The following is a 144,179-nucleotide window of genomic DNA, read 5'->3' as shown; positions in this document are numbered from 1 at the left end:
TATCTCAATATAACTACCATTTATATCAATAGATAGATACATATGTGATAGATGGGCTAGATAGATAGAACAGATTTTAGCTATCCCACTATAAATACCGTTTTTCTCAATAGAGATATCCTAATAGAGAGATAGATATTTCCAAAATATTATATTTAATTTTCCGATGCATAAATAAACTTAGTCTAATTGTTCATACTTACGATGTCTCAATATATTTACAGTGTATCTTGCGGCGACTGAACTTAACTTAATCGTAACCGCAACAGTTACGATCAGTAACTGTCTCTGTCATTCCGCGCGAAGAAAAAGCCAAACCGCCATTGTAGACGCACTGCTCTAACTTTCATGTTTTCCCTTGTGTTCGTTATAATTAAATATTAAAATAAATACTAATTAAAATGTAAACTACGTCTATTTATCTCCTGGACACAACCAACCACCACAGTGGTGACAGCCGGACGTTCATATATTAAGGAGATTATGTTTCAAATGGAATAACTAATTTCGCTTTGGATATCGGAAGTTTCACAAAAACGGTACTGTGGCTTTTCAATTTTTGTTTCTTAATTTCTGTCGGAATGCATACTGTATATTAATTTAATTTCATTACATATATATATTATTACATTTTAATATGCAGCCAAATAACGCTGAAAATACTCACGTAGATAAGATTGCACTTAAATTACCCCCCTTTTGGCGCACAAATATTAAACTTTGGTTTTTACAAGTTGAAAGTGCATTTACTTTATCTAACATAACCAAAGATGAAACTAAATATGCAAGTCTTATTGCACATATCGATGCAGAAACGCTATCTCATGTATCAGACTTGTTATTTTCACCCCCTGCTACTAATAAATATGATGCTTTAAAAGAACGTCTCATCACCGAATTTTCGGATTCTGAAAATAAACGCATTCGAAAACTACTTTCAGAACTTCAATTAGGTGACCAAAAACCCTCTCTTCTCCTACGACAAATGCGAGAAGTTGCTACCGATTCAGTAACTGAGGATTTTCTTAAAACAATATGGCTACAACGTTTACCCCCCAATGTGCAATCTATTTTATCAATTTTAACTGATCAAACGTTGGTCAAATTGGCTTTACTAGCTGATAAAATACTTGAAACTTCCCCCACCCAGCAAATAAATTCCATTAAACAAAATGAAACTGAAACCGATCTAAAAAGTAATTCATTTGTTGCTCTTCAAAATCAAATATCAGAGCTCAGCTTACAAGTAGCGAAAATGTCTGTGCAGCAATACCGGCGCCGATCAGATTCTCGTGGCCGTACAAACTCAAGGACAAGAAATAAATCAGAGGAACGTTCTCTTTGTTTTTATCATTTTCGTTTTGGAAAAGATGCGTTAAAATGTAAACAACCTTGTTCATTTAATTCGGGAAACGAATAAGTGCCACGTCATCTATTTTGCCTGCAGATTCCGTGGCTAATAAATTAGGCAACAGATTATTCATTTATGATAAAAATACAAACTTAAATTTCCTTATTGATTCGGGAAGCGCATGTTGCGTTCTGCCTATTTCTAACAGTAAAAATAAATATACGCCAAGCAGCATAATGCTATTTGCCGCGAATAATTCACCCATTAAAACTTACGGAACAAAACATTTAAAATTATCATTTAACCTCCGTCGTTCATTTGGCTGGGATTTCATTCTCGCGGACGTCACCTCGCCAATAATTGGAGCTGATTTTTTAACGCATTATGCATTACTTGTTGATCTGAAGAATAAACGTCTCATTGATTCAAACACTTCTTTAAAGTCGAGCGGCTATTTTGCTAATTCTTCTCAGTGCTCAGTTAAAACTATATCTAATAATATGCCTTTTCAAAATTTATTACAAGAATTCTCGGATATTACTAACCCCTCGCAAGAAAGAAAATCTATTAAACATTCTACCGTTCATCACATTGAAACAACAGGTTCGCCTGTACATTGTAAGCCACGTCGCTTACATCCTCAAGTTTTCGAAGCAGTTAAGCGCGAATTTTCAACAATGTGTGAAAAAGGTATATGTCGTCCTTCAAAAAGTCCCTGGTCTTCTCCGTTACACGTTGTTATTAAAAATTCGAATATAAGACCAGTAGGAGATTATCGACTCTTAAATTCAAAAACCGTCCCGGATAGATATGGCATTCCATATTTACATGATTTCGCACATGCTCTCTATGGAAAATCAATATTTTCTAAATTAGATATCGTCAGAGCATACTATCATATCCCAGTTAATGAGGCTGATATTCCTAAAACTGCGATAGCCACCCCTTTCGGCTTATTCGAGTTTCCTTTTCTAAATTTCGGACTCTGTAATGCTGCCCAGACATTTCAACGCTTTATGGATGAAATATTTCGAGATCTACCTTTCTGCTATTGGTACTTAGATGATATTTTAGTCTTTAGCAATTCAGAACAAGAGCATATTCAACACCTTACTGAAGTTTTTAAAAGACTCCGAAATTACGGTCTGACATTAAATGTATCAAAATGCATACTTGGGGTACTTGAAATTTCTTTTCTAGGGCATTCAGTAAACGATAAAGGTATCACTCCTCTTACTGAGCGCATCGAAGTAATCGACCGGTTTCTAAAGCCAAATACGATCAAAGAGCTTAAGCGATTTTTAGGCTTATTAAATTTTTATCGTAGGCATCTACCTAACGCGGCAGCAATTCAAAAACCTTTACATGATCTGTTAAAAGGTAGCCCAGCTCGAAACAAAATCATCGATTGGACCTCAACCGCTACCGAAGCTTTCGATAACTGTAAGGCGTTACTTCGAAATTCAATGCTTCTTGCCCATCCTTCCCCAGATGCTAACCTCGTCTTGCACGTCGATGCTTCAGATTTCGCCGTTGGTGGGGCATTACACCAACTGATAGGTAACGATTTGCAACCTCTCGGATTTTTCTCAAAAAAACTTACTCCTAGGGAAACGCGTTACAGCGCTTATGATCGGGAATTGCTTGCGGTATATTTGTCAATTAAACATTTTAGACATATGCTTGAAGCACGTTTATTCACAATATACACTGATCATAAGCCTTTAACGTATGCCTTCCGACAGAAATGGGACAAATATTCGCCACGTCAACACCGTCACCTTGATTTCATCAGTCAGTTTAGCACCGACATACGTTATATTAAGGGCGCAGATAACATATCTGCTGATATGTTATCTCGAGTTGAAACAATTCGTACACCTACTGCAGTGGACTATGACGAAATAGCCGATTCGCAACGTGATGATCCTGAACTGAAATTAATTTTGAGTACAAACTCGTCACTTGAATTACAAGAAGTTGTAATTCCTGGCTCCTCCAAGACGCTTTTTTGTGACACAAAATCTCAAATCACTCGTCCATATATTCCACAATCGCATCGTCGTACAATTTTTAATACTTTTCACAAATTGTCACACCCTGGAACTCGAGCTACATCAAAACTGATCCGTTCCAAATTTGTGTGGCCTTCCATCAACAAAGACTGTGTGAAGTGGACTCGAGAATGTCTTGCCTGTCAGCGATCTAAAATCAACAAACATACTCGAAGTCGGGTTGAATCAATACCCATACCTTCAAAAAGATTTGATCATGTACACTTGGATCTCATCGGACCGCTTCCGCAATCTAGAGGATTCCAATATTGTCTCACGTGCATAGACCGTTATACACGTTGGCCAGAAGTTATCCCAGTCACTGACATGTCAGCAACGACTATAGCATCAGCGTTTTTCACAGGCTGGATTGCCCGTTTTGGCATACCAGCCTTCATAACGACTGATAGAGGAACAAATTTTGAATCATCATTGTTCTACAGCCTGACGAAACTGCTTGGAATTGAGCGTTGCCGAACAACAAGTTTTCACCCGCAAAGCAATGGCCTGATAGAAAATTTTCATCGGCCACTCAAAGCCGCTTTGAAGTGCCACGCAACAACAGATTGGACAGATGTTCTACCAGTGGTTCTCCTCGGTTTGCGATCCACAGTTAAGGAAAGCATCCAAGCAACCCCAGCTGAACTAGTTTATGGTGAGACATTACGCTTACCAGGTGATTTCTTGATTCCCACTGCAAATGATGATCCTCCACAAGAATTTGTCTGTAAATTAAGACTTCTATTTCAAGACTTAAGACCTCGACCGACGTCACATCATGAAAATCGTCGAATTTTCATACATCCCGAACTTAGAAATTGTTCACACGTATTCGTACGTAGGGACTCTGTTCGAAAACCTCTACAACCTCCGTATGACGGACCATTTAAAGTCATACGAAAAAGTGAAAAACATTTCACCATCATGATACGTGAAAAAGAACAGACAATTTCTATTGACCGTCTCCAACCAGCATTTGGACTATTTCAATCCGAACCAAACACAATCCAAACTTTTCCCTCAAAAGAACCGAGTCTACCAAAAGATTCTCCGGACAAACCTGCACAACGGACTAGATCAGGCCGCAGAGTTACCTTCCCCGATCGTTACGTATCAGTACCCTGATACTGGCGGGGGAGTGTGCGGCGACTGAACTTAACTTAATCGTAACCGCAACAGTTACGATCAGTAACTGTCTCTGTCATTCCGCGCGAAGAAAAAGCCAAACCGCCATTGTAGACGCACTGCTCTAACTTTCATGTTTTCCCTTGTGTTCGTTATAATTAAATATTAAAATAAATACTAATTAAAATGTAAACTACGTCTATTTATCTCCTGGACACAACCAACCACCACAATCTCAATACATAGATCTCGATAAATAGATTAGATACTAGTTATCTTAATTTAAGGGCTATTTGTCTCAATAGTTAGATTGATCTCAATAGATAGATGAAATAGATCTCAGATGTCTCAATATAATTATCATTTATACCAATAGATTGATACATTGGTGATAGACGGGCTAGATAGATAGAACCGATCTTAGATATCTCACTATAAATACCGTTTATCTGTATAGATGTATCTCCATAGATGTATCTTGAAAGATAGATATCAATAATAGATAAATCTCAATAGATAGATAGTTCTTATTATATGAATAATCTCAATAGATAGATATAATTGATTTTAGATATCTCAATGTAATTACCGTTTGTCTCTATAGATAGATAGATCTCAATCGATAAATATGATAGATTTCAGATATCTTAATATAATTACTATTTATCTCGCTAGATAAAATAGATCTTATATATCTCAATACAATTACCGTTTTGAGGCCGCTAGGGAAAAGTTCATTAAGTTTATTTAACTGAATTTATCCAATTTTCTCTTTTTGTTTAGTTGAGTAGTTGTTGAGTTATAGTACTCAAACTAACTAAAAGAGATAGTTGTTGAAAGTTCAGTATTTATAGAGTAATCCCACTATACTTATAAGCTCAGTCTAACAAGATCACATTTTCACTGTAGTGTTTTCTTTTTGGTTACTTAAAAAACAGGATCCATTTGTCTCGATAATCACACAAGAGTTTAATCGGTCGGAGATTACAGTTGAAACTTTTTTGTTCAAAAGTCTAGAAAGAGAAATAAAGGGAAAAATGGGATAGCATGCGACCCTTTTCTGGTAACTTGGATGTTAAAATCAAATAATACCAATAAACTTAAAAAGTGATAAATATATTATATAAGTTTTTAAATCTATATATATTTATTACATAAGTTTCATTTTGCTACAAATTTAAAAAAATTATTTTAACTGAATAGACATAATTTCTCTTTTTACCGTTGTCTCGTAATTCCAAAACATCAATAAGTGTAGTTTTATATTATAGTTACTGGATATTTTTTTATAGATTACTTCAGAACCGTAGCCTATATGTCTTAATACGCATAACGCGTATAACTCATAAGAGTTATGAATATATTATAGTTTTTAAATCTCTATATATTTATTACATAAGTTTCATTTTATTATAAGTTTAAAATACTTATTTTAATTGAATAGACATAATTTCTCTTTTTACAGCTGTCTCGTAATTCCGATACATCTATAAGTGTAGTCTAAGATGAAAGTTACTGGATATTTTCTTATAGATTACTTCATAACCGTAGCCTATAAGTCTTAATACGCATGACGTGTATAACGCATAAAAGTTATGAATATATTATATAAGTTTTTAAATCTCTATATATTTATTACATAAGTTTCATTTTATTATAAGTTTAAGAAAAATATTTTAACTGAATAGACATAATTTCTCTTTTTACCGTTGTCTCGTAATTCCAAAACATCAATAAGTGTAGTTTTATATTATAGTTACTGGATATTTTTTTTATAGATTACTTCAGAATCGTAGCCTATATGTCTTAATACGCATAACGCGTATAACTCATAAGAGTTATAAATATATTATAAGAAATTTTAAATCTCTATATATTTATAACATAAGTTTCATTTTATTATAAGTTTAAAATACTTATTTTAATTGAATAGACATAATTTCTCTTTTTACAGCTGTCTCGTAATTCCGATACATCTATAAGTGTAGTCTAAGATGAAAGTTACTGGATATTTTCTTATAGATTACTTCATAACCGTAGCCTATAAGTCTTAATACGCATGACGCGTATAACGCATAAAAGTTATGAATATATTATATAAGTTTTTAATTCTCTATATATTTATTACATAAGTTTCATTTTATTATAAGTTTAAAAAAAATATTTTAACTGAATCGACATAATTTCTCTTTTTACCGGTGTCTCGTAATTCCGATACATCTATAAGTGTAGTTTTAGATTATAATTACTAGATATTTTTTATAGATTGCTTCATAACAGCAGTCTATATGTCTCAAAATGTATAATGCCTTAGTCTGATTGGAGATTCTTTTGGATTTACTTACACTTCAACTTCTTTATGTAAAAGTCTAGAAAGAACAGCAGAAGAAACTACTGATTATTAAATCGCAATCCATATTAGATTGTCTTTCAAGGATTAAAATAAATCATGAACATTTTGCTCCTTCATAAATTACACCTTTTTTCATGCAAACAATTATTTTAAACATTATTTTCATTTTTGCGCTTACATCGCCACTCCAAAAAAAGATGTTCTAATCATCTGGTCGTTCTGTTTTAGGATTACATTATTTTTAAATGACGGCTGGCGATAATTTCATTCGCCACAAAACCAGTAGGTCACTACTGGATTGCTAATACGGGACAAAGAATATAGAAAGGAGTATGCATATTCTTTGCACGGGCAACCTGAACTCAACCTAATTTAGGCCTAGCTATTGTGTTTAGCATTAATGTCGATGAAGTTGATTGTTTTCTTAAAATATTGTTTCAAAAAATCAAATCGTTTTAATAAAGAAACAAAAAAATTTTTCAGTAATGCTTTTTATTAAATTTCCACAGTTAAAAGAAAAAATGGTTCATTTTTACTTAAAATAAAAAATAAATTTTGGCTACCTTCGTTAATCGTCATCGCCAAAAATCAAGGGAGTGAACGAACGAGTACCAATGCTAGAATTCTGGTTACCTTGAGCAACCTCTCATCCCCGTTATTCATCAAAACGGACTTCGAACTTGAAGAATTGAGTAATGCCGTGTTTAGTGTAATCAGTTAATAGATGTAATTTTTTTAGGTTTTTTTCATAACCGTGGTCTACTCATAATCGTGGTTATCTATATATTTATTATATAAGTATAAAAGTCTAACATTTATTATAAGTTTTAAATAATTTGTCTTGGACGTTATTTTCCTTTTCAGTTGCTTGGAAAACGCTGCCTCTGAATTACGATACTCTAGTTTAGTCTAACTAGATCACAGTTAGATTATTTCAAAGGTTATTTAAGTTAGTAAGTAAGTTCTTAGGTTATTTCAAAATCGTAATCTACTTGTCTCAATACACATAACAGCTTGATCTAATTGAGGATTAGTATTGGGAATTACTTTTAATTCAACTCCTTTGTGCAAAAGCTTAGAAAGAGCAACAGAACTAGAAAAACATGCTTTTCTATTTCTACCACAAGATTAATTGTTGACGTCATCTTGTTGTCCTATACGTCACGACAATAACCCCCCCCCCCCTACTTTCAATGCGACGAGGTTAATGTAAAAATTCTAATGTAAAAGTTCAGAATTTCCAATCCAAGTGTTCAAACGGCAAAATTAATCATAAATTTATGTAACAAATGAATAAGTAATAAAGCAACTAAGATATTACTAATTACGCTTCATAAGAAAAGAAATATATCAGTTTGCAGCTTGCAGTTACTGAAGTTTTTTTCATCTTAATGCTCATCGTGTCGCCCTAATTATTGGATTCTTGCACACTAAGTATATTTTTATTACAATTTAGTATTCATTGCATATTTTCCCCAAATGGTTGAAATAAATTGTAACAATATAATGATACATTGCTGAAATAGAATGAAATATACCTTTAATATATTCATCAATAATAATGAATTATCGTTTTTTCATACCCTATATTATCATCATTAACCATAGATCTATAAATTATTCATTGTCATTCACAGAAGTATACCATTTACTCTCTAGGCAGTCGTGCACAGACATCGATAACGAGTTTTCGCTGAAATGAATATTAATGTTAAAAAATCCATGAATTGTATTTTAAATGTTTGAAACATGAAAATGTTTTTGAGAAAAGCACATAACGTAAAACAAGTTATGTTGATTTCATTGGAATGAAATCATTGATACGTAAAAGTTTTCTTAATTAACTCAGAAAAAAAATTAAAAATCAATTATGAATTTTCAAAAAAAGGGCCTTCATTGAACTCGAATATCAGAAAGATACAAATCTTAAACTGAAGTCTTATCGATTATGCCACTAAAGCAATTTTCTAACCACCCCTCTTAAAAACACTGATTCTGTATTTTTAAAAGAAAAGCCATTTTTCAAGAGAAAAAATATTCTAAAACTCAGCCTTTTCATCGGTGTGTAAAATTAGCTACATTAAACTCGATGCCAAAATGGAGCCAATCTAAAACGGGCCGACGAAGGTTACAGAAACAGTTAACTTATTATAGTCGTGATTTCGCGGGCTTCCGATGAAAACGATAATAAAAAATAAAATTGAAAAACAAAACCCAACAAATAAAAAAATATCTGAAAGCGAATAAGAAAGAGGATGAAAAAAAAAACTCATTTAGTCATTGATTTGAAGTAAAATATCCGGACTAAAGTCCCTGGTGGCCGTAACAGCGAATGATGTCAAAATTTATCTGTTAAAGGTTCTCTCTCTTCCTATATATGTTCTTTCTTCTTTTCCCTAATTTGTTGTTACCCAAAAAGAGGAATCGTTTGCTACCGTCATCAAATAAATGAAGAATATTAAACTCTTCAGACGATAAATCACGTTAGAAAAAAAAATAAAAGAGTTATCGAGGGAATAAAATGCAACAAATGAGTTCGCCATTTATTTTTGTGCCTTGCTGCACTATTTTTCTATTTCAGTTTTTGGCAACAGCCGGTTTTAACACAGGAAAGTGACACACAGAACCATATTAAATTTTCCAGTTGATGTAAGGTGAGAGAGTGAAAGCTGTATATTTGCATTTTTGTAAACTCTGAAGCTTATTAACGAGTAATGCTTTTAAAAAACAGAAAAGGTGATTTTGAATTTCTTTTCCTTTAATGTCTTTCGAGGAACAGAAAATAGATTGGCGTTTAAATTTCTAATATGTCCGTGCGACGAAGAAAAGAATAAAAGAAAATTTTGCTTCATTGTCATTTATTAGATTTTGAACATTAAAAAGTATTAAACTAGTGTGTGTTTTTTTTATAAGCTGAAAGTCTCACTAATAAAAAATAAAATGCACTTCTATATTGAGATCGGAAAAGTTAATTAAAAAAAAGACGTGCCCGTGTAGCCAAAAATGTATCAGAAAGTAGCAATACAGCTTCACTAAACGATGCGGAAAAAAATAAATTTTCCATTTAATAGTTAAAATAAGCAAGCTATTTTAAAATGCTTAATCGATTTTAATCAACAATTTTAGCCAGCGTCTTAATAAATCAGAGATTTTAATCAACATTTGATTTTATATTTTAAAATCGGAAAACGAAAATTATGAAAATCATAACCGTCAACAATACATCAGAAAGTACCAATATATCACTAAACGATATCATAACAAATATTCCATTTAATAGTTAGAATGAGACATTTTAAAAAGCTTAATCAATTTTAATCAGCGTTTTATTGAATCAGAGATTTTAATCAGTATTTCATTTTATAATTTGCGATTGGAAAAGATAAAAGTAATGGTTGTGTAGCTAAAATGAACACGCCTTTTTAAGAAGCTTATTTTTACAACAAGTAAAAAAAAAGGATCAATACTTTTATAGAAAAAAAAATAATAAAACTTATCACAAATATTTTAGCCAAATATGCTTAAAAGTAATTTTATTTTAGTTTCTAGAAGCTTTATTCCCTTTAGTGTAATTTTCAAAAATTGATTCTCGTATTTATTTGGTACCAGCTATTGATTTTGTGATTACTTGGGTATTTTAATTTGTTATTATGTTTATCAAGTGAGAATGTAAAATAATTTAACTGATACAGTTATACAAAATGAGTTACATAATCTATGAATATAGAACTTGGTTTGCTCTGAAAAGTTCACGTCTAATTCACTGGCCTCATTAACGATAACAACTAATATAAAAACTCTCTATTGCAAACTATTTTCTGATCAGGTGATGAAAAAAATTTAAGAACAATTTTTGTTAAAATAACATTTTTTAAGAAATATATGTCAAGAAGTTTTGATGCATGACAGACATCCTATTAATGCAATTTATCACTGAAGATTTTTTTTAGTATGTTCGAAAAATACTCCTGTTAGTTAATGATAAGTATTTTGTTTAATCACACAATTAAAATGAATTAAATGTATCAGATCGAGTCTTTCTTTAAATCTGTACTTTGAAGGATGTGAAATAATGCTTATTAGCAAATAATTTGCAATTTTGACAACTATCGGTGAGCTTGTAGTTGTCAAGACAGTTAGATGTTTAGCCTATGTCAACTATGAAAATAGGGGCAAACAATATATGGAAAAATACGTTAAAATATAGAAACGATGTGTTAATTAACAATTAACTGAATCTAAATTAACAATTTTTTAAATTGTGATTTTACCCAGAAACTATGTCATGTCACCAGCTATTGTTATCAAATATAGAAGTGAAGTAAAACATTCTAAATGTTAATTTCATGCCCAAATGCTGTTGACCGATGACAAGTTAACTACACATTGCAAATGTAATGAAGAGTTAACTAGTCATTAATCAACAAGGTGTTAAACAATAATAATATTCTAAAACAGGAGTGGAATTATGAAAACTTATGGCGTACCCTTCGCTTATGTTAGGCCAATTAAAGGATGTGTGATAAGGCTTGATATTCCAGGAAGTTTCGTTATTCAGAATTGTATAAATTTGCACGTAGTTTTTTCAATCATATGATTTTTCTGTATTATGAAGTATTTCTGTATTTTCTATATTATTAATCAACAAGGTGTTAAACAATAATAAGATTCTAAAACAGGAGTGGAATTATGAAAACTTATGGCGTATCCCTCCGCTTTTGTATTATCAAGTATTCTGTACTAAACAAGGTGTTAAACAATAATAAGATTCTAAAACAGGAATGGAATTATGAAAACTTATGGCGTATCCCTCCGTTTATGTTATGCCAATGAGAGGGTGTGTGATAAGGATTGATATTTTAGGAAGTTTCGCTATTCAGAATTGTATAAATTTGCACGTAGTTTTTCCAATCATATGATTTTTCTGTATTATCAAGTATTTCTGTATTTTCTGTATTATTAATCAACAAGGTGTTAAACAATAATAAGATTCTAAAACAGGAGTGGAATTAATGAAAACTTATGGCGTATCCTTCCGTTTTCGTATTATCAAGTATTCTGTGCTAAACAAGGTGTTAATCAATAATAAGATTCTAAAACAGGAGTGGAATTATGAAAACTTATGACGTATCCCTCCGCTTATGTTATGCCAATGAGAGGGTGTGTGATAAGGATTGATATTTTAGGAAGTTTCGTTATTCCGAATTGTATAAATTTGCAAGTAGTTTTCCAATCATATGATTTTTCTGTATTTTATAAATACAGATTACAGATACTTGTATATTAGTCGGTCTGACAGTAGGTATTAGATTTTATATGAACATGATATATACTTCAAAACAGATGACAATTGCTGGGATCCCTAGCCCATCCTCCATAGCTCCGAGCTTTAAAAATAAAGTACATTTTAATTCATTGTTTCCTTAATTATCATCTAAATTAGAATTTTTTTAATTTATATAATTGGTTCAAAAGAAAATTTAATGCTAGTTTTTATGTGTGCAACTACGAAAAAGATATATTTCTATCGTTTAGATCTAAATGTGTACCGAAAACTCTTTTTCCCCAATGAATCAAACATCTTCTTCGTAAAAAGGTACTTAGTTAAATTTAAGCACTTTTTATTTCCAAAAGAATTTTATCTTTAGATTTCTTTCCTTTCAAAAAACTGCTATGATTTTTTATTTCAAAACCAAAACATATTTAAAATGGATCGTTAAACAGTATTCGTTCACGGTTAATGCTGATACAAGTTAAATGATTCAACTAAACGCAAATGCCCGAAGTCATTTGTAGGATTAAAAGAATAGAAAAAAAAATTCGGTGACCGAAATAAATAAAAAAAAAACATTCTCTTTGGAATATGAGGGAGGCATAAAAATGTGTCCATTCGCAACGCCATATTCAGAACCTGCCAAAAACATTCTACCTCTTTTTATCTCTTTTTCTCATCCAGAGTCTCTTCCTTGGAACTCATAAAAAAACTACCTCAGTTGGAAGAAAAGGAACTAAATACGCGAAAAAAATAATAAAAAAGGGTTTTAAAAAAAGAAAGAAAAAAGAACTTCGGACAATTTTTAACGGCTATCTGGCTGGAGGCTTCTCTATGGTGGCTGAAACTGTTTAAAAACGTCAGTTGAATGAAAACCCTGGAGCTGTTTTCATGCATAAAATGGATGACTGACATTTTTCTTCGGCTTCCTTTGTGTGTTTGTGTTGCCACTGCGCCGCAACAGAATATATCCATATACGAGCGAAAAGTCGTCTGCCGAAAATAAAAATCGATCGTTTGCGATTTTGTTGTGAGTATTTTTTGCCGCGAGGGGAAAATGAAAAAAAAGAAGAAAGAAAAGAATGACATAAATAAAAGAAAATAATATATAATATGAAAAATAAGGGGGTGGGGGTAAGGAACAACTGAGCGAGTTTTCGTGCTTCCAGAAAAGTTTCTGGGATTGTCAATTATGAGTCATAAATTTGGTTTGTGGAAGAATGAGAATGTTCGAAGAGAATGCGTGGGATATGGAAGAGATGTTTTCTTCAATGTTCATTCTTTTTATTAGAAGAAATAATACCTGAAAAAAAATTTATTGATCTCATTTTTGATTCGGCGATTGAAGTGATACGATCATCTATGTCACTGAAAGTTTCATCAACGAAAAATTTTATACAACGAGGAAATATATAACCATAGAAATAAAGTTATTTAGTATTATTCCCGTAAATCACAAAAAAAAACTTTCAAAACTAAACTTTGCCTGTAGCTATCATCGACTGAGAAAGAGTTATAGGATTTTTAAATTAATGCCAAATTTATATTAATAAAATCGGAAAGTTTTTATTAGAACTGGTACGATAGTTCTAAACTGTGCTTAAAAAAAAAAACATAAAGCACTTTTTTTCTTCTACAGGATTATTTGATAAACTTTCAAACTTTGCATAAGTTTTAATTTTTAAATTTTAGTATTGCTTTGTTGTTATCATTTTTTAATTCGGTAATTGAGATGATGCGATCATCTACACTGAAGATTTCATCAGCGAAAAATTTAATGCAACAAAGAAATATATAATTATAGAAATAAAAAGTTATTTAGTATTGTTACCATAAACCTCAAAACAAGCTTCGTACTATCATCGATATGTAAAGAAACTTTAGAGACAATAAATTCTTACAAAGTTTGTTATAATAAAAATGGTAAATTTTATTAAAACTGATACGATTGTGTGTAATTATGTTAAAAAATATATTAAAGTAGCTTTTTTTTTATAGTTAAAGTACAGGATAATTCTTCATTGTTGTTTTTTAAAAGAATTTCATTCGATTTATTTTCACAGTTTGTACAACAAGATTAATTTTTTTTTACTTTTTGTCATATTTTGTTATAGTTTCCTTTTTCTAATTCGGAGATTGAAATGATGTGATCATCTCATCATTTCAATTCTACAATTCTGTTAGTTTCATCAGTGAAAAATTTCATACAACAAGGAAAAATATAATTATACAAATAAAGTTTATTTAATATTGTTAGCATAAATCTCAGAACAAGCTTTGCACTACTATCGATTCGTGAAGAAATTTTAGGGACTTTAAATTCTCACAAAATTTATTTTAATAAAACTGATGCGATTGTTTGTAACTGTGTTTCAAAAAAAATATTAACCTAGTTTTTTTCTTTTTAGTTAAGGTACAGGCTAATTCATTATTAAAAGCTTTTAAAATAATTTTATTCGATTCATTTTTGCATTTCGTACAAGTTTTTTTTAAAAAATCCTTTTTTTTTTCCTTTTACTTCTTGTCTTATTTTACTATAGTTTTCTTTTTCTAATTGGGCCATTGAAATGATGTGATCATCACATCATTTCAATTCTGTTAGTTTCATTGGCAGAAAAATTCGTACAACAGGGAAATATCTAACCATAGAAATAGTTTTATTTAGTATTGTTCCCATAAATCAAATTATATTTAAATTATTATGGATTTATGGATTTGAAATTTTTGCTAAGTTTATATTAATAAAATCAGAAAGTTTTTATTAAACGTAACTGTATTTATTTTTCGTAACTGTATTTAGAAAACGTATTAACGCTATTTTTTTCCTTCTTACTTAAAAAGCAAGAAAATTATTCAATGAATTATTTTCCAAAAAAATTTTTTGATAAACTTTTGCAAATATACCACATTAATTTTTTTTCTAATTTGATCATCGATATCAATGTAGGTTTCATCCTTAAAATCAACGGTTATTTATTATTATTTTATTGAATAACTGCCAAAAAAAATTTTAATTGCACATCGCAAAAATTTTAAGTTATTTGTAATTATAGATGACAAAATGCAAAATCTGAACCAAACTTTGTATAATTGTTTCCGAAAAATAAAATTTCAAAAAAAGTTGTATTTTTAATTTTCAATCTTTCAATAACTATTTGACCAATTTCATAATTTCGTAAAGCAAAATAAAAATTTATAATTCTTCTTTATCAGTTATTTAAAAAAATAATTTCTATTTCATTAAATTTAAGAAAATGGCATGAATCTACATTTTGTTTACAAACTGCCCGTTTTATAGATCCTTAAAACTAAAATTACAAATCTTAAAACGAAAATCGATTTTCTTATTTCAAACATGCTTTTTAAAGTTAAAAAAAAAATTGAATAAGAAAATTCTTAAACTAAAATACATTTATTAAAGGCAATTTCATTAACTTTCTAAAATGAGAAGAAAAAAACACTGAGTGTTTCGAAATAAGTATGATGATTAAATCATTTTAAGAACTAATCAATTAAAAAAAGTAATTTCATCAAAAGTGTATTTTTTTTTCTTAGTTCGTAATCTCTCTCGATACACAAGAGTAAATAGATAAGCGCAACTTGAAAGAAACTAATATTCAGCTTCTGAAATGAAGTACTTTTTATTCTAATTTACATTTTAAAGCTTCCTCTTAAGTTAATTAAGACCATCAAATTTTTTTAAATAATATTTTCAAAATTATCTAAATTTAAATTGATATTCGAGAATTATCTTTTTAATTTTGTCTTTCCTAATTACCATTAAAAGTATTCAAATGTATTACTTAAGATTTCTTCTACTAAATAATATTACATTAGTAATATGCTTAGAACTTCCAACTACTTCGTTGAATTTAAACAGACATGATTTAAGTCAGTACAACTTTAGAATTATGACAGATAAAAAATTAATTTAAGATTAATAGACTTTTTTATTTATTAAAAATATATATAATATTTTGCAAGTAAGCTATGGTCAAAGTAAATGCAACTCATAAAAATTCAAAAATTATTAAAAATATTAACTATTAACTGCGGGATACATGTCTATATACGGGTTATAAATACGGGTAATGACGACTAGTAGCATTTGTCGATTCCTGAGCCAATCAGGTCCGACACACACATGTGACGTCGCTGACAAATATCCAATTAAATTTGATTTAAATCCCATTGTTAGGCATAATCACTCACTTCTAATCTTGTTGCAAGTATCCATTTTTTTTCCTCATTAGTTTATTTGTCAGATTTAAATAGCATTTATGTTTTTTATTTGATTTTACATTAATTTCTGATTCCCAAAATATCTATTTTTTGAATTCATTTTCGACAAGGATACTAAAAATTATTTTAAGGATCATAATTGCGGTATATTAATTCTCTGTTTATAAGATGAATGCGAAGCTTCGCGGAACTAAATGAAAAAAGAATGAACTTAACTAACTCGACGAACTAAATGAATTTAAAACTAAATGAAAGGCAGCACTTTTTCATTTATTCTTCAATTATGTATTTTCCATCATTTTCTATAAGATCTCAGTCTTAAGTGATCCACTAACTTAACTTGAAATCCCAGTAAATGCTTACATTTAGTAAATGAGAGAGATAGTTTTTCGACCTTTTTAATCACATATTTCTCAATAGACACAATAAAAAATTACTGCGTTAAATGGGAAATGGATGGGAAAAAAACTTGAGAATAGAAAATTTTAGACGGGAAATTCCACCACAATTACCTAATTTTTAAGGCAGATTTTTATGTCTTTTGTTTTCGCCAAATTTTTAATGAAGAAGAAAATTATAATCCGTGTAAAAAATCAAAATTGTAATTACTGCTTTCTTTGAAGAAACGCAATTTAAAGGAAAAGTATATCAAAAATTCGTATTCCATCACGTGAAACGTAGTTTTTCTGCAAATCTAGCTGAGAGCAATAGATTTTTAAAGAATCTAGCACTAATAGTGCAACGTTAAAGCAATCTTTCAAATATTCAAAAAATAGATCACAAAGGTTTTTGCTTTCAAAAGAGTGTGGCTTCACTTTACGTAGACATTTTGCGCCATTTTCATAACCAGAGTATAGAGGGCTGGAAAGAGTTAGACTTATTTTTAACAGTTTTTAAAATTGTCTCAAATTTACAACAATAGTAAAAATAGAATATTAATCACCAAAAAGAGCTATTTTGTAAAAATGATAAGCCTTGAAAGAACAGCTTTAAATCGTTCTGCCAGTAAACCTATAATCATTTCGTTTTTTGGAATATTTATTGCCCAGGAAAATAATGTTTTTTTTTAAAAAAAAAAAAAGAGAGAGAAACACAGTTTGAAAGCTTAAACTCAGAGCAAATCTTTCATTTTAAACTACATATATATTATAATTTTTTTTAAAAAAAGAGTGGCTTTTCCTCACATAAACATTTTACGCCATTTTCATTATTGTTGTATATAGAAGGTTCTAGAGAGTTAGCCTTAACTTTAACTTAACAGTTATAAGAACTGTTACAAATTTACAACAGCTAAAACAGAATATTAATCACCAAAAAGCGCTATTTTATATGAATAATAAGCCTTCTAAGAACAACTTTAAATCGTTCTTCTAATAAACCCTTAATCATTTCGTTTCTGGAACATCTATCATATAGGAAAATAAATTGAAAAAACAAACAAACATGAGCTCTCTACAAAATGTAGGACTGCAGTTGTGAATTCAAAGTACTTTGAAACTAAAAAAAAAACTAAAATAAATTAAAAAAAGGGGAAAAAAAATTTTGATCGCTGTATTACGATCGCTTGTTACCCATTGGTCAAATAATTTTTTTTCTGGTTTGACTCCGATACAAGCCACATTTCAAATCATGAGTTGCAGAAACTGTCTCAATTAATGTTTGTCGTCGGATTGGCTTTCAAATCCTGGCTATATACGTGTTTCAAGACGTCACAAAATACTTTTCCTTCTTCAGTATTCATATTTATATTAAAATCACCGTCAATACAGTAATTATAAGTTATTAATAAAAAGAATATAAAAATACTTTAAATTATTAGTATGTAAATACATTAAAAATGATTGATGTATGTAAATACATTTAATAAATGAAATAAAAAGAAAAAAAGAATTCTAAAAAAATTATCAAACAGCGGCGGTCACCATAGCAACGCATGCAATGACGACGCATGTGCACTGTTTACTATTACTCTTGAACACAGTTGAAAAGTGTGATGACGTCCAAATAAGATGCGCACGCCATCAAACTCAAAACAAGACCCATTTTGAAAACGGGTGTAAAAAAAAAAAAAAAAAAAATAGAGAGATTGAACTTAGAGCAAATCTTTCATTTTAAACTACATATATTTTTGATTTCAAAAACAACAAAAAAAAAGTGTAGCTTTACTTCACATAGACATTTTAAGCCATTTTCATTATCGCGGTATACAGAGGGCTTTGAATAAATGTCAATTTTTTGCACGTTCTTATGAGCTCAAGCAATGCAGCGTGGCAACAATTTTTCTTTTATTCAAAAATTGGATTATAAATGCTTTTTATTTTCGCAAAACTGAGGCTTTTCTTCATTTTACGCCATTTTCATAATTAGCATAGAGGACGTATGGCTAAAAAGCAACAAAACTTATTTTACCTAACAGCCATACATAACTGTTGCAAACTCATGATAGCTATGGACATAGCCTACTGTTTTCTAAAAAGAATTCTTTCATATGATAACAAAATTTTCGGAGAAAAGCCTTAAAAGGAAAAGAAAAAAAGATTAAATACATTAGAAGAAAAAAAAAAATCTTAGTATTCCAATAGGAATTTTCATCATTTGTACAACTTATATCTTATTATAGACTTCTTAATGTTCTAAAATTACTTTATATACATTACTATATATACTAACTACTTTGTAAATGCAATCAATATTTAATAATGTCGCGATCTTTTACATTAACCAGAACTATATTTTCAAAAAAAACCAAAGAGATCCAGGTCACTATAATTTCCGATCATATTTGATGTTCAATTGGAGTGGAGTAATAAAGATATAGCATTTGAAAAATCCCAGAGAGTAATAAGACGTAGCGACAGCAATCGGCTCAAAATAGAAACATAAAACCTATCTTCTTATCATTCTTACCAATTCTGTCGATAAAACTCCAAACCCATCGATGTTATCAGTCTCCAGCAAATCGTATTAAACATAAGCGAGTTCGCATTACTTTCCAATTACCTGGTAATGGAAAGTAACGTGATCAGGTTGCAGTGATTTCGACAAAGGTTCAAGTTGCCATTCAGTGTTTTGGGGGAAGCAAAAGAATTTGTGCGCCAGATACATTTCGATCGACGACATCTGTCTATACCAATCGAATTCTTCAGAAAGAATTTTTGTTGAAGTTTTTTTTCCTCGATATCTTTTGTATATGGAAGACTACGCTTAATAACATGTAATTTTTCAAAAAAAATGGAATACAATACTGTATAATAAGCATAAATTTGTCTTTTGAGTTATAATAACTTGAAAATTATGATTAATGACACTTCCAATCCCCTCCCCCAAAAAAGAAATGATGTAATGACCATGAATTTGTCTTTTAAGCAATAATAATTTAAAAATGATTATTAACAGCAACTTCATTTTCCAAAAAAAAATATATATAATAAAATGAAATAATAATAAATCGAATACAGTGTTATGATTAAAAATTTGCCTCGTAAGTTGTAATAACTTAAAAATATAATTAACGAAACCTTCAATTTCCAAAACAAAATTAGTAAATAAATAAAATACAACGATGATGAATAAATCACAGTGAACATGAACTTGCCGTTTAAATTATAATAATTTAAAAACTATAATAAACAACCCCCTTGATCTCTAAAAAAGAAGAAAAAAATACAATGATGTAATGACAAAGAATTTATCTTTTAAGTTATAATAACTTAAAAACTATAATAAACAACACCCTTATTTCAACAAAAAAATACAGTAATGTAATGACAAAAAATACAATAATGTAATGACGAAAAATTAATCTTTTAAGTTATAATGACTTAAAAACTTATAAACAACACGCTTATTTTCAAAAAAGAAAAATACAATGATGTAATAAAAACAATAATAATAAAATCCTTATATACAATAAAGAAAAATATATACATAGTGATGTAAATGACAAAGAGTTGTCAAGTTATAATAATTTAAAAACGACAGAGACCCCACACCCCTACTTAAAATAGTTATACCTCGTTACCATAGTCACCGCCACGAGTCCAGACGAATGTCTGACCCGTGACCTCCCAGACGAAGATGAGTTCTTACTTTAGATAAATTATATGGGAAATGAGTTTTATAAACAGCTTCTGTATATTGCTATACGTTCTCGCACTTAATTTCGAAATTCTCTAAAATATCACTTAGAACAATCTACTACTAATAAAAGAAGGAATTTGATCTTCAAATAAAGACCAAAACCAGCGTAAATAAGGACTTTTCCAAAATACCCTCTTACTTCCCAATCACTACTCAATTCATTCTAGAGCTTTTCAACGGTAACACTTGATTTTTCATTTCAATGATTCCATAAAGAACACTACTCCTCCCAGTTGTTTTTACACCATTTTTATTTAAACCACGAACAGAAACAGCGGCAAGGAAATCAATTAAGTCTTTTACGTTTAGTAAAATCATTAATCCCTTTATTATTTGGTTCGACAATTTGTCAAGGAGCCAACCAATTTCTTCCTTCTTTTATTTATTTATTTATCTGGCAAAATTGCCTTTAAGAGTAATCTCCACACATATATACATAAAAAAGTGACTCTATCGAACAAATCAAATTACACCTGGTTTTTATTGTTGGAAGAGTTTTATAATTACATGTCTTTATGTGTCCATAAATAAAGCAAGTTTTACTTCTATAATAATAACCAAAATTTGTAATTTTCAATGCGAAACACAACTTAAAGTAATTTACCTAATGATAACTGTAATTAGGCGTAAATAAAAAGTATACTTCAAGTATACATTCCATCTTGTATACTTCAAGTACACAAGATAAGATGGGAAAGATTCAAAGCGAAGTTAGCTAACAGATTAATAAAAAATTTGTAAACTTTCTGGAGGAAATTCACACTATCTTGTTTGAAGCCTAAAATTTATGTCAATACTTAGGGACTCACTAGGGAACTATATCCCTGCTGTTCATCAAGATGTCTCCTCGTCTAATTTTTTTCTTTTTTCGCTAGTTTAAACCATAAATATGGAAGGGAAAAAAAAACGTTAATGAACTTGGAATCGGGAATTATTTTAATCATAACTGAACCTTTTTTATACATTTTTAAAAAAATAATTTTTCACTTGAAGCTGATTTTGAAAGAAAAAAGTTCTTAGATTATAAACACAGAAGATGAGATTAAGCGAACATTTTATCCTCAACAATATGAAACAATTATAAATAAAAAAAAAAAGAAGAAGAAATTCATTTTAAACATTGAAGATGAGATTGGGCGAACATTTTATCCTCAATTTTTCACTTGAAGCTGATTTTGGAAGAAAAAAGTTCTTAGATTTTAAACACAGAAGATGAGATTAGGCGAACATTTTATCCTCAACAATATAAAACAATCATAAATAAAAAAAAAAAAAAGAGAAGAAATTGATTTTAAACACAGAAGATGAGATTGGGCGAACATTTTATCCTCAGCAATACAAAACAATAATAAGTAATAAAAAAAAAAGAATAAATTGATTTTAGCAAGATTTAAAAAAAAGTTTTTTTTAGATGATTGTGTGATCTCAATTAGCGATGCAAAAAATCAGTTAATTCAGAGCTTGAAATTTACTGGTGGACACAAATATTAATTTTAAAATTTGATTCGAACTAGGAGAATATAATTATCAATGGTCTCTCGGACCAGTAATTGATGTAAAGGGAGGATATGTATTTTGGTTTTTTGATCTTCGGTTTAGTTTTGATCAGGGTTTTTGTCACTGGTATTTTTATATCATGATGTTTTAATTATTACATCATAATTATGACATTTACACATTCTTCGTACTGTAATTTTTCCTTTAAATTAACTTTCCATTGAAGAAATCTAACAAAGACAAGTAAATGGACAAGCGAAAATGTGCACGAACTAGTATCATATCTTTTAGTTGCTATTCCTTCAGACAAGTACCTAAATTTTCGTAATTTCTATTATAAATTATTAGAAATTTCATGGAAGAACATAGAAATTCTAATTCTTCCTAAGGAACATTTCTAAAGCAATAAAACTCAAATTTGAATCATTTAAGTTAAGCAAAGTTTAAATTTAAGAAAATAAGTGTTCTGAAAATTTTTAAGATTCCCAAGTTCCGACACTTTTGCCTAAAATATATAAAAATTCAAAAATTTAAGATAATTAGTATTTCAATATCGTAATTAAGATTAAGAACACTACTTTTGTTTATTGATGTTAATCGATAAAAGCTTAAAAGTAATCCCCAGTGGCGGCTTGAAGCCCAACTAGGTTCATATCCATGAGTTCCAGCTCGTCTGGGATGGAAAAAAAAAGCGATTTGTATGAAGTAATTGACAGCATTGCCGTAATCATGATCATCCTGGCCGACAGAAGCGAGCAGATGCGCGAATGCTTTACTTCACTGTAAAAATTTTAATGAATTTATCTTTGCCAATAAAAATCAGAGATAAGTTCAATTCTGTGACGTGGTTGGTAATTATTGATTACGGAAAAGTCCATAATTGAGGCTAAGTGGTGGAAGAAAGTTCTAAACGACATGTTTGAAAAAATTGAGGCTTCTCACAGAAAAGTATAAATTTTTAATTTTATGATATTAACATTTTATGCCACGACTTAAAATTTCGAAGATATCAGTGGATGAAACATTAAGTGCCAATCTCTGAGAAGTATGAAGTTCTGAATGTATTTGGTAAAAACAGCGGATGCTGACTTTTATTTGACAGCATATGAAGATGCCAAGATGGCGAACAATTTACATAAACGTTACGAACAATGGATTTTACTACTTGGAAGGTTCTGGGAGAGAAATGAAAACGTGGAATAATCCTTTTGAATGTTTGCAGAAATCGGTTATTCGCAGAAAGATACAAATCTTATTTAATTATACGATGTTAATATATTTTGCAAAGACTTAAAATTTCGGATTTCTCAGCGTATGAGACATTTAGTGTCCGTCTCTGTGAGGAATAAGACTCTAAATGTTGGCAAAAAGAGTTGATGATGACTTTAGAAAGACTTTTTTTTTTAGTATATGAAGATGCAAAGACGGCGAGCTATTTACAGGAGGGTTGAGAAGAAAGGATTTCGCTACTTGAAAGGTTCTAGGCGAGAAATAAAAACCAGGATAATCCTCATGCCTTGAATGTTTGAAAAAACTTGAAGTTTCTCGCAGGGAGATACATATCTTATTTAATAATAAGACATTAATTTATTTTGTCAAGACTTGAAATTTCGGAGATCTCAGTGGATGAGACTCTTAGTGTCAGGCTTTGAGTTCTAAGTGCATTTGGCAAAAAACAACAAAAAGAACTTTTATTTGGCAGCATATGAAAGCGCCAAGACGGCAAACAATTTACGCGAGAGTCGAGAATAATGGATTTCTACTTGGAAAGTTCTGGGCGAGAAATAATCCTTATTTCCATAATATCTAAGAGCATTGAGAATTATGCATTTCGCTATTTAGAAAAGTTATAAATGTTAGGAATAATCCTTATTATTATTTTTCAACAAAAAGCAGAATTCTTAAAAATGTTTCTCGATCTCACATTGGAAGAAAAAACAAAACACGCAAGATTAAAAAAAAGCTTGTTTATTCTCCTTGAAAATCGGTTTTTGTACCCGATTTGATATGAATGGTTAACACTAATAAATTAAGGTACAGTACTATCCGGCCTACTTAAAAAAGAGCATTGAGAAACACATCGTGAGAAGTGAAACTAAGAGTGCTAAAGCAGTACATTTTGTATTCTTCCTAATCATACATTTTTCTTTTCACATTTGTGTACTTCATTAGTCGCTGAGCATTTTTGTATTAATCATTTATCTAAAATTGTGTAACATTTGTTAATGACATGGGAGAGGGGTTAGGGAGTAAAAATTCGTCCTATTTTAGTATCCGGTATTCCCTTCTGCCACATTATACCGGATAGTCGGGAGCGTAATGTATATTATGTGTTAACTTTGTATAACGGGTTTCCACAGAAAAAAAAGCAACAAAATACTAGCTTTTAGTCTAAAGCATGAAAATAGTTGCCTAAATAAGAATAATTTTTTTTTCAATAATATGACTAAGTTTAATTAAATGACTTAATTGTCATATACCATGATCCATTTAGTCAAGTTGGTAACAAATATGATAATTTTTATTAGTGTTCTAGCACTAAATTTTTAATTCAAAAAAATTAGTATATTTTCAGAAAATTAATGACTTTTAATTACTAGAATTCGTTAAAAAAAAAAAAAAAAACCTTATCTGGGTTTTTTATTTTTTAGGGAAAAAAATCTATTCTGTCCAAAAGCTCTTGCAGGCAGCAGGTTGTCAACCCAATTTACGCTAAAAACATCGCTAGTACAGAAAAGTTTCCCATTAGTCTCTTTTTCCTGAAAATAGTGGCTTTTCTAGCAGAAATTAGTTGCAAATAGTCGCATTTTAATTGCCTGTGGCAACCCTGTAACATGCAAATAGTACAGAAAAATTCAGATCATTATATCGGAAAACTTCTCCCAATCAAACAATTAGTTTCAACTAGCGTGAACTGCAGCAAATTTCATCTTTTAGGCAAAATCACTAAATACCTAAAATTATGAGCTTTATATTTTCGAAAATAAATTACTAACAGAGATTCAGTGAAGTAAGAATGAAATAACACAAATTCTCCAAAATTCTGCTAGGAATCTTTTTCATTTAAGTTCAATTCGTTTTATCATTCTAGTTTTAAGTTTTAATGTATTTTAGTTTCAGCAAATAACACTAAGTAAGCTAAAATCACTAACGTTCCCCTACTCTTAAACTAAAAACTCAATTTAGAAGTTAGTTTAGAGCCATTCCTTGAAAAAATGCCTGTTAGGACTACTTTTGGAAAAGTTACTTGAAAAATGATCATTTTGAATCAAAGCTATAATGAAGTAGATTCGATTTGGAGCGAATTTTTCCTGTAAAAACACCCATTTTAGAGCAGCTACTTGGAATTCGAGAAATATCATTGGCTAAATGGGATTTTAAGTATTTTCTAGGTAAGGGACAACTTGTTTCTTTTTTATGATTAGTTAGACCAAAAATCTAGTTCATAGTTTTAAGTACCAGAAATATTTTATACTATTGGCGGACAATACCTTAGTTTGACTTATCGAATTTCACATGGTCTCAACATTGTCATATTTTCGTTTAAAAAAAAAGTAAATAATGGGAAAAAAGAAAATTTCTATAAAGCAAAGCTTAGTAGTATACAAATATCTTGAACATTAGTCTAAATAAAAAAAAAGAACTATTAACAATCCCTTAATTCAATAACGAACAATAAATTAATAATTTTTATTAGAAAAGAAAGTGACTTTTAAAAGTTATGTACTATGTTTAAATTGACAATCGAGGATGATATGACGGCATTCAATTCATTTTTTAAATTGTAACTTAATAAAAACAGGTATTTGGATTTTAAAAAAAATCTTAAAAAACAGACCGAATTTAAACTTTAATTTACATATACTTTTGTTTTCTAATGAGCAATAGTAGTTGAACATGATTTATCAACCAAAAATAAAAACATTGAACGAGTTATTAAAAAATCGGGGGAGCGGGGGGAGATGCGTGAAAAATCAGGTTGGCGAGAGTAGTCTTCTCTGATTTCTTTTTCTTTGTTGCTATAGCGTTAAAAATTATAATAAATACGCGCATATGAAATGTTAAGAAATAATTTTCTAAAAGTCTTAAAGTTTTTTTTTTTTAACAGCTGAAACTTGGGAGCGATTTTCTTACACGCTACTGCAAGTGAAATCTTGACGCTATTTTGTTCTGAGAGGTCAACAGATACATTTTCGAAGTCAGTCACTTAAGTTTCTAAGTAATTGTCACCAATGCAAGCTTTTCAGCAATCGTATACCTGGACAACCAGACTTCCGCTCGACGAATTAGCGTTAACTTTTAATACTTTCCGCATTTTCAACTTATCTTTGAAAACCCAAATATTTCATTTCAAAAGCCTGAAATATGGTTTTAAAAAAATGTATAAATTTATTAAAAAATCTAAATTTTTGTGAAAAAATCATAATTTTTGAAAATAAAGACGAATCTAGGGAGGACTAAGAAATGCGGAAAATCTTTATTCTGGAACAATAACCAACACCGAACTTTGCAGTTAATTATTTTACCCACTTCAATTATGAACTACTCCTACGGAGGTTTCCCAATCATTACCGTTATCATATACTTACAGAATCTTGGTCATAAAAAAAGTGTTAAAGATACACATAGGGGAACGTAGCATGCTTAAAGCAAGAGAAAAGTCACTAAAATTTGATCTGAACAGATTACCTGAAAGGTGAGTAAAATAAATAAGCAAATAAAAAAAAAAGCTGCCTGTTTATTCAAGAAAAGAGAGGTGAGAGGAAACTTTAAACCTTCATTTTTCTTTAGACAATCAAATTTATACGTTTCTAATTTTATTTTAATATTGATTTCAGACTCCAAATATACATACTTTCTTGACTTCAACAAGGATTCTAATTCCTGCATGAAGGGAATGATCATGGAAGAATCCACAAAAGGAAACTTCGATTATTGTAAAATATCAGACTATATTATGGACAGGTCAGAATAAAGTTAAGACTGATTTTTGGGTAAAAGAAGTCTGGAGTGGACAAACACTTCGATACAGACTCAAGTTTTGTTTCATTGAAATAAATTTAATGACTCGAGTTATTTTTATTTATGAACTATATGTAGTCATTTTCTATTTTATTGACATATTAATAAATATTTGGGAGGATGGATGTGATTGTTGCCATTATTCTTTAAATTGATTTATTTAGTTACTTCGTCAGCTCATAGATGGCATTATTGCATAATAATTCAAAACAAGAAGAAATGAGTTCTTTCAGATACCTCTTTTAGAATTTATACAAATCCTGGAATGTTAAAAGTACCCCTAACAGCAACAGCTCTTCCACCTACACAAGTTAGTGGGGAAAGACTATTTTTAGCTATGAAAAAATGTATATCGCTATCAAAGATCTTGCTGAAGCTATACAGTTGATTAGAAATTACTGATACCAGTTTTTCCAGTACAACTAACAGAAATCTGCTATGGCATTTTTTTTTTTTTGTAGCATCTATAACTTTTTTTAATCTTAAAAACAAAATAAGCTGTAACACATGCATATAGATGATTGCAAATATATATAAAGGAGCAGGAGTGATTGCCCTTTTTCTGCCTATAGACACTACAGCCCTGATTTTGGAGCTATTAAAGTGCAGCTCAATTTATTTAAAAAAGCAATAAAAAATTTTCTTCCTTTTTTATAAAAAAAAACTGTTTTTGGATGTGAAAAGTCATGAAATGAATAATTAATAAAATGCAAATCTATTCATTTTTCAGGAATCTTCTTAAAAAATTTGTCCTTCAAGAAATTTTTTTTCTTCAAATCCCAAGAACTTAGTGATAACTTTGAGTTTATATGTTTAGCCAGGTTTTTATGTTTATTATTATGTTTAGCCAGGTTATATGTTTAGTCAGGTTTTTATATGTTTAACCATATGTTTGCCAGGATCCATAAGTTGTTCATTATTAAAAGAAAAAATTAGATTTAAAACTACAGATCATTAGTTTAATGTAGAGTGCATTTGCATCTTTCTCAATACTAAATAAAACGGTGTGTCAAATTAATATTAAAATTGATTAAAAAAATGAGATCAAACAAGTTACAAAATGTATACGAGTAGTTTATTACAACTACAAATGTAACAGCAAGAGAGAGCTAGTTAAAAATAAACACAAAAGTACAAATCAGATACATTAATTTTATTCATATCTAGGAGCCAGAATTGATGTATGAGATAACTACATTTGCTTTACATTTTAAACCAATGAAAAAATTTTTTTTCTTACATTAAAATTAAAATATCTTAGTTTCTCCAACTTTTTATTTTTTTTTCTTCTGCGATATGGAGCATATGATTCCACTCTTTATAATATTTATTATATGATGTAGCTTGCTTTTTATTTTTATTATATTCCTTTTCAGTCCTTTTTCTCTCACAGGAGTTGACAGTAACAAATATACACATTAATATTTTTTTTTTCATGAACGCTTATATATATCTGAATATAAATCAAAAGTTGTAAGAAACACGTTCGGTGTCGGGGATGTCGAATGCCTCGGCAAAGGTAAATGCTATTTCAAAAAAGTCAATCTACATCATATAATGTTGGCAGTTTCTTCAAATCACCTAAAAAAGAAAGATATAATAAATTAAGTTGCTTGTAAACATACTAACATATTTAACACGATAAAATTAAACTAGCAGTATTTTTTAATCCATACTAAAAAAATCCACTGATTCTTTCACTTGAGCTTATTATAATAAAGGCAATTTAACATCTTTGAGTGAGAAATTATTTCTTCACTCCAACAACGATCGAATTTCAGTAGTTTAAAAATGTATTTCCTAATGGTAGCTAAGATGTTGAATTAATGTTTTAATAAATTAGCTTTTAAAAAATTTTGGTTACCAATACATATAAATTATTTAAACAGTTATATAAAAAAGTCAGATGAACTAAAGCTCAGATTAAGAAACTCGGATAAATGTTTTGAAAAAATTAGATTTGTTTCAAAATTTCTCCTTTCACCACCCATAAAAAAAGTATTTAGACCAAACCTCAAATGTTGGGAGGGTATGATAATATTTTAAGATTATTACATGCATAGTTTCTTCAAAAAAATATGTATAAACAACTTTGGATATACTTTTCGTATAGGCGGATATACATAATGTATACAAACACATGAACTCCGTTAAAAGTTTTTGGTATGCTCATGAACAAAAACTTAAAATTTAACAAAAACAATAATTTTTTGTATTATTATCGATTGTAAAATGAATAGAGCGAATTATTTAAGTTTCAAAAAATTAAATTGAAAATTAATTGCAATAAAAATATTTATCAAATATTATCATTGGAATGTTCTATGTGGCTTAGAATTCAAATAGACAAAGATAAGTCAATAACTAGTTTTATATCTTCAAAAAGCTCCTAACTATCAAGAAATAAATTCTGATAAATATAATAATCAAATATAGAGCTTTATTACACTTATTAAATCTTGCTTGCCGAAAGTTCACTTTATCCAAGTCTGCAAACATGATAAAAAACAAAATCTGTATTCAATTTACTTTTTATTTTGCATAGGATGAAATCAACCCAACTTTATATACTAACTATGGGAATGTCGTTAATATACATTTTCAGCAATAAAAAATTTGTTTACACAACTTCTCATAAGAAATCTTAAGATCATTTTACAGCTCCTTTACACAAGAAATAAGTCAAATGCGCACCTTTTCCTTTTGAAAATATTGCATCTTCAAAAATTGAATTTCTTTCACCCATTTTAACCAGTTAGATGTGAGTCTGTCTCGATCAGGAACTTACGGGAGAGGGATTTATTAAGAATTTATTTTCCTTTAATAAAAATACAACCCTTTTCCCTAAAATATATTTCCTACTAAATATTTACAGTTTTATAATTAACCATTTTACTACTAAACTAAATACTAAAAACAACTAAGCTAACATGCATCGAAAGGAGCTTTACAATCATATTACACCTAAGAATTATTAATAATTTGATATACTGTAAAAGAATTTAGAAATAGTTATTACTAGCTATTTTTTTTTTATCAAAAATCTTTTGTAACAGAATAATAATTAAAATAATTTTCTTATTTCAAAAAGTGGAAATAATTTCGAAGAATTTCAGAACCTTAGGAGCTTCACTAGTGTCAAGTTGTTCAAAAAATATTTCAAATTCCTAACATTTTCTAATTTGTTAAAAAACTAACATCTTTGGACAATTTTGCTATTTATGATTGAAAAACAAGTCATGTGTATATAAGAAAACCTAATTTATTATTTTTTTAAAATTATAATTTTAAGCTAAAAAATGGCAGAACTCTGGTACCCAACTTGATTTAACTTCCATTGCACAGAACTGAAAAACACTATTCAAAATTAAAAATAAAAAAAAAGAATTTTAGCTGAAAGATAAATTTTTCACAATCAGTAATTATTCTCTATTAATTTTAAAAATAATGCACTACTCATTCAAAGCTTCATAGCTATCTTAAATTAGACAGAATACTGTATGAAGAAATGCAACATTGCCAATTTTTCTGAAATAAAATACTTTTTACAAAGATAAGTATAATCTGAATTCACCTGAGTGAGAAAAAAAAATTAACAGACTGGAAGCTAAGTTAATTTGCAGCTGCCTTGCTAAAAATCAAAAATTTCTCAAAATATGGGAACTGAAGAACAGCTGCATGAATACTTAAATAGCCAGATATTTTGTGTGCATTAATTAAAAATTCATCATCTAACAGAAAACTTGTTTTACAGAGAGAAAACGTTTCATAATTTGATTTTTTTTTTTTTTTAAATCAATGCAAGATACAGGAAATATTCTCATCTATTAATTTCATATTGTAAAACATTTCTTCATAAATGTTTTAATGCCAACTTGAAACTAAAACAATTTTTTTTCGTATCTCCCTTTTAAAGTAAATATAAAGTTCTTTATTACAGTTAACTAATCTTTTAACATGTTTTAATTTTTATTTATTACAGATGGCTCTAATTCTGAATACTTTTAAGATGACAGAGAAAAGAAAAAATACTCTGGATTTGCAGATATGTAGCAACAAAAAAATATATATATTTAACATTTTTAAAATTATGCAACGAATTATTAATTTTAAAAGTTAAATTTTTTTTTATATATTAATTTTGTTTAACTTCTCACTATTGTAATTTGCCACCATTATCTATTTATTGTAGTGAATACTACTATCTCACATTATCTACTACTACCTAAATCATTATCCATATCAAAAAACGTAATAGCAATTGGCCTCCTAAAAAATGCAGGTTTTAAAATTTTTTTATCCTCAAACTGATTGACATTTCATTTTTTCATTATCTCATTTAAATCAGAAATAAAGAATCACTTTCTCGATGTCATGTTTTATCTCAAGGATTTAATCAATTGCTTTCGTGAGTTGAAATTACAATATATCTCTATTTCTGTTTGAATTTATTAATAATCTTATAATTCATGTAGTATTCCAATAAAAATTTTAATAGGTCGTGAAAAAATATTGTAACTTATTTTCATCTGCCATACTTATATATAAATCTGGACAGACCAAGCCAGATATTTTGCAATTACAGACATTCCCTTGGAGCTCCAAAAGTGAAGAAATTTTTTTTAAATATTATGGTAAAAAAGATTTTGCAGTTTTAAATTCCTTTATAACTATTTACATTTCTCTCATTAAACTTAAATGGAAAATCTGGCACTTTGAAGTTACTTCGTTCTGACTTAACTCAAAAACTATTAAATAAAACAATGCAATTTCGTACAATTCCAGAAGTAATGTGGTAATTAATTTCGGACAATTTATTTCAGTTTTGCAAAAACTATTAGCAGCAGAATTATATATGTACACCCAAGACCAAAAAATTTATCTCTTTTTAAAATTTCAAATTAGTTAACAAATACAAAATTAAATATTTAGTTTTGGTTAAATTCTTCCTATGGGTTTGACACTCCGTTTCCTTTCTTTGACATCTGACAATATTTTTCCACTATATTTTAGTGATACTATTAATTTTCAATAGAAATCTTTCAGATTTGAATATTAAAACACACGTTACTTTAAATTTTCCTTCATGTTAAACTTGATAGTGCAATCCATTTGCTTACAGTGCAAATCCATGGATAAAAATCTGAGCAAAATGAGTAAATAATGTTTCTCTTTCTCTTTGTTCATTTTCTAAAATCATTCAAATTGTATAATTAAATATAAACCTTATTAATTACAAACTTCTTCAAATTACCCAGTATAATATTACCTTCCGCAGATCCATTTTTGGGTCAATCCTTGGTAGCTAACTGCAGTAAGAACGAGTACTGCAGTAAGAACGAGATGTAAAAAATCCCTCTATTTACGTTTCTCAGTTTGAGCTTCTGTTTTCATATTTTGTAACCTGGCAATCTTCTTACGAAAATATTTTAAATCATACTTGAATGATTGTGGTGTGTGTAAGTTCATTTGAATTTGCTACCCGTTTGCTATTTTCGTTTCAAATTTTTTTAGAGCTCCTCAAATTATTGTACTTATATTTTGCTTTGGCAATGATTGTGTGAGCTGAGGAAGATATATCTTTTTGTCTTCCAACTTTTTAATATATATTTTTTAATTTTTTTAAAAAAATATTTTATTTTTATTATTTTTCTTCTCTTTTTATAAATTTTTATTATTTTCCATGTTTTCTCAATATTTTTAACTTGAATATATAGATGTTTAAAAAAGTAGCTTCAGTTTAACTGCAGCTCTTAAAATAGACCAAAATACAGCATTTCCAGGCACAATATTTTCAAAATATTTTGGATCAAGAGGACTCACTAGGAGCAACTTTATAGGGTGCCCCTTTCTAGTCAGCACCAAGTCGAGGACCCCAGAAATGTGCCTTTTTATATAGTTCACATTTTTTCCCTGTATTTGGTATTAATGGAATGGATAAAATGTATGGGAAACCTAACGTTAGAAGAAGAAAATTCCTTGAATATTTTAGGTTTTCGAAGAAAAGCTCACAGAGATATAAATCCTAAAAGTAAATTTAAAAAAAAGTAATAAAGTGGAAATTTACTTGACTTTTTTTCTCCCCTAAGGAAATAAAATTTCCTGAGAATCGCTGGTTTTCTCTGAGCTATTGGAACATTTCAAAAATTAATTATTATGCTCAATTTTTAATTATAATAATATTTTGAAGAATAAATAATAAAAAATAAAAAAAATAAAATAAAAAACAGATTAGTTGAGCAAATAACAAATTAAGGGTAGAAAGCAATATCTCCTGCATTTTTTTTTTATTATTATAATATGCATTTTTGAAAAAATGTTAATTATAAACATTTTCTGCATTGAAACTATAAATCCTTAATAGAAACTCGTCGCAGGAATGGTTTATTTTATCACAGGCCATAGACACATTAGCTTACTTTAATGTAAAGCAGAATTCATTGAAGTTTAAAATAGTGCAAAAACAGGAATTAGCTGCCAATAACTGTGAAACATAATTTAGGTTAAGTTCCTGTCCCAAACAGAGCTGTAAATTAAATTTGGCCAAAATAATAATGAAAAAAAAAATTTCAAAAAATTGGAGAGTAGACAGTTAGCATTTCTAAACTATTTCTAAATCAGCAACTAATTTTCCTCAGGAAAAAAAAGAAAAAAATTGGATCATGAAAAAATTTGATAGATCATCATGGCATAGATCATCTATCATCATGGCTATTAATGCTGAAAGAATAAGGCAAAGCATCTGAAAACATTTCCACCTTTGCATGTATTTCTGCCTATAGACCGTGGAACATTGTTGTTGTAAATATAAGTCTTTTTAAAACCATTGTTTATAAGTTTCCTAAATTGGCAAAGTTATCCGTTGACAAATTTTGAAACAAGTTTAGCTAATATTGCTCTGGTTTCCTTAACGAAATGTAGAAAACACACTTTTCTCTCCTTCTGAATTTCTTTGATTGATAAAAATCTTTGATCATTTTTGAGAAACTTGGTAATTTCACGTTCTGAAACTAGTTGGATAACGATCATAAACTGATGATATTTATCCAATGTTTATTTGTATGTGATATTGAATTTAAAAAAAAAAAAACAATGAATAAAAACACCTATTAAAATAGACAGTAATTACAAAACATTTAAATACACAAAATGCATGCTATAAAAGTATAAATCACATAAAGAAATTAAAAAAAAAAAAAAGAAGAAATGAAAAAAAAGAAAAAAACTTCAAGCACAGGATATAATAATTTGAGAACTACAGGCAGAAAGTTTAAAAGGTAAGGGGGAATTATGGAAATAAGTGCAAGGAGCCATTGCAGCCGGTGATACATAACATGAAAGCAATTAAAATAGAGCCGAATTTTAAACAGCAAAAGCAATTTGTATGTGCTCACTCGCAATGGATACTTTCACTTTTAATTGACTTTAAAAGACAAAAACATTCATTTTCAACAGTAAAAGCTCAACTATGCAAAATTCTTTTTAGCTTAATTACTAATATTTTATTACGCTAACTTACCAAGCAATAAGCGAGCAGCTTAAATAAAAGCTTAGTACACATTCTATGAACTTAGCAACATTTAACATCAAAATAGCATAACCGTAAAAAAAGAATTTAGAACATGTAAAAAAGTAAAATATACATTACCATCTCAAAGTGATGTTCTTAATGGCACAAGGAAAATAATCCAGAAAATGTAACCATTTTATTTCACATGAATTAAAAAGTAATAAAACATTTAAGAGATAAAATAGAAGAATAAAGAACGAAAACCATTTTTGCTTCAGCATCTTACATATTTCGATCAATAGTAACGCTGTAGTCGAGGACAGTTTGCATGAATACCAACTGAAAGGCCCATTAACAGGCGTTTGTTGTTTGAACATTTTAACTTGCAATTGAAATACAGACTTGAAATTTATCTATGAGAGTGATTCAACTCAGTTAAACCACTTAATTTTCTTGCTAACTATCCCTACTGCAGTTAGCCTTAAACAGTCACTTCTGAACTGAAAACGACAACCACCAGCAGTCATTCAAAAAATTTTAATAAACTGAAAAAGCACTGCAGTTCCAAAATTGCGATGGAAGAAATCATATAAATAAGATTTGTTTTATAAAAATAAAACAGAAAATGAGAAAAAAAAAATCCATTTGATTCAAGTTTGCATAACTCAACATTGGAGTTTTACTTTTAAGCATAGCCAAGCTTTTACCATTTTAAGCCAGATAATTTGCCTTTTTCTTAAAATAAATGTTTTAACTACAGTAAAACCTTGTTATTGTCTATCAGGAGGGGTTACTGTGAAACGCACAGCAAATTGTTACATCATGCGCTTGAAGTCCGAATTTACCTGTTATTCGCTGTAGTCAAATCTCCTCTAGCATAGGGAGCTGTGGCAGCCTGTTTAGGTTGCTCATCGCGTCTTCTTATTGGGCTATGTGGCAAGAAAATTTTGTGTCAAAAACCAAAAAGTAGGGTTCAAAAATATTTTTCCTTAAACCAAATTATTAAAAACAACTCTTAGATAACACTTTAAAATTACTTTTGAATTAAATAATGTTAATACATGATTAGTTGGCTTATTTTAAAATTTAAACAAAAAAAATATATATATTTTGCAGCCTTTAGTTTTAATACCACAGTCAAACTTGATCGCTCACTTCTGCAGAAATATCAATATTGTTTTAGCAATGAAAACACTCATTCAAACCTTTAGCACGCAAACACAAAAGAAAACAAATTTTAAACAATTTAGATTTCAGATCAGTGTAAAATGCAAGCAAGGTTAATACCGGTGGGAGGATGATCAAGTTTTACTGGATATAAAATATAAAGGCTACTCGTACTACTTTGTCCTATTTGTTAAAATTTCAAGGTTTTACAGTAGTAAAAAATTTATGTTATTATGCCACAATAGCTCAGAAAAAAAGAGACTTGCACTTTTAATGGGCAAGAGATAAACTACCAAAAAAAAAATAATAATAATTAATTAGCTGTGAATATACTGCAAGTAAAAAGATAATTACTCCTCCAAACCAAATTTTTTAGGAAAAAAAATTTCTTCTCAGACTAAATTACTCTTAATGCAGTTTTCTCAACTATTCTCCAACATTACTCATTCCCATGTATGTAACCCCTTTTAATGTCTAAAAGCACTTTAAAATGAAGATAACATTTATACTCATGCGAGGATGGAAACATCTAAACCATGCAAATTATAAAAATAAAAAGATGTTTCTAATATATAAATGAAATGCATAAAAACTTGCAGGCTAATCACAGCTATAAATAAAGATCTTAAGGAATTAAAAAAAAAAGTAACGAATCTATATCTACTAAAATTCTTGATAATTTTAAATACTTCTACTAGGAAAAAAGGGACAAGGTAACACATAATTACATGCATTACTTAAATTTTACATGCAAAGTAATATAAATTAGAATAACAATAAAGAATTCTGGACACTTACCCAAAACCCTGTCCATAGTATTGACCATAGGGATACTGCATGCCTTGCATAAACTGGCCAGCTTGCATTTGGGGATAACCTTGGGGATACCAATAACCCATTTGTTGGTAAGGGTAAGTATATTGTGCAGCTATGCTTTGGAAAGCCTCATGATTGTCCTAAAAACAAATACATCCACCAAAAATATAAACTAATGTTTAATAAGAGGAAAAATTATTTTCTTTAAAATAGTGTATCGTTAATCTATTTAAAATTAAAAGATTTGTAAATAAGAGAATAATCTTTGACTAAATCTATAAATTAACCGCATCTAACAATTAATGTAAAAAATAAGGTAAATAGCAGTGGAATATTTTCAAAATTTCCTTTTCAGCTATATATGTTTAAACAAATTACTTTTTACAAAAAAAAATGCTGTTCACTAACCACATTCAAAATACACGCAATTTGCTTGTCAATACAGTAAAAAGAAATAGATAAAAGGAAAAATAGCAACAAAAAAAAAAAACAATATTATCTACTAATAATACAAACAAAAAACTCTTTAATAAAATTAAGCCTTGCATAGTTTTAGAATGTTATGACAGTTTATTTTAAACTGATTTATTAAAACACAAACTTTAAAAATCATAAAATTCTATATCATTGTTCTAAATAGGATTAGAAATTCTTGCGCTTTGCAACATAAACTAAATGTTTCAGAAAAACAAACAGCTGTCAGTACTTTAAAGTCACAAGTAACTCTGATAATAATCACATTTAATTTTAAGATACTTTCATAAACTTTAGATGTGTCATAATTTCCTAAGATAGTACGTGCTATTATTCCTTATGAAGTTCATTTAATTCTAACTGGATTTTGATTTGAAACAAAAGAAAAATTTATATTAGGTTTTATTTACCTGTTGCTGCTGTTGGTTATTTGGATCTCCAGCTTCTTTACCCCAAGAGCATTTAACTGTCTGACCATTAATTTCTGTGTTGTGGGTTGATACTATGGCATGGGTAGCAGATTCTTTTGTACCAAATCTGAAAGTAATAAGGCATGAACCATACCATTAGGAATTGAAGAACAATATTTTTTTTATCTAATTAAGTTATTAAGGGCTAATACAAGGGTCGGTATCTTAATTTTTATCTTCATGAAGCATTTTAGCACATTCCAAATTTTTATGAAAAACTAAAATATTGAAGTAAAATATTCACCAAAAAGTTAATTTTCACCAAAAGTTAATAAGTTAATTTATTTTAATTTTCTATATGTGTTGTGCACACTTTTATTTTTAAATTGAAACTAAAAAAAAAAGTTTATAAAAGATAGTTTTGTGATGATGCCCATTTCTCTGGCAGTATTTCTGCAAATGTGGAGGTAAACAATAGTAAAATTGACCTGTTAGAAGTCCCAAAAGAAAATCATTCAATTTATTACAATGTGGTAAATATCAGTAATATTTTAGCTTAAAGCACAGTTGTTTTATAAAAGATAGGGATTTCTTTATCTATTTTATAAAAAATTTCCAAACCATTAAAGACCTCACAATAATGCAATATATCTGCAATTCATTCAAGTGCAAAAACAAAAAAGTTAAAATTTTAGTACTTCTAATAAAGTTTAGCAATAGTTCCGGGCGCAATTGTTGAGAGATGAGGAAAGTACAACGAAGGTAATAGTGAAATAGTAAAAATGAAATTAAATCAAATATAAACACTGTTTGAAAGACATAAATGAAAGTAGCCAGAGATATAACTGGGATTTTTCTAAGACCAAAAATTTTAGACTTTTTTGCTAAAGTGAAAGTCACTGTGATAAGCATTAAATTCAATTCATTAAAATTGAGAAAAAATTTTTTTGGCTAGTGCCAATCTAATAACAAATTATATGAAGTGTTTAATGATTTAATTTGTTTTAATAGCTTTTTAAAATAAATTTTATTTTAAATATATTTATTATCACTGTATGCTGTTATAGATTTAATAATAAAATTATTTCATTATCTTTAAGATATACTATGAATTCACCCCCATCCCCCAGGGAAAAATAAGAAAAAACAATACATTTTCAATAACATAGCCTGATTTTTGAAAAAAAATTAACATATTTGACCTTTGTTGTATAGGAAATAAAATTGAAAAAATATAAACTAAAAATAATAAGTAGTAACTTTGTTGTTCCTCAATTTCTTTATCCCCCTTTTTTATACTAAAATCACAGCAAACAGCAAAATAAAATCAAGGATGTTTCAAAAAGGCACCACATTATGAATTGGTATACCCTTAAAAAAAAACAGTATGGTATTGAACCTAAATAACTAAATATTAGCATCATGCTAATAATACATTTTAAGCATAAAAATATTGCTGCAATATAAACAGAGAGAAAAAGATTTTTCATTTTTGATAATTTACACAAGCTAGGTAGAAATACTTTTCCATCAATTTTTTCTTTTCTTTTTCTTTAAAAAAAAAAATTTACAAATTTACTCCATTTCACTTCAATATGTGTTTGCCCAAACAAAACTATCTGCTATCACTGCACTTACGAATTCTTGAAGGAAACACTAAACAACTAAATGTGAAAAACTCTGGAACAAATACTGTATTTGAATTACTCCTTAGCTTTATTTTTGCAAAAAAGACCTACATATATGTTAAAACAAATAACTTTTTTAAAAAATATCTTACCGAATAAAAGCATAGCCTTTGTCTTTAAAAACTCTAACTTCTTGTATTTGTCCAAAAGCACTAAAAGTTTTTTGCATTAACTCATCTGAAAAAGGGAAAAAGAATACATAAAATTCAAATTAAGCAAGTTGTTTTTTAAAAATTTTTTTATTTTTCAATGAAAAAAACTTACCAGTAAGTCCTTGAGCTATTCCCCCGCAATATACAGTACAATTTGTTGGGCTTGACTGATTATAAACTTCATCAAATGTAAGGAGTTTGGCAATAGCTGAAGGAAAAGAGAACAAGAAATTAAAATACATGGCAAATTAAATAATTGTGGAAAAGTAAATTTAAAATAATTTTAGAAAAAGGGTGAAAAAGCAACATAACTTACAATCACTTTGTGATCTATTTGCAGGCGGTTTTCTCGTTGCCCAATTTGTTCGAATAGCCCTACTTCCTAACCATTGACCATTCATAACATTAATTGCATTTTCAGCATCCTGCAAAAAATATAAACATTTTAATTAAAAATAGCTCAAAAGTTAAATGTTACTTAAAAATCAAAATGGTGGTGGAAATAGGAAGTAAAAAATACCTTACAACAAAAATTAAAAAAATTAAATAGAAAAGCATGTCAAACTATCTTGAACAAAAAGAAAGCATATTTTACATAAACATTATTTATATACTTATTCCCCCCCTCCCTGCTATATGTGCACATTGACAGTGAAACTAACTGTAAAGCTTAAAATATAAATACTGTATAAAAAATAAATACTAAATAAAAAAATCAATGAAGTAGAAATATTAAGAAAAAATAGACTTTTAACATAGAATTTTCTTTTAATTTTTTCCTCCCTTGGAGATTCCAAGCTACTATTTTTAAATATTTATAAACAAATATTCTGATCAACAATTTACATTTCATAATTTAGGAAATTTTTTTTTCACCTGGGTGAAAAAGCTAATGATTAATTTTTACTTTCTGCATTTAGACCATTCAGTAATGGAGCATCCTTGCAAAAATGCTCCATTACTGCATAAGTTACTGTACTTTTTCATTAACATTAAATTTAACTTTTATCTTTTATTCAAATTGTTATAAAGTTATTATATAAACACAACACAAATTTATAATAAATTTAAACTAAGGAAAAACGTTTAGACTTTTGGCGAAGTTTTCACCTTTTTCCTCTGTGCCATGAAATATAAACCATGCATTAATCTGTACCAAAAACGGGAAAAGGTCAAAATTGGTATAATTCTGAGACGGTTAGTTTTTAAAATAAGAGAATACTAAATTAAAATGTTAAAAGTACTTATCTTAAAAACATCAAAAGAACTTTGTAAAAGTAACTGCCCTTCTTAAACTTGCTCAAAACAAATCCAAAGATAATTGATGCCTGTAACTTGAAACGAAACTAACCCTTTTTCTTTCCTAACGGTTTCTTCTGTTCATTTACGGATCCTCCCACCCGACTAGAAACATCTTAACCGATCGTTAGAAAAAAATAATTAAAAAAAAGAACTTTAAAAAAAAACTTTTCATGGACGAAAATTAGTTTAAAAATCAAAATAGTAAGTCACAAATATATTAAAAACAAATCGAAAGCTGCACAAATTAAAGAAAGACGATCTTTTAATATTTACAATGGAAGTAAATAATCAAATAGCATCGTAAACAACTTTAACAAAGTACAAATTTAAGATAGCAAACGATCTTGTGACATAAACTTCGAACTTATAACGAAAATAATGTAATTAATTGCGAAAAATAGTGCCATAAATTATCACTCTTACAACCACATAAGGGTAGACACCTGCTTATGTTTACGTAGTTCGTTCTTACGACGAAAATGAAGTCACAGTTGGTGTAAACTCAACATATGAGTCGAGCTAAAAAATTTCTAAATTCAAAACATTGCACATTGTTCTTTCTAGATCAGTGGTTTCCAACTGGCGGTCCGAGGGTCACATTCGGCCAGCGAAACCTTTTTTTGTGGCCTGTGAACTAAAACATATTGGCTGTCATTTTTTGCGGGCAATTTTCGTAAAAAATCTATGAGTTTAAAATATTTTTCTTTTGTTAAAAAAATCCAATTTCTTTGTTTCTGTGAAATTGAACATACCAAAGGTGCAAAAAAAATTTTTTTTCTCAGGTTTTGCATCTAAGAAAATATTTATTATTATTATTTGTAATTCAATACTTTTGTTTTATACAACTTGATAAAAATCTGACAGTAATGTTTAATGTTCCTTGAAACATTAAAAGAGTCCTATATAAAATTTAGATAAAGTTGCGGCCTGCCATTTGACTGTGTTTTTAATTGCGGCCCACGGCCTCATGTAAGTTGGATACCCCTCTTCTAGATGATATATTTGTCTTCAAAAATGCGATGCTTCCTCAAATAAAATTTCTTGTATAAATATTATAAATGACTATTACTATAAGCTAATTGTATATATATATTAAAATAGTTTTTGAAAGCGGTAAATTGATACAGGGTTATTCATATGTATCTCATTGTTTATGCTTCATCGATATTTCCAATCAACGAATGCCCTACTATATTACCGGTGAATAAGTCCTTGGTTTTCGTAAAATTTCGGGCGTATGTAAAGTCGACTTAAACACAATTTGCATTTAGCTTTTAAAACACTATATGTGATGATGCATATATTTACAAACTGCATAAAACACATTAAAACATTTTATGCCATTTTCAGAAATAGCACAATAAAAGCTAGATAAAAAATGGACGAAACTAACAACGATAATTGTAATGAATTCAAAACAGTTATAGAAATAGCATAGATTTAATAGCATAGCATAGATTTAATAGCATAGATCACTAAAAATTTTTTATTACAGAACGACAAGGCCTTTAACGAATAGTTTTAACATTAGCACTTTTCGAAGTTCTACAGTATACATACGCTGTTTAGTATGACCCCCATTATAATGACCCACACATGAAGTCCCGTTTGCTGTTTCATAATTGCAATGTTACTTTAAAGTCATTAGAACGTCCGCACTGAACCGTTCATTCCAATATAGCAACCAAAATTTATTCATTACATTTCGAAAAAGTTTCTAATTATTTAAAGCATGATTTGATTTGATGTTACTACACAATAAACATCTTGAATCGCTTTGAATAAATCAAAAGTAAACATGAATTCTAATCCTAATTTAAAGGGGCCTGTCTAGGTTTTTCTGAGAGATACCTATTTTGTGAAAATTTAGACATAATTCGTGAAAAATTAAAAATTATATTAAAAAAATCAACACAAAAATATTGATTTATCGTTTCTTAAGGAATACAAAATTAAAATTTCAAGAAAAAGTATTTTGTGAAACTACCGTTTTTCCTCAAGTTGAATTTGTGAAGGTACCGCTCAACGGTAGTAAATCCAGCCTGGACAGACCCCTGTTTATGGACAATCATATACTGTGTAAATTTCTTTTCAAAGGATACAATAAAGGTATCAACCATATCTTCCTTGTTTTAAAATTATACTCACTCTTTTTGTAAAATGTCAGTCCCGGTTTATTTTAGTTAAAACATGCGGTAATCGCTGTAGGGGTGGGATTTTAGGGTTAGTAAATTCACTTTGCTTTTAGGATTTCACCTTGAGTTGTAACATTTAAAGCATTTGTGCCTGCCGTACGTTTGGGACGCTTCCTCTAAAATTTTCGTAAGGGAACAACATAGAACTCATCAAAATTTGACAATACACACCCTGAGTATTCGTTCTTAACATATATCTATAGGTGGGAGCACATTTTCAAAATTATAATGGTGATAAAAAAAAGGTATAAATTTTTATCATTCTATAAATAATGTTATTTATTAGATAAAACATTATTATTAAATAAGTGTTTTTCCCCTCTATAGTTGTTTTCGAGAGTTTAGATATTGTCCTTATTTTGGGAAGGTAGGCATGAAAGGGTAAGTGTTTTAGTGTTACAACATTTCATCTCAATAACTCATTTCAACATGTATTCTTGCATATTTACTAATTAAAATAAAAATTTACTTTTCTAAATTATATATACAGAAATTTTTTTCATCAATTTTACTTTGTTTTTAAAAGAAGTAAATTTTAAAAATTTTTTGCAATGTTTTGGAAATTTTTTTTTAAAAAAAATCATTTATTTACAAATAAAAAATATTTTACAGCAAACTGTAACATTAAAGATAGTGAGAATTGAGAAAATATTTCATAATTTCACAAAAATTATAAAGTATTTTAAATTTTTGTTTTTTTATCACTAAAATTGAGAAAAGGAAAGTATCTCTGAAAATATTAAAATATTTTAATGAAACTGTCATAAAATAAAGCATCTTAAACAACGTATCATGTTACACATATAATAAAAAGTTAACATTTAAATTTAATAATACCTGAAATATTTCTTTGTAAGAACGAAATATATGAAACGTGACTCTTGTCTCATATATTGGTTTTTGAAATTTTTTATGTAAACGCTTATCGGTGTTCCATACGACGGTCTAAGTCTAAGAGTGGTTGCTGTCATTTTTATTTGGGTTAGAAAGCGCAATTCAAAATACTTATATATATAGTTTGTGTTCCATCCTTCTGAAAACTGTTAGACTCCTTAAGTTTTAAACGAGAAATATATTTAACGTATTAATTATGAAAGACCAGGTTGACCTATGACTAAAACACGCAGATACAAAGTGCAAGATTTAATTAGAAATTATGGAGTAAATCAAAATAGTCAAGGCGAATAAAACACAGTTACGGCTGCAGAAATGATGGTAGAAATATCACTAGAAAGTGCAGTGTAAATGCAAAATTCGAATGTATATTAAAAAACATACAAAATAACTAAATTTTATATTTTGGAATGAAGCTAATATTCTTTTACTGTAAACGACTTGTACCCTTTCGTGTCAAGCATCTGAAAATTAGGACTGATTTTTGATTTTTATGAAACAAATATTTTTAAAAGTTTAGTTTTTTTTTTTTAACCTCTATTTGACGCCATCAAGAAGAATATTAAGTTGAAAAAAACTCGGGCTCTCAAACGGCATATGTTTACTTAAAGTCAAACTTTATTTTTCTACGTTGGAATTAGTTAAAAACCTTTATATTTTTCCAACTTTTTCTCCCATGTTCTAAAATTTTCCAGACTGTCACAAACGTGGAGTACTCTCCTTGAATCAGTGAGCAGTGTAGTGTAATTTAGAAGTATGATACTCCCTCCTCGTTTATACAGTTTTCACCTCTCCAAATAGTACCGTTTTTTTTTTTTTTTTTTTTTTTTTTTTTTTTTTTTTTTGTAAACAACGAGTTAATTAACACTCAAAGTTTAATGTGCCTAGGTATATAATTACGCGCCAGATTTCTGAAGGCCCTATTATGAACACAATTACATGCCGCTTCAAGAGATTTTTCTTAAGTGTAAACTACTCATACAAGAATTATTTCTTCGATGTTGTTTGAAGTGGTCTATTATAATAAGATTCAAATATTCTATTTAATAAGATTCAAATAGTCTATTGAAGCAAATGGCAAGTGCGTAAATTTTACATAAAAACATGGAAGAGTAGAAGAAAAAATACCTGTGCTTGATACTAAGTATTTTACCCTTTAGTCTAGACCAGGGATGGGCAAACTACGGCCCGCGGACTAACTGTGGCTCGCCGGAAGGTTTTTTCCGGCCCCCGGATAGAATTTTAACTCGCCGATCCGTGGCGAATATAAACAATATACTTTATACATCCATTTTCTTGCCTACTTTGTTTACAGTTGTTTCTTTTTTAACGCAGTTTTGATGACCTTTTTACTTTCTCTATTTTTGTTCTACAAAGCATAAATTGATGGAAATAGTTAGCACAGACAGCTTCAATCGGTAAGATGTTGCAAGCAGAAGTTCTTTATAGAATAGCCGTAGATTGGCTCCAACGTAGGTTTGTCTTTCTCGAGGAGCAGACGTATGGGGAATCTACTATAGGTGAATTGCACTTCACATGTGGCAGACTGCGCATTTTAAGCTCCAACGAGAGGATTTTTCAGCCGGCGTGAGTTCTAAAAGTTTTTGGGTCTGGAAAAATTGCACACATATGTCATTGTAAATAATGGTGAAATTATTAAATTTATGATATGGCTAGTACTTTTTCGACTCATTTGTTAACTTTTTTTAACGGGTAAAAAAGCTACTAAAAACGCAAAGTTGATTTAAGAGTGTCATGCGTTCAATGATGAATGGACTTGGACAGAGAGAAAAATCAATTCATAGATGATATCTGCGCCCACCTTAAAGCTTTTAAACTGAAGCTTAATCTGTTAGCTGGGCAGCTAGCTAAGAACGACTTGTCTTATTTCTCGAGGTTAAATTCAATACCCTCACTAAATAAGGAAAAGCTTGGGAATTATGAAAATGGCTTGAAAAAACTCCATTTTGATTCTGAAAGCAGATTTCAGGATTTAAGTGCCATTCAAATAGAATTAAATATTTTTACCATGCCTTTCAACGTTATTGTGAAACAGTGAGGTCGGATTTGCAGCTTGAATTAATTGAGTTGCAATCTAACAATCAACTGGAGCAGTTGTTTCTAAACATGCTAAAGTTTGAGTTTCACAAATCATTACCAATAGATAGTTTTCAAAATTTTATCTCATGCCCAGAAAATCAGTGCTATCTTTGCTTCATCTTATACATGTGAACAAGTGTTTTCAACTATGAATCTTAAATCGTTTTACAAGTAGACTAATAGACAAGCATTTTCTCTAGTTTCTTAAAATAAGCACATCTCACTTCGAACCTCAATATAAGGAAATGAAATCACAATTTCAATCATCTCATTAAATATCCAAATTAAAACTTGTATATCCTATTTTTTTTATTTTAGAAGTTTTGACTTGGCCCCAACTTTTTTTCTCTCGATTTTCGGCCCTCGACCAAAAAAGTTTGAGATCAAGGGGTCGCTTTATTAGATTAGGAGAAATAGCGCTTGGATAATTTTTAGAATTTCATCAAATTTGAATTTTTCATCAAATGCTATTTTTTAATTTTGAGTAAACATTTTATATATATATATATATATATATATATATATATATATATATATATATATATATATATATATATATATATAGCACTTTTTAAGCACTCAAAAAATATTTTTAAGCACCTTGAAAAATAAAATTAGACAGGGTTGGCAAGTTTTTGATAATTGATAGTTTCATCCGGTTTTATTTACAGTGACGAAGACGATGGCGAGTCACAAACGATGAAATTAACAAGAGAAATGAAATTTTCTATCAGTAATGGAGAAAAAAAAATTGCAATATTTAGTTGGTCCCCGTAATCAACAAAAATTTGAGAGATTTTTCGATTCTATTACAGAGAGCGGAAAATGAAGCTTGAAGTAGAGAATCTCTTGCAAAATGCAGCAGGGTTGCAAATGAGAGTCAAAAATCTTTACCACTGAATCCAGATCAGTATACGCAAGGAGTATTTCATCAAACATGCAAAATAAATGGTGCTTTCATACACTACAGACCGGCGGTACGCCGAAATAGGTTGGGGTTGAATTAATTGAGAAAACGTTGAATGTCTTTTTGTATAATTTGTGGCGAAAATCAACATGGTAAAGAAAAATATCACATTTCGGAAAAGGGAAAATTAAGCACTTTTTAAAAACATCCAAGGAAAAAAGCACCTTTAAGGGCTTTTGAAAAACGAAAATAAGCACTTTTTAAAATCGCTACGCACCCTGTTAAAATCTAATTTCATTACATTTTAAGCTGAGGAAAACAGTTTTTGTTGTCGCTAAAAAGTATTTTAACGTTAATTGCATAAAAACGAAGATTCTTATCAGAACTCTAATCACAGGCAACTGTATTATACTATTTAACTACCTATCAAAAATTTTGTGCAGAATTGCATTGGCATAATTTTGTTTCAAAAAATTAATAGATTATCTAAAATACCGCACCCTTTATATCGCAAATTGTGATTGGGTGGCATCTTTGTACTTAGTGTGTATAGAAAAATACTGCCGAATGAAGAAAATATCCGACATCAGTTTACTGATGAAAATCAAATAAAAAAGTATTAAAAGCATAATTAGGAGTTTCCCGACCCTTTCAACCGCTAAGTACGGTGGGGAGAGGAAGGGCCTCTTAAGGGTAACATTATAATCATGCAGGGGGGGGGGGACAGTATTTTACAAAATAACTTACCGCTTTTTTCACAAATGACACAAAACCATAACCCTTTGACTTGAGCGTCTGTGGATCTCGCACAACTCTACAATCGCTGCAATTAAAGAATTGATAATTTATTTAAAAAAAAAAAAAAACACATGAGTAAAATAAGTGACTAATAAATTCACATGAAAAAAAAAGAAACTTACGATATTTCTCCGAATACTGCGAAGGCCTCTCGTAATTGTGCAGTTTCTATTTCAGGACTAAGATCTCCAACAAAAATATGGTGGTGTTCTGTAAAGAGAGAAAGAAAAAAAACTAATTAGAGGTATCAAAGTAATTCTTTCCGCAAGAGCATTAAGCTAAAATACTAATCACAGCATCAATCTTTTCAGTATTTATTACCAAGTTATTCTGGATCTGATTTTGCAATAAGTTACAAGCAGTTGCCCCCACACCTAACAATTAAGACGTTTTATTCCATCGTAGTTTTTTTTTCTTTTGAAATAAAAAAAAAGAGGACATGTTACATTACATATTAATAAATCCCATTATAGTAAAGGAGGACAGCTTAAGTCTCTTTTTAGAAAATTAGATCATAAAAATCTATTATTCGATAACAGAGTAGCGTTTCCAAATAGCATTTCGAGGAAGAATTAAAAGGGTTCCGAGAAATCTGATTTCTGTTAAATCAGTAAAGAATTGCGAAATCTTTAATTAGATTTATAACGAGTTGTGGTGGCTCAGGGGATAGAGCGCTCGTCTCCCAAAGAGGTGATCCGGGTTTAAATACCCAGCGATGGCTGAGATTTAAACTCTGCACCCGACTACAGTGTTGACGAAAAATATCCTCAGTGGTAAACGAATCATGGGTTTGATTCCCCTTTTCGTCAAGCTAACCGTGGGAAGTTCCGTAGTTTTTCTCTCCATGTAAAGTAAATGCGAGTTAGCTACATCAAAAAGTCCTCCACGAAGGCAAATTTCTCCCAATACTTATACTTGATCCAGGAGTTCTTCTGGATTGGGTTCAAAATTACAAGGATACAAAGTTGAACATTGAGAGTATTAAACTCAAAATTGGGTCACCTATTCAACGAAAGTTATAAAATAAAGTTACATTTATATCAAATCAGTAATCTATTATTTATTTAGTATACTATTATTTATATGAAGAAAAATGCTAACAATAAATGGCTATGATATTTTTTTTAGATAAATATTTCTAACATTATAGTAAATTAATTATGAAAAGAACGTGTATTTATAAAACAGTACATTAGTATTTCCATTGCTCTTTCCAAATCAAAAGAACTAAATTTGTTATTAAAAGAAAATTCCCCTAATACCATTTTTAATGTGCATAAGAGTTTTTTTTTTTCAATGAAAACCAGAATTCAACTTATTTTATTTATTTACAGCATATCACACTCCGGTAAGAAAAGTGACACAAGTCAAAAAGCAACAATTTTGAGGTTATGTCAATAAAAAATATGTATGAAGTGCCCCCATCAAGCTCAAAAAGTGTCACATCTCTAACTCGCAATTTATCCAATTGAGGGCAGTTGTGTCAGTTCTGTATCTATTTCAGAATAAGTTTTATAGTATTCTTTAAGTTGATTTTTCTGAAATGCTGCATTTTAGAGTTATTATGACACTGCCCTAGACAAGACATGTTTATACACGAAAAACAAATTCATAACTAAACTATACCTTGATATACAGCTCCAAGACTGCGATTTTAAATATCAGATTTAAAACCTTTGATGATAAAAAAAAATATATATATATATATAATTCCTCGTATTAAATACTTTTAAAATAAACTAGTTTCATTGGTTAATACTTTCGCAATCTTCATTATGGTTCTGCCGTAGGAAGACTACTCCTGCAAGGTTCCAGAACTGATAAAAATTGGAAATCGCCAACATAGAGTATAAAATAGGCGAATATTCAAGTTCAAATTTTTTAAAAGAAATAAAAACGTGTGAGTGGATGTCCGTGTGGGAAAAATAGGAGTTTTATTTTTTTATTTTTTACTGAATAACATAAAACGTGCCTTTCGTTATACATGTACGATCAGCTGCGATTGCCATATTACAGAAAAATGTTACAACAATAACAGTGTTTTGTGTTGACAATTACAACAAAATTGCTTGTGGTGGCATTTATTTGATTTTTCTAACGTGTAACATAATTTTTTTCAGTTATTCCTTTTACTGTAAAAATGTATAACAGTACACGAATACTTGAAATAAGAGTTGAAAAAAAAACAAAATTTTAAAAAGTATTTACAAGAACAATATTTTAAGAAAAAATACGGTATCTCAAACTAATTAATTTTCCCTAACTTATTGAGTTGGAATTTTATCATCCATTATTATTTCTTTTATGGTACTATAATTGTTCATTCATTGCGGGATAATAATAAATTAATAAAAATTTGGGGCCATTAATGGTAATTGTGAAAGTGGATTCGCGATGTTTCACGCTATCTCTTAAAATAAATCTATTTTAAAAGAAAGAAAAATCTTAGGTTTTGTGGTTTAACATCATTAAGTCCCCGTTAGTGCAAAAATATGAAGTATGGGAAAGTTTGTAGAAAACCGTGTAGACAAAAATTAACTTTCCATCAACCCCCGAAACATGTTAGGCAAGCGGCATAAGTTGACACGCAGTCCGCTATCGAAGCTAATTTTTCCCCGCTAAAATTGACATTGTTGAAAATCGTTAGGTCGCTTAAAATAAGAACCAAAGCAATCCGAGTGTTTTAATGGATACATGAAATGAATTGAAACACTCAATTTTTTATAACGAAATAATAAAACATTAAATGAATAATAAAAATAGAAAATTGACATTTAATATTATTCCAGATTTTTAGTTTTGTTAAGGATTAATAAAAGTGATGAAATAAGTTATTAAGTTTCTCCGTCCTACATAGCTTGACTTTTAAATAGCTTTCATAAAATGTTTAGAGGAGGGAGGTGCGAAGATTTAACAGTAATTCTTCCACTGAAATGACGCCACTGTAACCGTGCTGTGAACCGTGGCTATTGCATGTCGGTCAGCTGATCTTCGGATTTTCTTACTCAAGTATATATTCGGAGATTTTCCAAGAATTATAAATTAAAATGTTATTTAGTGTACTGCAAAAAAATTCTTAGAAATTTAATTCAGTATAATGAATTTAAAAACTAGGTAGACTAACTTCTGCCCCGTGTGTATGAACGCCGGTTAAAAACGGCGCTCGTACACCAAGGGCACCGCGTGTATGCCGGCAAATTACGGCGATCGTAACGAAAAAGTTAATTTCAGTTAATCTTCTTATTTCAGAAGAATTTTGTTATTTAATGAGTGTAATGTTGGCATATCACACTTAGATTTAATTTTAATACACATCAAGGCTTTCCAATAATTTTTAAATAATGCAGTCATTTTTTTTTTTAATAAACATTTTTTTCAACTTTTCAGCCTGAATCATTTTTATTTTTTGGTTTCCCCAGTGTTATTACCCCAATTTGATACTGATGCTTAGTAAAACAATTTTTCCACATTCATTTTACTTTACTTTACCGAACTGTGGCTTAGCTATGTGAAGTGCTAGGTAGATTTTTTCCATAAGGAAAATTTTTGGATGCCTTTCTCACTAATCGATCTAAGGTGATTTTTGATATTTACACTGTATAACAAGAATATCATATCTGAAATCAATACCTTAATTTTAATCAGAAATTCGATTTTATTTACAGCAAAAAGCTGCCATTTAATAGCCCTATTATAAAATATAATAGCCCTATTAAAAAATATAACTTGCCAAAACATACATAAATCGCCAATATTAACATCACAAATTTACCACTATCTGCATGTAATTCGTACAGAAGCTTAAAAAAAAATCTACATTTTGTTATTGACGCCATTGATGCTTAATTAATTTTGAAAATAGGCACTACTGGTATCATAATTGGTACAATTTAAATGGATACCAAATATAAGTTAATATACATTAAATATGGGTAAAATTTATATTAATATATTTGATACCAATTAAAGCTTCACCAATATTGTGCAGTTTAAATAAAAAATACCGTAGAACAGGCTATTTTTATAGCCCTCCAAATGGCTAAGTACAGGAGAAAATTGTTTAATTGTAGTAAATTCTGACAATTATGAGTTTACCACAATGAGCAATAGCATCTTGTCAAACGATACTGAATAGAGTTAATTTTTATTTTGATGGGATGAACTACTAAAAACCTGTTTTGCTTAATCTTATAACGTAAGCTATTTTAAGCGCAAATGATAAATAAGTTAATGAAATTATTTTAGCTTTATTAACTATGTTGTGTAGTCAACGCCACTAAAAATAATTCCAAGACGCGATGAATGGATTCATGTTGAGTTACTTCTGAAGCATTTTTAGAAGAGGAGACAAGTCTAATCTGAGTAAGTGTTTAAGGGGTCATATTACTCTTGCATTAAATAAAGGTACAATCATTCCTTTTATGGATGCTTTATATGCTGATTTAACTTATAATCAATAATTTATCTTCAAAAAACAGTTAAACTGTTCAATTTTTTATAAATTTTTTAAAAAAATTGAAAAAATTCAAAATTTTTAAATTTTAAGATTTTTATTTCAATATATTTTCAATTTTTTTCTTCTTCTTCTCAGTGCTTACAATATTCATCTTAACAATTTTGCACATTCATTTGTCGATATATCAATTAGAACGTTCTTTTATAGATTATTTTGAAAAAAAAAGTAGAAAAAAAGGTAAAAATTTTCTGTTAGGCATATATAACATGCTGCAAAAATTTTAATACCTCATAAAATGCTTATTCCATGCACAGTTTAAATAAAAGTATTATACTTAAGATAAAAAAAGTTTGCTTTAAAGCTTTATCTTAAATAGAAAAAATTCCTTACGGATTTAATTAAGATTAAAACACAAAGTTATCATCTATGAGAAGAAGCACTTTTAAGTTTGTCTGCTGATCAAATTTCGGTTTTAGGGCAGTCTAAAATCATAACTTCTTTAAAAATGTAGATAGATGATTTTTTTTTCAGTGCATTTGAAATAGTTTGAAATTTTATTATAAGCAATAAAAAAATATCGATATTTTGGTCATTTTTTGGGTACTGTGACCCCTTAACTCTTTATATATTCATTTTATTGAAAATGTGAATATAAATCTTAAATAGAAATTATTCTAACTACAATATATGTATGTCTACTACATGAACATGTAATCCGATATTTTTTTGATCTATTGCAGCGAGAAATAATTTTAATTTCACAACAAAAATTCTAACTACTTTTATCTGTTCGGCGAGAACTATTGGCGAAAATAAAGCCACCTTACATCTTGGCATAAATTTTGGATGATTAACAGGAAGGGTATGACCATCATTGTTAATTTGAGTAAAAAAGAATTACGGATTCAGGGTGGAATCATCAGAAATAGATAACATTGGTGATAAACAGCAAATTTTTATGTTTACTTCCACTATGAGTTCTCGCTAAACAAGTTTAGTTATATTTTTATTATGAAATTAAATGTTACTCTTTTAAAATCATTTCACTCTGCAATTGATCACAATAAATTTAGGAGTGCATTATAGTACACATATACTGCAACTGGCGATAGTGAGCAAGTAAATATGGGTGTACGTATAGTACTAAAATTATATAGGAATAATAAACAATTACTAGAGGGAGTATGTTATAAAAATATAATAAACACATATAACATCAAAAATACTGCGAAAACAGCGGTTCCCAATTTTTTTCCGCTAAATAATCTTTCCCTAAATAATACTTTTTTTTTTTCAATGGAACACCGACTTTATAAAGTTTATAAAGATAATTCTGAACGTTACAACCTATAAAAAATTACTTTTAAATATTTAATTAGAGGTTAAACGGAATCCTAGGGTTCCACGGAACACCATTTGGGAAGCCCTGCTGTAGTGCATATCATGTTAAGTAAATTAGTTCTAATAATAAATCAATTAGAAAAAGGCATCTTAAAGTACTATTTTCAAATTGAAAAAAAAGGAAAAATATTTTAAAACACATTAATTTTTTAAAAAAAAGAAAAAAAAGAAAGAAATGAGAGGGAAAATAATTAAAAGCTGCGTAATTTTTTTTTTTTATATTTCGAGGTAACATAATTCCATCACTAGCTACTTCATGACATGAAACAGAATTTTATTAATAATTACATCGGATGTGCTTAAAACTTGTTAATGAATATCAGAAAAATTTAATTTGTAATCATTCGTATATCAATCATATATACATCTTTTTTTCTCTTTTAAATATTTATATATACTTTTTTTAAAAAAGTTAAAATATGTTATAGCGCTAAACATAGCTGAACCGTTCATTGTTGACCGTATATCACGGGAAAATGTTTTTTTTTTTGGTTATTTAGAAATCCACCATCAAGTCACATAGCAACTTGCCAAGAACCACACTATCCACCTGATTGAGAAGAATTTTTCGATATATTATTTTCGTAAGAGAGATTTTAGTGTAATATAAAGTACAGTTCATAAAGCTCTGCCCTTTTGTCAACCAAAATTAGACAACCAAGTGCTTGTGTTACATTTTAACGATTCCTTATGTAAAAAGAAATTTGAAGGGTTTGAGAGCAATATAGAGAAATAAGCCACGTTTTTTCCAAAGGTAATAGTTTAACATCAAACTAATCTTTAGTATTCTTAAAGTCTTCTAATTATCTACTTGATAATGCCTGGACAACACACGAAACATATTGTTAGCATGGAAGTAGTGATGTTTTTCATCCGAAACGCTGTCATAAATACTATGAAAATGTGGCTTATTATGTTGCCAAGCCCTCGAATTTATAACCTAATTTGTAGAATGAACGTTCCTACAGCACTAAGTCGTCATTTATTTCTTGTACAAATTTATAATTTCAAATGTTAAAAAGAAATATTAAATTAAAAAGGAAACATACATTTTATAGATGCGCGATCCTGGTTATTTTCATTATAGAATCAAGGTATTACAATTCAAATAAAATTTGGAAACATAAAATCTTTAATTTACGACTTCTTTATCTTAAGATATTCACCTCAATTCCAGTTATATAAAAAAATGTTTTATAACTTCAGCTGTTAACTACTTAGGAATATTAGATTTCATTTCCAACATGCGTCACGATCGCCGTGATGTAATGTGTTTATATTTAATCATCTTTACGGGTAGTATATAATTTCGATGTGTTATAATTATTTACTTTATTCGATAACATCTTTTAAAACATGTAATATCCTGGGCTTAATCTAAATGAATCATGCGGCGCACGATATTTTATAGTTCGGTTTTTTTGTGATTTGAAATAACGCTTTTTTAAGGGATAATATGTTGGAAAAACTGTTGTATTACGTCTAACATGCAAGTAGATAATATTAAGAAAGAATGGTGCAAGTAGATAATATTAAGAAAACTCAGATTATTAAAAAGAAAATTAAAAAGCATACTTCGAAACTGCAGATTTTATTTTAGATTAGACGATTTAAATCGTTTATAACAAGGAAAATAAAAAATAGGTAATAGTTGGTAACGGGTTATTTGGGAAAGTAATAGGTTTGGGAATGGAAAATAGGTTGCTGATAGGTCTGATTCATTGAGATATATATATATATATATATATATATATATATTCTCATCTGTAAAAGCAATCGTTCTTTAAATGTTATTTCATCATTTATAATAAAGCTTTTATAGGGAATAATACTTTAGAAACTGTTGCATTAAGTTTTGTCTCACATGCTGATAATAAAAATGAAGCAAGTAGATAATAAGAAATTCTAGATTATTCCAAATCAGAAAAAAGCATACTTTTGAGCAACAGATTTTTTAAAAGATCAGATGATTTGAAGCACCAACACTTTTGCAATTTAATGAATTTTGTATAACATTCAATACAAATACTGTACTTATTCGGATCAGCTTTACTTGATAAAGTTATAAGGGTGGCAATGGAAAATAGGTTTCTGATACGTCTGTATTGAATATGTGTAGATATCATTTATAAAAGCAATCGTTCTTAAAGTTGGAAATTAACTGTTGTGTTAAGTTCTGTTCGCAATGCTAATAATAGAAATGACGCAAATAGATAATATTAAGAAAATCCAGGATTTAAAAGTCAAAAACATTTTCAATTTAAATTTTATTGTTTAAAATGTTCTCCGCTTCATTTTTAGGTTCGAAATATAATTTTTTCTGAACATAATATATTATTTCGAAAATATAATATTTACTTGTAAAGAAAATGAGAGAAAATGCAAAATTCATTGCATATGACATATTAAAATTAGTTTTTGAAAACGTTATTTTGCGAAAAGTAAATTGATAGAGAGCAGGGGGAAAAATCCTGAAAATTTTATGATCAAAACCTCGCTAACTAGATAAATATACTATACATGTTTAATATAGTTTTTTGAACTAAGATTTAAAGTTAAATTTCCTATAAATGAAGAATATCACACCTTCACAGTAAGAAAAGACTTAGTTCTTATAAGAATAGCGATGTTGGATTTTAATCCCTTGCACTACACTGAAATTCAGAACTGGTCCTGCCTAACTTATTCACCCCAAGGAGAGATTGGCCATAAGGCAAAAAAGCTGAATTGTCACGCGAGTGTTTTATGTGCGAGCAATCGTTTAATAATAAATCCCAGACAATTTAAGAAAATAAATAACTATGTGTCGATTTAAATTAATTGTGTACTAATTTATTAATATATGAATAATTACATCGACACTTAACATTTAGTGAAAAGTAAAATTACAAATTGAAAAAATAAAGCTAGAAATTATGCTTTTCTTCAGTCACAGAGTAGTCAATTATTACATGAGAATGTGCCTAGTTTAGCACGTTAAACAACTGAGAACATACATTAACATTCCATTTTTTTTAAAAATAAATACTATTACGTGATTTATAGCTAAAATATCAGTAACATATTTTGATCCTGATCCAGTTTTGCTGATGTTGTAATGCCTATATATACCAATAATCGTCAATAGAAGAACTGCCACAATTATTCTTACTGCCATAATTTCTAAATCGCGTGAATACGAATCCAAAGCCTAATTTTTAAATCACGAGTAACTACGAAAATTGATGTTAGATATTACAACGGCATAAACGAATCACGACATTGGATTTTAAATTCGAGCGAATACGAATTGCTACAAAGGATTTAAAAAACGCGAAAATACGAATAGCTACATAGATTTTAAAAACGCGTAAATACAAATCGCGATATTGGATTTTTAAACTTCGTAAATAAGAATTGCAATGTACGATACTGAAATCACATGCATAAGAATCGCAATGCACAACTTTTACATCATGTAAATATGAAAATCGATGTTTGATATTAAAATGCAGAGATGTCTGAATTACGAAAATGCGAACTATCTGGAGGGCAGGTAAAAATGCGGAAAATCTTATTTTCTGCATGTAAAAGCAGAGAAAATAGCTAAAATAATTAAAAATGCAGAAGGATTGGCAGCTACTTAGTTTGAATTTTCTGTTTATCTTTAATAATCGGAAATAAATGTTATTTTATTTCAACGGCTGAATTTTCAGAAAAAAACTGAATATTTATTTAAAAAAAAAAAACTAGACTAAGAATCGGAGTTTTTGATAAAAAGGCTGAAACTCCAGAGACAAAAGCGAAAAAAGTGGAAATCCGTTAAAAAAACGGGAAAATCTCATTCTTGTCACCCGAATGTTCGCGAAAAGTGCCGAAGACGAGAGAAGGAGACAGAAGATAAGAGATCAGAAGACGAGATATAAAATATTTATTCTTATAAAGAGATAAGAGCCCATTCAGACGTTCTTGTTCTGCCCAGGATTAAGATCCACGAGTCCGGCTCGTGATATTTATGTTTGGCCCGAAATGTAAATTACGAGCTAGACTCGAGAAAATAGTGCAAGTGGTTAAACTCGAGTAAATACGAATAGCGATATTGGATTTTTAAGCAACGTGAATACGATTCACAATGTGAAACTTTTAAATCAGGTAGATACGAAAATCGATGCCTGATATTAAAATTGCATGAATATGGTGGGTTCCGAAGTTGTTTCAAATACAGAAAACGACAAAAATCCGATAAACAAAATAAAATAAAAAAATCAAATTGGCAGAAGAATCACTTGTATGCGAACTTCACGTTAAAGCGATTTAGCGAATGTTTCAAAATTTCAAATTTAGATGGCGGAACTCTTAAAATTTCGTCGGATTATAAGTTTTGATTCGCCGAAGTCAGTAGATCAATGGTCTTACTTATGGTAAAGCGAAAATCTGTGAAATTCACGGAAAAATCACACTTTTTAGACCTGATAAAATCATACGAAAATCCCGAAATACAATCACTCCTGACAGAGTGATTTATAGGCTATTATGCATCGATATTTCAGGATCAACGAATGTCCGACTTTATTATCAGTGTAGAGTCTTTCGTAAAATTTGGAGGTTTGAAAAGTATATAGTAATATATAAACCTAATGAGTAACCTATAATCATTTTCAACTTTTAACTATTTCATTTAGGATCATCTAACATTTCGCAAAATAAAATATATTTTATATCTTATAACAGGTAATAATGATATAAAATACTTAAGTTATTGCTCACAAATTTGAAATTTAACCTACAATTTCTGCAATAAACATTATTGATCTCAATTGCCAAAAAAATCAAAGAAACTTAGAACAATATTACGTACTCTCTCTCTCTCCAACTTTAACTCTGCCAAGTTAAAGTTGACGAGCAAAATATAGATTTAATGTAATCATCAATATTCCATTCGTTTTTATTCTAGTCCAGTGAAGGACAAACTTCTTTGGGAGCTGGCCAAAAAACAAAAGAAAAAAATTATGAGGGCCAACATAATTCTCAGAAGAAAACGAAAAAAAGGAGAGAATAAAAATATTAATGAGACGAATGAAACTGCAACGGCATTTTTATAAGTTTCTTAAAATTCAGATTTGTGCTGCTCTTATCTCATCTGTCAGTACATTCTCATTCTAACAGAACCTTTCCTAAATTGATGGTAGAAAAACAACAGTTCACAAGTGTAAGAAATTACGAAGGAAAAAAAAAATAAATTAAAGCATAGATGAAGCTAACTGATTGGGCGTATTCATTTTAGAACTTTGAAAAACTGATTGAAATTATAGTGAAGAGTGAAACTAAATTTTTGCCTACTGAGCCATACTCTTTGCTTCACAATTAATGTTTAAAAAAAAAAAAAGTAATTCGTAGAAATATTTAAGAAACTGCTTGAAATTATTAGTCAAGAGTGAAACTAAATTCTACCAGCAAATACATTCTCGTTCCTTCACAATTGATGTTGAAAAACATAGTAATTAGCAGAAATATTTGAGAAACTGCTGGAAATTATTAGTCAAGATTGAAACTAAGTTCTACCAGCAAATCCACTCTCGTTGCTTCACAATTGATGTTGAGAAACATGTAGGTAATTCGCAAAAATATTTCGGGAAACAGCTTGAAATTATTAGTCAAGAGTGAAACGAAATTCTACCAGCAAATTCACTCTCGTTGCTTCACAATTAATGTTGAAAAACATATAATTTGGAAAAATATTCAATTTTGTTTTAAAAAGACTTTTCTTTCGCCCATCCTGACCATCACGTTGATGTGGTGGGTTTAGTTATAGCCTATTGCGACTTAGGCCGGGGTTTCGTGAGAGACCTAGACTACGACTTAGGCCCCGTGTGACGGGATTCCATTTTTTTTCTAAAAATATATCCTAGAATCGTACAAATATTACGTACGCACCTAAAGGGGAGAAAAGGTCTGATTTGCTTATTTTCGCTGACAAGAGGGACGACGGGTATGAGCAGTGATGACGAATGGCAAAAGTTCCCATATTTCCATTTTTTTTAATGCAAAATAAATTAATAAAAAATAGAGCACGCAAAATTTTCCAACATGAAAAAAAAGGAAAAAAAGTTAAGTTAGAAAATAGATTTTTGAACGTAAATTGTTTTATGCAAAATTACATCGATTGTATGAATTTAAATCTAAAATTCTTTAATTTAGATTATTATAGATGGGTTCTAATGTAAGCTTGGAATGGTAATTTACTTTTTCTTGTTGACAAAGGAAGATAGAGTTTAATACTGCCAAAAATAAACATATATATTTTAGTAGTTCGGGAACGTCCCCGTTGGTTTCAAAACTGGATAAGTTCACACACATTAGGGACGTTGGAAATCGTGGTGAGAAGCTCAGATGTGATTACTACTTCCATCTGTCATCTAATCTAAATTGTGGTAAGGTAGAAAGCGCACACCAGTATTGCTTTCGGATCATATACCAAACAAACGCCAAGAGACCATTACTGTAGCTCTAGTGCTGCATTAACAACCACACAAAATGTTGCCATCTTGGATTTTCGAATTCCAGTTCCAAGAGTTTTCTGTTGTAAATAAAAGTTTTTATTTGATAGAGCAGCGGTTTCCAATTTTTTTCGGCCTAATGATCTATCTTTTTTCGTCGGAACCCTTATTTATTTTATAAAATATATAAAGACAACTTTTGGAATTATTATTAATAAATTAAAAGACTGCTTTATTTTGAAAATATTTAGTAAGAGGAATGAAATGTTTTCATATTGTTTTCACTAATAATCTTCAATTAGATTTTATGTCCGACAATTGAATTCACATTCTTGGAGTTTATAGTCTAGTATTGAATGTGTTTGAGGTCCTTGCATAAGCTGAAAATGAATAAAAATATGGCGAATTATGGTTTTCGTTGAAATAAAAACTTAAAAGAAATATCACAAAGAACTGCTGTGTTGAAAATGGTCATCAGGGAAATATTTCTTTACGAATTTAATTATTTTGATTTGAACAGCACGATGAGAAATACTAATGCATTTTTTTTAATATATAAATGCATGTCCTTTTCATAATTTATTCAATACAATGTTGAAAGTAAAAATTTAAAATAATGTCATTCCCCCCTTTCATTTTGCTTTAAATAATTTCGTGAAGACAACCGCATTTAGTAAATAGATCATTGATTGATCCGAATACAATTGCAGGTTTCAAAATTGCTTTTAAAAAAAAAATCTTATTATCGGAATCCTTTTTTTTTTTTCTAACTATTCCAAGGAACCCTAGAGTTCTTTGGAACACATTTTGGGAATCTTTGTAATAAAGCATCATTCGATAGAACTCTTTTTTTCAAAATAGATATATATTTGAAAAAGAGAGAGAGAGTGAAATTAAGGTGTTAGTGGACAAGAAAAACTGCTTAAATTCCTAACGATATTTTCTCAACCATGTAAAGCAATAAAATCAGGCAAATGGTAATTTCGGATAGGTAATAAAATAGTGTACGTTATCCTGTTCTAATATATTTTCTAAAAAAAATTTACTTAAATCTAGTTTAAATTGATTTAAAGAAATTTGAAAAATGCTGGAAAATCCTAACAAATTACGCAAAAACTAAGATATTTATCAAAAAATATAAATACAGACAAAATTTGTAAGGAACGTCCATTAAAATTCTAGATCTTATTCGAATTAGCAATTTAACAGTTTTGAGCTATATTATAAAACGAAAATATTCAACATTTGTGAAAACTAAACAGCTAAAAATCTTTCCCTGTTGAGTTCAGCCGGAAGAAAATAGGTCTTTTAATATATTTGAAATTGTGGAAACTGTCCTAACTTTAATTTCAGTTTTTTCAGTTTAAGGAGTTGATTTGCAACTATTAATTTGCATATTTTAGACCCTCTTTAAAACTTCATTCACTTAAAAAATTATTTACTAAACTACAGTACTAAATTTGCTACTAATTGTTTAAAATATTTTCCATAACATATTAATTTAAATTGTTCATCCAAAGACAAAGGAAAAAAAACACGATGTTACATCTAGCAATATATGGCACTCTTTCCCCACACGCACGAGTTACAAAATCTCGAAAAAATTTTTGCTAGCAAATTTTAATAAAATAAAATTTGTATTTTGCATTGCATATTTTGATATTTTACCTATTTTTAGAACAATCCGAATCCGCTTACTTGTCACGTTGAATCAATTTCCGAAACAGATTAAATTGAAAAACGGCAAGCAACGAGAAAACAGTGTGTCGAACCAGATTGCTCATCGAAACCTAGAGTAAACAAATCCTACGATTTACCCACGCATGACGTCACTTGCAGGTATCCAATCAACTTTCAGTGAAACTCATTTTTGATTAAGCAGAGCAGTGAGCAATTAAAAATTAAAGATGCCGTCTTTTGAATAAAAGATTCAATGCTTAATATTAAATCTATGAGTGAGAAAGCAAGGCTTTCCACATCCTGCCTGAATGGTTAAGAGTAAAATGTTCTGCCGACAGTGACCTTTCACATTTACCGACAATTTTTAAACACTAAATAAGTTATATTTGTTTTAATTTCAAGCTTAACTTAGAAACCAGTCGAATATTCACTACACACAATAATGGACAAAATAGTAGAGCATTATTAGAAATTAACTAGCTAATTGGCTGCTTAAATTTTACACAAATAGAATTGGAAAATAATACGCGATACCAACTCTGTGTTAACATCAGGGGTCTGTCCAGACATTTTGTGAAAAATCCGACTTTTGTAAAATTGTGAACATAAAATAAACGTTAAGTCACATTCTTTCAATCAGGGTCCTGTTTTTATGAATGTGTGCAAATGGGGTCCGGTTGTTGCAAAAAACTTTTTCAAGGAGTTTTTAAATTGAAAATAGATACAAGATTATGCTCAGCACTGTAAAATTATAATTAAAAAAAATAAATTTTTCAAAAATAAACAGCAATTGCTGTTTCTAAATTAGAGATGCAACATACAAATATTTGGTATTTAGCCTAAACTGCTGAACGCAGAATATTCATTTCGGACGAATAATGGAAGAAGCGTCTGCCGAAAACAAAACTTAATTCATTTACATCCATCCTTCTTGTTTTTCCCCCTTGGAAGGGTTTATTCGATTAACAAAACAAATTTGTGAAGGGTCCGATTAAAAGAAAAATCAGTTTGTGAAGGGTCCGTTTTTATGAAAAGATATTTTGTGAAGGGTCCGTTAACGGGCCCAAATTTCTTCTAAACAGACCCCTGAATATGGTAAAACATTGAGATCTTGCAATTGCATACTTTTTATTTGCAATCTTTTATGTTTATCTGAAACAAATAAAAAATGACTCTGAAATTGTTGGGGTTAGGGAGCTGAGCGAGGGGAAAAAAAAATGTTTATCACATAAAATATGGACAGATTGGAATAAATTTGCAACATGATAACAATTGTCTTTTGCTCCGGCCATAAATATTGAGAAATGACAGACCTAAATAAAAGGAAGTTTTTAAAATATTGTATAAATAAATTGGAACTGTAACAATTATATCACCGAAGAACACTCAGCAATGTAAGAAGTCGGCGAAATAATCACGTTAGCTAAGTAGATTAGAGATAATTTTTAAAGCGATAATAAATATTTAAAGAGATTTCCCTAAAAATAAATAGGGTCAAGGTGCTCTTTCAAAAACAATGGCACAGTCTGTTTTGAAGAGCACTAATCTTGATAATTTATCTATCTAGATTAGTGCCTAACGGTAAAAACACTCAAATAAATAATCAACTTAGTGGAAGAATAATTTACAATAGTTATGGTAATCTGAAGTTCTTGGTTTTTGCTACAGCAATCTCTTTCCTTAAAGTAAAAAAAAGAGCATTTTGTTCTGAATAAAAAAGGGGGAAACATTTTAACAAAAAGGGTAGGGAGGGTGCATTTACCTCTGTGCAAGTTCAAGCAGGGTGGGCCACACTTCTAAAAACACTCAGGGAGTGAACTGGTTTAAATAATATATAATATATATAAGCAGTCAACTCATCACCCTCCATGAAAAATTTCTCGCTACGACCCTATCGTGATCGTGAATACGTCATATAACTTTTTCGTAAAATCGCGAACTCAGCCGTAATTTTGCCTAGCCTTGTTTTAGTCGATGGCCTTAGTGTATATTTAATTAAAATCTATAACAGATTGAATTTGGATACTTACATGAAGTACTCGTAAGACTGCAATGCCGCAGAATTCGTCTGGGAAAATTACCAGGTTTCGACTGAATACATTATGAAATTTTTTAACTCAATTTAGGTGTAATTTTACTCTGATTAAGCTTATTGATCACATAAATTCTACCTTTCCTATACGAGAAGGAATTCCAAAGAGGAGCAACGCATCAACTTTTTTGAAATTATGAATTTTATTTATAACTTTTTTGTTGAAGAAGCTTTTTTTTTCTTCCAATCTAAGCTTTACAGTTTTTTAGAGTAAAGATGCAGCAACAGTCAAGAAAGAAATAAGTGTGAACAAACAAAGTTGAGTAAAGAAAACAACCAGATAGGTTTTTAGATCATAAAAAATCTTAGTTCCATTTATTTGATTCGATTAGCCAAATTATTTTATACGAAACTTTTGAAAATAAACTAACTAAGCTAAGCAAACACATGTTTTCATTGCATAAAACTTCTTACTCAAAACTGCTTACTCGTTGCTTCGCCAGGGTAACGGTTGTAAAAGTAGGTTGGCTTTTAAGGACAGTATTTAAAAATAATGCTAACCAGACCTCGTTGAGAGCCAAAGAAAAATCAGGGTATGTAAAATAACACATTAAAAAAAAATAAGATTATGCTTATTCCAGACTAATTTTTAAAAAAGCAAACGACAAACCAAAAATAAATCATTTGTTCTACTCAGGGATGAGATTTAGTATGGAATAAACCTTTTCTTTCAGGACACTAGAAGAAATGGGTGGGACAGGGAACAAAAAGGATGAAATGGGATGGAAGACTAAAAATGACCAATAACAATTTTTTAAGTAACAAATAAAACATAAATAGCTAAAATTTAAACAAATTTAATGTGCGTGCAAGAAAGTTAATTTTTTCACATCCATTATTTCTTATTTTCCATTATACAGAATTTTAAAATCTATATATCATATTAGTTAAAGATAGAGTATTCAAGGTACTTTTATAAAAACTAGTATGCTATTTGTAATTATAGATTCTATGTGTGATTTGTAGTAGCGTATATGTTTAGCATACAGCTGGTTAATTTGAATTGTATTTATAGAGTTTAATAATGATATTTTATTAGTTCTTTATACAATTATAAAATTAGGTTTTCCTTTACTCCTTGAAAGTTAATTGTTTTAGCTTCTTGAGAAACTCATAACACTTATTTTTCTTTCCAATCGCTGCTTTTTTGTTTTCGCTTATTTAGAAATGATGCAATTAACAGCTTCCGAATAAATACTAACTATTAAAGTTGTTTAAGAAAAAAAAAATCAATATTTAATACTTTTAATTTTTTTTGAAAAAGTTTATTTTTCTTCATTTTGGAAGAAACTTCCATTAGAACAATAATCAGTTAATATTTGCTCACACCAATATTTAATTAATACTTGTGAGTTCAAGACATGTACTGGATTTTGTGACCGGATATACTCCGTTCGTAACACTGTATCGGTTGAATACAAACGGCGGTGTTACAATAAAAATTTGTACACCAGTTTAGTATAAATAGCGATTTGATTCCTACTCGTGAATACAAATAGTGATGCGTGAATCAGAAATAAATTTAAGAGATTCATGATTTGTAATTCAATTACATTAATTACACTTACTGATGCGTGAATCAGACTTAACTGAGACTCGTGAATTGGTAATTAAATTACGTTTATATGAATCACGAAATGTGGATGTATGAATCATCAAGACTTAACTTAGATTCACGATTTGTAATTAGATTGCATAATTGTGCTGAGAGAGCTAATGATAGCGTTATTTCAAATCGCATGTGATTTAAAAATGCATAAATAGCATTAGTAAGGATGGCGAAATAAGATTCCCTCATTGCGATAGAATTAATCGAGATGCGTGATTCGTAAATTGTTCGAATACGAATCACTCTATGAGATAGTGTAATTCAGAAAAAAGATAAGTACATGAGCGGAAAAGCTGAGTGATTTTTTTTCACCATAGGAAACAAACAACTTATAATTAAAAAAAAAAATTGTAATCCTAGTTTGAATTTCATCTATTGTATAACTTATTATTCTCAATACAGAAACTCCTTGGAGACTGAACAAAATTTAAAAGCCCATTTTAATATATTTCTAATCGAAAATATTATTTCAGAGATTTTAATAATGGAGAGACAATGCCCTAAAGCGTTTAAAGTTTAGATATTGAATCATAACCGTTGGTTTTAAATCACTAAAACAAAAATAAGAACATTTGAAGCGAATATCCTAGATATTGAGTAAATAAGGAAGTTTAGACAGCATGGATAACAATCGCAATATTTGTTTGCTTAACAAGCAATAAGGAAACGATAAAACTATATCGTTTTTTAAGATTTGTGAATGCTGTCTAAGTATCTAACAGAAAATAAATTTTTAAGCAATGTACTAGCAGGCACTTCTGTTCTCAAAATCTGGAAACGATTGTTAACTACAGGAGTGCAGAAAATTCTAAGAGCCTAATAATCCCCATCTTAAAAAAAAAAACTATGTTCTCAAGAACACTTTTTTTTAAATAGGAAGGTTTTTTTAGTTAGTTTTTTATAGGTTTCAAGTTTTTATGTAATTTGCGCTTTTTTTAATGATTTTACACAATGAATAAATTAACAGGTGTATTAAAAAATAAGACTTCAAAATATATATATTTTATAAGAAGAATAAGTTATAGGAAGAATATTTTATAATTTAATTAAACGGCACATTTAATATATATATATATATCTTTCAATAGAGAATTGGAAAAAAAATATCCCCATAATTGCTTGAATTTTCCCTTGAGCTTCGATCACGTGATGGGACATATTCTGCACCAGTTGTAAACTACAACAGATTTTGAATTTTATTCATACATTATAGCAACTTCACATTTCACTATACGCATTAAATATTCACTACATATACTAAATATCTTTCCAGTTAGAAAAAAAAATATTTTTCATAGAATTTTAGGACATCTGATTTATTATCGATAACTATAAGTTAACTGTGAAAACAAAAAATTTATCGGAAAAATAGTCAACATTGTAATCATTACGAGACTGGGATTAATTGGCATTTTGTTACAAAAATATTTCATAAAAAAACATAAGAAAATACTTGATATTTAATAAATTATTTTAAGGGTAGATAGGAAAACCAAATTTAAAATACTTTAATCTATTTGCAGTTAAAATAGAAGAGCAGTTTTGATTCTTAAATTAGCCGTGAGTCAAAACAAAACAAAAAAATAGAACCGAAAAAAGAAAAAACGAACTATACCTTTAAAAGACCCACCTGAAATTAGCTTTTTAAAAAAAATTTAAAAACTCTTTAAAATAAAAATAAATAAAATAAAAATTGTGTGCATGTAACATTGCATGATTCGAAGCTTATATCTCCAAAATGGCCATTTTAGTCAGAATTTTTTTTTCGTTCTTTTTTTACAAAAAACTTTTGTCAAAATTTACTATTTACCATAATTTATTTTGTCATTATTAATCTCCAGGTAAAGGGCAGAATTACTAAACTTCCACTAAAAACTATTACAGAAAATTTAACGAAACTTGATTGTTACCAAAGTTTAAAATTCAGATCTGCGTTATGCCTCATACTAAGTTAGTTAAAAATCTCTAATTTGTAAAGAGAAATACCCAATGCGACAGCTAGATATCAAACGAAGAATTTATATTAATAATTCGAAATTACTCTTCAAAAATAGTTTTATGAATGGTAAAAATTAAATTTGAAGAAAGCAAAACAAATGAGTAAGAATTAAGGGATATTGCCACTAGCAATTAGGGGGGGGGGGTAATATAAGAATACAAGTTCAGAAGCTATTTTGAATTAAAAGTAATTCTAAATTACACTACAATCTTTAAAATATAGTTTTCAAGTGGACAATTGTTTTCTAAAATCCAAAATGGCAGAAGACTCTTGAAAATATGATAGAAACTGATGTAGACAACTTTAAAAGAGAAAAAATACGTATATTTTGCTATCTAAAAAAGATTTTAAAGTGTGTACATTCTATAAATAGTTAATTGTTTACGATGTTGAAATAATTTTACCAACTTTCTGGAATCCCATTAATCCGAACACGTGAATTTGTGTCACAAGTTAAACAAATCTTTGAGAAATATGAGTGATTTGGCAAATATATATAAAGCTATTAATCATGGCGAGAGCCAAATAGTGAAAAAGAAATAACACGTACATTTTAATACTTTGACGCGTAATCTACTTTACACAAAAACAATTTAAAACCTGCAATCACAAGCTTTTAAGCTATATTTTAACACAGAAATTGTGTTTTCGCAATTTTTCTTAATAGCACTAGAATTACCTTAATTTATAAAATGTTTTTTTAATTTATATAATTTGAAACAGAAATTCCCTTAAGATAATATTTAAATTCGGTTGAATTTTGTAATTCCGTTAGAATCAAAAATGTAAAAATTTTTAATTATTATTTTTATCAATCTTAGCAAGTTTCCTTGAAATCGCGTACGCTAATTTTTAGTTTTCAAACGTATTTTAAGGACTAGCAAACCGCAAAGGAACGTTACCAAACTTCCTATAAAAGACTGTAGAGCTTAGCGTCACAATTCGCAATCAAAATAATTTTGCGTGATATAAAATAAGACATACTGTCGTATAATACCGATTTAAGAGCCTTAATTTTTGACGAAAATCACTGAAAAGTTGCCAATGAGGCAGTTAAACGGAAACGGGGGGGGGGCAGTATAGAAAACATTTGAGGCTTACATACACAGTTTCAAGGGGAAAAAATCTCACTTATATTAGATAAGAACTAAATGTTATTGAATTATAAAATTAAAAATGCGCAAAACAAAATTTGCTTATTTCTAAATTCCAAAGTCATGCTTAGTTTTATTAACAAAAAGTTAACCAGTAGAGTTGAAAATAGTATTGATATATCAGTTAATATTGCAATGTGTAAGTAAACGCGAGAGTGACATAAATTTTAAGCGATATGAAGAGCTGAATGTCACTCACCAGCCAATAAAAACTTTATAATTCTGATATTAGTACTTCTTTATTAAATGTCCTGCCTTCATTGTATTTATACTCATTCGCGCTTAATACTGACACAGAGCGAAGGTGATGACACAGAGTGCAAAGGTTGGAAAGACAGGGGTCTGTCCAGACATTTTGTAAAAGGTCCTGTTTTTGTAAAATTGTGAAAAAATTACTCGTAATTTGTGAATGTAAAATAAACGTTAAGTCATATTCTTTCAACCAGGGTCCTGCTTTTATGAATTTGTGTAAATAGAGTCCGGTTATTGCAAAATACCTTTTCAATGAGTTTTTAAATTGCACATAGATACAAGATTATGCTCAGCACTGTAAAATTATAATTAAAAAAAATTAATTTTCAAAAATAAACAGCAATTGCTGCTTCTAAATTAGAGATGCAACATACAAATATTTGGTATTCAGCTTATACTGCTGAACACAGAATATTCGTTTCGGACGAATAATGGAAGATGCGTCTGCCGAAGACAAAACTTAACTCGTTTACATCCATGTTTCTTGTTTCAATTAACGTTAACTATGTGTTATCAATTTTTAGCTCTAATTAATGTGATACTTCTAAGATTGGTATCAATACTTCTGTGCAAGGCTTAATATGCATGGAGACGCACGTGGACTCATCTGCTGCTCTATTTTCTGTGAATTTTTGATGGAACGCAGAGCTTGATGAATGTTCTGATGAATATTATTAAACTTAACTTTAAATCATTCATTTTTGCAAAATTTATATTAAACTATTATTTTCCAGAGTAAATTATAGGTTATCTATCTCATTTTTATCATTAATGTTTATTTTTGCATATTTGAAAGTACGTCTAACTGTAATTGTGATTTATTATAAAATCATTTATTATAAAGTCATCAGATTTGAATTTAGCATAAATAGATTTTAATGTATGTTAAGAAATTTTTTTAAAGTGTTTATTATTCCTGAATTTAAGAATACGTCTTACATTAAAATATATATATATATATGCACAAATTACAGTTAATTAGCATCTGCAAAAGATGTTTAGGCATGTAAAACTTAAAAAATTTGTCGAGCCTGATGCATACTGCATATAAAAAAAATAGAAGAGATAGTTCTCAAGGTATGGAAACTGAATTTCGCGATAGTAATTTTATCGAAAAATATCGAAGGAGAGAGTCCTTGAACTCTTATGATCCAACAAAATTAACTATATCTGTAAATCCCTATTTAAAATTTAATTTACAATTTGGGTCTTAATTAGCAGGATTTTACAACATAGTTAGATTAACAAAGTTGCATTCTTGAAAAGCTATGGCAAATAATAAGTTTAAAGGGTTCCTCATAATTATTGGAGATAATGGAGAATTTTCAGACGCTTAAGTTGCATTTTTTTTTAAGCTTTGTACGTACGTTTACATGCCTTGATGGACAATTAAAGTGAAAGGACAAGCGAATTAAGTGAAGCAATAGTGGCATTATCCCTTAAGCTATTAAAAATAAACAAAAATGATACTTACTACTTGTATCTTGTTTTGGTGTGTTACTGGGCGAAGTTGCCCAATTGACTTTCATTTCCTAAAGAGAAGCATAAATATTAGAAAAATATAGTTTCAAAGTAAAACTATTTAAAACGATAACTAAAAAAGAAAAGATAAATATGTATCCTTAGAAAAATTAGTACAAACATTTTAACACATTATAAAATACTTACCAGACACTAAACGCATTAAACGTATATTTTTGTAAGATCAATTTTAACTAACTATTCACTATCGCTTTCTCATCCGCAAAAAAAAAGAAAAAAAAACATGTAAACCTGTTACATCTCAGAGCACAGTTCGCTAATTTATTCTGCTAGTAATTCTACATTTTTTAATATGTAGCTAGAGATCAGAATAGCTTTACATATTTTGAAGAATAAATCGAGAATATCACTCCGAGATGAACGATCTATTAACTTCTCCATTTTTTTTTCTTTGACCAACTTACCTGATAACTTTTAAACTAAACCAAATTTGGAATCTCGTCGTTATTAAACTATTTTGATCGTGTAGAATAATATACCCCCAACCTGACTATCTCAAATTCAAAAGTAATAAAAAAAATAAAGAAACAAAGGAAAAATGGGGGAAATAGCGCCAAAAAATGAATTTAAAAAAAGAAACCAAACCTGTATCAGTTGCAAAAGCTTTCAGAACTTGGCCGATGGCGGCAGACAGCAACAGAATGCTGAAATATACTGACAACATAACTGAAGCTAGATACAATTTTTGATCAAAATATGCAATAAAATGCTTTCCCAATAAATTAATGCAAAGAAAGAAATAATTAAATTTTAACAACAAACCGATGTAAATTTAGTAAAAAAAGTTATCTAAAAAAAAAAAAAAAAAAAAAAAAAAAAAAAAAAAAAAACAGCAAAAGCTACTTTAAAAATAAATGGTAGCAAAAATAGCAAATGGCTTTTAATTTGAATTTTTGTTTTCTTAAAAAAAGTTTATTTTTCTCAAATTATTTTGTTAATTAATAAAAGTAAAAAAGAAAAGGATGAGTAGTAAAAAGTTTGTGAAAAGGATGCATTTAAACCTTACGTTTTGTAATCTACAAACTTGTTAATCCCCCATAAATGGAAGTGTGTCCATCGTATTTCTTCCTGAAAGGAAGAGGTTAAACCATTAGTCAGTTTTAAGTCTCATTTTCTACTCATACTAGTCCAAAACAAATGAAATAGAAGACATGGAGGCCCCTACTTACCATAGCCTTTAAGCAGCATAATCACCCTAATAGTTAATGACACATGCTTACTTTCAATTATGAGGGAATAAAATACCGATATTCTATGTGTGTCATTGATATTAATACACATGCTTGACCCAACCAACACGTCACCTTTACATAACATATTTTAAATACATAAACGATAAAAAATCATGTGCTAAACTGAGCTAATTAAGTTAATGGCCAGAAAGTAAATTATAATTATTCCCCAATGCCGAATCTACACCTAAACATTGAACGTAATTCAAATTATGAAGCTTATTTGAAATTGCAACTGTATCCCTTACAAAGACCAAAAATTTAACAAAGGTAAGATGAAATTTTAGAAAGAATTTGGAAAAACACATTTTTGAATATTAACTGCTGCATCTCCCTTAAGTCACGATTAAAATGAAAAAAACAGACATTTGGAAGAAGCTTTATTTTTATAAATACTATTTCTCATATTTAATAAATTTGGAAGTCATGGGGATTGATTATATTTTCTTCATATTTCTTCTAGATCGTCATGAGCCACTAAAAGTAATTTTTCAAAAAAAGGTCAGACGGGGTTTCCCCTTTAATTTCTTAAAAATAAAAACTTCCCAGACAAGGAAAATTTTAAAGTAAAAAAGAAAAGAAAAAAATCACTGACATTTTTAGCTACTAGGAAAATTTCAATGTAGACCATGCATGCCAATTTTTAACACTGATTTTCTGACTTAATGAGGATGGAATCATGGAAAAGTTTCATTAAAAAGTGGATTTTTTACAACAAATAATTGTAATAGAAGTTGTTGTTATTTAACTCGAAACTCAATAACTGATGACTGTTACTGACAATTCCAAGACTGGTTATTTTCCTGGTATGAGTTAAGAATTTTCCAAAGATTTTTGTAGAAAAATGCAACTAACTTTTCCCGACTATTTCCTTCTTCTTTGAGTCATAAAATTTTCTGACAATTACAGGGTTTCCCATTTCTCCCTGACCCGTGGTAGCCATGACAGATTATCATTGTTCACTGATTGAAAAAATATAACTACTTTCCACAGATAATGTTTAATAAGTTGGTTAATTTATTTATTTTCTGCTAAGAGGAGTAATGGATAGCTGGCAGTAAGGGTTTTCGAACAGAAGTCTTAGCAGTAGATAAAGGCTTGGATAGGGAACATTGCGCCCAAAAACACGTCCACCTTAATTTAGCTTTTTCTACAAGTTTTTTCTTCAAAAGAATAGAATATAAAACTATCAAATATTAAATACTAATTTAACAAAATAAAAAAAATAAAAATCTTAAAGCTAAGGACCAAAATCACTAAAGTTATAGCGGAACTTAACTTGGTTTTGAAAGGGACCAACCAGTTCAGCTAATAGTTATAATAATCACATATGTGAACTCATACCTTTTCTTGATAAGCACTAGTTTGAAAAACAAAAATTTGCCTTAAGTCAGTTTTAAATTAACAATTATTGTCAGAATTTTAAACTTGAGTTGCTTTTTGTTTTCATTATTATTTATTTTTCAATTTGTCCTGCTTTATGTTAGCAGTGATTCCTTATTCTAAATAGATACTGGTTCGTTTTGTTGTTCATTAATGTCATTTACAACAATCAAAATTATTGGTTTGATTTAAAACAGACCTAAATAATAGTGTGGAACAAATTTCCTTCTCAGTATTTATCAGTTAAGTATTATTTTACTAATAGCAAAGACCTGATTAGTTAAGTACTTTCCAAAATATTCAATTAATAATCATATGTAATCCTTATCATAATAACTGAGATCAGATACTTCGTACAATAAGAAACAAGGAGCTTAGCGAGAAATGAATGTTTTATTAAATTCTATTTTATAAATCTATATTATTATTAATGCAAAACTTGTTCTTTCGGTATGATATTATGCATCTGCATTTTTAAAGCTTACGATAAAAGTTACGATTTAAAAGTGCATCACTTGCACTCACACAAATGATCACTTAAATAATAATAACAACAATACATTAAACATTAGATTGGGATTATAGCATTGATTAAGCATTGGAAAGGGTGGGACATAAATAACCCTTTCGCGCTTCGAGTTGCAAAGCTCGCGTATCGCTGAGATCGGGGTCTCGCGAACGTCTGTCAAGTGCCGGGTTTTTTTTTTTATGTAAGCCTAAATCCATGAAACTACCGAAATATGAAAGAGATGTTTTTTTTTTTTTTCAATGTATTTTAAAATAGTTAAATGACATATACTGTATACATTTATTTACATAATTTGTTACTTGAGCTTTTCCGTTTTTAAATGCATTTTTACTTAATTGTCTCAGTATTTATTTATCACTAATGACATTGACATTATATATACTACAATGTTTTTGGCGCCAAAATATGTTACTTAACCCTTTCGTTTCAGTGTCGCCAGCCGTGCACATTGCATGTTTGATCAAAGATGCTTTAGGATCAGAACAATCAGAATATATTACAGTATCTATATCGAACTGTTTTAGAATCAGTATCTGAAATGTTTCGCATCATTTCTTCGATTTCAAGTTAAGTTAAACATTTTTGATGCTTTGACATTTTAACTATAAAAACTCATGTCTTCAAGATTTCAACTAACAGAGCCTGCAACCCTAATTCACAACGCTCTAGTGAAAATAAGCTCTCCCAATTTGCTTTAACTAATACCATGTACATGTGAGTAATTTCCAAAAGGTCAAACCTACACGCATCTCAAATCCTACTGACACAAAGCAATCTTGTGAAAAACAATTATAGTTTTTAAAACAGGGGTTGCCGCTCAATTCTGGAGGGGAAAAAAATTCCCCTTGTTTTCCCTGTACATATTATACACAAAAGAGGAAACAATCATTGTGCTCTTGCCTAAGCTATATTAGGGTAACTATACTAGTTTTAATTGCCGGAAAAACTTAACAGCTTAAGATACTTAAAACAGTATACATAGCAGGCTACAGTGAAGAAATACCATCCTTAAATATCCCATAGAATGCGCTTTAAGTGGTCACCATTTTCTAAAAAACGAAAATAAGAAATAATTCTCCCTGTTGTTTAATAAATTTCCTGCATTTTCCAGATTTGCCCTGTGCAGTGGCAACCCTGAAAACGTTGCAGAAAGCAATCACAAATATGTGACGGCCGGGGATAAACGAGAAAGCGCTCTGGTAAGCTGACGTGTCAGCCAAGAAATGGGAATGTTTCATGCCGGAACGTATACGTGACAGTCGACACGAAAGGGTTAAATATATTCAAAAATAAAATATAATTAATAATTTAATAATAAAATATAATTGTAACAGAAGATCCACACACCCCCGGAAAGAGAAATCACGTTTTAAAACTGTCATAAAACATACAAACTCATTTCGTACTTAGATTCCAGAATATTATTTTGAATTCATAGCCAAGTACTTTCAAAAGGGGGAATAATCAAAAAATTGAGGAACTGTTTGCAAATGTGAGAGGATACATTGGGTCCTTAAAAAGATGGAAAACCTTCAACTTTAAGTGAAAATTTCATCTCGTAATACTGCAGTTCGAAGATAAATCAGTAGAAGTAATTATTCTTTAATTCCATTAATACCGCACCGAGCTAGTACCAAACAGAAACAATTTAAACAGCTTTTCCTTACAATTTACTAACCAAAAATAAAAAGGCAAATTTGAATACGACCAATTAATTTATTGTTTATATTTGTTAAAAATCTATGATAAGAAAAACTATCTAAAGAAATAAAAGTTACTAATAGTACAACAAACCATGCCATATAAAAACACAACACAACGTAATAATAAAAAACCTTATGAATTTTTCAGAGTTAATTATCACGATAAAAAGCTAATCACCAACATAGCGCTACAAAATCAAAACAAAGCACGTTGTTAATTTATTTAACTGTGTTCACATAAATGTTACTTTACAGCAGAAACTTCACAGGGGGGAAAAAAATCTACAGCTTATCAAAACAACTCCAAATCACCTGCAGCGAAGATTCACGAAACTCTCAATTAGTGCAATCACGCGCAAGTTCTTCCGAAATAAAAGAACCCCAAAATCAGCAAAAGCAAAATTCGTCACACAAAAGAGAAACTTTTCAAAAACCAGGTGTATGAAAAAAATACCAGCATTAATACAACAGTTAAAAGTTTACCGATGAAAAGAAAGGCTATATGAAAATAAAAAGACAAATAAAACTGCAAGCACAATGACGTTAGGTACGTCGAACAGTGTCAGCCATTCGAACATCCCCAAAAAGAGCTTCCCTTTCAACGACAGCTAATTGCTTCGATTACGCTCGGTTTGCTCAGGCCTCCGATGCCAGTGACAGTTCAATTTTCTTGCCAGTTAGCTACAGGCACGCTCTTATCTGATTACGACAACAATTACGAGGTTATGGAACAAGGTATGGGAAGACAAAAACAAACTTTATCATTTGAGAGCAAGACACTACTTTCGGATTAAGCGATGACTTGCTCCCAAAAGAGGGAGAGTTTTTTTTTATTTTTTTATCCCAAGCTTTAGATAAAATGATTATTCTTCCGTTAATAAAATTATAGTTTGGTCGTATTTATTTCTAGACGAGATGAAAGAACACAGTTAAATATTTTGCTCTGTAATTAAGAAAATGTGCATATAAACAAGAGGTACTTCTTGTTTACCACGTTCGCTTCGTAATTTCAGTCGCTTCTTGGTCAAAAGGAATTCGAAATTTGTTAAATTTTTAAAAAAGTCCATGGGGTCTTTAAATGGTCAGTTTACGGCACACTAACAAACTACGTAACTAGAATAAGGCATTTTTTAAAAAATTTTTTAACTTCAATAAATTTTAAACATCGAAATTATGGCATCAAAATACTAAAATGCAGATACAGAATTCCATTAAAACCCGAAATCTTTAAATTTTTCGATAGTTTAGTTACTTTTTAAAGAAAATTTTCTTACACCAAAGCAGGCTCAAAACAATGTAGCTTAAGGATTTATTTAAAGGTTAAATATGTAATTTAATAGTAGTAAAATATTAAATTCGAAGAAAAAAAACCAAAAATAAATTTTAACTCTATAAAGACCATAGTGTGAAAAACTAACAATAGTTTATAATTAAAAAAATTTTATTCATTTATTTTGTCATTCTAATTTTTGAGAAAAATTGATATTATACTAAGGATCTTATACTAATGGCTATATCACACGAGAGAAAATATGTGCAACTGCAAGTGTAACTGCAAGTGTAAGTGCAACTGCAAGTGAAATTTCTCCAAAAAACGCTCGTGTGATATAGAAATTACGGTTGCACGAAATATCTGCAACCGTTCATGCAATTTCTTTCATGAACCAATCAGATCGTTTGCTTTTTATGACGTTTCAATTTTATGTGATGACATATACAAATGTAAATAAAAATGGCGGCGACGTTAGGAAGAGGATGATCGGATGAAATTTTTTTATCGATGAGACGGAACAAGTTTTTAGTTTAATAATAACATTTCCTTTAAAATGAAAGCATTAAAAATACTTTCGCACTATGAGATGACCATCTCAATGCAGTTGATGTACTACCATAACAGGAACCTGCACACGATTTTAGTATCGGTAAGTATGGTACATTATTTTTGCGATAAATTTTCTTTTAAAATATTTATTTATTTTAAGCTAATAAAATTAAAACTTATTATAATTTGTTCCGATCAAAGTTTTAATTACTTTAAATAGAAATAATTTCTATTTTTATATATGTAAAGAATTATACTGGCGAAAAGCTTTACTTTGAAATATTCGCCAAGCAACTCGCCAAACTTTGTTTCAGTATTATAACATAAAATATAATAATGATTATATTTCTTTATTTTTAAATTTTAATCTTTGTTTCTGTTGATTGTAAAAGCATGTGTCCGATTATTTGAAAGTTTTATAATTATTAGTGAAATAATTATTTTATTCTTCCCTAAGAATTCTTTTAATTTTTGAAAATCTCATTTTAAAACAAGTTAGAAAATATGTGTGGTAAATATTTAAATTGTTTCTCACAAAGTTACCCCATTTTCCAGTAATTATTGAAAAGTATTACAAGAAAGGTAGTATATTATATATAAAAAGTAATTATTAAAAATGCAAATTCCCAATCTCCTTGTCTGTTTCTACATTCATCCCTTCTATTTTTTTTTTTTTTTTTGTGTATGATGATTTGCATAATATTTTGTTTATAATTATTCAAAGTTAACTAATGATACTTTACTTTTTATTTATACTTCACATTTATCTCTTGATACTTAGCTTTTCTATAATGACAGTAAGTATGTAAGTGTACCTTACTAATTTTTCAATATACTTACATTTTTAAGAGTCTTCGTTTATAAATACAATTTATTTTTCTTGAAACAAATTTCAATCCAAACATAAGAACTACAAAACTAAACACACCTGCCATCTTTCATTAGTGTATAGAATAATCTTAGAACTATAATCAAAATATCTGTCAAACTTAAAATAAGTTTAAAAGGGATACCTAAGGACTTAAATGATTTCAAATTAATGGCATTTAATCTTCCTTATTCTAATAATGTGTTGGTAAAATTTTATCATGAAAGTGATTTCTTTCTTTTATTTCAGATATTTCGTATAATCCTGTAAGGTTTATCTGGTAAAGAAGGAAAGAGATGTAATACTGTTTTTATGGAAGAAATTAAAAAATAAGAAATAAAAATGAATAATGTTCTAAATGTTTCACTTGACAATAAATGTTTTATTTTTTAAATTGATTCTTGTATTATTTAAAATGCAAAACAAAACACGTAAAGGGCTATAACAAAATAATATGATACATTAAAAGTATGTTCTTAATAAAATATTGTTTTTTTTTTTATTATAATAATTTTATTATAATAAATAAATTTTAATTTATATACTGTATATTACAATAAATTTGTCCCAAAATAAATCCTATAATTTTTAATTAAATTATCTTATACCAATAATGAATGATATAAATTTTACAATAATAAAATGTAAGTATGACATTGAAAATCCTCTTATATTTAAAAAGCAATTTTACTAAGAAAGTGGAAAAAATAATTTTCATAAAAGTGATATTCCTGATATGCAATGTGTAAATGAATAAAATTGATGATCCCTTCATGTAATGTAAATTAATTTGATGAAAATAAAATTCTGAGACATTGTAGTATAGACAAGTCTGACATTATTTATTATGTATTTTTTAGACTGAATTTAAAAAAATAGAATTGATTTGATAGATCTAATAGTTTTGATGTTATAAATATTTTATGAGTGAAAGGTAATTCAAAAATTTATATTTCATACATTAAACCATCATTTCTTCTACAGAATTATTTCAAAGGACTATGTTTTTGAATTAAGCTTAAAAAATAAATTTGAAGAAATGCCTTACTTGATTAGATAGCAATGTCAGTTGCATAAAGTGGTATAAGTCATAAAATTGTCCTTTCTGCACATTAAACTTTTTATAAATTTTCGAATTGTTAAACTATTAAATCAGACAGCTTGTTTTTATTCTCATTCGATTTAGTGTTTACATAGATAATGATACCGCACTTGCCTAGCTAGCATGTTACATAGTAAATATATATAAATAAACTATGCTTTTACAGGGTGCGGAGCCAAATCTTTCAACAAAAAATAAGCAACTTTTAAGAACATTTTAGGCACTCAAAAAATATTTTAAAGCTCTAGGTAAATTGACAAAATGCAAAATAATTCTCAGACTTCACATGATCATGATAAAATAACTAGAATTTGACAAAGAACTGTTTTCTTGATTATATTAGCCATCAAAAAAATGATCAAGAGATTTTTCGGTTCGATTTCAGAGGGTGGAAAATAAAGCCTGAAATTGAGAATATCTTGCAAAATACAGCATGAGAGAGCAAGAATCTCACCGAACCCAGCTCACTAGACGCACATGCGGACTCGCAAGTATTTCACCAAACCTGTAAAATGATTGGCGTTTTCATACGCTATGGACTGACGGTACGCTGAAATTGATCATGGTTGAATGAATTCTGCTGTTGTTGTTAATTTACGTCGCACTAGAGCTGCACAATGGGCTATTGGCGACGGTCTGGGAAACATCCCGGAGGATGATCCGAAAACATGCCATCACAATTTTGATCCTCTGCGGAGGGGATGGCACCCCCGCCTCGGTAGCCCGACGACCTGCGAGCGTAGTTGAGCACTTTGCGGTAGCACAGTTTAACGAGGACCCATACCGCACACCCTCGGTCCCTACGCAGACTGATCCAGGTGGTCACCCACCCGCACACTGACCATAGCCAGTGATGCTTGACTTCGGTGATCTGCTGGGAACCGTGTCTTAACGATCAGTCCAGTGCGGGACGAATGAATTCTGAAAACGTGAAATAGAAAAATTTGTTAAGTACGTTTTTACATAATATGTGACGAAAATCGACATTCCTTTTCATAAATCTCTTTTTCGAAAAAGGAAAATAAGGCACTTTTTAAAAACACTTATTAAGAAAAGCACCTTTAAGGGCCTTTAAAAAATGAAAATCAAAAATAAACACCTTTAAGCACTTTTTAAAAACGCTACGCACCATGTTTTATACCTTAGTCACTCAAATCAAGATAAAAAAAATCGTCAAAATTCTGGATAGTATTTAAGTCCATCCCCCTTTCACCCCCTTATCCTTTTAGGGACACAACATGAAATTCATTGATATCTTAATATCATTTTATATTATGAGGTAGAAATCATAATCCTTTTTATACTATGCTACTTCACTTAAAAAGCACTTTTTAAAAATGCTACGCACCATGTTTTATACATTAGTCACTCAAATCAACGTAAAAAAATCGTCAAAATTCTAGATAGTATTTAAGTCCATCCCCCTTTCACCCCCTTATCTTTTTAGGGACGCAGCATGAAATTCAATGATATCTTAATATTATCTCATATTATGAGGTAGAAATCATAATCCTTTTTATACTATGCCACTTCACTAATGGGGAAATAAAGTTTTCAGAATTTTAATTTCCTGCTGAAGAAATGACTTAACACAAATACAAATGTAAAAAATTAAATCAAAATCAATCAATATTCTGCAGCATCTTTACGAACATCGTTGAGAAACTATGATATAATAGAATCATATGATAAAATTAAATATGAGCCAAAAGTAAAGATAAATAACAAAATATGGTAACCCAATTTCATGCAACCGTTCAGGCAATTAAGCAACCCTTTCGGCAACTCCGAACGGAGGAATTTCACTTACAGTTGCACTTACACTTGCAGTTGCACATATTTTTCTCTCGTGTGATAGAGGCATAAGGAATAGTTAAATAGCAATGAAATTGATATAAAAACGTCATTCATTACAGCCCATCAGTAATAAATTAAGCATATATACAATAGCAGAATTATCTTTAGGTTAATTTTGCCATGTTCATATGTAATTTGGTAGTGAATAATTATTTATCGATTTGAACAATATTTTGATTATCTGAGTTTGAACATGTACATCTTCGTTGAAATTGAATGCAATATTTATCTGAATTCAACAAAGGTGGTAGGTAATGAAATTTTACTTAAATCTAACCTCAAGAAGTTTTACAACTAGCTAGTGATAATAAGCATTGTTGGTAGGTATTGGTTGGGGTTGCTATCAAATTTAAGGTTATAATGATTAGGTAACAACTAAAGAAGAAAAATTTGTAACTAGGAATATATGAAGTTAAATATAATCTTAGAATGACAATAAAAAAATTATAATCAAAAAGCTTAAATTGTTTTTTAAATACGTAAGGTCAATTGAATTGCTTAATTCGGAAAGAACATGCAAAATAGAAGAATGTGATTTTTTCTTCTTCTCAAAATAAAATTAGATGTTTTTAAACATAAAATTGTGAGGTAATTTATATTAGTATATGCTTCTGACAATTTAAAGTAAATTTGCCCTGCCCTCTCTTTTGAGAAAACAGAAAATATATGCAAACTGTATTTGGTTTATAAGTTGGATCAACGGCTTAACATTTCAATAATTTAAAGCAAAACTATCCTGCTACAGCCAGCTGTTGGCCAAGGGAGTCATGAGAGGTAAAATATTCACAATTTAGGGACTAAAAGCATGATGGTTACAATGTGGTAGGCATTGCGCACCGGCCACCTTCACTTGTCAAAAAAATCTGATAAAGCTTAGTGCAAAAACCATTGTGTCTTCCTTAAAATTTAAGAAGAAAATAGGAAACTTAAAACATTTGAGACCATAACGGAAAAAATATTTGAAAATTCCTGACGTGTGCAAATGCTTATTGTACTTAAGATTATAATAGTTTAATTCAACATATATCCGTGAATATACATAATTCATCCACATCTTCTACTAACGCATTCATATAACTAAGCTTTATTGGAATTCTTTGCCCTGTATTCTATTTAACTAGCTTACATTTCTGTCCCAATTCTTTGAAAATGATACTAAAACTAAGTTCGGAAGAACGAAGAAAAACTAGCAAACCATTTTCTCCGTTTTCAGACATCGAAACAAAGCATGGATTTAAATATTCATTCTCATCCGACGACAGAGCTCGAAAGTACACATAAATAAATAAGATCAAACCCCCAATTTTAATTGACACTTATAAAGACAAATATCCAACAACAAACACTCGTCAAACCAAATAGAGTTTAGAAATTCGACTTGCTGAACCCAATGCAAGAAAAGGGAAGGGAAGAAAAAAAAAAACTAATCAAGTTCTTCTCCCATTTCATCGATGGGCAATACTCAAGGGTCTTTCGACGATGAAATTTCTCCGCGCAGATTGCCATTTCAGAAAACCGGGCATCAAATGTCTCTCGATACCCTAGAGGGGTAGAGAGATGCAGGGCAGAGTATTTCTCCAGGCCGCGGTCATAAGATTGGCATTAAGTTACAGTAGATAAGTTTACCCAACTCCCGATGGTGTTGTAAATTTTTGATACGGTCAAGTACTTTTTCAGAGGAAAGGAGAAAGCAGTTCTGCAGAAATCCACTGCCTTATTTCCAACAGTCCTTCTCTTCAGGGAATTGAGAAAGCTGATAGAATTGCAAGTGAACCAGCTCTCTCACCTGAGGAATATTTGACGGAAAAACGCATTCCTCGACGCTCAAAAGAGTATCGTCCCAAGATGCTAACTTTTGGAGCACTCTCGCCAATTCAGAAGAAAGATAGTCGAGAGATATAACTTTTTACAATTTTCACCAAATATTAAAGTTGGCAATAACGATAATGCTTTAAAACAAAGCTTATTCTAGTTTTTAGATTATTGCAAAATTATAAAAAATTCAAGGGAAATAAAAGCTAGAGAAATAATTTGAATATAATCTATATACTATCCGTACACTAAAATATTATCTAAAGCTAACAAGAGAATTTCTAGTATCTCTGAATACTGGGACCAAATTACAAATTTTTACATATATTGCAAATTAAAAGATTGCAACTTAACGGTTCGTTTTAATGAAAAGAATGTTTAATGATAAAGTTTTAACTACACTATCATGAAAACACACACTACAAAACAGCCATTTCTAAAATTGAAGCTTTTCGATATCATAGATATTATCGCTTCTGGTAATAAGATAAGCATAAAATATGGGAGTTTCTTTTCACCAAGATATAAAAGAGAAAGTAGTTCGGCAGAAATCCACTATCTTATTTCCAATAGCCTTTTCTCTTTAGAGAATTGAGAAGGCGAAGAGAATTGTAAGTTAACCAGCTCTCTTACCTGAAGAATATTTGACGGGAAAAAGCAGTTTCAGAGTTCAAAAAGCATCGTCCCAAGATGCCAGCCACAACCTCTGTAGCACTCTCTCCAATTCAAAGGAAAGATAGCAAAAAAGAATAACCTCTTACAATTTTTATATTCATAATTTTTCAATTTTCTTGATTCAAGATTTAACATTAGTGCAAGATTTCAATTTATGAATAAAGGAAACTGACTCCTAAACAATGGGAAAATGTTTTTAACAACTTAAGGCCTCACATACCTTTTAATAGGTAAAAAATGAGAGAAAACGAGCAATTTTCAATCATCTGCCAATTTTATAATAATTATTCTAAAAATACCAAATTTTGAAATATGACACTATACATAGTCTACATTTTGAAAACAATGCAAAAATTTTTTTCAAAAATTAAGAAATTTCTTAATTAATTGAAATTTTAATTCAATAAAATTTTTCTGTTTTTATTTGCGCGCAAGCTTCTGGAAAAAGTTTACATAATATTTGCTTGATTTTTTTTGTGAGTATAGAAATATATGGTAAAACTGAAATGACGAAGAATGAACAAATAATTTTACTTTTTTCTCCATGCAAAATTTTTTTTAAAATTTATTAAAAAATTTTAACAAAAAAAATTGCTATTTCATTTTTTTAAATGTCAATACATTAATCCCACCTTCAAATGGCTTCGTTAATTTATAGAAACAGGTATTTGAGACCTGCTGTAAAAATTTTGTGCAATTCTAATCAATAGTTTTCGAGATATTGTGCGCGCAAGGTGTAAAAATAGCATTTTGAGATAAATGAGTTTAAACACAAAACAGGACATATTTTATTAAAGAAAATGTATGACTTATTTTTTCGATAACTTTTGATCTAATGTGAATTTTTTTATGTTTTTTTTTTCCAAATTTTCAGAAAGATCCATAGAATAGAATAAAATTTTATTAAAAAAATCGATTTTTTGAAGCATTAAAAGGTATGTGAGGCCTTAAGAGGTTCAATATGGTTTGATTCTGCCTATCTTGTCAAAAATTACAATTTTCAGAGAGAAAATTGGAAAGGCGAATTTCTAGCTAGAATTCTCCGGAAAATAAAGAAGCAAATTCTTTGAGAGATTCCTCATGTGATACTATGTACTGGCAAACATTTTTATACGAATCATTAGATTTTATACGAATTATTATTAGATTTTATCTTTAAAGCTAAATTTCAAGGTTCAAATAAAATATTAAAAATGTTTGGATTATATTGACGAAATCACGACAACGTGTATTACAAGATTGCAATTTCGAAAAACTGAAGTCTTTCGATTACTTGGCCTTGTTTCTAAGATTGGCATGTTACAAGCGATAAAGGAACCCTCGCACATTTTATTGGATCCCAGTCGACATGGCTGAAATTTTGATGTTGTAATTTAAATTCTCCTGATTAAAATTATCATGGGGCACTGTTGTTAAAAAATTAGAGATTTTAAGATAAGGAATGTGGAAAATCGGCCCCTAGTGAGTGCAACATACAGAAATGGCTCATGACATGGAAGTTTAACAATCTGGATCTCAAAACCTGCTATTTTTTGGTGTTGGGCACCAGAAGACTCTTGGTGAACAACGACATAAGAATTTCAAGATAATCGCAAAAAAGCAATTCGGAAACGTGCTTCCTTTAACATGGATATTAAACAGGAAAACACTATCTTTAGCATTCTAAAAGTATCGTCCCATGTTCTTTGTAAATAAATCAGAAGATAGTCAAGAAAAAAATTTCAACAAAATATTGCCATAGAGAATCACGATAAATCTTCAATTCAAACTCTATGATTTTAACATTATGTTTTTATAATTTCGACGAATGATTGAAGTAAATTCGAGACTCGGAAATATATGAGGAATAATCATTACATTAAATACACTTTAAATGACTTAAGATATACGAAACAGTGTAGTGAGGGTAAACGAAAATGTCTTGCAATTTTACCACATAACATTATGTAGTAAAAGAAACAAAAAATTCTATACTTTAGTTGCAACGAAAAAAAAGTAGCCATACAAGGAATTTTTTAAAACTCATTTTCATTAAAAAACAATTAGTGTGTGTATATATATATATGCGTCAGACCTATAAAAAACGCTGGGCACAGTACTTTTGAGACAGCAGTTAATCACGTTTATTACAAAAGAGTTACGCAATTTAAGTTTTTAGTTTTGGGTGTGACAAAAAAAACTATGTTGTTTATTAAAAAAAGAAGTTTTAAATTATTTACAAAAAGGTTCCTAATTATTTTTTAAGGTTGAAAAGGAGTAGAAACCTTCATTGGCAGTAAAAAAAAAAGATTTAGCTTGCCCCATTTAATAAAATTAATATCACAGTGGCTGGAAAAACATTCCTAACTGATTTTATAGAATTCCCTAACTGATTTTATAGAATTCCTTTTTTTTTTTTTTTTTTTTTCCTTTAAACCGAATGCATAAATTTTCAGTTATACATAAATCTTAAAACAATACAATCTTAAGGGAATCTCAACTTACCCTAGAGTTTACTTTCAACTCTAATGGTAAGTAGACACTTATACTAACCATTAGAGTTGAAACAAACTTTTTTTTTAAAAAATTACAACAAGACCAATTTTTTTTACTAAAAATATCGGATTTTAAGGAGCCTCAACCTCAAATTAATATCCTCAGACTTTTTAAGTATTATATTTTATTTCCCAGAAATATCTCCGATTTTTCCCGGATTTTTGAAATTCTCTGACTTTTCCTGTTCTTAAAATGTACTGGCACCAGACAGAGATTCCCTTAAATTTTGAGCACCCTTAATAGTTGGAAACTGGCAAGAATGCTTATTATTTAACCAAAAAATGACAATGAATTCTATATGTTGTAAAAGAAAAAAACTACTGATATTTTCAATGTTATATGGCCTGTAGCTCCAATAGTCTTTAATGATCTAGCTAGTCGAAAAGCTTTTGGGACTTCGATTGCAAGATGTCCTTACAGATACGGAAGCAAATTAAAACATAATAAAATAAGTTTATGATATAGTTCTAATCGAGTGAGGCTCGTTAATAAAAATTATATTTAATTAAATAAACGTAAGGCTTTATAGAAGCATTAAATAATACCCTTTAAGTTAACATTGCGAGATCGAAACAATTGTAATTAAATATTAGCTATTCTTTTTATGTTGTTAATCAAACCCTAACAACATTTTCATTGAATATCTAGTACATCCAAAATAAAAAGGGTTTGTTTACTTAGTTTGGGCTCAAAAATATATTAACTACGACTATTCAATAACGCACAAATACTGCTGCTTATAAGATCTTTGCCTCTTAAATTTAAGATTGTGACGACTATATTTTAAGATATACTGGAGCGAAACTAAAAACATTTATCAAAATATATCCCTACTTTCTGAAATTTGTGAGCCTATCCCCAAAAAAGTTTTCAAACTGAACAAGAAACTTGTGCATTGAAGAGAAATTTCAATACCAACTTGTCTGATTGCAAAACTACTGGAGCGATTATACTTCTCAAGTTACATTATAAAGGAGAAATTATACGGTACATTTAAGAAAATTTTATACATTTATAATGTAGTTTATTAAAATTTCTTAAATAATAAAAAAAAAATTTATAAATTTAAACTGAAAATTTGGTATTAGTTCGAATAGTAAATAATTTCAAAGATTATAAATTGGGGAAGATTAGGTATAGAAAAATAGGAAAAGGGAAAGTTGAGAAATTCGAAGACAGGAACAATATCCTGCCAAACTGACGTAAAAGAGAAAGCAAAAAAACAAATCAAGTAATAAAAAACAAAATAAGATAACCAAATTTAAAACAAAGCAATCGAAACCGTAGCTATGCATAGATACTTCTTTCATTTGTTTTTAAAATTTAACATCAACTGGTAGAACTGCCAAATGTAAATTAGAACTTCACTCTTTTTCAGAAATAGGGAGGGAAAAAATTATAATTAAAGTCTTGTCGACGTTGAATCAACAATATCCCTCTAATTCAAACATAAAGAAATGATAACAGGGTTGGGAAGACTCCCACTACCCATTTCTCTCAGATTCAAATTCTAAAATAAAAGACAGCAACACCCTCGGGACAAAGACAGCCAACAAAGACAGGAACGGACATCACAAGGGAGGGACAGAACTTTTTTTTTCACCAACCTCTTGTCATATGAAAACAAATTATTCGCGTCAGGGACGTCTGTTTTAGTGACAAGAACCCCTACGCATTCCTCCACCCAAATTCACTACTGAACTGCGCAAGCTCCCCTCTCCTACTTTCAGCAGCACCCCTCACACCCTATTTTCTTTCTAGAACTTCCAGAAGTAAATCGATAGTCCTTCTTGGCCTTAACATCCCCCCCCCCTTTAACATTCTTTTTTCACAATCACATTCTTTTCAGAAAGGAAAAAAATATTAACCAGACTAAGACGAAAATTCTACTTAATTTTTACAAAGCTCTCAGACAAACCAAAAAACAAAAAATATACAAGTTTTGGAGATAGATTTATTGAATAAGGACCAAGTTTGGTGGTGAAACAGAACATTACTGCCACTCATTCACAAAATTTAGGAGGGGAGAAAAAAAAATTGGGAAATTTTACCACATTAAAAGCTATTATTTTACTTTCTTTTCCCTACAGATAAAAGAAAATCGTGGTTATCCAAAATGTATAATAAGGAATGAAATAAGGAAAACTAATTAACAAATATAAAAAAGATAATAAAAAGATTAGGATTTTTAAGATTAGGCTAAGAAACATAGACTTAATGAGAGTTTCGATACACAACGCACAAAACACTTTAAACCCGAATCTAAGTGTTCACTTGTTACTTCATTATATTCCAAATTTCAGATTCAACTTAAAAATTAGGTTCGGGAAAAGGAAATCATCCTAATATTATAGAATTGTGATAAATTTATGGCAATTTAGTATTTGTAGGTTTTTTTTGAAATCCATGCCTGAAAGATTTTATAAGAATAGTTCGTTGCTTATTAGAGAACATATTACTGAACATAAAAACAAAATTTATTTTTATTTCCGGTATTATATTGAAGGATTGACTTTTTGCAGCAAAACTTTTTTTTTTATCATATAACCTGTCTAAAATAATAAATTCTATCACGCAGCTATAAAAATTTTTGCAGCTATAAAATTTTGTGAACTTGTCTAATTGAGATGTTCATAATATTGTTTCTTTTTCTACCTCCTTAATTTAACCCACTACTCAATGAAGCACTTAATACTTTTCTTTTTTTTAAAATTAGCATCGATTCTGAATTTGAGTTTATCTCCATGCAAGCTATAAGCAAATATTTGCGTCCTTCGGCTTTATGCTTAAAATCCATCTTCGTGAAAATAAACAGGCGGAAATGCCCGTTAGATAAATTTTCCAGCAAATTCTTTCTTGTAATTTCTTCAGTTTGTCTATAAATAGGAGGGCGATTTATGATATGATTAGGTAAGTTTACCACATAGATGTAAGATGAGTTCCAAATTTTGATGTATCAGATGTGTAATTAAAGGTGATTTTTTTTTTTTTTTTGAAAAAAATTTCTGCTCCGTGAATTTCAAAAACTGTAAGACCCCACCCAGTCAATTTTATTTTAATGACATAAAGCTAGAAACGAAATGCTTTGAAATCATTTTCAGTTAATTTCTTTAATATATTTTTTTTTTTTTTTTGTAATTTTATATACCATATAACCCCGATAAAATTTAAGTAGGGAATCAGTAGGACTATGTTCCTAAATCCAAATTGGCCTCCGATCTCAACACGGTCAGATAGATAACTGTAAAAATTCAACCTCATGTAACATACATGCAAAATTCGCAAGCATCCTTAAAATTATATATAAAAACTTCACGTTGTTTAGATTTAAATTGAATTTTATACAATCATGTTAAAGGAATTGAATTCCCTAGAGAGTTAAGCTGTAATTAGCAGAGAAAAAAAAATTCTTATTTTTTGTTCTTTGAGGTGTTTTCTCGACTCTGCTTTTAAATTTTTGTAAGATTTTTTTTTTCCCCTCAAGGTCTTATTGTCAGCAACTTTCCCCATTAGTTTTCTTTTTAAAAAATAAAGCATAGATTATTTTTTTTTTTTTTTTTTAATCTGCAAGTTAAAATAATCTGCTATGTCCGTGGCCGTGCTGGAGGGTTATTGCTACCACTCATATCTATAAGTTTAAGCAATCAAAGTAATTAGAATTTATCGATATTAGTATTTTAACAGAACTTTCTCTTTAAAAAATAGCTATACAATAAAATTTCTATTTATTCGATAGTTTGAATACTCGACTCGCCACTCTCCAGGCAAAACCAAATTTCCTAAAAAAATTTTAAAAACACTTCTATAAATTACATGCATATATATATATATGCATAAAAAATTTATGATAAAGGTAATTTTCTCTTAGAATGAAAATTTTTAATTTTTTTTTAAAATTAAATTTAAGCATGATTTTGTACTTAAAAATTCCTCGATATTAAATAAAATCTTAATTCTCTTTTTTATTTCTTTTAATATTCTGACTAAATCAGATTTTCAAATAAAGTTACTATCTTAATATTTTAAGATATTTTAAAAAGACTCTAGAAAAAGAAAATGGAAAAATCTAAATTTGTAATTAAAATTATTTATTGAAATAACTCTCTCTGGATTAGTTTTTCTCATTATTTGGTATTAGTTATACGTACAAAGGAGTTGAAGCTTGTCAATTTTAATAACACACTCAACGTAAAAATTTTCTGAAAGTGCTTTCAATAAATATGGGATTTATCATTTAAAATTTTAGAAGTTCTTACACTTACAAAAACACTTCATATAAAAAATTATAAGCTTACTTAAGAAAAACTATAACAAATTAAATAAGCAGTAACATAGGGCAGAAAATTTGGCGTAATTTAATAACTTATAAAAAAGAAGAAAAAAAAATCCCCTTTTAAAAAAGTGAACTAAAAATTCAAATTTAAAAAAAAATAATTCATTATTTAAATAGGTATTCGTCGCACAATAACTAAAGGATTGAAGCGCGAATACTAGAGATAAGTTAGGGCTTACTTTTATTGTCAGATCCCGAATACTTAAAGGATTATTTTGTACCAGAGTTGAATCTGCGATTCAATATGGCAGATTAACGCCACAATTCAGATATAAAGCTAAAACTTGTGAGAGAAAAAAAGTCAAATAAGATATATTATCGAGACTATTTACTTACAGATTTAATACCTATTATTTTTTTTTACAAAACAGTAAGAAAGTGTATGAAAATGACAGTTATCGAAGATTTTTTTAACTTCCTTCAAAGCTAAACAGACGCATAAAATTCTGTGATGTGCTTTACACTTTTTCACCATATATCTTTTAACCTTCAGAACACTTAAGCCATCGGTCATTTAGGCTCAAAATGACCTATTAATCTTGGGCTTGGATTTCCAAAAATCAATTTGTTTTGTACACGAGCTAAAAATCGATTATACTACACAAAATGTAAACAAATTTTTTAAGTTGTGTGATCAAACGGTATTGATTCTGGTCCAAAGAGAACAAAAGTAGTTGAAAGATAAGTGGAGTTATTAGTCACGGGTGAGGTAACTATCTATATAAAGCTTTAAAAAAAAAGAAGCCAAAATTAATGCATGTAATTTCATAAATACTCCATAAAAATGTCTTCAGGATTACAGGTTTGTACCTGGCACAGACGTGGACTGTTTTCTATGGTGCTTTTATTCCAAAAACCCGACTAATTTCATGATTACTTTACTCTTTCTTTTCTTTTTTTAAACAGTTTAATAATTGAGACGGTCTACTCCCATACCATTAAAAAAATGTACAAAACTGAAACAATACGTTTATTTATTATGCGCTGCTGTAGTTCGACTTCCAGAATTGCAGACTGTCTTGAAATCCAAAAAAGAACAGCCTCATAATCTACAATTCTTGTAAGCTACACTGTTTAATTTATGGGCCCATTCCTTTTCTTATATACTGTGTGTCTTGTATACATCTGATCAGCATGTAGACAAAGGAACTTATCTCTAATAGCTTCTGACAGAAGCAAAACCAAGTTGATAAATGAGGTAATGATAGTTGAATAGATTTATGACTAATACAAGGAGAAATGAAATAACTATCGATAATTTAAGATAGAAAAGTCAATAAATCAATTTGATTCATAATCTTATCAGTATTATACCCAATAATACAAGACAAATAGAATAAAATTACTTTTCATACTCAAACATTTATTTAATCTCTTTTCATCATATAGAAAGATTTTAACTAAATGCTTACTATGATCTGAACGTTATGGGGGGAATATTTTACTACTGTAATCCTTTCTTTTATACTTTAAAAATGAAACTAGATTTCTTTTTTTTTCTTCTCTTTTTTTGAAAAAAGAAATCGGTTTTAAATGTACGATTAAAAAAAATAGTCAGCATCTGCCAACCTTTTGTATTTACTTATTCTGAAATATGATGTACAACATATTACGACGTTAACGAAGCTCTCTTATCGAGAAAAATATTATGTTTCACTTTAAACTGTTATTTTTTTCAAATTTAAATTTTATTTGATTCAAAATTAAGAATAACGATCACAAAAGGTTCAAGATTGTAACATTAAAATGATAGTTATCGTTTTCAAATTCCAACCAGTCTAAAATTCTAAAAACTATTTTCAAATATTAAAAGCTATTGATTTTAAATGAACAAATTAATATAAATATTTAACGAAAAACCCTCAATGAATAGCATAATAAACAAAATTAGGAAGCTGAAGCACACTGAAAATTGAATGGAATATGGTCAGGTAATGTTTTAATTGGAAGGATGCCAAAACACAAATAGAGACGTAATATGACTCGTGGTTTTTTGTTGATCAAATCGACGACAGTTGACATAAGCTTAAAAAACGGGTGGAATGATTCATGTCATTCTCTTGCTGAAAAGAGATTATTCTTTATCATCAATAGCCAGCACAGTAATGTAATTATCCCATGGTTAAATAGATAAAATAACTCCAAATTTGCTATAATTGAAATATTTAGCAAACAAGTATTTAACCACTTCAAATTTAGGCAGTTGTTTCAAAAATACTAATAGCTGCTACAACAATCCACAGTTCTCTGTTTGAAAAATAAACATAGAAGGAGGATATGAAAAATTACCACACGAGTATGAAGCTAAACAACCACATCGCGTATTAAAATGAGTCCAAAGGTTATAAACCGGAACAACACACACACATTACGTTGGAGAAATACACATAAAATCCATTCCTACTTACTAGTGGTGTCTGAGGCGGCAAGTCCACCTTGGTCATCATCTGCTGTTGAAGTAGGGCGGTCCGCAGAGTGTGCAGGGGCACCGTAGCAGCTCGGAATAGAGCTGTAGTCTGCTGTTGCGGCTGTTGTGGTACAACTGCGGGCACGGCAGCTGCCGCGTAAGGGCTTCCAGCGGCAGCGGTGGCCGCCCCGCCGATCCACGGGGTGAAGAGAGTCAGGGCGTCGGCAGAGGAAGCTGGGTCCGGACAGAGGGCGGCTCCGGACACCAGCTGCGGATGCGGTCGGACGGCCGTCGTGTACGGTTCAATCAACATGGAAGTGCCCCCTAAAGTGGCGCAACGAGTGTACGGGGCACAAAGCACAGCCAGGGCTTCCTCCCTCGTTGAGGCCGCAGTCCGGTCCACTTTTCGAACGAAGCGCACCGGTGAATGATGTGAGCAAGCACAGAGGAGCGCCCCGGCCGTCTGTCCATCCGAAGAACTCCGGAATAAGTGAGAACAGCGCCCTTGACTGGCGCAGACGCTGTGCCGCCCGCGCATGCCCTCCTCAGCCCCATCGCGCCGTCCCAAACGCTACAAAATAGCTAATTCGCAAACGGCCGGAGAGAATGGCAATCGGGCGTTCCTTTCTACCCCACAATCAATATGGAATTGCAGAGTGAATCAGCGGACTAACTAATAACAAACAAAGGGGTTCTCGCTGCTCCTCCAATCGTTGGACATAGCAGCTGTCCTTTACACACGCCGCGGTCGTCCTTTGTTCTGGAATCCAATATTCCGACGAATTCCGATACTCATCATACAACAAATATTTATAACTGGCTCATTCAATTTGTTTAGCATAATAGTTTAACCTCCTAATACATTGTTAAATAGGAACTGAAAAGTATATAAATACAGATAAATAGAAATAAAAGAATTACTTATTTCAAAAAGTGATTCGTCCACATATTTGGTCACAAATTAGAAAAAACTAATTAAAATTTTCCAACATTTATTTTTATATCAGTGAAGTTAAAAACAAATTAAAAACACTATTCATTTTTAGTTTTCAGCTTTTTTTATGATAGTTAAAATTAAAATAAGCTTTTATGAAAGTTACGTAAAAACTTAGGAATCTAATAAAGAGCGAATCCAAAATCACCATCAATATTCGGTTAGTATAGCTCAAGTAAGACTTAACAATAAAATCAAATTCTTAAAAAAATTAAATAAAAATGGCGAACATCAAAAACGAAATACACCTCTCCTACAAAAAAAAAAAATTAAGTATAATAACTGCATAAACAAGTCTTTCCCTCTTAGTAATTTAAACAAAAATTGACTGAATTTTCTAAAGATTGTAAGCATGTAATTTCAGGAAATGTTGGGATGTTATTTCATTTAGTGAATCCTAAATTAATCTTTTAAAATGTTTATTGAATCTTAAAACGATTTAGTTAAAAACGTAACTTCATTATGGTTCATTTCCAACCAAAAATTGAACATTTATTGGTTGAATTTCTCATTGCAATTTTAACAAGTATTTTTTTTTTATATCTGGACAGTTCCATGCAAAATTAAAAGTAAATAGTGCAATTAACTTCATTATAAAGATCAACATTAAAAGTTCAGTATGTGTTTGGGTTGGTGTAGACGCATCGGACGTAGTTTAATAGCCGCACTAAATATTCTGCAAACACAAACGACATTACGAACTCAACTAAATTAAAGCTGAGATCCAACTTTCCGAACTAGTTATCATTAATCAGAAGTACAATAACACATAACGCTAACAAAATTAAAATTAGCGCGATTTCAATATGTTTTAACAACTTAAATATTGGCATATACCCAATAATAATGATTATACATGAATTCACTATATTCAATATCAAATAATAACAATGCATAAATTTGCTAAATAAAAAAAATTAAATTAATCTTTTTCTCCGAATATGTCCCACAAATAAAGTTAATAACTGAGTAGTTAAGGAAATAAATACTTATTTTACATAGATTATCACGATAATCTCCAAAAACCGTAATTTGGACCGCAATTACTCAACTACAGGACTGAAATCCTGACTACGAAATTTTATTAATTACGGATAAATCGTAATTGTTGGTACTTTACTGTTAAGGTGTTACAAAACGAGTTGGACGAAAAAAAAAAAGAACGCATAAAGCTTAAAGTTTCTGTTATTATTGAACTTGGAACATATACTAAAATTTATTATCTCCTTTTTTTCAGTTTATCAAAAAATACCTACTTGTAACGACTACCCATAATAATCGCTTTACAAAATAAGTTCCACATAAGTAACAATTCAGAAACTTAACAAAATTCCCCAAACCCCATCTACAACCAGACACCAAAACTCAATTACAGACGCTACATCTCCTCTTAGCACTCAGGGGCGATATACACCAGATCAGTCCCAAGGGAGGAAACGTAATAAATGAAAACAGCGCTCCATAAAAACAGATAATGTCGTCACAGACTAGAATAAAGGGAGAGAAAAAAAAAAGAGAACACCTGAACAAACTGGAACACCCCCACGAATGCGATCATTGTTTTGAGGACATTCGTCTTTCCTCGGCATTAGTCCCAGCAAATTCCTTTTTCCCCAGAGAGCTCAAGAATTACACAGGGCAAAATAAAAGAGAAAGACTGGATGAGAGATTTGGTCCGTTATACAGGAAACCGCGCATTCGTCATGATTAAGCAATGACGAGATTCCGTGGAGGGCGGGTTGTTCCTCTGAGATGGAGAGGAAGTACAGTTGGGTGGAACATAAATGACCACTACACTTGTCTGGAGAAAGTGTAAACAAATGAAATATAAGAAAGGATTCTTTACTTTATTCCTTTTTATTACCGCCGTGAGTTAGGGAGTTGTCTAATTTATTCCAGTAACGAATGGTTTACAGCATCTGTGTATTTAAATTAGTGTTAAGGCGCATTTGTCAAAGTTAGAGAATTTTTCTTTTATTATTATCATGGGGTTAGTAATATGTAAGACTACGAAACAACACAGCAGGCGAATGTATTCGAGTTAAATTTTAACTTTTACACAGAGCTAAATATTACAAGCACTTGATTTTCACGTGTACATTGCTATTTCATAAGACTTGGGAAGGATTCCCCCTTAATCCCTTCAAAAAAAAATTTAAAAAATCCGACTTTTTTAGGTACTTTAAAGAAAATTTTAATGTTAATATAGATCATATTTTATCTATATCACACAATTTTTCATCAGAAAACTTTTTTTTATGCTAAATATTTGTTTTGTTGTCAAATATATTTTTTTTAATGTCAAATATTAGATTTTGCGAGCAAAAAAATATTGAATGAGGATGAAAACGTGGAATAGTTTCACTAAAATGTGAAATTTTTATATCAAATAATATCAATAAATTATTTGATAGAAAGAATTATTTGAATCGAATCTTAACAACCGATTACTATTACCGACAATTTTAAGACTGATTATTTTTAGTGATATCGGAATTTTCCAGATCTTTGTAATAAAAAAATGCCATAACAATTCCATGCCTTTCCCCCCCGTGACCAGTGGAAGGCCCGTTAAAATTACTTTATAAACAAAGTCAAATGGCAAATTAGCTTCTATTGGTCCTAATTCTAAAAACTTTTGATACTAGGATATGGAGAATTCATACTGTGATTAACACATTTATGGCAATTATGTGTATAATATATTATTTTACTGGCAATAATCAAGAAAATTTAACATCTAAACATCTATGTTAGGATGTCTTTAGATTTGAGAAATAAAAGCGAACTAAATTTGTTTTAATGAATCTATGATAAAGTTATTAAAAAAATTTCATTTTTCTCTTTAACCATTGAGATTTCAAATATTAAATATACACAGAGACAGCAAGCGTGATAAGAAAGTAAATTAAAAATCCTGAAACGAAGGATAATTCAGAATGGAAGAAACAAATACTTAAGCAGAATTCGGCACTAACTCTACACTTTAAAAATTATTCGAATCCCCCCGAAAATATCACAAAACAAAAGATATAAAAGACATTTAAAATTGAACTGTAGTGAATTTTTAAATCAACATGAATTATGAACAGAAAATTTCGATACGAAATAACACCCCCCTTTTTTTTTCCTATTCTAACAAAAGATCAAGAGCTCGCTATGATAGAAAAAGACAAGGGAGAAAAACTATCATGCCTCAAATAATTGGTCTCTCTGAGAATATGCATTCCCCTAAAACATGGCATTTTCGCGCATCGAAAAACTAAAACTTCAGAACTCAAAAGGGACGATCTTTCATATCGCAATAGATTCAAACTAAAGGGGAACGGGGGTTAAAAAATACAACCAAATAAGCTATATATACGGATTACAAAGAGCGGAGGAGAGTCACAATTCTTTTCGAAAACGATAGCGCGTGCACGCGCTTCCTGCTAAAGTATTTTTTCCCTTTATGACGAAAACAATACTTTATTTGCTTTAACAGCAACGCATCTGGCGCCAAAAAGGAGAGGGAACACAAAGGAGCTTTCGCGTCACCCCCTTGTTTATTTTTTATGCCCCCTTACCCCCGTTTTACTTTCTCCGCAGTATCTGGAATAGGGCACAAGCGCGCATACACACGCACAAAAGCGTTGCCAAGGTTACCTTCACAAACAGGCAGTGCTGAACGAGGCACGGAGGTTAGAATAGAGAAGCAAAGGCACAAGCAACGCAATCAATAAAATTGCTCTCCGCTTGAATATGCAAGAGGAGAAAATGAGACGGCAATTTACATGAAAGGGTAAAAGAAAAGGATTTCTGCTGCCGAACCCTCTACCCCGTTCCGCCTACCCACCACTTAGCCTTTTCTCCTACCCCCCCCCCTACCAGCCCTTAAAATCGGAAAGATAGAGAGCTACTGATGAGGGGATGATAGACATTGATGTTGATGGAGTGATGGTATGAACAGTGCTCACTTCCCGCATGTATTTCATATTAATAACAAATATTTCACTGCATAACATGTAACTTTGACGTGGGATTACTAAATTAACTAACAAGTGTAGTAACAAATATGTCAATATTACAAGTTGAAAAACTTTATCCTAGCTTTTTCATTACATTTTTTTAATTAAAAAAGAGTGCTATGGAATAAATAATATAATCAAATGTGAAAAAATGCTATTGACCTAAGTTTTAAGACCCTACAGCAAATGTAAATAATAAAAAAAATATGGCTCATATTTAACCAAAACGTCAAAACGAAATATTAAGTAAATGTAGCATGTAAAATTGATTTCGGGGGCTTTTTTCTTTCGTTAAAATGACGTACATGGCTGTTTTTAAAATCAGCTGCAAAGTGCCCTCGGAACGAATTTTAATAAGCGGTGATTGGTGCACGTTAAATCTGTCATGCCGCAAAGTCCTCCATGTTCCTATAACAAATCAATACCTCTCCTATGTCTGGGGGTACTACTGATCCAGGAGTTTCCTTGTCTGGTTGATTGGGTCAAAATTACAAGGCTACAGAGTTCAACTTTAGTCGTCGTACACCCAAAAAATTGGGTCGACTGTTCAACTTTGGATATAAAAATAAAATAAAAATTAAGTGTCTGACTTCTGCAATAATTTTTAAAAAAATCACCCTTAGACGGATATTTGCAAGTGACGTCAAGCATTAAAAACGATCCGAAAATTGATTCAGCATGATAATCAAACAAAACCCTAAAGCAGTAACGTTAACACTGCTATGCGCAACCACGATTAGCTGTAAGTACCTATTGTTTAGAAATACGAAAACAAAACCAGCAACAAAAATAAGAAAAGGAAAGAGCACTTTCTGTATTTTTAAAAAGATTTCTGTATTTTTGAATTTCAGAGTAATTAGTATGACAAAATGTAACGAAAATAACTTAAATTATTATTAAGGGGAGAAGATATTGTAAATCAAAATTTCAGTTAAGTTATATTGGTAAAAAATGCACTACTTAAATTTAAAAAATGTCAATTTTTTTTTTTAAACAAGCGTTATTTATGTATTAAAAATGCACTCTTTAAATTAAAAAAATATAAAAAAATAGCGTCACTTACGTATTAAAGGAAATTCATTCCATAAGACAAAATACAAATAATGGAAAAAAAGAAAAAACATCAGTACACAATGGTCGGGAAGGGATTCTATATCTAATAAAACACGGGAAATACCACAAAAACAAATACAAATAATTTAAATCTTTCTTCAAACATTTTTAACATTTTACATCCAGTACGCGAATCGATTTAAAAAGAAAGATCGATACTTATAAAATTGTTGTAACTACAGAAGTAACAAAATAAACATTCATAAATAAATTGCTACGAAACATGAATATTGGATATACGTAAACAAATACTAATAAAGAATATTACTTTTTAAAAAAATTTATACAGATTTGTAAACATATGTTAAGTTAGTAGTTGCCGCTATAATCAATGAAGTCGGCGTGCAAACGTAATTTAATTGGTTTCACACATACAAGCCTGAAAAATCAATTAAGTTTTATAACTAGCGCGATGGTAGATATTTATTAAAAAAAATTTAGTTGCATAAATGATAAAGCGTAGATAAAACTAGTCGTAAAAATTTCAAAAATATTAAAAAAGAAAAAAAAAACATATGAAATAATAAGTGACCTTCATCAAACCAGACCCTTAAACATTTTGATACCCAAGGTATTCACTTGGAAGTAAAATAGGTTTATTTCACCATCTGCTTTAAAAGATCAATAAACACAAAGACAAGCAACAAATCTGAATACATAACACAAAGGCAAACCAGGCCGACCGTGATTTATAGAGACTGTAAAGAAGATAATAAACAAGGTATGATTTTCTATAAAAACATAAATCACCTTCAGCAAAGAAAATATTTGAAAAATCTTGTACTCAAATTTATATGGCAAAATATCGACACGCCCTTTTTTTTTAAAAAACCCAAACACCAGGTCGATGGACGACATTACCAGGAGCTTTAAGCGACGCCAAAAGAAATTTCTTCGAACAGAGGAAAAAGTGGTGTAGTATCTGTTTGATAAAGAGGAAAAATCCAGCTGATTAAACAAAGCACTCGTTTCACTGTTTGATCACTTCATAATAGCTTTATTTTTAACTTGGCGAACTTAATCAAATGCCAATTTGCAACAAGTTAAAAATGCATCGGAGGCCAGTCATGCCATTAATGGTCGTCACTAAGTGAGGATATTAACTTCTCTAAATGAGTAAAGTGATAATTAGTTTCAGTTTAGATGTAAATTAAAATTGTTTATTTAATTCAAAAACAATATTGAACTCGTTATTTAAAGACTCCAAGCAAGAAAAATAACGGCTACGGGTGTATGAACTAGATTAGAAGTCACTCAAAAACGCATAAGGTTCGAAAACATCCGTTGATCAAAATTGTAGAAAGCTAATGACTGAGTATAAAATATATATGTGGAACATTTTATGTTCTGTCATTAATATGTGGAACATTTTAGTCGTTTAGTGACAGATTGATGATATTAACTCTTCAAGCGCAAGCACCAGCGCTTATTGAGTTTCAAATTGTCTACTTTTAGGAAATAAAAACTTTGTGTAATTCCATAGGAAGTCAATGGATAAAACCATTCAGCAGTGGTATTGTTTTAAAGATAGATTTCAATCATTTGAGGCTAGGTGGCTGCTCAGTTACCAATCTTTAGCGAAAATAAAGAAAAGAGGAAAAAAAAAACGCAATAGATCAACCCGCAAAATCATCAAGGCATATTTCACCAATTTTAAAGGGTCTACAAAAAAATCAAAATTTCTGGAATGCAGATACGACGTACAACACTTATACGATATACAACACTTATACAAAGACTGCGATTTGTAAACATCTGCACGTATGTTTTATAACATATTCGTAGGGAAAAACAAACAATTTGTAACAAATGCCTGCTGACTTTCCAAAACATGAAATATGTATTTGATCTGTCAAAGAATATTATCATTAGGTCAAGAAATATAAAATACAAATAATGTATTAAAATTTTATTCCCATAACTAAAGCCTAACCAAACAGTTTCAAACTCTGCTTTCGACTTAAGAGACCGATAAACCACTATCTCTTGCAAATTTTTAGACAAACTGACAGCAGGAGCATAACCCACAAATACAACCAAGAAATTTTGAGTTAAACCACTTTTTCATTCAATTTAGCAATTGAAGGGGAACGTTTTAAAGTGACACCTTAACACCCATAAGGTTGGGGGCGGGCAGGCGAGTACTTCCACTACGAAATTTATTCCTTCCAACAGCAAGGAGAGTTTTCCGGAATGAATACAGTTCCTGGAGGGATAGGGGATAAGAAGGGGACGCGCCAGGAAAAGACGTTATAAAGGGGCATAGCTCAGTTTTATTACTCTTCGTGATCAATAGCAGCGATTCGAGTACCAATACCTAGTGGCTATTTATTACCCGTTGATAGCGAAAAACTGCCCATATCGAAAAAGAGAGTTCTACTCCACGGAAAGGGTGGGTTTTTTTCCTCCCTCTGAATAGGAAAGGGTGAGTGCTTTCCGAGAGTATTTTTGAATATAAGTATCCATTAGTTAGAACTTTTAACCCGCAAAATTATTGGGTTCAGATGGAACTTCCTTATTAAAGGCTCCGCGACTGAATTTGGAATCAATGAGATGGCTATGTAGTGGATATTTTTTGGACTGATATAATTCATACTCAATCCGGGATCATAAATCGGCCATAAATGAAACAGATACAAAGAGAACGTTGCCTAAAGGAGGAAGTTGGGTGCATTTTATAACCGAATGAAATTCTTAAGTAGAATGATTTGAACGAACCATATAACCATAAAACGCATTTTGGTTCAGAAATAATTTATGTGCTTTAGTTAGAAAGCAATATATGATTGAACTATGCATGTAATATAGGTTAATGATTAATGTACACATTAAAAAGCAATAATAATTTTAACACGGCAATTATATAGCATTTTTCCTCGTCGTTTCATTAAAATTAGAATAAAATTTTCCTATAAGGGGAATTATACGATGTGACCCAAAAGGGTAAAGATCATGAAATACAATTTTGTCTTGATAAACTCAGAAAAACCCCAGCAGCAAAAATCAGAAAAATGTGCAGTTTTCAGCTTAATTTAAAGTGCAACTTACATAAGTCAGTACGACAGATCAAGAATTATCTAAGTTTCCCTATAAATTGTGTTTTTTAGTTACTATATTTTACGGTTAGAGCTAATTTTTCATCCATACTGCTGCCAAAATTGATCACGATATTTCTGTATTCAAAGATTATCATCAATGATATTTGAGATCATATTCAATATTTACTTTTGTCGATAATTATCGTGACATAACTGTATAGCTGATATTCCACAATCAAACTTGCTATTCACGATCACCCGTAAACATTATCTTGCGATTTTTAACAAATATCGCCATTGCACGGTGTGTTGTTCTTTACATACTCTTTTGAAGAACAATCAATACTTTAACCAATCATAAGGCAAGGAAGAAAAAATTAAAATATTGTAATAAATATATGATTTACCACTGTCGATTCCATTTATTTTAATATGAAAGGGATATGAGTACTGCTCCAAAGGTTCAATTTAAAAAGAAAACTTCAACCATCTTTTTTAAAAATAAAGTTAAAAGAGTAAATTAAATGGAATGAATGACATGTTAACGATATTTTTTCAAAATTACTGCTTAATATGCGAATTTCCAACAAGTATACATTAGAAAATTAAATAAATTTTAGCACGATTTCATTTATTTAAAGTTTACGAAAATCATGAAGCTCTTTGAAGTCAAAGTAGTGTTGTGAAATTATACATAACAAACAAGATGAGAGGAATCCAATCCCTCTCCCACCTAACCTAGAGAATTAAATATAGCCAACCAAATCGTACAATAAAAATTCTTTAAGAAAAAAATACTCACAGCAGCTATAATCGTACTCAGAAATTACAAACCTATCAAAATCTGGAGGATAGTTTCAAATGATTAAAATATAAAAGATAAAAAAATAGTTCATTTATAATACTTTTGCAAAATATACTAAAACAATAAATTTACATGTATTTGTTCACTATGGTCCCAGACAGTTAGTAAAAGCGGCTTTGTTTGGAAGATATTTAATGATTAAGATATCTGTCAGGAAACTAACTAATTGCACGGTACTAAATCTATGCTTTTGGCAAAAGAGACCTAATTTTACACATTATCTACTCAGCCCAAGCCTTATTTTTAAAGCACTAATTTCTCAAACGTTAGTTAAGTTTTCAGCGGATTTTACGAGTCAACCACGGAAACGTAATGCATTTTTGTATCGAACGTAAAACTTTGGGAGGTGATAAACAATAGTTGTGTAAGTCAGCGGTTTCCAAATGGCGTTACGCGGAATCCAAAGGTTCCGTAAAAGAGTCCAAGTTAAAACTTTTCTTTAACAGTTTTATTTTATTTATTTTTTTGGTTATCTGTCTATATATTTAGATCCAATCAATATTCAATCATTTACTTCACATTCCGGGTGCCATTGAGAGCTTAAAAAAAGCCAATTAAAGAAATTTTAAAAAATACATAATTTTTCTAATGACAAACTGATAGACACTCATTCTTAAAAAATTGCAATATTTCTCATCGCGCTTTTGAAATCAAAAGGAAATAACTAAATTCGTTAAAAAAAATAATTAAAAAAAAACAAGTTTCATTTCAAAGAATAATATAATTAGGTTTAGTTAGGTAACACAAAAAACAAATAACTGAAATAGATTCAGCTCCATAACTACGAAATCAGTTATCAGGCTTAAAATCTAATTTAATGATGAAAGGCTGAAAAAAATTGCATTCTTCTTAGTAAAGTTTTGAAACTCCTTTTAATGGTTCATAACTCCTTTTAATGGTTCAAAGTTCCGGCATAAGAAGTTCGATCATTTAGGGTTCCATAACAGAAAAAACTGCTGTCTACGGCATCGTTAATTTCGTCTTATACTCGAAACCGAACAGAAAACATAACTTCAAATAGCTTTAAATGTCAATTTTGCCTGATTCTTGCTACGAGAAGCTGGGAGGAGGGGGGGGGATCCAAGCTCATTAAAACAAAATTTTCGAAGAATCTAAATTCACTATTTATTTAACTCATATTTCCACACTGCTTCCAAATTCAGTGCAATATTCAACACAAATATTTCAATTTTATGTAAAGCTCGTGAAAACAAAGTCGATGAAGAACAAAAGGGAAGAGAAACAAAAGGAAATCGATAAACTAGCAGCAAACCACAAAATGTAAACCAAAATCCACTGCTCCAACCCATCATCATCTAGTCATCAAATTGTTTTGCATGCCGAAAATACACGGCCAATCCACCCTACAGGGAAGGCGACTAACTTCATTTACGACGCCATAACATGAGTTGCTTTTAGACACGTTCCACAACAAGAGAAGCTTGATACCACAAAGTTTGACTTTCTAAAAGGTAAATAAGAGGAGGAAAAAATAAACACCAATCTTTTCTTCACCTACTACATCAAATAAATCAATGTCGGCAGCTGACACGATGCAATAGCCTTCAGGTATAAAGTAGGGAGAAACAAAGCTTAAAAATGGTAAATTGATTTTTGCCACTAACACAAAGGGCGCTACATATGAAGGGAGAATAAAAGCCCTCAGCCCCAAACATGAGATGGGGCTAAGAGAAGACAGGGGCTTCGCAAAGAAAAGACTGAAGATAGAAGCAGTGACTGAACCGAGAACAATAGTGGATGAAGGCTCGATTGAAGCGATTAAGGCTTATCAGAAGAAAGTCTAAGGACAGCCGTTCGTGCGATACAAATCTATGGAAGTGTGTTAAGCTCTTTCATCCCTCATTGAAGACATGGTAGTGAGTGCCAATACAAGATATCGCTGATCCCTTTAATAAGATTGATCATCGATTAACCAACAACGCCGTATAAAAGATAATTTTTAAATTGATACTGACTTTATAGGTAGGCTATTCTGGGTCAGGAATAAAAATCGAATGATTTTTAAACGCTGTCAGTACTGAACAAGAAAAACTAAAAACGCAGAAATTAGTTATATGATCGTCACGTTAAAAAGGAATGGATTGAATTGAACTCGGAATTTATAAATACAATGATTTTATTACGCTGAAGACATAGCGCAATAAAGTTGGAGGTATGAAAAATGAAGTTCATTCAAGGAACCAGTATTTACCAGATGAATATTATCAATAACCAATACCACTACCAGATCAGGTATCAATAAAAAGGACTCGACATCCTGAAGTTGCGTTTTTCGTTATGATTTTGCCTCCTCATGTGTGTCTAGACTTGAAAATAACTATGGCGAGTGGCGAGTTAACAAAAAAAAAGTGGAGACTTAAGTAAACAACTAGTCACTTGTACCCGGCATTTTTTTTTCTTCTTTTTAAAAAAAAATCTTTGAATGGTCAATACAGAAAGACTCTAGAAAACAAAATTTTCATAAAATGTCCAGGATATTCATTCAAAATTTTGATCCATCAATTTGTGATGGAAAGATTAATGTGAAAGGAGAGGCCTTTAACAATTCACGTTTCTAAGTCGTAATGAATATATTAAATACATTTTGCCACCCCAAATATTTTTAAGTTAAGTTCTTTAAAGTCGGAATGTTTAACTAAATTTCATCACATATTTATATTGTTATTTTTTATAGCTGAAACAACTTTTTATAGTCGTAGATCTTTTCTAATATGATTATATATATATATATATATATATATATATATATATATATATATATATATATATATATATATATATATATATATATAAAATTTAATCCAAGCGACAAAAAAAAGTTTGCAAAAGGAAGCTATTGAATAAAAAGGACCTATCGACTAGGTCACACTAGGTTTGAATAAAAAGTGCCTAATAAATTATTAGTATATCGGCTACCAACTGAAAATTTAAATTTTCAAGTTTATGTGCATCATAGCTATGATATAAATGCGGAAGAGCGAAGTGTCTAAAAAATAAAATTGCTGAGAGCTTATTTTAGAATGAGAGGAAAACTAGCTCACAATCATTTTTCTGCTTCCTTCGGGTATTGCCGATACATACATTGATGTTTAGATTCTCGTCACTCATGGACTAATTCGTGACGGAAATAAAAAAAAATTAAAAAATAGGACTTTAAAATTTATTGCCTCACTTTAACATCATTTTCAATTTATTTACTCTAAATATATTTTATAGTCTCCCAAATGTTTCCAAACGACATCAGAAACCGTAAAAAATGTACATAACTTTCAATGTATTCCTTAGCTGATGTTTCCTTCAAAAAAGTTTAATTTAAATATCAATAGAATTTTTCTTCCAATACTACCATTGCCAAATCTAGTAAAACGAATATAAGTTCAACGCTCGACTGCGCTTTAAACAACACCAATTTCTTCTCTTTTTTCTTAAATCATAAAAAATTACTTTTACTTGAATATGTTCCCCTCCAAAAAACGAACCTAACTTTTTACAAATTTTCCGCCTACTGTAAGTCAGGCACAAACGTATCACCGTTTCTAAATGCTAAGCTTTCATTATACGAACATCAATTTTGCAACGACAGGCAATTGCAGAGAATTGGAAATTCTGATTCCTTAGATTAAAAACAGTTGAGAGTGGGGATTCATTTTTTTTTTCCTGGCATTAATTTGTTCTAAATCAAGCACAATATTATCAGAACAATATTCTAGCAATGTTAGGGATAGGCGTTTTATGATACGACAGCCCCAAAATTGGTAATTGTTGAGATTGATAAATATTGCAAATGAATACTAATAAGCAACACCGGTTTACAATGGCCGAGTAATAAAGCATGGTTATACAACTGTTTACTTCAACCAGTATCCATTTACTTTAATTATAAATATTGTTAAGGATTAAAGAAAAGCTCTATCTTCTAAGTGCTTAAAGCAGCATCTTCTTTTATATCCTACCGAAATAATTTTCTATATATTCCCCTAAACAGAACTACATAAATATAACAATACAAGAAAAAAATTGCATTCAGTTGCTACTCCATGAGTTTAAGATTTAACAATAGGCGGCAAACAAACCAAAGCTCTTCGGAAAAAGTAAAAAACAAACAAAACAAGAGGGTCAGCATAACAAGAGAGAAACTTTAGACCATACTGAACCACCAAAGGTTCAAAAAGAAAGTTGCTTCAGAAATTTTTATTTTCGGGTAAGAAGCTATAAGGGTCAATCAGAAGCGAAGGAATGACAGTAAGGTCATATTACCAGAATTCCAATTGGATGGCTCGGACTTAACAAAAAAAGAAAAGAAAAACAAAATCTTAAGACACGCTTTTATTTTCGTTGCCCACTGCCTACCCTACCTACCGGAATAAACGCGATCGAAGTAGAAATATATATAAAATCTGGAAATGTGGGGAGGACGAAGGGATGGGGGCTTCGTAACACATCCAAGCCACAAATCGATATGAAATGGACTCAGTCTGCAAGCGACGACTGACGTCTTGACGAGCGCTCCTTAGAAGTAGGCCACCGCCAAATATTTCACCGTTTTTGTTAGTTTCCTTTTTGGTTCGCCGTTTCCCATCCGCCAACGGAAGAAAAAACCTAAATAAAAACTTTTGCAGCATAAAAGGGAAAAAAAAAGACAACACACGAAAAAGTTAAACGGCACTGGCCATCTCCCCCCTCCATCCATAAGCGGTGAAGAGTCAAAAATATAAAGAAGTTACCATAATATATCAAAGAACGGCAGCCGACATTCCGACAAAATGAAATCTTCCATATACTTACGCCCCTTTAAATTTTTATAGATAGCGAGTTTCCTTCGCCATAACACTTCCAATTTATATCCAACGCCAAATAATACGGATAAAAAAATTGTCCAGTCACTTTTCAAATAAATCATTAGAACGAATTTTACACGAAACAACTAAATGACGGTTTTAACACAAAGAAAGTTATAAATGTCTAATGACAATAATTATTATTATTTAGACACAGAAAAAAATAAAAGACAGGAAAAGTTAATTAAATTAATCTAAGATCATCATATGATTATCATCAGATGTAAGTAAAAAATTTTATAATTTCATAGTATTAATTACCCAGTATGATGATAATCAGAGTCGTTGCTTTCTCTGAAAATAGAACTGGTAGTGTAACACTTCACTGAGGTGACAAAAGTTATGGTCACCTCAAATATACAGACGGCTCTAGTATCGCGTACAAAACGTATAAATGGGTGGAGCACTGGCAGGACTATTGCATTGTGTTCAAGCTATTCAGCTGAGAATGTTTCGGATACAATTAAGACAGAATATAAATGAGGAGATTTCGAACACGGAATGGTAGTTGGAACAAGACGCATGGGACATTCCATATCGGAAATTGTGAGGGAATTCAACATTCCGCGATCTACAGTGTCAAGAGTGTTTTAAAAACAGCAAAATCAAAAACATTCTCGTTTCGATAATTTTATCTGAAGGAAATTCTTATAGGCCTCATTGTCAGACATTCAGAACCTTGACCAAAATTTATCTTCTTTGAATTGTCAAGAGTTTGCCAAGAATATTCAATTTCAGACATTATCGCTCACCATAGATGGACAACGTATTGGCCAACCGTCTGCACCTAATGATCGAGAACGCGAACGTGTGCGTAGAATTGTCAGTGTTGCTGTTGACAAACAAGTAGCGTAGCGTGAAATAACTGCAATCATCAATGTGGACATAAAATGAGCGTGTCCGTTAGGACAGTAGGGTGAAATTTGGCTGTAATGGAATATAACAGCAGAAGACTGATTCTAACGCATTTATTAAGAACACGACATGACGTCCAGCGCACCTCCTGAGCTCGTAAGGTTGGTAAAATGTGCCTTAGTTAGATAAGTTCTAGTGTAGAGCAGACACCGCGCAGCCATGGACCCAAATTTTCAACAATGGAGCGATCCGGTGGTGGCTCCATAATGGAGTGAGCTGCTTTTTCTTTCTTGGACTGGATCCTATGGTCCGATCATTGGATAGAAATGGTTATGCTCAGCTATTTGGAGACCATTTGCAGTCATTCATTAATCGAGAGCTCAGTTGCAATAATGGACATTATTGAGGCAGCCTGGCTGAATATTCCTGCAAGAGACACCAGACTGCTTCTTGAGTTCATACCACGTCGAGTTGCAATACTTCGCAGAGCTAGACGAGGTCCGACACGACATTTAGGTGCATCCCATGACTCTCATCATCTTTGAGTATTTAGAAATAAAAAATATCACTATGATTGCCATGTCTTTCAATAATTATTATAACATATTTACCTGAAGACTTTTTCATAGGTTGTACGTTCTAACTATTAATAATTCAACGTAGTGATGAGTAATTTACTATCCCGCAAAAGTTTTAAGAGTTTCTATGCTTTTTCGAACAAGTGGCGTTATTTAATTTGTTATCCAGAGCTGCAAGCAAAGAAAACAATAAAATTCAATATAACAATCACATGTCGTACAAGGGTAACTGTTTCCGATTTCACACTTCTTTTAATGGGATTTTTTTATTTATTCATCGACTCCAGTCCATGATATTCATTATAAGTAAAAACGTTTAAAAATCGGATTATTTTAAAGGAACAAATTTGGTATCGATCAGTTGAATTCATATTGTTAAACTGTTCTCACCCCTTCCGCTTTACTTTTCAGTAATTTTGTAACAAAAAAAGTGTTTTCAGTGTAGCAGAACTATTTTCCAGCAATTATCCATAAGTAATGGAGTACTTTTTCCCAGGCATTTAAGTCAGATTAAAAAGACACGAGTAGATAACAAACATTCAATAAGTTAACATTCCTTCCAAACAATAATCTTCAAAATATGCAGTTGGTTTAATAACGGAAATCTTAAATTATTGTATGCGTATTAAAATTTAAACAGGAAGGTCAAACTACAAATGATTCTTCTTCGATCAAAACTATCATTCAAATGGCATTACCAAGTTTGTTTGTTTGCAGCCGAGTGATTTGTAATTATGAAAGCAGAAGCGCCGAATTTCTTCGAGCTGGGTGAAAAAGTCTTATTTTCATTTAGGAATGGTAATTGCCTTGATGGACATCCCCCCGATGCACATGTCCCTATCCTCCAGGAGCAAGAAACGGGAATTTCCGGCTTTCTCAGAAGCAGCTTGAATTTCCGGAGAGCCTAGGAAAGGCGGAAATGAAAGGAACTAAACTTTTCTTTTCCGCCATCGAGCACTTCATTTCTTTTTTTCGTCCTATACTTACTGAAACTTTCATTTTTTGGATCTGCTTCCAGCACGTAACCATGACGAAAGCAATGGTCACAACCTTAAGATTCTCCCCCTTTTCGTGCTACTACCAAATTTCTTTTAGCAATATATGCTGATAGAAATATGTTTTATAAACTACCAGACAGGAAGATCGGATGCTTTTAACCAGATAAATTAGAAAGAAAAATCAATTTCTTTCAGCGATATATGATGGAAGTAAGATCTATGAGCTAGCAGCCAGGAAGATAGAATTATTTTTACCAAAGATATTAGAAGGAATATGCTGAACTTCCTTCAGTAATTAAACAAGTGGCCAAATTGGAAGAAAAAAAATCCGAAAATAGCATCATGATGTTGTCAATACATTTGCAGAAAAGTTATACTTCCGAACAGCATTTTTGCAAGAAAAACTAACACAGGAATAATAAACGAAAGTTATTTCAATAGCGGTTTAACTCCAGCTTAGCTTATTTTGAGCTGCATAGTCTAGTAAATGAATTATTTTCCCTATCTTTCTGATTTGGAATGCCTCCTGTCAGACTTAGATATAATTAAAAACTACCTGCGAACACAAAATTACAATTAAAAAATTATCTTAAAGCAATGTATTGCCTCTTGTAACTAATTTTAACCCTTTCAACGCCAGCTAATTTTGATGAAACATGTTTGAAAACAACCAATTAAGTGTTTCTGTTTTCTCTTTTTTTTTTTTTTTTTAAATTTAAAACCCTGTACTGATTATTGTACATACAAGCATATATTTCTATAAATTTAGCAGTTTTTTGACGATATAAAACTAGTTGACTTACCACGTTTTACCTTATACTTGGCTTTCTCAATATTTTTATTTTAGAAACATTTAATATTTTTATAAAAATCAGCACTCTATTCAATTTTCGATGCCTGAAAGTCAGCTACAATTTTTTTTTATTTATTTAAATTAGTAGTAAAACTAAAAAAATTTCTGTGATAATAACAAAAATTCTGCGAACGATGTTTGTGCATATTATGCAAATCTGCCTGCTATTTTGCCTATTTGGTAGCGGAAATAAGCTGCAGTTGTATTAGTTCTAACTAAAACAGAAATTACTCATATGAACATGTGTGAAAAAAAGCCGCCGAAGTGCTATGGAAAAAAAAAGTCCCCAAATATAATCAACACAGATAATTTAAATCATCTCAAAATAAAAAATAAAATTAACGATAGCCAGTAATGTAAAGCAATTTGCATTTTAATCGGATATGCTAATTATTCCTTTAATAGAGCAAGCCTGAGCATTAATCTTCAAGAGCTCTATTTAACTTTTAATGCAGATATTACACACTTGATAATAATTTGATTGATATCACTATTTGATTTGCCATCGGTTGAATACAAAATGTAAAAAAAAAAAAAAAAAAGCTTTAATGAAGACGGAAGAAAAGAGCTCAACAGAATTTTGAATAAGGAGATTATTTTCATGTCTCCGTGTCCTTCAATACAAGACTCTTTACTAAATTTTAGAGGGGAAGGAAAATTTCTCTGAGTATGTAACATCAATGGCAGAAGAGAAAAATCGATTTTAAAAGCAAGCTACTCAAAAAAGATTAGTTCCAAAAATAGCTGTTTTAACTGAAGTTTCCACTCAATCTAGAGGAAGGCTTTGCACAACGAAACAAATCACGGCAAAAAAGAAATAACTGATACCATGATTTTTCAAACTTAAGTTAATTGAGTAAACACAGTGAAGAGTTTTCAAAATAAAATATCAAAACGCTTTACGAGAGGTTTATTTGATCAGCCAATCCTGGAACGTTGTATCAGGTAGTTGCAATTTTTTTTTTTCAAGTGGTTCTCCAGGATTTTGGCAACTGCGGTAATATTTACCTACTTTAAATTGAGATTGAAATGCACCTAACATCAGGGGAAACTTAAACATTATAAGTTTCTTTTTATTCCAAAAACAACGAGTTTAACGATTTAACTTTTAAATAAGTTAGAAATTGAAAGAGCCAAAATCAGATTATAAAAGCCAGTAATTAAATAGCTTCTTACGAAATAACATTATATAAAAAACTGCACTGAGTATTGGATTCGTTATTTTAAGAGCACCAAGAAAAACATATAAGATCGAGAAAAAAACTTTTTAATGATCGTGATGCTGAAATTGAAACAAGATATACTTTAAGAACTCTCTTTAGTTTAGTTAGAAAAAGGCTGAGATAAAAAAAGTAACGACATAAATATAATTTATTCAATTTTCATTAAGATTCTCTAGTAGTAATGAAAAAGAAAAACTAGCAACTAAGGACAAACCATAAAAAACGAGAAATATATTTATATTCGAGTTTCCATTCCATTCATAAACATTTTTTTTTTCTTCCTTAAACAACCATTTTACGCTTCAACTGCAAGTTGGTAGAAATTCAAGAGAAAAATCATTATAACATATTGGGGTTCAAAATTGCATATATGTTTAAACATATATAACTGCAAATATCAATTTCAATAGCCATGACGTTCCTTAACATAAATTCTTTTCTTAACCATAACAAATATTTGGTAAAAACCGAAAAATCACGAGAACATATGAGGCGGTTTTAAGCAAGGAAACAGGGGAAAAATATCCAAATTAGAAAAAAAAATGTCTTATTGGTCATTATTCTTAGAGACTTCAGTGTTTTCATCATAGAAAAAAAATGGGTGAGAATTTCTCACCCTTTCTCAGAAACAGGGTGAGATTTCAAAAAGTTAAGTGAGATTTCTAAAAATTAAAAAAACACAAAAACTCTAGAAAAAAAATCATTTTTTTTATTATAACACATTTTTAACGTCTTCTATTTTTTAAAGCATTGAATATTTTTGCTGCATCATCATAAAAGATTTTGCCTTTACAAGGTATTTTTCCATCTTACATTAGTGCATTAAAAATTTGAACGTCTTACATGAAGAAACCTTACGGTAAGCACGTGGTTGCAGAGAAATGTGTTCTGAAAGGGGTTGTGTTCTGTTGTTGGAAAAGTTTCTGAACAATACTGGTAAATAGGGAAGCTAGATAACGAGGCAGATGTTGAAAATAATGAAAGATCCAGGAAGAAAAGTAAAACGGATTTTATTCTAAATGGCGTAATTCGAAGCCTTTTCCAAAATGCGAGAAATTCGCGAATTTTGAAATTAATTTATAGAATGCGCGAATTTCTCGCGGTAATCATTTTTTAATGCGAGAACAGAAAAAAATATGCGAGATTCTCGCTTTCTCGCGCTGTAGTGAAAACACTGGACTTAAAATTAGGTATAAAAATGTTAGTCTCAAGTCATCTAATTTGAAACGAATCTTAAATTTAGAACAAATCGACTCAGTAGTTCCTGGGACATAAAACTCAAAAAAGTTATATTTTTGAATTCTTATTCTTTCAGAAACTTTTTAACCAATTCAACTGGAGACCGAATTCTCGAAAGAAGGCCAGGGTAAATTTAAGTAAAATTTGGATATTCTACTCTGTTGTTACGGAAACCTAGAAAATTTAGATAATACAATTTTCCTGGATCGACTTAGCAGTCACGAAACAGATTTGTCAAAGGTGAAATTTCCCCTTCTTTTGTTTACTCGTTAATACCTAAAAATTGATTACATTAAAAATTGTGTAGGATAATTCGTTTCTCACTACGCTGACTTACTTAACATCGTTGTTGATTATCAGTTGATTTCTAGCTGATTAGAGTCTTATCAAATTTCATTTAATTATTAAGATGAAGGGAGTAATAATGAGAGTAATTTCTAATCTACTTTGGGATAATACTCCTATGAAAGAGGGCTTATTAAAGATCAGATTCTGTTATCGGCACGAAACTAATCTACTCACTTTCTCTGCTAAGTCGAGATCTCTCCCTCCCCCTCCCCAAATAGAAAAACATCAGAAACAAGAAAACGGAAAGATGAAAGGTGCGAGAGAAATAGACGGTTGTGGGAGTCGATAAAAAAGGTGGGATGCAGGGTAGCGGGAACCAAAAGAATCTGCCGGAATTCGGCAACTGAACGGAAATCGATTGCGGCAGTTCGATAGTTTTCATCTCTAACCCACCTCATTCGATTGGATTCCATGAAACGGGGGTGGAAGACGCAAGAAAACTATTTTTTTGACATCCTGCGCCACCATACCCAGATTCTCTCCTTAACTTAATGTACTTTGGGCCGCAAATTGATGAGGCCCGAATGGCAACCAATAGCAAACTCGCCATTCACACCTGGAGTCGATGAAGCTCCCAGATATACTTTCTCACCTATGCAGCAGCGCTCCACAGAACCTCATCACCTCCTGGGATTCAAGATCTAACGCACTTTTCTTCGTATGATTTATGAGGCGCTGATAAGCTTCCTTCCTACCCCCAATGAAAAGTTACGAATAAAAAAAAATGGTAAAAAGATAGACAAATATAAACTTCGGTAATGGATACTTACTGAAAAATCTGCAACCAAGTTTCTAATACATAATTACAAAACTATATTTAAAATCAGATTAAAAATAAGACGACCACTACTTTCCCCAACTTCCGAACTTTCCTAGCAGTCAACTAACGTCTAAATACAGGTTAAGTTAAAAAAAGAAGGAAAAAAAAAAACACATAGAAGTGTACAAAGTAACGTGCGACTAGATACGCATTGGATAGAACTTTCTTCTATCAAGTATTAGAATTTCGGAATTAATCTGAATGTAATCAGTGTCAGACTTACCATGAGACTTGAGAGGTCTAAGTCTTGACGACCCCTAAATGTTTCAAATAATTTTTCCTATTTATTCTTAAAAATTGTCTAGTAGAATTATTAGTTAACGAAAATTAAAATAAATATTAACTGAAATTTACTAATATATTGTAATTTACTTATGTAATAAAATAATTCAAAAACACCTCATTATTAAACATGTAAATTTGGTTTAAAATAACTATCAGGGGGCCCTGACAAATCTGTGCTTAGGGACTATAAATCAGAACTTTCTACAAGAAACATTACTGATTAGAACTTTCTACGAGAGAATAAAAGCATACACAGGAAAGGAATTCCAATGAGAAATCTGAGACACTTAAAATAACCAGCAGTAGAAATCCATTTTTATAAGCTTAAAGTATAAACTGAAAGTAGATAAGAGGACACTCAGATATATATATGTAGGAAATTGGTGATAGTATTGGCAACAACCCGGAGATGAATTACACTATCCCGCATTAATTAGAGGCGCTGCAGTAAAAGGCTAACTGAAACTTAAATTTCTAATTCAGCTTTGAGCAATGTAGATGCTAGTAGTTAATTTTTTGGTTGCACCTCGAGCATGAGAAGGCAAATTGTAATGACTCTTTTTTTAAAAAATATTACATTTGTTATTAGTGAGGGAGACAGAATTTTTTTTCCTTTAAAAAGAAAAGTGGAATTAAAAACATTTTGAAGTAATGTAGAACGCACCTTCTGAGCATAAATCAAAAAAAATTCTTTTGATCGAGGTAAAATCTAAATTAATAATAGCTATTCTATAAGTGTATGGTTAAGAAGCAGATTTTATAATATGGGAAACTTTACTATTTTAATTGGAATTAAATGCCTAAATTCTTGATCCCTTCATAAAATTATCCAACTTAAAATGCATTACTCCAATGAAAAATCATTCTTTAATCACTTCCGCTCAATTGACATAAAACAAGCACCCAAGATGTTTTGTTTCCATTTCCTACTTAACACCATGTAGTGAGCAGGGTTGACCTGATTTATATCACGCCTATCATTTTTTAATAACCTAGTAACTTCAAGCTCATGATCAACAATATAATACATCTAACAATATAATCATCTCATACCATTATAAATTCAGCAAAGAAAGGGAAAGAAAAGAAACTGCATCAAAACTGACATAGTTTAGTCCTCATGTTAATTTTAGTTCTTGGTTCAATAGGTCACAATAAAAAAATATAAATAGATAACAAAAATGTGTATATTCTTCGTCCAGGTCAAAAACCAATTAAGTAATTAAACTGTAAACTTGCCACAAGCCAAATCAAGTCGTAACTAAAACAATAACTTTAAAATAAAAATTGTAAGAAACAAAAGTATGTAGACACTGAAGAAAAGAAAAAACTTGACATTATGATAAATTTAAATCATTTTTTCCCCCGAAAACATTTCTGCTCTGCTAAATCAATTTTTTAAATTTTATTTTCTAGCGATTCCAAATTGGTTTTGAAATATTCCTCTCCATGACTTCAGAAAGCACTAAAACTTATATTGGCTTCATTATTTACTTATACTTTCCTTATTTCTTGCAAAACATGCTCTTCAGAGATATATTAAATGAAATAGGTGGACTTAGCAAAACTAAATAATTTGTAATAAACTTTAAATACAAATAAAACCACCAGACAAACTACGCAAACAATTGTTTACAAAGAATATCAATTTCTTATATAGGTTGTTTGTGTTCCATATTTAATTTTCCTCAACATGAAAAAACTAGCAAGAAATGGCCATTATTAGTTCTTATACATGTTGATTTTAAAGCCAAGCACTTAATTAGCCCAATTAGCACATCATTTTTATTCTATGCTGTTTAACTTTTTTTTTTTTTTTACTGCAATGCAAAGTCTACAGATATTATACGGAATTCCAGCACAAGTGTTCACGTTTACTAAGATGTAATGTGCCCTATGCTGGGCCATTTGTGCACAGAATTTCATATTTTTCTAAAAAACTTGGAAACAAAAAAATTTTGTATAAAGGTACAGAAGGCACCCCTAACAATCTCAGTCCAAGTAGACATTTTAACAAGAAATTAGCATTGCTGCTTATCTTGTTTACAAAAATATTTTTATATTTTTGTTTTAAAAAATATTTAAAATTGCATGGCTATAAAATAAATTGGCTACAACACTTAAAATACTTTTGTTATCAGTGAAAACATTTAAAAAAAAAAAGAGCTTATTTTAGCATTAAATAAAAGAAAACTGAACAGTAAGAACTTTAATATTGACTTAGTTTGTAAAACATAAATAAATTTATAAAGAAGCTTGCAGTTATCTTATTTTAAAACTTATTAATGTATGTGTATATACCATGTTTGGGTTTTTGGCATGATGCAGCAAAAACCAGTTGAAAAGAGTCGAAATCCTTCAAAAACCTGGGTCAAGTTAATTTAATGGTATTGGAAATACTTTATTAGATACTAAAACATGCACAATGTATTTGCATTATATACTACAATAATTATGACTAATATTTAATTTATCACATATAAAAAATGTAGCCAAAATTATTGAAACTATTTGTTTTTCTAATGATACACTTAATACTTTAAGACCCATATTACAACTATTTAGTTTATATTACTGGTAATAACTATGAGTAGTTAGTAATCAATCTAAATATTAGTTTCAATTATTTTATATTGCAATTTAGCCAGATATTTCTTACTAAATAAAATAAAGTGTTCCCCAATAATTGATTGATCTAAACTTATAATTTTTTTATAATTGATTCGTGATATTTATTGCTATTAGTTGTAATCAGTTGAGCAGAATATGTTGGACCGTGTGAAAGAGGCTACAGAAAAAAATTCAGGCAGCCACAGATAAAATTTTGGTCTAAAAAAATGCTCACAAAACTTTTTGTTAAAAAATATGTCGCTATTCAAAAGTTTTTCTTGATAAAAAAAACATACATCAATTTGTGTATTTATTAGTTTGAATTCCTTAAGATTATAAGTGGGATTATAATTTAATCTGATAAATTTCTATATATTTTTGGTTATGATTATTTCAATATATATTTTATAACACAAATGCCTGTTTATTCAAGAATCTTGCAAATTCAAATGAATTTTTCTTATATAAACTATTTTCAAAAAATATTTTGAAAAAGTTATTGTGTTTTAAAAAAATCTATAATGTTTGACCCAAAAAGAAACTTTGTTCATCAATATTAGGTGCGGAGAATTTCCTGCATTCTTGCTTATATGTACATGAATATATTCAGTAAATCTTTATATCTCCTGATTAGTTAACTACTTATAATTTACAAATAGAAATGTTTGTTTAAATGAGTATATAATATTTTCAATCAATTCAAGGGTGTAGTTAAATTACTGTTATTTAGTACAGTCATTAGAATAAATTTCTGAGTTACATGTTATTTTATTGTTATAACAGTTTTAGTACGTATATATTCTAGTCTATTCAGCACAGCACCAATTGAAAGAATAGTTTTGAACTTAGTTCTAATTCACATAAAATTGAAAAATGAGCATGGAGTACAAAAGGCATGCTCCAGGAAAAGGAGTTAAATAGGATGAAATGAAAATTGATTTTACATATAATGAATAAATGTCTAGTCTAAATGTTTTTATAAATCCAGTTTTTTTTTTCTCCATTAAAACAATAGTTTTTCTATTTTTTTCCCCAATAATTTAACGAATAACGGATTGGACAAATTGCAATTTTAGATATTTTTAGCTATAATTAATTAATATTTTCTACACCAGAATGCTTGTTTTCGACAGTAATTGTCAAAACAAAGAGTTTTAGAGTCAAAATAATTAAAGAACATAATTGATTGAACACTTGTAATTTTATATGATGTTTATTTATAAATACTTATTTATAATGGCTAATAATTATCCTTACACCAAAATTTTGGGTCCTTGACACTAGTCAAAAAGGGATTATTGGCCTAGGAAGAATATTATTAAAAGAAACAAATCTGAAAAACATTGAATTAATAAAGGCCAGGGTTGGGTTTTTGACGTCAAAAAGTGGTTTTTGACATGACAAGGGTATAATACTGGTTTAAACCGTCAAAAACCCGTCAAAAATGTCAAAAACTAAAGTTTGCCAAAAAAATATATAAACTTCAAAACTACCAACAGTTGCCATGCATTATATTGAAATTTAATTATACTATAGGTAATCAGCAGATTTTAAAATAAAGGTAAAATAACAGATTTAAAATCTCAGAAATTTATATTCAAATGCATGTGCAGAAAAATTTTGCACAAAATTTTTTTAAATATTTATATTTTGAAAAAAAAAAATTTTTTTTGATACTTCAGAAAATTAAAAGTTTATTAAAAGTTTATTTTTGACATATAAGGAGGAACATATAACTAATATTTATAAGGAACTTACAAGTTATGTTGTATAAATACAAACTTGATACAAGTGTATGAAAAAAAAATTTAATGTTATACCGAATATCTTTATTATCCAGATTGTTAATTTGAATTTAAAAGTAGTTATATTTGTGAATAATGATAAATATAATTCATATTGTTTATTATATTTATTTATAATTATTACACTTATCATTTTAAAACAATTTTTACCTCTTAATTTTTTCCCCCACTTGTATTAAGAAGACAAATAATGCATACCTTGAAAGCAAGAAGTAATTATTCAACAGCTGAATATTTAGATATTCAACAAAACTATGTATATAGTATTCAGCAAAATGAAATTCACAAGTATTTGGGTAAACTAAATTTTCAGCATAGTAAATGAATAGGCTGAATATGCTGTAAATCGACACTAACTACTCTGTGTATTTAACAGAAAGCACTTAAATTTGTATTGTCTTATGTTAAAAAGATTATTAAGAAGATTTAAAAGAATATTAAAAAGATTTTTCTTTAAAAGATGTCTAATGTACAAAACTGCTAATGTTTATCTTTAAAAATGTCTAATTTTTAGTATAATTTACACTATACACTAAATTTGGTTATAAATAAATTTCTTAATAATATCACTGCAGATTTTTAATAACACATGAAAATGAATACATAATATTACAAAAGATGTGAGCTTTCAAAAGTACAAGATTTTGGTTACTATACAAAATATAAGTGTTTCTTCAAAATTTTAAATTTATTTTTTCTAGAACATATTTAGAAACACTATCCTTTATAAAAAATATATAAATTTAATATATTAATTAAATTTCACATATGAATATAGGTTTTTGACATTTTCGACATTTTTGACAGTGAGGTTTTTGACGTGACGGTTTAAACCATGGTCTAAACTGTCAAAAACTGTCACATGTCAAAAACCTGCCAACCCTGATAAAGGCTTAGCTTTTACTTTAAACAAGAGATATTTTTTGGTATTAACATAAATGCATCTATTTCTTCTCCATTTTGTTAGCATTTCCCTAACTTATCCTTGATAAACATATAGATTACAAATAAAATAGTATTTTTAAAACAGAAAATAGAAAATTCACAACAAATATTAAATAAATAAAAAAAATCTAAATTTAAAAAAAAATTACACATCCAATTTTCTTTTCCTATTTACACTTCAATTTGGTTTACATTTCTTCACTTTACTTCAATTCTGTTTACATTTTCTTACTTAATAAATACTTAGATTAAAATATTTGAATTTATAAACTAGATTTTAGAGAAAAATATACAGCCGCATATAAAAGATGTTAACTTTGTAATGAAAAATTCAAAATTATGACTATCAATGAAGTACACTTTCATATTAATTAATAATAGTGGGCCAGGAAGACCTGGTTTGTAGGAAGTTGGGAACGAGTTTGTGAAGATGCGAGCAACAAGAACTGATAATAGTATATTTGATCATTAAATCTTAGCTTCTTTCTTTAAATAAATCAGGGATAAGCCAAACTAGACAATTAAAAAATTTTCAAAAAGTTATCTTATAAGGGTTGCCTCTTTTTTAAAAAATAAAAATATGTTTGATATATTGTATTCTGCACTTTATAATATTAAAATTTGATTTTTAAGATCATGTTAGTCAGAATTTTTTAGAACATTTAATTACTCACTAAAATACTTCAAGTAATAAAATGAATAAATAGCGTATCTGTATATGACAAGTTCGGTCACCTTTCAAAATTATCTCATTTGTTCACCATCAGGGTTGGCAGGTTTTTGACATGTGACAGTTTTTGACAGTTTAAACCATGGTTTAAACTGTCACGTCAAAAACCTCACTGTCAAAAATGTCGAAAATGTCAAAAACCTATATTCATATGCGAAATTTAATTAATACATAAAATTTATATATTTTTTATAAAGGATAGTGTTTCTAAATATGTTCTAGAAAAAATAAATTTAAAATTTTGAAGAAACACTTATATTTTGAATAGTAACCAAAATCTTGTACTTTTTGAAAGCTCACATCTTTTGTAATATTATGTATTCATTTTCATGTGTTATTGAAAATCTGCAGTGATATTATTAAGAAATTTATTTATAACCAAATTTAGTGTATAGTATAGATCAGTGATTCTCAACCACTGTGCCGCGGCACTTTTGTGTGCCGCCAAATTCCTAAAATATGCCGCCAAATATTAGAAATGATCAAATAAAATTATACTGCTTTTTTTATTATTACGAGTAAAGTTCAAAAAAAAGAAAAATGTATATAATAATATAATATTATATATATATATATATATACATATAGTATCACCTGATAATTAAGAACATAGAATTACATAGAATCTTATAATGCGTCTAATAATTTGGCCAGGGACTGTATACATACATACAGTATGTAGTACACAGTATGTATATATATATATATATAATTAACAAAGGCTAAAGCAAGCTAAATATTAACTTTCAAACGGAAATAAAAACTAATCATTAAAGTAAGCTATGCTATTAATAGTTATAAAAACAAATTAACAAAGGATAAGTAACAAAAAAAATAAGCTAGCAATTAATAATTAGCAAAACTAATTAACAAGAAATTACAAAAAATAATGATTAATGTAAAAAAACTAACAGTTAAATAGCTATAGAAAACAAGCTAACAATTAATAACTAGCAAAAATAAATAAATAACTGTTACTAACTAATAAAAAATTAATTGAAAGAAATAATTAATCCCTTAATAAACGTGCTTTTGTAGTACATATTATTTTATTTCACATTCAAAATTATTATCACAAACTATTTAACAGAGTGTATTATAGTTAAGTAAACAAGTTTTAAACTAATTTTTCTCATTGTGTGTCGTCAAATTTCGAAATCGCTAAAAGTGTGCCGCCACAAAAAAAAGGTTGAGAATCACTGGTATAGATTATACTAAAAATTAGACATTTTTAAAGATAAACATTAGCAGTTTTGCACATTAGACATCTTTTAAAGAAAAATCTTTTTAATATTCTTTTAAATCTTCTTAATAATCTTTTTTAACATAAGACAATACAAATTTAAGTGCTTTCTGTTAAATACACAGAGTAGTTAGTGTCGATTTACAGTATATTCAGCCTATTCATTTATTATGCTGAAAATTTAGTTTATCCAAATACTTGTGAATTTCATTTTGCTGAATACTATATACATAGTTTTGTTGAATATCTAAATATTCAGCTGTTGAATAATTACTTCTTGCTTTCAAGATATGCATTATTTGTATTCTTAATACAAGTGGGGGGAAAAAATTAAGAGGTAAAAATTGTTTTAAAATGATAAGTGTAATAATTATAAATAAATATAATAAACAATATGAATTATATTTATCATTATTCACAAATATAACTACTTTTAAATTCAAATTAACATACTGGATAATAAAGATATTCGGTATAACATTAAAAAAAAATTTTTCATACACTTGTATCAAGTTTGTATTTATAAACATAACTTGTAAGTTCCTTATAAATATTAGTTATATGTTCCTTATATGTAAAAAATGCATAGTAATAAACTTTTAATTTTCTTAAGTATCAAAAAAAAAATTTTTTTTCTTCAAAATATAAATATTTAAAAAAATTTTGTTCAAAATTTTTCTGCACATGCATTTGAATATAAATTTCTGAGATTTTAAATCTGTTATTTTACCTTAATTTTAATTAAAAAATATTTTAAAACCTGCTGATTACCTATAGTATAATTAAATTTCAATATAATGCATGGCAACTGTTGGTAGTTTTGAAGTTTATATATTTTCTTGGCAAACTTTAGTTTTTGACATTTTTGACGGGTTTTTGACGGTTTAAACCAGTATTATACCCTTGTCATGTCAAAAACCACTTTTTGACGTCAAAAACCCAACCCTGTTCACCCTGTTTGGAAAGTTTTTGACAATTGACGGTTTTAACCACCCTGTTAAAAATCTTTTGGCAATTGCCCAAAACCCAAAATTTAGGTGTAAGGATAATTATTGACTATCATAAATATGAAGTATTTATAAATGAACACATAAAATTACTAACGATCAATAAATTATTTTAACATTAAACTCTCCTTTTGTTTCGACAATTACTGTCAAAAACTCACATTTTTGTGTAGAAACTATTAAATACAGTGTCCTCAGTAAGAATTTTCAGAGTACCAAAATTTACATCAAACTTTTGCGTCTTACCAAGGCAGATAGAACGGGTAACCCTTCTAAGCATTTTTAGAATGGTTACCCGTTCTATCTGCCCTTTGATCCCTATAAATAATATTACTTATAGGTAAATAATCTTTACATATTGGCAAAATTGATAGTAAAATTGACTGCCAAAAATGATTGTAAATAATATTTACACAGTGGGAAAATTAGCCGCATATATAAGTTTAATTTTGATTACTATTACAAATATTTACTTTGTCAGAATTATCCTCAACCAGTTATATTTTTATAGATTTTTTTTCCATTTTTTTTTTACATAAGAGATAGCTAACTTTTTAATGCTATTTAAACTATTATTAGACTTAGTTAATTTTTAATGCGATTATTAGACTAAGATAACCGAACAAAATGAATAATAGGTATATCATTGTCGATAGATAAATACCAGAGTTTATAGTGCCATATAATGGAATTATATATATAAAGAGAATTGTTCAGGAACTTTTTTAATTGATTTACTTCCGATGAACAAAAACGAAAAGATGGTCTGATGAAACCTGAAGACAAAAAGAAACTGACTAAATCTAATTAAGTCGATACTAAGAAAGATGTTTACTGAGCATGTAACTGATGTAAAATAAATAACAAATATTTTTTATGCTCATGTTTCTAAGGTACTAAAATAGCGTTTCAACTGAGATGGTAAGAGTGCCTACTGTATGAACAATTAAAACAAATTAACCACTTAGGCAAATGTACAATCTGTGAAGAAAAAAAATTACTCGATTCCCTTTTCAAAAATATTAAAGCTTCATAACATACATAGACAATTTCAACAATACAAATTTTAAACATCCATAAATTAGCTTGTTAATTATATGACATAAAAATTCATGAGACTGAATAATAATTAGAGCATTTACTTTTACAGAAGAGACATAAGTGCTAGTTTATTTTAAGCCTGTCACGTTTTATAGATTAATAAACTTTGAAGTTCTTTGCCTTAACGATAACAGTATAATTCACTGTGTAATTTTTCAAAGCTCATAAGCATCAAATTCACAAGGTTTTTAAAAAGCGAGTAAATTGATTTTATTAAAAAGTTTAATCACATCCTTAAAATTAAACTCCAATTTTAAATGAATATTTGCAACAAGTTATGCTCTGGAAAATTATTGAATGAATAAAATAACAGGGAAAAAAAATTTCAAAAATACTTTATGCATAATAATTAACCTCTTCCTGTGTGGTGGTACTTTTCCACTGTGATAAAAAATTAAGTTGTTATATTAAAAGTGATTTAGTTTTTTCTTTTTTTTTGTAACATAACAATTTTGCTTTAAAAATAAAATTAGAGAAATCGTACGGAAATAATGAACAAAGTGTATTATTTAGTTTAAAGTACTTCTGATTTAAGAAAAAGAACTTTATAGACAGAGATTTAGGATTAAAATTTATACAACATGCAAAACATTTATGACAAGAAATCCAAGACAAGTTCGACAAGATTCGATTGCAACTCAGACTGCAATTCCTATTAATTTGCAACTCAGTAAAAAAAAAATTATTTTTGGATTTAAATAAAATTAGGTTGAGACGGTTTTACTCATGGTATAAGTCAAGGTTTGAAACAAACTATCTTAATTGCATAAATGCAATCAAACCTTAATATCACAAACTTCAATAACACAATTTTGGGATATCAAAGAACATAAATCTGAACCCTATACAAGTTTGATAAAAAAAAATTTCCCCATTTACTTCTTGATGACCCTCAATGCAATGAAACATTTCTAGGCTTTAAAATTTTTTCATGACTTCTAAAGAATTGAATTATGAAACAGAACTACATGAATAATCTAATCCTTAAATCAACACAAAAGGGCAGCGTATCGATAAGAATATCTGCTCACAATATAGGACAAATATCGTTATTTAAATGAATCCAGAAATTCATTCTTCTGAAGTACTTACTGTGGACAATGTTTCAGCATAGATTGAAAAGAATCAAAAAAATTAAAAAGGCATTAGAAGATATCAAGAAAGGAAGATTATGAGACGGAAGAACTATATTAAAATGCCAGTACAATTATTTTAGCTGAAATTTTAAAAATTATTCCATACGCTACTTTTAATATACCGAAGTTTTGATATCACAAAATATTAGTTGTCTTCCTTAAGTCGGTAATATCAAGGTTTGACAGTACTTCCAGATGATTGAAATATTAGAAGAATTGAGAATTAAAATTGAGAAGAATTCAGTTTTATTACCAATGTCTCCTATTGTTTTAAATAAATAAAAAATAATAATTTTCTAAAATGTTTAAGTATATATCCATTGCATATATATATCCATTGCAAAAACATCTGGATAAAATTAATGTGATCAAAATTAAGGTCAGTTTATGCATTAAAAAATATTTTTTTAAACAAAATAAACCTTTCATAGCTGGCAGATTTTAACAAGGTTGCAAAACTCTTAAATAGTGATTAAATTTTGATGAAAATTACTTTATTTTTAAAAGCATAAAACATTAATTTCAGTAGAAAATATTACTACAGAAAAAGAATGAGAAGGGGTAATATATGTAATATCAATATTTGATGGTTAAAATAAATTAAAAATAGAAAGAAAAAAATAGAAGAAAAAAAAAGAGACAAAATAGAGGGAAAGTAACAACAAATTTTTAAATTATATCACTCCATCAAATGTATGAAAAATAATTTGCGGTTTAATAAACAGATCGCAATTACGTCAATTTAATTTTGTTTGGCCTAATTATTATAATATACTAAATACCTAATAAAATGAATATTCTATATTTATATAATATATCCTCTAATTTATCCAATAGCTGAATTTATATGATATGTTCTCTAATTTAACCAATTGATACACGAACGTAAACAAATGCAAACTGATTTTAGTGACGTAAAAACAAAGCTGCATTGTACCTATCACCTGATAATTAATCGACGAATCGTAATTGATTATCGTCTAATAAATTGGCCAGGGAATGTAAAAAAAGACATTTTAACAAGAGTAATTAGAAAAATTATCTTTGATCTAAATAAATCATTCGATATCTCACTAATTGGATCTTTGTCTTTACAAATTCATGAGGGTGTTGAGATTGAATAAAAGCAACTAGAATTTTATTCAAGTTTAGTTTTTAAGGTTTAGAATAAAATATTAATTACTTTAATTAAAATGCCAGCCTTAAATAATACTATGAATAAATTAATATTTCATCAGATCTTTGATCGGTAAATAAAAAAAAAATCTAGTTTAATTTTTTTTCTTAAATATTTAAAAAAAAAACATTCTCAATGTAGACAAAGAAAATCTTAGTATTAAAAAAATACTCATAATTTTTGCCCACACCATTTTTTTTTTGTCATATTACATAAGGTGCCCAGCCACAACTTCCATGGTTGCTTCAAAAAAATTTAAATTATTGGATTAAAAATAGCTTGAAATGTTATATTGTAACAATAAAACACTGGTATTGGCACCAAAAGTTTAATACCCAATTTTTTGGAGATAAATCCCAAATCTTTCTTGCTTAGTTACAATAGGAACTTCATTCACAAACTTATTTTTCAGATTATAACACTGTTAGACTATAAACTTCACTCACTAGAGAAATTGTATTCTAAACCTTTTAGGCAAGGCAAGATTCATAATACTAACAACAATATTGTATTCCCCAAAATTGATTACTTTTTTGTATTTAAATTCGTTCTAATGTAAAGGGAATTCTATTCCACTACACTGAACAAATATTCCAAAAGGTTATAATAAAAAAAAAATTTAAAAAATTTTTGTATTTTACACTAATTTAGAACCAGTGCTCAAAATTAACATTAGTCTGTTGGTCCAATGCTACAGAAATTTGACTCACACCACAATTAAATTATAATGGTCCTCCAGGCTAACAACTTATGTCACTAATTTCTACCTCAGAAAACTATTTTTAATATAAAAAATAAGTTCATAATTTACACCACTGTTTTGCATTATTACTGAAAAAGTAACAGTTAAAGAAAAAATGTAAGATAGCTGTTTTTTGCAACTTACAGAATTAAAAGTTCAAGAAAAGTTATATCTGTTGCTTTAATTCTAGGGTATAAAAATTCATTAGCATTAAAATAAACCTCACTAGTATTACAGAAATCAGATTTTATTCACTACTTTATCAAAATTTTAAAACAATACCAAAACACTAAATCCGAGCAAAAATCTTTTGTTCAGTCTGAAACAGTTTATGTCTCTAATATAACTTTCTTTGAAACCATTAGGTTTAAAGTGATTGTAATTTCAACAATATACGACAGAAGGTACAAAATGCTATTTCATTTGAATTAAACCCAAAAAAAATAGAAAAATCCAGTTACCCTTCAAGTGGTATAAATCTGGGAAAATTTCTCTAAACCCTGCTAAAAACATTAAAAGGAGTATGCTTCTGATTTGTTGCAAAAAATTAATCCAATCAGGTTGGGAAAATGCAGGAGTCAAAACAGATCATTACACTTTTTAATATATTAAATATATTTAGGAGAAGCTTTCAAAAGTTCAGCAATACCATCAAAGTGACCAATACCAGTTTCAAAGGTATACTTCGCACAGAATAAGTACAACTAATAAACCATTAAACTAAATTTTATAAAGCAAGAAAATAACTTTGTTGCAAAAATTCCAGTTTAAAAGTGGGTAGAATACATTTTTGAGACATAGAATTATTTCAGGAATAAAATTTTCAAAATTTCTCTTCAATCTTTAACTCTTTTTGTCATTAAATTGTACAATCTAAACTTAACAAGAAATTCAAATAAAAATCTGTTATATTCTATAAGAAAATCTACAAGTTAGCAGCAATGCTATACAAGTGATTCAATTCATGATATTTAATTTAAAATTCTGTATATAATGTTCAAGAATATCCCAATTAAAAGATAATATCCCAAAAAAGATTAAGCCTTAACTAATTACAATTATAAATTTTACCATCACTTTTCAAAAGTGTTTAAAATGTTAATAATAAGCTAATCATAAAAATTGCAAATAAAATTTCTAAAACCAGACTGATAATTATATATTTAATCGAATCTATTTCAAAAAATTTTAACAGTTTAAAAAAAAAAACTATCTGATTAAATGAATTATGTTCACTTTAAATTTAAATAGTAAACCTTTGCAGTGCTTTGATTTTCAATATGGAAATAGGTGGCTAAAACTTTTTATATTACACTAAGAATTTTTTAATTATATGATAAAAGCATAAAAACTCACTTTTCCTAAACATAATCTTTTGTTCATTGCTAAAAGAGCAGCTGCGGCTGCCTGATGATCTGTAAATTCCACAAAGCAGTAAGGGTCATTTCCAGGCTAAAAAATAGAAAAGAAAGTAAGATCGTATACAATAACTATATTTATGACAATAACTATATTTATGACATCAGAGCTATCAAGATTTAAAGCATCTGCATTTAAAAACTTAACATTTACCTAGTCGTGCCATAAGTCCTGATATAACAAATTAAAAAACCGAAATAAACATGTAATTACCTTTTATTCAAATTTATTACTTTCGAATTCAAGATTAAATTTTATTTGGCCAAACAAGGCTGATAATACTTCCAAAGGAATGTCTGTTGCTGCCTTCTTAAATAATGATTATGACTTTTTAAGATCCTAATTTTGCCACACTTTTGCATCGAAAACTGACCATAATAATCAAAGATTTAAATTCAGACTGTGGGAAGGGCAATTTTTGTTTCCAACGCAGTCTGGCACATTCTCATTTAAAAACTGAGTGGTTTTTGCATGAAATGTTGATAACTATAATACTTCTTGAAATTTTGTTCTATATACTTCTTGAAATGTTGAAAACTATAATCATCTTCATTGAACTAGTTCATATTCAGTGGCTTCATTATTGGTATCCAAGATCTTATTAGTGTCTAGAAAAGTTTGCTTATAGTTGACATTTTACCTATAATGGAAGTCAAATGAGCTCTTTTTTTTTTTTTTTTTTTTTTTAAAGCTACTAGTGTACTCCTCATACAAGCCCAGACTGTCTTTTAGCTGAAAATTCTTCATTAAACAAAAATAGCCTAAGGCTTTCATGAGCATGTTGCTGCAATATTGCTTTCGTACTTTGTGGCTGGATGGCACAGTTGGTCTTCTGAGCCCAAGTATGCGGATTAGATCCCTGGTCCAGACATCGGATTTTCGGGATGCAGAAAATCCTCAGCTGCCATGTTGTACGATTATGCGGCATGTAAAAGATCCCTGGAGTGCCCTATTGGCTCTTAGTAAAATTAAATTCCTAGTGCACTTTAGCATCCAAATAGAGTCTTGGTGCCGCTACCTAGTGTGGCATAAACTAGACGTCCTAACTAAAATGGCCAACAGTATCTCACCTAATGTGGTGGTCCTGAAAGAGTGGTTACCACTTCAGGAGAACGCACTACGTCTGTTCATCGGCAAGACTAATTGCACAGCTCATAGGAAATTTTAAAAAAATCTTTTGCACTTTAATTGATTAGTAAAGAAATGGTTACTAATTCTTTTGCAACTTCTAATCTTAGTTTAGTCCTGTATTATAATTCTTTTAATATTTCTGTATAGTAAGAACATTCTTTATCAGCACAGATAATGCTCATTACCTGCATAACAACAAAAAATTTTAGCAAATGTGGAAATTGCTTACATGTTTGATAAAAAAAAATCTTAACTAAATATTTTAGAGTGCTAAAAATTCTGAAAAATAACTTGTGCACTTCTGTTCAATGGTCATTACACTGAGTTAAAACTGACCATTTATGAACAAAAATGAGTGAGAAGCTAATATTTTATAAAATGCTACCAGCTGCCCTTCAACTACTCCATTTGACCCTTAGAAAGGAGCCTTAAATTTTAACGATATACCTATGACACAACTATGTGAATATCAGGCAAATAAAATATTAAGATTAAATTTAGTTTTTATTTTATTTTTTGAAAACAAAGTGAATTCCAAAAAACGTGCACCCCTCCCTGAACATTGTAATTAAAGTAAAAGCAACTAACATAAGATTTCACACTCAATAGATTTGATGTGAGATATTAAAAATCTTTGAAAATGATTAAAATCTAGATTTATAGTTCAACAACTTATAAAGACTGAAATTTAAAATTTTTAAGAACAATCTTAATACAAAATTTATGAATAGTTTAGCTCTAATTCATTATGTATATTACAATTAAAATTATTACAAAACAAAATCGAAACACACCAAACTGCATGCAGAATATGGGTGTTCAACCAAAATTACAAATCAAAGCAATTGTAATTTGGACATAAAGTTAATCTACAAAACCGTGCAAGCAGTGTATTTTTAATTTTTTTTCTTCTTTCATTCTGATTATTTCCAACTACTTAATATGAGTACTAAGTCAAAATTTAATGATAAACAGCTATGAAAATTTAAATGTATACTATCTCTAACTTTGAATAAAACATAAAATATAAAATACTATTAAGCCAAACAGACAAGAATACCTAGATATTTTATACTTTTTAAGAATTCAAATGATTATTAGTTGTAAGAAACTAAGAACAATTTCATCTATTTAAATAATTACTTACAAAAATTTACAAAAGAGAATATTAACAAAATATTAAATATTACGGGTAAACATAACTAAAGTAATTAACTATAAGAAAAAGGTCATTGAACTTAAATATTTTATATCGAGCTGATAACATAATTTTCTAATAAACAAGTCTTAAAGATTTATTATTTATTAGTAATAAACAAAAATTAATAAAATAATAAAATCTAACTAGTTTTCAACAGTTTGGTCAAAATATTAACTTATAATAAAACTAACTTAACTTTTTAAGCCATTTAAAAGAAATTTTAAAAAATTTCCTAATTTTATTCTATTTATAAAACTAACAGTAATACAAAACACAAAAATTATTTTAATAAAATAACTAACTCGAAATCTTCTGAATATGAAGAGATCAGAGACATTACAAGCTTTAAAGTGTGTAAATTATTGATCACATCACAGTGAAACTATTTAGTTAATAGTTCCCTTGTCATAAAAATTACTACTATTAGAATTAAAAATATAGAACACACACATATCATGCACATCAAAAAGACATTAAATGCTAAACAAATCCAATACTTTACAATGTGGTGATAATTATTTCATTATAATAAACATTTTTAATAATTGCTAATTTCTTTTTTATTCAACTCTCACTATTAACAAAGACTTAATTTCCTTGTAAAATATTCTAAAGGACAACTAAGATAGTATTAGTATTGCAAGCATTGCATTATGACGCATGACGAAATATGTAAAGATAACACAAGCAGTGACTCAGCCAAAATGAAAATAATTCTTCTACAAATCCCTTATACAGTAATCTTGGCTCGAGACAAGCTGTAAACCGATGGCTATTATGCATAAAAAAAAACTAACTCAATACGCAAATTAACACTAATCCAGAGGCAAATTAAACTAGCTCTCAATATGAAATGCTGAATTTTACAGATACAGTTAAACTCACTCATAACAAATCCTAATTTAATAAGGGAAACAAAAATACTTGGTTGGTATAATGTTAAGCCTATTGAAGCACAGTTCTTAAAAGTGCAAATTCCAGTTTTAGCAAGCAATAATTTTGGGATACTTAAAATTTCCATAAACTTCCACCTATAGCTAATTCCCTCCTGGAAAAACTCATAATGCATAGCTGCCAACTTGTTAAACACAAAGCATGATAAGACAATCAGGGGAAATAATGACACAAAGAATAAAACAAAATATCAAAAATCATATCAGAAGCAAATTATCAATTTATAAACCATACACATATCATATAACATAGTTTTTGAGTTAACAGTTTCAATTAAATTACTTATCAATAAAAAATATCACAACTTTATAGTAACTAATTAAAAAAAAACTTCTTACAAGAATAGCGATATTGGATTTTAAAATCGCAAGAATAGGTATCGCTATAATGGATTTTAAAAACAAGAAAATACGAGTTGCGATATTGAATTTTTAAATCACGTAACTTTTATATCAGCTAAGTACCAAAATCGATGATTGATATTAAAATAGTGTGAATAAAAATTGCGACATTAGCAGTATTTGACTGAGTTCCTAATATTTAAAAATAAAAATTGCGATATTAGCAGATTTTGACTGAGTTCCTAATATTTGAAATGGCGAAAATCAGCCAAATCAAAAGAATCAAATTTTGTACGAATCATAAATGGCTCGTTAGCGTGATTTAGCAAAAGTTTCAAAATTTCGTCGGATTATAAATTTTTGATTCATGGAAGTCCGCTAACCAATGGTCTTGAGATAAGCGGAAATCTGCGATATTCGCGGAAAAATCACATGACCTGCTTCTAGGCTTTAGACCTTTCCTGGGTTGAAAGAAAATTGGCTTAAGTGAAAAGGTGCTAGAATATCAAATAATCGGAGCATTTTTATCTAAAATCGTATTTTTGGAACAAAGCCAAAAATTCGGAACAAATACAATTTAATAGGAACAGTTGGCAGCTATGATAATGTTTAGAAAACTAATGATGAATCAAATCCTACAAACATATACATTTTTTTCAAAAGTGGAAGTTTGAACGACTGTCAATAACACAAAGTGACAATAAGTAGGTTCAAAGGAAACTATTTCACTTAGACACGTGATTGCTGCAAAAAGAAGTGATCTAGAAGATTTTTGATACTAAATTAATTAGTTTCATTTTCAAACAAAACAACTCTTTCTTAACAGGTAGTTCATCATTAAAACCTATTTTTTTATTTATATTTGGACAAGGAAAATAAAGTAAGTGCTCAGCAATTAATGCATAAAAAAAGATTGAAGAAAAAATCACATAGATTTGATAAAATTAGACAAATCGGATGCTTAAATAGGGAGATAATCAAATACCAAATTTAAAACTTGCATAAAGAAATTATAAAGAAATAACATTTATAAAGAAATTGAAAATCAGTAGCTAAAATCCTGAATAATCAATTGCAAAAAGATAGAATCATTGCTCTAAATAGTAAACTTTTCGATCTGCAATTGAAAAATCTAATATCATAATACTGTGTGAAATATATCAAGATTTTTTTCAAAAAAATCATATGGAAATCAATATAACTGCGCAAAACATTGAAACAACCGCATTAGTTAAGTGCAAATCAACCATATCAAAAAATTATAACTCAGATGCTTAATTCGTGATTGGGTTAGGTGAAAACATAAGGGATTTAAAATTTGAATCTTGAGAAATCAACAGCAATAACTGCAAAAAAAGAGATAGAAGCAAGACCGTCGCACGAATTTTGATTACTTAAAAGCGGGATTCGAAATTTCCAAGTCCTAATAACAAATTAAAACGATTTGAATGTAACAAAAGAAAAAAAAGGTAAGGATGGATATAATCTAGAGACCAAATAATTCCTTTGCAAATTTAAATTTTAAACATAGTCATTTATTAAAATAAGTTTAAAAAAAAAAAAGAAAAAACAGTACTTTTTAGCAAACAACCTTTAATATGTCAGAATAATTCTATCAGAATAAGAACTTTGTAATTTGTGGAACTCAACGAAAATTCTCTTGCCATATATAACTTTTTTTGCACAAGAAATTAAATAGAATTTTAAATTACTAATTATATATGAACTAATGACTTTTACAGAACCCTACTTTTTACAAGAATTCTGTTAAATCGAGCAAATATTGAGGCTCCGCTGCACTGCATTACTTTACATGATAATCAAGAAAAAACACTGCAAGGACAACTTTCCAAAACAATCCATTATACTAAGTTGAAGCTAAGAGACTCAGTTTAAATATCAGAACATTATAATACATATTGAAAATTTTGACTATGCAGTGTTGAATATAAACATGTTTTGATTTTTAAAAAATCTATGCCAATACAGCATAAATAACAAGCTTATACAAACATTCCGTGAAATAAATTTCACAGCATTTGTTACTTGAAGTACAAAACTGGATAAAATTTAAATAATGTATACATTTTTATTGTTCAAATCTTAACTTAAATTACTTTAAATATATACGGAAAATGCTACTGTAATATAGAAGCATTATAAGATTCCATTATATATTAGAAACAATGTTTATCCCTCACAGAAATACATCTTGATTGTCTCACTTTACAACCATTTAATGAGTAGTATTACAGGTAAATGCTTTGAATTAATAATATAACAGCATTGAGAAATTACACATTAATTTCTGTTTCAAGTGTCTTTAATCAAAAGAACAAAATTCGTAGATAAAATCAGGGGTAAATAAACAAGCACACTACTAAGCCTAACGAATTACAAATAGTAATTACTTTTAGTTTTCATTGTTGGCAGGTGTGCGGAAGAGAGGATGACATTTTAAGATTAAGTAAATTAACTCCTTTAGTCGTAATTATACAAATCACTCGAAAGAAACCTCTAATTTCAAACTTAAATTAGAATCTCAATTTAGAACAATTTTGTGTTAACAACTTACCTCTTGTATTATTTTACATCCTTTAACAGGGCCTATTTGTCCAAAGAGTGCTAAAATCAATTCCTCTGTCACTGAAGGATCAAGATTACCAACGTAGCTAAAATGTAAAGTAGTTCATTATTAATAATGATTATCATTTACGAGCATAGTTAACAACCGGCGTAATTGTATTCGCCGTAAACAAATAAAGTACACTTACAGCGTTCTAGGATGACTCTCATTGCTTTGTTCTTGCTAAAAAATGAAAGATTCATTGTAAGTACAGTTTAGAATTTGTAAGATAATAATTATTTTATTGTTAAATAACATTACCTTGTTAGACATGGCGGAATCGTATTTTACAAACGAAGCCGACGCATGCGCATACCCTTGCATCGTAGGGTAATATCCGACTGTTCCCGCCAGTTTTGACGTTAAATAATCACTTGAAATAAAGAATTAAGAAATTAATCTTGCGATTTTAATGTCGTTTTAGTTGACAAGCACTAAAACCGGTACAATGTTTAAAATACACAAGTTAAATTTGTCAAACACATTACACAAATAACAACAGATACAATACAATATCGGACTGCGAATTTTTTTCTTCAAAAAGAACCTATGAGTTTAGTTGTTTGCAGTTCACGCCTCACTCAAATTAAATGTGAAGCCTCGGTGGCCGCGTGGTAGGTTGCTTCGCCAATTTTTGCTTGTTAAATGTGATAAAAGGCTCAAATTTCAAGTTTACATTCTGTACGCTCATTTTTTTTTCGGTTTGTTTGCTTCATGCCATACCTTTTTTTTTTTTTGTAATGTTTATATTCATGATACTTATTTTGATTCAAAATATTTATTTTATTGATATACGTGTGAATGTTTATATATCAACAGATTAGAATTTTAAAAATTTTAATCAAAAAGTTTTTTTTTATTTTTTTAAATGAAAGCAAACAATAAATACTAATGTAAAAACATAGCAATAAAATCAATTTTATTAAAATATTTAGATTTTTAAAAATATTTAATCTTACAATTTTACGATTATTTTAAAATTTCCCATTTCCTTGAATAATAACTTTTTTAAAAAATTTTATTTAAATACGTAAATATTTAAAAAGAAAAGTGGTAGATTCCTTAAAGAAACATATAAAGTAAAAAAAGTCAATCATATATAAAATGGAAGATATTCGAAAAAAAATTGAATTCCTTTTCTCATTTAAATTATCTTAAAATTTTAACTATAAATACTTAGTTAAGGAATATTTTCAGTATTTTAGCAGTTTTTAAACATTTTAGTTAATGTAGTTTAATATAGGTTTTTAAATATTTATAAATTACTTCTAAAAGGAAAATGACAGAAAAAGTTCAGTAACGGTATATTAGTACTTAGAAAAATAGAACTGGTGTATAACACTTTAGAATTTTTCATTATTTCAGACAATGAGGTTGTTTTACCGAAATTCAAATTTTTAAAGGGCTCAATCGAAGCATCAGACAAGACAAGCTTTGGGACAAGAAAAGGTGCTATTTTTTACGCGATTGTTGAAAATTGCAAACGAATTTTAAGAAGAAAAAAAATTCCGAGTGGCTCGGTGATTTTTGTTGATACGAATTCCGCACCCGGCTCATACAGACCAAATTGCTGATGTAAAATATATTCAGTTGTAGACGGATCATAGGTTAGTGTCCCCTTGTTCTCAGACTAACAGTGAGATTCGAAGCAATAAAAAGAGAAAAGTAATACTCGTGACAGGGAGAACGATTAGACCCTTCCTTCGAGTGGGAAAAATAAATAAGAACTGTTTCTTCTATTTAGACTTTTTAGTATCAGAGTGCATAGATTGTGCTTGTACAGAGATGTTGCGCTCGTGCTTTTTAACATTTTGTATTTTATTTAGTTATATTAAATTTCTTGTATTACTGAAAAGATATCTTCAATAATCCGTTTTGAGCTTAAACGGTATCTTCAATGAAAAGTAACATATCAAAATCTTTATTCTAAGTGTGAGAGGTCTTCGAGGTTTCCTTCTCCATGTATTGCAAATGCGGGTTAGTTCCATCAAAAAGTACATCCCTTAGGTAAATTTTCCTAAAAATACTTGATTCAGGAGTTCCCTTCTCATATCTTCCGGAGTGGGTTCGAAATTATAAGACTACGGGGTTGAACACTGGTAGTCGCAAACTCAAAATGAGGTCAGCTGGTCAACGACGGTTATAAGGTAAAAAATAAATTCCAAGCGAAAAACAATTTCAAAAACCTTGCTGATTTTCAAAACACTTAGAGTTGGGTCCCACTTATCTATTTGCAAATCGTATTAGTAATCCTGTTAATAATTTGCATAGTGTTAAATAATTTAATCATTGAACGAGTCTCCAGACACATGATTCAGCGAAGACATTGATGTATGTTAGCAATTTATCTAATTTTTTATGAGAAGAGGTTGACATCTATCATAATTCAACGTTCGATGATCTGTTATCTGAACTGTACCGAACATGTAATAAGTTGCTAGCTATTATAGGCCATTTTTACCACTATAAAAAGATGAAACCAAATTATCGGTTTGACCATTAATCTTGCCTCATTACCTAAGTCAGTTAACGGATTCATTAGCGACCATAAAATATACTATTCGAATATAAGCAGCTGATTTTAAGTTTTTTAAATTACAATTTTTAAAAATTGTGCTTGTAATGTCTAATTGCCGCTTCTCGATGAAAACAGTCCTTGAAAATAAGCAGAATTTCGTTATTAAGGCTACACGAATGGACCATTTGTGACATTCTTCATGTTGATTGGATGACAATACTGGCTCACGTGTACACTGTATTACCACAAGTTGCACCAGAAAGCAGATGGTGATAGTCATCACCTTGTCAGAGCCTGACTAAGGCAGGGGCATACGGGATAATTGGCCCCGCCCCCCACATTAGAGGGGGCCTCCAAATCGAATAGAAAGTTTATTTTACGTTTCCTTCTCTAATGAACTTTTTTTAAACAAAATATCAGTACAGTGTAAAATCTGTCAGTTTTACGTGAGCTTCATTAATCTATCGATCGTATGAACATAATGTACACTTCGTAAATCCATGGCTTTCTAGGGTGGAATTCAGCTAAATTTTCACAATTACGGTAGACAAAGTTGGCCAATCAAAAGCCTTTATTTTTACATTACATTATTCTATTCATTACATATCATTAAGGTAGAAATTTAAATAATTTTTTTTGTAGTTTTCTTTCCGGTTTGGCTCATGTAACCATCGCACTAAATTTTTTTCCACAATCGTCAACTAGAATGTAATCTATACTGGACTTAATTTGGTACTTTAATTCTAACCTCTATGTGTGATAAAATGTTTCAAGATGCTCTGAAACTTGCAATGTTTGACCAATAAAAGAAAAGTGTAAGGACTGTGTTCCTTTCCCTGACACTTCAATGTTAAATAACAGAATTCTTAATGTTAAAGTATACACACCTAATTTTATCTCTTAAATGGTGGACGCAATAATGCGACAAAATGAAAACTTATTTGACCAAAAAGCTCTGTTTGAAATACTGCTGCATTTTAGCATTCTTTTAAGACAATATATCTGAAAATATTGCTACTGTAATATGAAGTGTAAATCATTTTTATTGAGCGTGAACGTAAATTCTTCTAACCTTCAACATAGTAATATTCGACACACGCATCAATATTAAAGAAAAGCAATATAAAACACCTTTAACTTTATGATTTTTCTCCCGAAAGAATATGCATAATTCTTCTTCATTTTGCGCGTTCTATTCCATGTTATAAAAGAATAAAAGAACCAAAATATCCCTGCCTTTTTGTTATTATTTATCTGAGCCATTAATATATGCTTTTCTCCGAAAGGTCTGACATTATTCTTCGATTTCTTTGGTTAATATTTTTGTCAATAATTCTTGAATTTGTTCAGTGAAACTCAAAATTCAGTATTTGATGATTTTTTGTTTCTTCGTTTGTTTTACTAAAAACAATACTTGCTTTCTTGCTCTTGTTCTTTTTGTATTTAAACTACTAGTCAGAGTTATTTTAGTTCGAACTGAAATTAAATTTAATTTTTAATCTGTACAATGTGAGGAAAAATTAAAAAAACGATTTCAAGCGAATTGGAAAATTTTTGCATACAATTATAATATTCGTTTATCCAACTATAATTCCTTGCAAAAAATAACACTTGGTAAACATTTATATTTTTTATTATTTTATCTATTTACAGTCGAAAAATTTTAAATTGAAACATGTTCAATTTTTAAAATCATTTAAAAGAATATTTTTTTTTTTTTTGCAAAGTACAAAATTTGACCGAAATCGGTCGAATGGTTCCTGAGAAATTAAGTTTTTAAAATTCAGATAGAAAAGTCCTTTTCTCAAGAACTATTCGACCGATTTCAGTTAGATTTTGTATTTTTTCGTGTGAAATTACACTCTTTAAAATGATGTAAAAAATTTTAAATCTTACAATTCCGCCTACACTCCTGACCAAACTACTGGGACCATATTTTACGAGATTGTGGCTACTCCTTATGTTTTGACGGTCGAATTCGTCAAAAAAAGGTATATTTATTTAGAAAAAAGTACGTTTTTGAGGCTCATTTCTTTACTTAAAATATCATTTGTACTTATTAATTACCATATTTGAGGTCACCCCTTGGAACCTTTAAGATTGAGTTCTAGAACGTGAAGATCCGATCATTAGATCAAAAGTAATTTAGAATGGAGTTGTTTTTCCCCACACTATACAACTTATTTTATTAAAAAAAAGTACTTTGAAGAATAATGGTATTCTAGAATTATCATAAAGTCGAAAAGAAATTGCTTTCGGATTAGATTATTATTCTATCCTTTAAATGAAAGCATAGCTTCAATGGCGCTTGAACAAAAATTATAAAAACTACAGAACATCAAATTAACTATTCTCTTAGACTTTAGTATAATTAGGAATAAGGATTAAGAATATAATAAAAAGTAATTTAGATTAAATGGAGAATAATTGTTAGCGCATTATTTTCTTCCCCACATTTTGGAAAGATAATGGTGTTCGAATGCATTAACTAAAACTTGTTTTTGTTAAGTAGCGAAGTTGTTTGAAAACTTAACAGGTAAGGAAATGTTTTTACTGATTCAGTCCTAAGGAAATAATAAAATAAAACCCGCTTGAGAAGTTTTCCACGGGAAAGAAAGAAAAACGTCCTGAACAGTAAAAGTTTTTAAGCAGTTCTGTGATTGTTGCTGTTGTCGTAGGCCATTAAGATAAGTGGCGCGATTGTTCGTGTTTTCCTGTGGCGCCATCTATGGGCAAGAATTTAACTTCTGTCTCATCCATACGTCACACCCATTTATAGGGCTTGCCCATTCATGCATCCATTCACCCACAGATGGTAATTTTAACCTGAACCAGGAACGATCAATCTCTAATTCAGTCCCCCCCCCCCGAGGTATAATTTGTTCTAGGAATATGAAGCACGTCGTAAGCTGATAGATTTAATGTGCACCACCCACCATTTACTACACGAGAAGTCTTTGGCCTGCTGGACTCCAACTCCCTTTTTTACAAACGAGAGTCCAGCTCCCTGCCAACCAGGGAATTACGGCCCCAGCAGTTCAGTTAAAATTGTTTTTTAAAACTTATGAATGTGTATTATAAAGAGATATATGCGGAAGATTTTATTTACGTAATTTTGCGTTTTATTGAAATGCAACTTTATTATTAGACCAAAATCCCCTCGCTTTCTTATTGCAATTTTTTCAGTGACTTTCATATTTTTAACCTTTCCAAGTTTTTCTAAAACAGGTATAAAGGGTAAACAAAAATAATACTAACTAAAAACAATAAAGAAATAAAAAAAAATAAAATAAAAAAAAATTAAAAAAAAAAAAAATAAATAAAAAAAAATAGAGAGAGTGATTGTAACTTCGACCACCTAAGACTTTTACCAAGAATACAGATTTTTGCCACAATGATGTTCATTTCAGAAGAATTTTGTTTCCGTATAAAGGAAACTTATACTTTCACTTATAAGGGAAACCTACATTCGAAGAAAACTTTTCAAACTGAAAACTTTTTAACTTTTTCAACTAAAAAGTTAAAAATAATTTTTTAAAGTGTCATCTTAACATTGTAGAAAAGGAGACAAAAAGGTAACAGGAACATTAACTACTTAACCGAAATTGTTTTGATTATAGCGACTTCATGAACATATTTAACTGAAATTCTTATGAATAATATTATCTCATTTTATCATTATTATTTTTGTGTACCATTATGTTTTTTCCCCTTGAACTTATCATTTACATGATCAAAATTTATTTATCTTTTCTAAAAACTATTCTATTTTTTCTTTTGTTAAATGGTAATACAATTTACTATGTTAATTCAATACGTTTCATTTTAAAACCAGTTAAATTCACGAAAAACACTTTAACGCACATTTATATATGCTAGCAATAAGGATTATAAAGTGCCATAACATAAGAAAGAAAAGTAAAAAATATAATTGGTTGCGTTTTTCTTACTTTCTTTCTCTCTTTTTCTAAGGACATTTATATCTATAAGAAGTTTTGTCTTACAAACAGAAGCTATACGGGATACACAGCGAATAAATTTCTTTAAATAAATTTTAAGTATCATATTCCACATTTCTTTATTCTTTATTCCTATTATTCTTACTTCTGCATGTTTATTTATTTACTTTTTTTGTTTACTCATTTGTTTGAAGTGTTCTGATTGGTAAATTAAACATTTCTCTTTTGTAATACGATGCGTTTGCAAAAAAATAACTATCAGTTTTTTCAGTTTTTTTTAAATTTTGTACAGTACTACAATAATTTCGTTCGAAATTCTAAGATTAAAATTTTGGGTCCATAACAGAATTTACAGCAACGAAGGCCAGAGTAATTTCCATAAAAAAAAGTACGCGACGGTTTTTTTTTTTTTTTTTTTTTTTTAATAACCATATTAATTTGACAATTTACCATATTAAATTGATACACTTAGTTTCAAAACCAGTAAAATTCTTGAAAAACATTGAACTTGAATACACACTTATAAATTAAAAAATAAATACAAGGTATCTGCTACATTTTATATTTTAAAATCCATGACTTTTCATGACTAATTCCAAGAATTTTTCATGACTTAACGAAGTTACTATTTTCTCCTACAGAAAATCACAATAAATTTAAAAAAAGCATTATAATAACTTTAATTGAAATGATAGGTATGACCAAAACTGTTATACTCTGCATCTTCATATTTATGGATTTTAAATTTAAAAATCAGAGTAAAGAAAGAGTTGAAGCAATGAAATAGCTGGAAAAAATTACAAAAACAAATAGTGTTTTTCTTTTTTTCTGCAGAATTATATTCTAAAGATATTTTTCTTGTTCATAGGAAAGAATAGAAATACTCCTGAGTTTTTTGCTCTCATTTCGGAATATAAAAAAATCACCAATTAATGTCTTGCTTCAGCTAGAATTTTAAACTTATAAAATAAAAATAATAATCAAAATTCTGAAATCACAAAAGTTTAAAAGATAATTCGCTCTAGAAATCATGTTTTTTTTTCTTCATTTTTTGAAGGAACCACCGTAATTTTTAAAGAACACGATAAAAACATTTTGCATTTTAATAAAATATGATTGTGAGTGGGGAATTTCATTTAAAAAATTAGATTCTTCGGAGACCTAAATCCGTGACTTTCTATGATTTTTTAAAAAGAATAGTTAAAATCATGAAATTTCATGACAAATTTTGTTCAAGACCAAAATTCATGACTTTCCATGACTTTCTAGGTGCGACGACACACTCTAAATACAAGTATGCAAACATACCTTTACATTAGGAAAAGACAAGCAAATAAAAAACATAATTGCTTGTTTTTTTTTTTCCAATGAGATTTAAATTTCGCACTTACAAATAAAAACTAAGCACAAAATACGTAAAATAAACTTCCTAAATTATTCTCCGAAATAAATTTTCTATATTATATTTCATTATACTCTTTTTTTTATTCTCTTTTTATTCGGATTTCGTTGTACATGCACAGGGCAGTTAGTTTTCAAAAGCACGTTGGAAGTTCTTTAGAATTTCTTTAGAAATAGAAATAGCCTTACTTATTTATTTTCTTTTACACAATTTACTACGCTTACTTAATATGTCATGTTTTAAAACCAGTTAAATTCACGAAAAACATTTTACTTGAACACGTATTTAAAAATGCAAAAATAAAGATGTGCAAACATGACTTATAGTAAAAAATATAATTGGTTGGGTTTTCATTTTTTTCAATGAGATATCTATAAAAAGTAATATACTTGCAAACAAATACTATGCGGGGCATACGTAGAATAAATTTCCTCAAATAAATTTTACATACAATACTTTATACACTTTTTTTATTTCTACTTTATTCTTATTTCGTCTTGTTTATTCCTTTTTTGTGAATTGAATGATTGTGAAACTAAACACTTCTCTTTCATATTGCTATGCTGTTTACATTGCATAGCAAATAAATATGGTTATTGATACTTTTTTTTGTTGACATTTTGTACAGTAGTAGATACCTTTTTATACATATTTTTTAAAGTATTATACTTCAATGAATCCAGTTTCTTTCGAAATTCTAAGATTTGAATTTTTGCCCCATAATAGAACTTACAGTAACGAAGGCCAGAACAGTTTCCATAAAAAAAGTACTCGACGTTTTTTCCAAGTGCAGATTTCCGTGACTGTCGCTCTGAAATTGCTAGTGGTTACATGCAGAAGGCAGTTAGTTTTCAGAAGCACGTAGAAAGTTCTTTAGAAGTAGAAATAGATAATAGAGCTTTTGTGAGAAGGAAAAAAAATATTCCAACTTCAGACGTTATTATTCCAGTCTATTTACTCAATGAGTGCGTCTGAGATTTGCATGACTACAATTCGGCGTTATCATAAAACGTGTAGAAAATTTCTAACCCTTTAGGAAACGAGATTATTTTTTGCAATATCGTTTGGAATAAATTAGCATTATTTGCAGATAAAAAATATAAATAATCAATTTAGTTATCTTTCAGTTATCGTTAGCATCAAAGTTATCTTTAGTTGAAAAGTAAACCGTTGTTATGTTGAATAGAAATTTTTCCATATTTATATATTATTTTGAAAATATATAACACTTTCGAAAACGAGATTATTATTTTTTAATGTCGCCTAAAGTAATTTTAGCGTTATTATGACGGGTGAAATCATATTATCGTCAATTTTTTTTTAATAATCTATTTATATCTAGGAGTAATGAAATATTGAAAGAATCAATTTATATATCAATCGTCAAAGTTATCGTAAATTGTAAAACAACCCATTAAAATATTGAATAAAATTTTTTCCATTGACATTTCTGTTTTATTTTGAAATGATATAGCACTTTAGCACTTTCGAAAAAGATATTATTTTTTTTATTAATGACGTGAAAGTTAATATTGTGAATATGTTTGTTTAGCTGTTTATTTGCCCCACGGTAATGTTTATCGTTCTGCTTATTACCTATAATTAAAAAAATATTATTTTGAACACATATATTTGTTTACACAGAACTAGAATGTTAAAAAATAATTAA

The 144,179-nt window shown here is 29.4% G+C and overlaps 2 protein-coding genes and 1 long non-coding RNA gene across 11 annotated transcripts; 2 read left to right on the top strand and 1 right to left on the bottom strand.

Annotated features, from left to right (window-relative positions):
- The first annotated feature begins 637 nt into the window (after positions 1 to 637).
- On the top strand, positions 638 to 1,420 carry LOC147804025 (uncharacterized). The gene has a single exon (XM_087151383.1). It carries the CDS (start codon positions 638 to 640, stop codon positions 1,418 to 1,420), a length of 783 nt encoding a protein of 260 aa, XP_087007509.1.
- Positions 1,421 to 28,194: 26,774 nt separating this feature from the next.
- Positions 28,195 to 135,175, bottom strand: LOC107445231 (nucleolysin TIAR). 9 transcript variants are annotated; one of them, XM_043039964.3, is made up of 15 exons: positions 134,893 to 135,175; positions 134,780 to 134,814; positions 134,581 to 134,677; positions 128,316 to 128,411; positions 70,063 to 70,120; positions 47,592 to 47,679; positions 47,419 to 47,494; positions 39,590 to 39,698; positions 39,386 to 39,481; positions 39,214 to 39,298; positions 37,434 to 37,560; positions 36,532 to 36,689; positions 35,412 to 35,495; positions 33,124 to 33,183; positions 28,195 to 28,637 (listed from the first exon to the last, which is right to left on the bottom strand). In XM_043039964.3, exons 1-14 carry the CDS (start codon positions 134,953 to 134,955, stop codon positions 33,141 to 33,143), a joined length of 1,215 nt encoding a protein of 404 aa, XP_042895898.1. In that variant the 5' UTR covers positions 134,956 to 135,175; the 3' UTR covers positions 28,195 to 28,637; positions 33,124 to 33,140. The 9 variants fall into 9 exon arrangements, with proteins under 9 accessions (XP_042895898.1, XP_071042539.1, XP_071042540.1 ...); XM_071186438.2 differs by lacking the exon at positions 33,124 to 33,183; XM_071186439.2 differs by lacking the exon at positions 35,412 to 35,495.
- Positions 76,760 to 78,062, top strand: LOC147804024 (uncharacterized). The gene is made up of 2 exons (XR_015429198.1): positions 76,760 to 76,899; positions 77,917 to 78,062. It is a non-coding gene; the product is annotated as an uncharacterized LOC147804024 (long non-coding RNA).
- Positions 135,176 to 144,179: the final 9,004 nt, after the last annotated feature.

The sequence above is a fragment of the Parasteatoda tepidariorum genome, chromosome 9 (assembly GCF_982258835.1).
Source record: "Parasteatoda tepidariorum strain Cologne lab strain chromosome 9, Ptep-v5.0, whole genome shotgun sequence".
In the NCBI taxonomy this organism is placed as follows: Eukaryota; Metazoa; Arthropoda; class Arachnida; order Araneae; family Theridiidae; genus Parasteatoda; species Parasteatoda tepidariorum.
The sequence above is the reverse complement of the archived record's forward strand: the minus strand, read 5'-3'. Positions and strand labels throughout refer to the sequence as shown.

Coding starts and splice junctions, on each gene's coding strand:
- LOC147804025 (XM_087151383.1), top strand. CDS start 638: ATGCAGCCAAATAACGCTGAAAATACTCACGTAGATAAGATTGCACTT.
- LOC107445231 (XM_043039810.2), bottom strand. CDS start 92,926: ATGCGCGGGCGGCACAGCGTCTGCGCCAGTCAAGGGCGCTGTTCTCAC. Junction 47,680..70,062: donor ACCAAAACAAGATACAAGTA/GTAAGTATCATT, acceptor CTCTCTTTACAG/AACACCACCATATTTTTGTT. Junction 47,495..47,591: donor GCAGTATTCGGAGAAATATC/GTAAGTTTCTTT, acceptor CTTTAATTGCAG/CGATTGTAGAGTTGTGCGAG.